This window comes from Pinus tabuliformis, chromosome 7 (genome assembly GCF_031772625.1).
Source record: "Pinus tabuliformis cultivar Carrire ecotype Pingquan chromosome 7, CPIR1, whole genome shotgun sequence".
Lineage (NCBI taxonomy): Eukaryota > Viridiplantae > Streptophyta > Pinopsida > Pinales > Pinaceae > Pinus > Pinus tabuliformis.
In genome coordinates this window covers 712,478,173-712,622,351 of record NC_142293.1, presented here as the reverse complement: position 1 = coordinate 712,622,351, position 144,179 = coordinate 712,478,173, and positions in this window count along the sequence as shown.

Sequence of the window (144,179 nt, the reverse complement as noted above, 5' to 3'; positions counted from 1 at the left end):
TTTGGTATACTTCCCCAATGTACACCCTTTTCATTTGTCTCTCTTCTCTAGTGTACCCTTGGGAAGTCCTATAGAAATTTGTTTCATGATCTTCAAAGCTCCGTGGTGCAAGTGACCAAATGTTCTATGCCACAACTCACCGATGTCTAAGCTCTGCACCTTATATGCTTTAGTGCTCAAAGTAGTGCAATATTCTACCTCCAATTTATAGAGGTTATTCACTCGAACCTCTATCTACTTCACCTGTCAGGTGGCTATGTGACGAAGGAAATCCTTTCCCTTACTAAATATCACATCATAGCCTCTATCCTCCAACATGGCAATAAAAACCAAGTTCTTCTTCAAACTCAGAACATACATGACATCTCTCAAAGTGAGGGGAGAACTAGACTCCCTCTAAAAGGTAACAATACTGATGTCGGTTGCGCTATACCTCCCATCATCACCCATCTCGATATGCATCTAGAGATCCTTCTCCTCCAAGTTACTGAAGAGATCTTTGTTACCGGTCATATGGAATGAAGCTCCATTGTCTAAGTACCACACACTACCCATCACCAATGACACCATGCAAGCGATGAGGGTAAAATCCAATTCGAATTTCAAAGCAAGAGCTTCACCTGTCGCTCCTCCTAAGGGCTTCTTACTAACCTTCATGTGTGGACACTTTCTGGCAAAGTGTCCCAACTCATGACAGTGAAAAAAGTTGATTTTTGACATCTCCTTCCTCATGTCGCCCTGACAAGAATCTGATTTGGAATAGGATGACTTCCCCTTCCATTTTTTTGCCTTACCAGCTAAGGCACAATTCTCCTCATCATCAATCTTTGATGAGGGTCCATCTTTGGTGTTTTTCCAAATCTCTTCTTGTACCAAGTCAGACCACAATCACTCCCACTCTGGTAGCTTCTCCCTCCCATTAACTGAGTCCTGGTAGTTGTGCCAACTCTTGGGAAGTCCTAGAAGTGTTAGGCTCACCAGACCATCTTTTGTAATAGTAACCCCAAGACTTCCAAGCTCATCCCAACATTGGGTGAACTTGGTCAAGTACTTCGGCCTTGAGTCGCCCTTCTTCATCTTGATCTTTTAGAGCTTGTCATTCAGTGTCAGCTTCCTGTGGTCACTGTTATTTCAAAACAGGTTCGTCAATGCCTTCAACATTGCAAATGGAGTTTCCTTGCCATGGATATTTGAGACAATATGATCTCTAACTCTTTATAGGATAATCCTTCTCACCTTTGCCACACACTTTCTCCATTCAGCCAGATCTTTAGCATCAGATGTTGGAGGCTTCGAGATATCATGATTTATGAATTCCTTTAGCCCATTGTCTTCCAACACTACCTCCATCCAGTCCTTCCAAGCCATATAATTCGAGTTGCCCTCCAGGTCATACTCAAGTCTCAAATCGTAAAATGACAACCTGCTGACTCTGAAGTATGAAACTGCAAATTCGATTTCACCTGCACAAAAAACTTGTATTCTCCTCTTCTAAAGTGAATTCAACTTCAATACCATGTATATTTTTACTGTAGATTCAAACTTCTTATGTGATATTCTAAAACAAAATACATGAATCTACTCAACCAATCAGTAGAAACAAAAATTTATTGATGAAAAAACTAAGCAGAAAAGGAAGAATTTCAATAGCACATAACACAATATTTTTCTAGGGAAAGAAACTACTAAAAACCCCGACTATCTGCATTGCATTAACAAGAAAATCTAAGAAGAAAATAGAATGCATGTTCAACCCGAACAATCTCTACACAAGTACAATCTATCTCACTACTTCACAAACTAGCTCAATCTAATACTTAGCCAAATCTCCTGCCTGCCAAGCCCCTACTTCCTTGCACAATCCCTAAGGGAATTAGCCCATATTTAATTGGGAAAATCTGTCACCACAACTGCACAATCCAGCATAAGCCTTTTACTAATTGCATGCACCATCTTTACAACTCGGAAAATTATACAACTGATAATACACTGTCCTTGAACTCTAATCTCAACTGGGTCTTCATCTAAACTGACATGCATGAGCTATTTTGAGTGATTGATCACTACATGTGAATTAAATCCAATTTAATCCACTTACTAGTTCCTCCAACAATTAGAACTAGTTTAACTAAATTTAACTCAATTAAACTGAATTAAATATTTAAAACTCAATAAGAGCTCAACCTAGGCCCCTAAAATTTATGGATCACTCTACATGACTCTAGATAGACTTCCAACTCAAACTTACTGAGCCAACTAAGTCAACTTAACTTCGTTAACTGCAACAAGCTGCTATGAAAATAGAATTACAATTTAATTCCTAATTTAATTCAAGGACAAATTAAATTAGGATTTTCTTGTTTCTATTTTTAATAATCCAAACATATAGAAAACCAAAGTTTGAATATTTTCTCTTAAGTACTTGTATATGTCTCTCAGATCTCTAAAAATTTCATAGTCTGAAAATTCCAAAAATGAAGTTATAGAAATAATGTCAGTCTAACCTCTTTCAAAATGATTTTAGCTCCATTCAAAAATCTTAAATTCCATAGAGGATATCTCCGAAAGTATAGCGAACTAATGTTTAAAATTTTGACCACAAGTACCAAGAGATCTCACCTCCATCTCAAAATTTCATTGTTTGAAATATCCTAGAAAATAAGTTATAGAAAATGCAAGTTGCCCTATTTGAAACTAATTTTAGGAGCATTCAAAAACCCTATCTTCCATAGGGTATATCTTAGAAATTATTTCAAACCAATGTCTCAATTTTTGACCGCATGTAGGCAGATATATGGCTTTTATCTCCTCAAAATTCCACAGTTTGAAATGTCCCAAAAATGAAATTACAACAAAAATTATGAGACGACTAGTTTGAAACAGACTTTAGGGGCAATCATAACCCCTAACTTTTATAGCTTATATCTCATAAAGTATAATCAACCAATATCTATAATTTTAACTAGATATTCCCCTTGATCTCTCCTCAATATGCTCAAAATTTCATCATTTGAAGCATCCAAGAAAAAATTGTAATGAAAATGCCAAGACAAAACATTCACTCCACAAAGAACATTTTTTCTTATATACATTTACTTTCAATGTTTTTTCCTTATACATTATCATACCGCTCGATGAAAAGATATGTTTATTCAAAAATCTCATTAATTAAATAATTAATTCCCCTTACTATTTCATTTTCCCAAATACTATGAGATAATATCATGGGCTTCGCAAACTATGGATTTGAAACTACCATTTTACTTTTTCTCTCACACACATATACACTACTTACTTTAAAAATTTAAAACTTAAAAAATCAGGGTAACTAATGTTCTTATCTTTAGTTACCATAAACTATGTATTATTGTTATTGGTTTCATAATTTTATTTAAAAGAAAAAATGACTTTCATCCTTCACTTTCTCAATAATCATAGAAATAATTATTACATAATATTTTAAATATTATATTCAATTTTAATATACAACTTTTATAAACAAATATTTTAATTTTAACAATAATGTTAATTCACTTTCTCAATAATCATAGAAATAATTATTATATAATATTTTAAATATTATATTCAATTTTAATATACAACTTTTATAAACAAATATTTTAATTTTAACAATAATATTAATAATCATCATTATAATATATATACAAATAAAATAAAGAAAAATTACATAAAATAAATAAATAAACAAACCTCTCATCATTGTCAATTTAAAAATATAATAAAATATTTTTAACTTTGGTAAGAGGACATTCAAAGAGAAAACATCCTTCATCCTTCACTTTCTTAATAATCATAAAATTTACTAATAATTATATTCCATAATATTTTAACTATTATTCTCAATTTTATCATACAAATTTTATAAAAAAATTGTTTTAATTTTAACAATTATCTTAATAACAATCATTATAATATATAAACAAATAAAATATTCAAAAAAATGCATAAAATAAATAAATAAATAAACAAACTTTTAAATGTGAAGTTTAATTTTTTTAAGTTCTGGTTTTCAAATAATTTTTGATGATTTGTTTAAGTTTAATTTTTTTAAGTTCTGGTTTTCAAATAATTTTTGGTGATTTGTTTGTTATTTAAAATACATTTTTGATTCAATATTATAAAAAAAAAAATATTTCAACTCATAACTCAAACCTGTAATTCTAATATATTTAAAATAAAATTCTTAAATCACTTAGTAAATATACTAAATTACTAAATACACTTTACCTGCAACAACTCTTTAAAGTTACCAGAGAAAAGTGACCTCCATCTCTGTTTCATTATTTATGTATGAAACCAAAATGTCTAGAAATCCAAAATTTGCATTACCTAGGTGTCAATATAGTAATAGAAGGATTGGCGTTAGATGAAAGAGCCAGAGGAATATGAATATGAGAAGATGATATAGATGGAGACGTGGCTGCAGACGAATGTGATAGGCCGACGCGGGAATGGGTGGAATGGGTATTTGGGGTTACATAAGCAGGCCTTGTGGGATCTGGCAACGTCACGGAAGCAGTTGAAAGCATCAAAATAACTGTAGCCATTAGTGGACGAAGTGACGAGTCAGTTTGTGTAGACAAGAGGCCAACATGAATGCATCTCACGGCTTGCTCTTCATTACATGTTTCAATGATGGTTGGTTGGATCAATAATTTGCGTGCTATTTCCTTGGCTGTACGAATTCCGCACCTGCATATCATAAAATTTATATAGATGATGATGAAGAGATTCATAAGATTCGGTCCAATTTAGTTTTATGGAAAATTAATGTAAAAGTCAATAGATGAACCTATGCCAAAATAGATGAGCCAAACACATAATCTCATACTTCAACTAAATGATTTATTGATGAACTAAATAACATGGTCCAAAATCCTAAATATACTATTTAGATACACATGAGATACCCTATTGCTAAGGGAAAATAGGAAATATTGTGTAGTTTAAAATGAGTATTTTTTATTTAAGAACACATGGTTTATTTAGATGTATGAAGGGGAAATATAGTGAATGTTAGAATGAGTATTTTTTATTATTTTTTTTGGGAATAGTTTTCTTTCAAATTTTATATTATTAAATCTAATTGTATATGAAGAGATTATGTCTAACTATTTGAATTGATTTTGTGCCAAATGATGAGCCTGACTTTTAACCTTGTCTACTACCATGGAGGAGTGCCACCGGCATGGATATAGTGAGATCATTGGCTGAGATATTTGTTGATGATCACTCTTCAGATATGACATTGATATAATGGCTGATAGCAAGTTGTGGAATGGCACATGCTAATGATATTTGGTGCCAAATTGTGTGTGAATTAGTGTGAGCAATTTCCAAAGCACTGAGGATATGATTATTTTAACTAGTGACTTGTGGGATGAGAAGTTATGATGGGACAAATTATGTAAGTATCATTTCAATTTTAAATGCAATTTGATTATAAATTTTGAAATATTTTGAAAATTTAATAGATATAAAAGAACCATTTATATTAGATAATTGCAAACAAAAAAACATAAATTAAAATAAATCATGCTTGTGTTGTGTTTGTGTTGTGTAAGTGTTGATGCTATGTTATGACATGGGTGAAACCGATCCATTATTTAATGCATTTGAGTGCACAGTCTCCAAAGTAACAAGAAGAAGAAGAGTTGACCAAATCTGGATGGTCACATGTCACAACACATGTTAGAAGACACGTTAAGCATTGCCTCGTCAAAAAAGTTTAGGCTAGGGGTGCTCGTGCAATTTTCAATGACAAAAGCACAACATATTTCTGCGCTAATGTGTTCATATGGTGCCTAAGGCGAGCTGCTCGTATGTGTCACTTACTCATGCGTTGTGTGAGGAAATTTATTTGTCCAATTGTCAGAGGAATTTAAACTAGCATTTGCACCAGATGTTGCAAAGGAAACGCCGTAAGGCATAAATTGAAGAACGCAAATACAACAAAAAAAATACTTTCATGAAGAATAAAAATACTTATAATGAATTTATTATTAGATATTCATATATATTGCACTATATATTAGCCCCACTAATTTTTTCCCTTTATTAATGTAACCTTTCACCACTATGGTCACTATAATATCAAATACAATGTGTCTTAACCAAAAACCATTATGAAAGTCAAAATACTTGTATGTCCCATATCCCATATAAACCATAATATACTTTGATCACTCTTGGAGAATTGCAAACCCTTCCAAAATGCAACTTCTAACCACTATTACCATTAAGAAAAAATGGCATTTATTACCTTATAATCCTTAAGGGAATAACTCTATTATTAAGTAAACCATAGTGCAATATGATTTTTAACACAACGAATTCTAAAAATTATGACTCCTAGTACACTCTCATCATAAACACATGGTAACTGCTAAAATGTTACAAGACATAAACTTTAATACCTAACACATTAACTATAACATTAAAACTATAACCTATATGTACTTAAATTGTCTTAACATAGTGAAGGTAGAGAAGAATCAAGTGTGGCTCTTCAAATTCAATCCCATGAGAAGCGGATATAAAAAATGTTGATTATTATGTAGATGATATTTTCACTATTGACATTGACCCCAAAACCATTTTATGGGAGAAACCTATGGTAATGATGTTGATGGGTACTCATTATTCTCCCATTAAATGGTATAATGGTGGCCTACATTTTGTAAATAATTTAAGGTCTTAATGTTTGTATGCCTCTGGCTCTTTTGAGGCCATGTTGGATTGAAAGTCTGAGTTCAGGATTTGGGTAATTGCTAAAGATGGTGTCAACTGGACTTGCTGAATCAGAGAGGTGAACAAGAGCATGGAAGCCATTGACAGAGTTTGCTTACCCACATCCTTGAGAATGTTGTTTTTGTGCTGTGCATATATCAACTGAGAAATACCCAGGTTTTTGAAGGTGATCTAAAAGGGGTTGAAGTTGTGGGTTATTGAATCGGGTGTACATTGACTGACAGAGTATGAATGTTTTATGCGATTGAAGGTGGGCTTGTAATTGAAAATGGAGAGGAAAGAGAATGACTTAAAAGAGCTAATGCAGCAGGAACTGAGTGGCATTTTAACTGGGGTGGAGAAAGACTCAGAATGCTCTTGATGGTTGCTTGCTGAGGCTTGAGCTTGAGTTGCCATGAGATACTGGAGATGGGTCTAATCACAAAACCGCTTAGATAGCCTAAAATTCTAATCTTTGCACATTTAAACCTACTCTCAACCATCAAAAAACCACTAGTCTAGCCTAAATTACAACACAAAATAGCACCGACCTATCCACTGTTAGGCAACTAATTGGCCAAGTGAATGCATTTAGTGCTCAAACAGCAGAAGCAACCCAACGTTACAGAAGTATCGATTCAAAATAGAACATGCAGAAACCCATTACACAACATTAATGACAAGTATGGCAGTCACAGAACAAACCCGATGATACAGAGACCTGACATAAAAACCCAACCCCCTTATGCAGGGGACCATTACAGAATAGTTGAACCAAAAAGAAGTGTCTATGTGACATCAGAAACCAAAACTATTTCGTGAAACGTGTCATTTTTAAAAACACTTATGGAAGAAACCATAACGATGAGATAGTAAAACCGTATAGTGCATATTCAGCTTGCAATTAAAGAGAGCAACAGAGAGCTAATTGAGAGCAACAGAGATCCAAATCAAAAAGCAGACTAGTTTACAGAACATCGAATACCAAGCCCAAAAAGTAGACTAGTTTACAGAACATCAAATACCAAGCCCAGGGACAGTTACCAGCATATAGCTCTACCATCAACAGGATTATTACATGGTCTTTGAAGAAATCCAAAGAAGCAAATAAACAAAAATAAAATCCACCGAAACCCCTCAAAAACCCTAACAAAACCACTGATATAGCCTAAAATTCCAAACTTTGTACATTAAGGGGATGGCCCAGACCTTGTAAGGATTCTCATTTTCCACTCTAACTTGTCTTCCAAAGCCTACAACTCTTGTGAAAGCTTCACTGCTTGGGCTAACTTGTGCACCGCTACAACCATGCATAGCACATTCAGAAAATCGAAAATGATGCCAATTGGCTCTTGCCGTGAATTTGAACAACATAACCAGAATTTATATTTCTTCTTTTAAATTCTTTTGCTATTTATTAAACGTAATTCATCCTCTCTTTCGATTCTGAAAATTAAAAGAAAGAGTAAAAAATAGTAGTAAAACGGTATAGTGTATATTGAAAACTTTAACATGGGGATGTCTTTTCAATTCATTTGCATAGATCTGCATGCACGCACTTAAATGTTCACTCTTCTTTTTCCCATCATCTGATATCCTATTTCTGGTGTGCGAATCAAAGCTTAGTTTTGCATTGCAATAGGTAGGTGCCACTGCCAATTTTATAGCACTCGAGAAAGAAATATGCCGTCTACAATGGAAGATGTCTTGACCCAGGATGTGAATGTTGTCGAAAAGTTGCTATCCAATGGAATAAATCATCTTCAAGTTCAAGATAAATATATCCTGCCTCCCAGTGAACGCCCCCACCTGTCTGAGGTGTCTTACTCTGAGAGCATTCCGGTGGTGGATCTCCAGGACCTGGATGGACCTAACAGAACAAGGGTAGTTGAAGAAATCGACCATGCGTCGCCTTCATTGCCCCTACAGCGTCCTTGGTTGATGAACAACATCCGGCTCGGTACAAAGGATATAAGTTTGGAGAATTCATGAGAATTTTCTGGAGCCAGGAATTAATGAATAAGACAGTGTTGGACCATTTCAAAATCGAATATGCAGAGAACAACGGTGAATGAAATTTGTTGTTGAATTTGATTTGAGGGAGCCATTATCAACATTATCACTATCACTGGACCATCCAATAAAACCGTTGCCCTCTGGATGAATAAAAGATGATTACATAGTTTTAACTATTGAACATAATTTTATTTTCAATTCCAATCTTTGCACATTTAAACCTACTCTCAACCATCAAAAAACCACTGGTCTAGCCTAAATTACAACACAAAACAGCACCGACCTATCTACCGTTAGGCAACTAATTGGCCAATTGTGTGTACGAGAGCATTGACATGCTTTGACATGTGCCTTATGTGAACGTATTTAGTGCTCAAATAGCAGAACCAGCCCAATGTTACAGAAGTATCGATTCGAAATAGAACATGCAGAAACCCATTACACAACATTAATGACAAGTATGGCAGTGGCAGAACAAACACAATGATACACAGACCTGACATAAAAACCCAACCCCCTTATGCAGGGGACCATTACAGAATAGTTGAACAAAAAAAAAGTGTCTATGTCACATCAGGAACCAAAACCATTTCGTGAAACGTGTCATTTTAAAAACACTTACAGAAGAAACCATAACGATGAGATAGTAAAACCGTATAGTGCATATTCAGATTGCAATTAAAGAGATCAACGGAGAGCTCATCGAGAGCAACAGAGATCCAGATCAAAAAGTAGACTAGTTTACAAAACATCAAAAACCAAGCCCAGGGACAGTTACCAGCATATAGCTCTACCATCAACAGGATTATTACATGGTCTTTGAAGAATTCCAAAGAAGCAAATAAACAAAAATAAAACCCACCGACACCCCTCAAAAACCCTAACAGAACCACTGATATAGCCTAAAATTCCGAACTTTGGACATTATGGGGATGCCCCAGACCTTGTAAGGATTCTCATTTTCCACTCTGACTTGTCTTCCAAAGCCTACATCTCTAGTGAAATCTTCACTGCTTGGGCTAACTTGTGCACCGCTAAAGCCATGCATAGCACATTCAGAAAATCGAAAATGATGCCAATTGGCTCTCGCTGTGAATTTGAACAACATAACCAGAATTTATAATTCTTCTTTTAAATTCTTTTGCTATTCATTAAACGTAATTCATCCTCTCTTTCGATTCTGAAAATTAAAAGAAAGAGAGTAAAAAATAGTAGTAAAACTGTATAGTGTATATTGAAAACTTTAACATGGGGATGTCTTTTCAATTCATTTGCAGAGATCTACACGCACGCACTTAAATGTTCACTCTTCTTTTGCCCATCATCCGATATCCTATTTCTGGTGTGCGAATCGAAGCTTAGTTTTTCACAGCAATAGGTAGGTGCCACTGCCAATTCTACAGCACTCGAGAAAGAAATATGCCGTCTACAATGGAAGATGTCCTGACCCAGGATGTGAGTGCTGTTGAAAAGTTGTTGTCCAATGGAATAAATCATCTTCAAGTTCAAGATAAATATATCCTACCTCCCAGTGAATGCCCCCAACTGTCTGAGATGTCTTACTCTGAGAGCATTCCGGTGGTGGATCTCTAGGACCTGGATGGCCCCAACAAAACAAGGGTAGTTGAAGAAATCCGCCATGCGTGCGTGGAAGATGGCTTTTTCCAGGTACATCATACTTTAATCCCCCTTCTCTTACCAGTGCTTTTCTTTTAATATCTCTGGATTCTCCTGAACCTCCTCTTCGAAAAACAGTGGAAACCTCGAAGAAATTAAAAAGCCCCTTCAGTTGAAGAAACAGTAGCATAAATGTTTGCTGGAGTTTGATTTAGCCATAGTAGTTCCTAAAATAAAGGAACCCATGTTGTTGCAGTTGGGGTATTGATTGTTACTCTGGATTGTTGGAGTAATATCGATAATGTTTGTGCTTCTGGGAAATACTCTTGACGCTGAGGCTTTTGAGTGTTTACTAAACTTCCTTGTAGTGATCTGATGATGCACGGTTTTTCTTAGGTACACTCTATAAACAACAATCATATAAAGTGAGTGATTTTTTTCCATTTAAATGGATTAGTAGGAAATCGAAAGAGGGATTTTATGTGACATCAATGCCAACTATTGGAAATCAATGGGGTGTGGTTATGTGAAGGAATGCAGGGTTTTCAAATCAGGTGATCTTTTTGTTCTGAAAAATTAGATAGCATTATTTTTATTCTTCACAGAAGTTCAGGTTGCATTTGCCATGCAAGCTAAAAAGTTCAGTGACAAAAAGATGAAGAGTCCGAGGACAGGGGATAGTGGAATATGTTTCAAGATATTTTTTAAAGATCACCAAAGCACCAAGGCATAAAAAGTAGCCGACTCTTCCATATATGCCTCAATAAAATGGGGTGCCTAAATGAAATAATAGAACCATGATGGTAATTGCTAGGAACATGTTGAAGATAAAGGCCTGCCTAACAGGTTCATGGCGGAAGCAACCAACACTTCTGTTTCCTTATTGAATTGAAATCCAAGTAAAGTTGTTGAGCTTGATTTTCTCTATCCAAGTGAAGGTATTCACAGACGTTGGGACAATGGGTATCGAATAACTTCTATTGCTGCAACTCCTGATCAAGCTGCATTCATCTTGAGCAAGCCGAAAAAGAATTTGTCAAGTGAAGTACAGGAAACGCTTCGAACATCTGCTTTTCCCAGCACTCATGTAAGGGTTTGATTTATACTACTAAATTTGATTCATCAAAGTCTTTTAGGTTACTATAACTGCTGGAAACTAATCTGCTATTTTTTTATTCTTTATTTTTAGGAAAAGTGGTTTAGGAATCTTTACATTTCTTTGGTGTGGGACTGTATTCATGGTCTCAGCAATCGGTTTTTAATTTTAAACAACCATTCTTCGATAGAACCTGGGAAGGGATGTTTTTAGCTATGTTTGTCATTGTTGTGACCATCAAGGGTGGTGTCACAGTGTTATGGCGTTATAGCAATGGTCACATTATGTAAATTGTTTACGTAATACATTAGCATGTGTCAAAGAGAGAACATGGAATGAAATGTTATTAGGCAAGTAAATGGTAATAGGAATTGGAAGTTAAGTGTGAAAGTCTTAGTTATATCTTCATATACTTCCATATCCAATTTGCTTTTGCGTCATCCTCTTAATAATATTGTTTCTCTTCGTCTCATTTCATGATCCTCAGTGATGTGATTGCCCTCTCTCTTAACCTTCCTCGAGCAGTTCTACATTTGAAGAGTGCAGGACAAGGCAGCACTGACCATGTGCTGTATTGGGCAAACAGATATTCAAATGGACTTAAAATGAATATGATAATAAGCATAATCTAATGTAAAGTTACAGTTTAGCTAGGCTAACCTCAACTGCAGTCGTGGTTATCTTTTAAGATTCCTTACAACTCAGCAGAATGATTAGTGGAAATAAACCGCACTACATGATGTGAAGAACGAAAAACTAACCAGGGAATAGGTGCTAACAAAGAAACATGGACAGAAGGTGGGCAAGCTGGGCAGGCTACTTCTACAACTCAACTGTGGCAATTCCAGAAGGACATACCATCAATGAGATCTGTCACAATCCACTGGCATTTTTTAAGCTCATTAAACGGGAGTCTGGTTTGGTATAGATGTACATCCAGTGCTTATAATTGTCATAGGGGGATAAAGAATGTGCTCAGATGAGCCATACGTCGAGGGAAGCGATTGTAGGGCCGGTATGCTAGTTATCTAGGGACTTTTCTTTGTATCAAAGATTAGAGATAATGGAATAAAGACAACTCTTCTAGCTTTTTGGCAATCTAAAGATTGGTGTTGTCCCCTGTAGATTATTCATCCCCAACCTGAATATTTTAGTGGTTTTCATTCATAAATACTGCAATTGTTTGCAGGAACAGAGCATCACGTAATTCTTCACTAAATCTCTTCTGCTGTAAACTTGTTTGCAAGTTTTGAGATTGGAAATCTTCATTTGATCCCTCTGCTAAAGCTTGCACAACCTATTCTCTATTATAGTTACTAACCCCTTTTCAGATCACGGGAAGCGTTCTTTGACATTTATGTTAAGTTTAAATGGGTGGTGTAAGTCTACCCCTGTGGAAACCTGAGGACCAGAGTGCTGTGCAGATTGGAGGTGTCTGCATCAAAACATAAAGGCATACTTTTCTCATAGAAGAACACTGTTAAAAATTCCATATGTGAGCATAATGCATACTTCGCACATGCAAAATATGAATATATCTTGTTGTGATATGCTTTGTACACACTAGCTTGAGCACTCTAGTATTGTTCACAGCAAATGAGAAGATCCACTAATCTCCATTGTCCTTCACAAAATACACTACTTATTGAATAACAGTCAACTTAAAAATGCTTATGAAGGTTATAAATTTTCAACATAAACACATCATAATTGGCTTGATGAATTTGATTTAAGGGAGCCATTATCAACATTATCACTATCACTGGACCATCCAATAACCCCGTTGCCCTCTGGATGAATAAAAGATGATTACATAGTTTTAACTATTGAACATAATTTTATTTTCAATTCCAATCTTTGCACATTTAAACCTACTCTCAACTATCAAAAAACCACTGGTCTAGCCTAAATTAGAACACAAAACAGCACCGACCTATCTACCGTTAGGTAACTATGGCCAATTGCATGTACGAGAGCATTGACATGCTTTGACATGTGCCTTATGTGAACGCATTTAGTGCTCAAACAGCAGAACCTACGCCTGGACACGAATGGAGAGTTCTTACGAAGGGTTTGTACATATGAATCTACAAGTTAACTCGTATTTCTGCTGGTGACCTGCACATTGTCTCCATCCGATTCTTTAGCCTTCGTACTCATCAGGCTAAAGAGTGCGAGATCGATGTCGAAGTCCAGTCGCTCTCTCATTGAATTTGAATTTGTTGAGCAGAGATTGAATTCTCTACTGAGTTTTCGAAGACCCAATTCTTTAGCCTTCGTACTCATCAGGCTAAAGGGTGCGAGATCGATGTCGAAGTCCAGTCGCTCTCTCATTGAATTTGAATGTGTTGAGCAGAGATTAAATTCTCTACTGAGTGAAACCTCGAAGAAATTAAAAAGCCCCTTCAGTTGAAGAAACAGTAGAAACCTCGAAGAAATTAAAAAGCCAGAGGAGCTGGTTGCAAGCACGGCTGAATCGCCTGTTGAAGTCGGTGGTGATCTAACGAAGGAGCTGGTTTGGTTGAATTTATTGGTGAAGAAAAAGAACTCGGACGGTTGAAGAAGAAGTTGAAAAGTAAAGGAATACCGAGTCGGTTTACGATTAAGTAGGAGGAGTCGGTGGTGATCTAACGCCCAATATTGTTTTAATCGTCTAACATTTCATCGAACGTTGCAAAACTGTACACGGTGGCAGTGAGGTGAGTTCGTTTCAAAGAGGAACGCCTTACGACGTAAATATCTGATGAGTCATGGTGGCTATGTGAGTTTGTAATGTATGCACTCACGGCAAAACCATAGTTGATGTTTATTTGCAACCCATTTCTTGAGCGTGCTACTTCTTATCCAAAATGGCATGTGAGTGCCATGAACAAGATGTTAATAGTAGCATCTCTGGAGTACGAGCGGAGAAGTTCCATATCAAGCGCATGGAGGTAGCGTGCTTGTCATACTGGAAGACAATATGATATATCTCCTACTTGGTTATAGTTTTAGAAGAAATATTTCCACTTTCGAACTCTTGGAATGTTAGCATAATTTCGCTCTTAGTCTACTTGACCGATGAAATTACCGTTTTCATAACGCAAGTAGCAATCTTCTAACCAAACTCTAGACCCCTTGGCATTCCCACAAACTTGTCGAATGGTGTTGATTGCTTTTTGAGAGGAATTGTAGCATTGTTGGGCTGTTGCGCATCCATCACACTGGAGAAGGCCATATATTTGGTCAGGGCTTTGGCCATATACAGAAAGGTTAAACCCTGTTTCGGAAGTGTGTTCAACAAGATTTTTCAACACTGTTTTCAGATTGCTATCAAATATACTGCCTTCTGTATAGTTATGGCCACGGTCGCACCTACGTGGTGTCTGTGCGTTGCAAAATTTGTCGAGGAAGAGTAATGATGAAGGCCGACGCAGCAATTATGTAGAATAGCGTAATCGCTTGTCTGAAGAGGAGAGAACATCTAGAATCGCTTGCATGGAAGATGATATTCATAGGAATGAGCATGGTTATTGGATAATGGCCGAGAGCCTCGAGTGCCTGGACACGAATGTTACACAACAGTTATAAATGGACAAATAGCAGCCCCCAGGGATGGTTATGTGGTTTTGAGGGTTACCTCTGGTGGTTATGATCTCAACCTATAGTAAGGTTTAGAAATCAGTACCTACAGAAAAATGTCTGGAAGTCAAGTCCAAAGTATTGAAATGGCTTAGGGCTTGAATTGTCTCTCGTGTTACTGAATGAAAGAAAAATTCAGTCATTGAACAGTTTCTGGAAAGTTACTTGCACTGTGACGGGTGTATTTTCATTGACAAGATATGACCGAGGCCACCCACCACTGAATGAAAGAAAAATTCAGTGATTGAACAGTTTCTGGAAAGTTATAACATGCACTGTAACACGTCTAGTTCCCTTGGCACAATGTGACCGAAGCCACCCACCACTAAATGAAAGAAAAATTCAGCCATTGAACCGTTTCTGGAAAGTTACTTGCACTGTGACTGGTCTATTTTACTTGGCACGATATGACCGAGGCCCCTGACCACTGAATGAAAGAAAAATTCAGTCATTGAACAGTTTCTCGAAAGAAATTAGAATATTCACGGGGATTAGAACACTCAACAAATAACCAAGATGAATCTTGTACTCTTTTTATTGGGCTCTAATTGGCTTTCTCAAGGTGGATTACCAAATTTTGAGATAATCATAAAAGCTATGCAAAACCCAAAGGCAAATATCCATTTGCACATAAACAAAATTTTGTTGGAATCTAACAAGAAATATGAAAGAGTGAAGGGGTAAAATTGCTCCACGTAAGTTCAATGAAAGTAACTATCCTTGATCAAAGAGGCAACCTCCATCCAAGAGGGAATTTTTGTGATTTTTTTTTGGATTTTTTTTTTGGGACTTAGATACTTCATAATTGATTTGTCTTATAAATCTAATTAAGTAAAATTGGGTGTTAATTTCAATAATTCACTATTCATTTGACTCATTCAGTTATTTCACTATAGGTTTGACATATGTCACATCACACCATATTCTTCTACCATGTTTAGAGGTGGTGGGTATTATATCTATAGATTGATACCCTCCATTTAATCCCTTAGAATGTTTTATGATTTTCCTTGGTGGGATAATACCCTTAGCTCATGTACTTAGCAACATGCCATGGCGTATTTATAGGCCTTTCCTCCTCAACTTTGCTATGTTACTTTTGGAACTTTCCCTATGGTGTTATTGGCCTCACTTGTTGCTTCAATTGGGTTTGATTGGTTTATGCAGGTTCTTCTTAAAAGACATGGTTACACTATATTTAGACAAAAAAATCATATAACACTATAGAACATAGCTTTCACACCTAGCTACTCATGAGGTGTGGGTTAGTTAGTTTGTGTGGGGTTTAGTCTGCATTAGGTCTTAGGTTCAAATATCATGCGGAGGGATTCAAAGTGGGGGCCAATTGTGAGGGATAAAAAGTATCTCAAGGGGACATTGCTTGCATAATATTGGTGACAACATTCTTTAGTTGGGTATATTGTTCTTCCATCCAATATGTGACCTAACCCCATGACCTAGATTTGGCAAAAAGAAAAATAATCATTATATAAGTTAAAGTTAATACTTATAATTAGGAGAGGATGGCAGGGGTTATTCTAAGCCAAGATGGAACAAATAAATTGGATTATCCACAGGGATTAGTTGTGCTCCTTTTATTGGGATGGAATTGGCATCCTCATGGTGAATCGAAAAATTGTTGAAAAATGCAGCAAGAAATTCTCATTTTGATTTTACCTTAATTAAATTGGGAAAATTATTTTTACTGGGATGGAATTGGCATCCTCATGGTGAATCGAAAATTTGTTGAAAAATGCAGCAAGAAATTCTCATTTTGATTTTACCTTAATTAAATTGGGAAAATTTGAAATTCCACTTCAACAGACAGTTTGGATGAGTTAACTGAGGTGACATGGTTGTTGTCACTTAGTTAGCTTAGTTAATTCAACTTAGAAGCATGAATTTTAGTTGTATGTAGTGACTCCTAAATTTTAGGAGCCTAGGTTGAGTTAATTTCAGTTGTAATCAATTAAGCTAGTCCTAACTGTTAATTGAACTAGTTAGTGGTCAGTTGAGTAGTAGGACATCAATCTAACTTAGAGATCATCTAGTTAACTGGTCAATCAACTAATAATTAGCTCATGCATGCAGAGAATATGAGTTGCCAAGTTGTGGTGGAGTTTTCAAGGCAGTTAACCAGTAATTGTAAACTAGTTGAGTGTACAAGTGTTGCATGAGGTTACGTGGACCATCCTTGGGAATTGCCCAATCAATTAGAGGAACTCCTTAATTAATAAGGGTCTAATTCCTCAAGGAACGACATAAGGAAATAAGAACTTGGAAGGCTAGAAAATTGGCTAAGTGTTGGCCAAAGTTAGTCAGTCAGGCAAAGGGATAGACTATACAGTTGCAGATTGTGCTCAGGCTTGAGCAAGCCTTATATTTATTCTCTATTATTTGATTAATGCAATATAGATAGGAAGTGGTTTTGAGTAGTTTCTTTCCCCTAGATAAATCTATGTGTATGTGTGATAAATCTTGATGCATGTTTATGACCGTGGATTGAATTCCGTAGATGAGTAGAGTAGATTTGAATCTTATGTTTTAGTAAATTCCATGAGTAGTTTCAGATCTAAGCATTAAATTTCTACATGGTATCAGAGTAGGATTCACAATAGAGGAGAGAATTCAAACTTGTTATTGCAGGAGGACCGAATTTACAGGATCAATTCTTCAGAGCTAGCACGATGGATTTCTATGGACTAAGACTGGAGTATGCCCTTGAGGGAACCTCAAATTATGTTGCTTGGAAGGACTGCATGGAGGCAGTGCCAAAAGATAATGATTTGAAGGAATTCATTGATAATGATATCCAAAATCTGGCAGCAACTGGTGCTCATAATCTAGCATATTAGAAGAAGTGTATTGTAGCCAAGGTGAGGAGGATCATATTGGAGGGAGTATGAGACCATATTGTCTCTAATCTCCACAGGAAAGAGACTATGTATGCAATGTGGCGAGCATTGACATATCTATTCTAGAACAATAGTGACCACAGGAAACTAACACTGGAGGAAAAGCTTCAAAATATTAAGATGTAGAAGAACGACATAATACCACAATACCTTAGCAGGTTCACACAATGTCGTGATGAACTTGGGAGTGTTGGTGTTATAGTTGTAGAAGATGATTTGGTAATCCTAACCCTTCTAGGCCTTCCCAAGAGCTGGCATAGCTACCAAGATTCGGTGAACGAGAGGGAGAAACTACCAAATTGGGAACCCTTATGGTCTGATTTGGTACAGGAGGAGATAAAGCGGAATACCAGAGATGGGACCTCATCCAAGGAAGAGGAAGAGGAATTTGCATTAGTCAGCAAAGGAATGAATTCCAAGGGAAATAAGTCCCAAGGTGAGGCTACTTCCAGCCAAGAGGGAAAGAAGAAAGGCTTGTCCAAAATCAAGTGCTTTCACTATCATGAATTTGGGCATTATGCCATGAAGTGTCCACATAAGAAGGAAAGCAAGAAGGAGCATGTAGTAGTGGCAGCAAGTGAAGCATTAACTTCACAGTTTGAGCTATATTTCACCCTTATCATATGCATGGTGAACATAGTGATGGGGAGCATGTGGTATTTGGAAAATGGTTCCTCATTCCACATGACGGGGAATAGAGAGTTTTTCAGTGACTTGTAGGAGAAAGATGTTCAAAGGAACATTGAGTTTGGAGACGACGGAAGGTAAAGTGCTACCAAGATCGGTACAGTAACCTTTCAGAGTGAGTCAAGCTTTGCTCTTAGGCTTAAGGATGTGATGTTTGTTTCGGGACCAAAGAAGAATCTAATCTTTGTTGTAGTTTTGGAAGACCATTGTTATGATGTGATCTTCAACAAAAGGAAAGTATTCTTGAGACACATAGCCATGGGACAAGTGAAGCAGATCGGTTCTTGAGTCAAGAAAATGTATGCACTTGAGGTAGAAGACGCATGCAAAGCCTTGATGAGTAAGGCAATGGTTAGAGACTTGATGGTGTTGAGAGAGCGTGATTTACCTCTCAAAATGGAGCCTCAACAAGTTGTGGAGCAACCACAAATGGAGAAGCAGAAAGGAGGTAGAGTGGAGACATCAACTAAAGTAGATACCTCTAGCATGGGGAGAGTTTGATCTAAGTGGGCAGAAGGAGCTCATGCAACCATACCTCCAGGTGTGAGTTGGGGCGATGTGAAGCCCTAGTCCTAGGAGTGTAGAAATTTGGGCAAGGTCCATTGAGGTGTTCTCCTCATGGATCATTACCTTGCTATAGGGGCCTATAATATTTAGTAGCATGAGGTTCATTTTCAGTCAGATATTTAGGAGTGCAAAGGAGTGTTGACAATAGAGCAGGAGCCTCAGTAGCAGCACAACTTTTCCTAGTAGAGAGTTACAGATTGATTCAATTTTATTTTCTATTTTTTGGATGCTTCTTAGTTGCAGATGTTGCAGTACCAGAAACAACTGTGATAGGTGTTGCGTGCATTACATTCCATAGGTGCATGATAGGGGTGGTTGATAATACCTTTCTTGCTGAGAGGGAGTGTTGAAAAATGCAACAAGAAATTCTCAATTTGATTTTGCCTTAATTAAATTGGGAAAATTCAAAATTCCACATCAACAAACAACTTAGATGAGTTAACTGAGGTGACATGGTTTTCACTCAGTTATCTTAGTTAATTCGAGTTAGGGGCATGAATTTCAGTTGTATGTAGTGATTCCTAAATTTTAGGAGCCTAGATTGAGTTAATTCCATTTGTGATCAGTTAAACTAGTTCTAACTGCTAATGGAACTAGTTGGTGGTCAGTTTAGTAGTAGGACATTAGTATAACTCAGATATCATCTAGTTAATTGATCAATCAGCTAATAATTATCTCATGCATATAAAGAAACTGATTTTCCTTGTTGTGGTGGAGTTTTCAAGGTAGTTAATCGATAGTTATAAACTATTTGAGTGTACAAGTGTTGCATGAGGTCAGATGGACCATCTGTGGGAATTGCACAATAAATTAGAGGAATTCCCTAATTAAAAGGGTCTAATTTCTCAAGGAACAATGCAAGAAAATAGGAGCTCGGGAGGCTATAAAATTGGCTAAGTGTTGGCCAGAGTCAGTTAGTCAGGCAGAGGGATAGACTATACAGTTGTAGGTTGTGCTCAGGCTTGAGATTTTTATTATTATTTATTCTCTATTATTTGATTAATGAAATACAAATAGGAAGGGGTTTTGAGAATTTCTTTCCCCTAGATAAATATCTATGTAGGTGTGATAAATCTTGATTCATGTTTATGATTTGTCTTCTTGAACATGAATTGAATTGTGCAGATGAGTAGAGTAGATTTGAGTCTTATGTTTTAGTAAATTTCATTAGTAGTTTCATATCTACACATTAAATTTCTACATTTTATCAAAGCATGATTCACAATAGAGAAGAGAATTGAAACTTGTTATTGTAGGAGGATCAAATTTGCATGATCAATTCTTCAAAGGTAGCAGGATGGATTTCTATGGACTAAGACTCGAGTATGCCCTTGAGGGAAGATGAAATTATGTTGATTGGAAGGGCTGCATGGAGGCAGTGCTAGAAGATAATGGGTTGAAAGAATTCATTGATAATGATATCCAGAAACTAGTAGCAACTGATGCTCAAAATCTAACAGATTGGAAGAAGTGTGTAGCCAAGGCAAGGAAGATCATATTGGAGGGAGTACGAGACCATATTGTCTCTAATATCCACGGGAAAGATAACCCTTATGCAATGTGGAAATCATTGACAAATCTATTCCAGAAAAGTAGTGACCATAGGAAGCTTGCACTCAAGGATAAGCTTCGAAATATCAAGATGCAGAAGAATGACACAATACCATAGTACCTGAGCAGGTTCACACAAATTTTGTGATGAACTTGGGAGTGTTGGTGTTATGGTTGTAGAAGATTATTTGGTAAGACTAGCCCTTATAGGCCTTCCCAAGTGTTGGCATAGCTACCAAGATTCAGTGAACAAGAGGGAGAAACTACCAAATTAGGAATGCTTATGGTTTGATTTAGTACACAATGAGATAAGGAAAAATACTAGAGATGGGACCTCATCCAAAGAAGAGGAAGAGGACTTTGCATTAGTCACTAAAGGAATGAAGTCCAAGGGAAATATGTCCCAAGGTGAGGTTGATTCAAGCCAAGAGGGCAAGAAGAAATACTCATCCAAAATCAAGTGCTTTCACAGTCATGGATTTGAGCACTATGCCATGAAGTGTCCACACAAGAAGTCAAGAAAGAAGTAGCTTGCAGTAGCAGCAACAGTTGAAGCCATGGATTCACATTTCAAGCTTGATTTCACCCTTATCACATGCATGGTGAGAACAGTGATGGGGAGCATGTGGTACTTGGACAGTGGTGCCTTGTTCCACATGATGGGGAATGGAGAGCTTTTCAGTGGCTTGGAAGAGAAAGATCTCTAGAGGAACATTTAGTTTAGAGATGACGAAAGGTACAATGCTACCGGGATCAATATAGAAAACTTTTAGATGGAGTCAGGCTCCCATCTTAGGCTCAAGGATGTGAAGTTTTTTTCGGGTCTAAAGAAGAATCTAATCTCTGTTGTAGTTTTGGAAGATTGTGGTTACGATGTGATCTTCAGCAAAACGAAAGTATTCCTGAGACACATAGCCACAGGACAAGTGAAGTAGATCGGTGCTTGATTCAAGAACATATATGCACTTGAGTTAGAATATGCATGCAAATCCTTGAGGAGCAAGGCAAGGGTTAGAGACTTGATGGTTGAGAGGGAACATGATTTACCTCTCAAAATGGAGCCTCAAAATGATCCTCAAGAAGTTGTGGAGCAATCACAAATGGAGAAGCAAAAAGGAATCAAAGTGTAAACATCCACTAAAGTAGAGACCTCAGGTAGGGGGAGATTTCGATCTAGGTGGGCAGAAGGAGTACATGCAACCATACCTCCAGGTGTGAGGTGGGTTGATGTTAAGCCCTAGTCCCAGGAGTGCAGAAATTTGGGTAGGGTCCATTGAGGTGTTCTCCTCACAGATCATTACTTTGCTACAGGGGCCCAAAGTATTAAGCAGTAGGAGGATCATTGTCATTCAGATATTGAGAAGTGCAGAGGAGCATTGAAAATAGAGCAGGAGGCTCAGTAGTAGAGTCAACAACAACACAAGTTTTCCTAGTAGACATTTGTAGATTGATTCAATTTTATTTTTTATTTTTTGGATGCTTCTCAGTTGCAGATGTTACAGTAGCAACAACAACAGTGAGATTTGTTTCATGCAGTACATTCCATAGGTGCATGAAAGGGGTGGCTGATAATCCCTTTATTTCTAGAGGGATTGTTTAAAAATGCAGCAAGAAATTCTCAATTTGATTTTGCCTTAATTAAATTGGGAAATTTGAAATTCCAAATCAATAGACAACTTAGATGAGTTTAATGAGGTGGCATGGTTATTCTCACTCGGTTAGCTTAGTTAATTCGATTTAGGGGAATGAATTTTAGTTGTATGTGGTGATTCCTAAATTTTAGGAGCCTAGGTTGAGTTAATTTCAGTTGTAATCAGTTAAACTAGTTCGAACTATTAATTGAACTAGTTGGTGGTCAGTTCAGTAGTAGGACATTAGTATAACTCAGAGATCATCTAGTTAACTGATCAATCAACTAATAATTAGCTCATGCATGTAAAGAAAATGAGTTGACCAATTGTGGTGGATTTTTCAAGGCAGTTAAGCGACATTTGTAAACTAGTTGAGTGTACAGGTGTTGCATGAGGTTAGGTAGACCATCCTCAAGAATTGCATAATCAATTAGAGGAATTCCCTAATTAATAGATTTCTAATTCATCAAGGAACAATGCAAGGACATAGGAGCTTGGAAGGCTATAAAATTTTCCAAGTGTTTACTAGAGTCAGTCAGTCAGGTAGAGGGATAGACTATACAGTTTCAGGTCGTGATAAGGCTTGAGAAAGCATTGTATTTCGTCTTTATTTTTTGATTAATGCAATATAGATTGGAAGGGGTTTTGAGAATTTTCTTACCCCTAGATAAATCTATGTTATGTGTGATAAATCTTGATGCATGTTTATGATTTGTCTTCTCAATTGTAAAGTTAATTCCGTAGATGAGTAGAGTAGAATTGAGTCTTATGTTATAGTAAATTTCATGAGCAGTTTCATATCCATACATTAAATTTCTACACAAATTAATGGTCCTAGAATATTATGAGATGATCATAAAATCTATTCAAAATCCAAGGGAAACGTCCATTCACCTATGAAACAAAATTTCATCAGAATCTATCAAGAAATCTAAAAATTTGAAGAGGTAAAATTCTTCCATATATGCAGAAATTTTAATGAATGTGCTAATACTTTAGATAAACATGCATCCTCCCTCCAACAAGGAGTTCTCATTCCCTCTTTGGGGAACCACGACTACCGTATTACATCATTGATTTGTCTTATGCATCTAATCAAGCAAAATTGGGTGTTATTTTGATCCAAGTGGATTTTGGTGGCCACCCGCCGATTCCACTTGGACCCCCACCATTGTTTCTTTCAGTTTTTCAGTTTTCTTAATTGTAGCACAATTTACTATTTTTAGCAGTTTTTCTGGTCCTGAACTTCCGGAGCTATTTTGAGGCCCTAAACAACGTTTTTTGGGAAAACTGGGAGCAACATGGGTCCGTGGACCGATGTTTCTCTTCCTAAAGTTGTAGCCCTCAAATAGATATTTCTAACAAGGTATTGTGCGTGTCAAACAGAGATTGTATGCCAAAGTTACAACCCCGAGAAGTTGATGTACCAATTTACCCAAAACAGGGCCCATAGTTTGGCGCTTCATCTCCTAGGGTTAGGTTTTTGGATGTTTAGGGTTTTCCATTATTTCTCAAGAATAAATAGGCCTTCGAGCCTCATTGTAAGAGGGTTTAAGGCATGTAGCCACCACATCTCTTCTCAGATCTAAGATACCATCGCCCTAGCTAGTTTGTTTCCATTTCTGTTTGTAAGCATATTTCAGTATTTTACAGTAATGAAATGAAGTATTATTTATGTTGTATTTTTGTATGTATGATTATATCTATAATTTGTTGTTGCGTTCGTATTTAAATCGAGATCAGTGGCATCTGAGCGATCTTCTCTTTCTCTGTCTTTCTTTGCATGTCCCCAACGAGGTCGGGATATAAGGAGTTAGGGCTTGAACTGGTCGAACCTTTGCAAGACTAGCCTCGCAAATCCTGATGGCCTCCCATGGCAGATGAAAAGAAAGACGAGGGGGTAGGAGATCCTATCAAAATCTTGCTCGAAGAGGCCCTCGAGTGACAAAGGAATGCGATGATGGACAACTTTGCCCAGATCCTTCAGCGGCTACCCAAGGGCGACACATCTACTTCTAGCAGCTACTATGGAAGCACCACACCCTTTAAGGTACAAGTTAACTTTGACATTCCCATATTTGAGGGTCAGATAGATGCAGACGCCGTAGATAAATGGTTAATTCTGCTAGAAGGGTATTTTTCTATTCATGAGTTTTCCAACAAGGAAAAGATTACTTTCGCTCTTCTCAAAGTTTCCCCCCACATGAAGGATTGGTGGGAAACCTACTGCGAGCAGAAGGATGAAAGTACAACCTCACTGTTTTTAGTCGCACCCACCTAGAATTCATTACGGGCTGCCATTAAGGAGCAGTACTACCATGTCAGAAGCTATGAGGATCAATATATAAAGTGGACCATGCTGCGGCAAGGAAGGGACCAAGACGTGCCAGAGTTTACCAATATTTTCCATACCCTTCGCACAAAGTTGCGTATCAAGGATTCGAAGTAGCATTTGGTACTCAAATACCGCGGCTGCCTGCACTGGTACATCTAGGATGAAATAAAATTCCTGGACGTCTCCTCGCTCGGTACGGCCTACCGATATGCGGTCAAGATCGAGCAAAAGTTTAAACAGAAGAAGCGAGACTTTGGATCTATGAATCTGAAGCAAGGGAAAGGTTCTCCCAAATCATAGAACAAAGGACAAAGCCAAGGCGGGGCAACCCAAGAAAACTCGCCAAAGCCACAAGAAAATAACAGCACCACAAAGCCGAAAAAAAACACCGGAAAATGGTGTGAGTTCCATAAGAGCTCCACTCACAACACAATTGAGTGTCGAGCCAAGCAGTAACTGGTGGCCGAGCTAAAGGTTTCAGAATCAGATGCATGTTCCGACTCTGAGTCAGAACCCAACAAGGGGAATGACAGAGGGAAGCAGATTATCGATCTGGAGCCCAACGCCACAGTTTCCACCACGAAGATCCAAAAGGAGGAACCCGAAGATCTAGAGGAGGAGGAGTGACTCTTCCACTCTCAGATGTGGGTAAAGGGCTCCCCACTATAGTTCATTATCGACAGAAGGAGCCTAAAGAACCTCATTTCGGAAGAGGTTGTGAAGCAGCTGGGCTTACCGACCATAACACATCCACAACCATACACCATTGGATCTTCGCGTGAGCCAGAAGTGTCACCTTCCATACAACGTCAAGCCCTTCACAGATGAGGTATTGTGTGACGTTGCTCCCCTTGATGTTTGCGATGTATTATTAGGCTAACCATACTTGTGGAAGCGACACGTTGTGTATGAATCAAGGCCTCGTGTTGTTATTTTTACTTTGGGAAATAAGTTGTACAGGATACCAGAGGTAGCATCGCCCACTGTCATCTCTTTGGTTACTGTAAAACAATGCAGTAAGCTCATTTCCAAAACTGGGAGATTTGTTTTCCTGATGATGCGCTCTCAAGGAAAGAAGAAGACGGTGGCCACGACCTCCAGACAGGGCCCCTCCACACGACAACTATAGATGGACAAGGTCGTGGAGGAGTATGAGGACATCTTCACCTCCCCTACAGGGGTTCCTCTGCACTGTCAGGTCAAGCACTCCATCAATCTGACCCCAAGTGTGCCACTTCCCAATGGACCAATCTATCGGCACTTCGTTGTGGAGAACGATGAAATCAAGAGGCAAATTCAGGAACTGCTGTAGAAAGGTCACATCCGACCGAGTTCATCTCCCTGTGGGAGCCCGATCATATTGGTACAGAAAAAGGATGGGACTTGGAGACTCTGTATTGACTATCAGGCACTGAACAAGATCACTGTCCGGAATAGGTACCTGATCCCACAGATTGATGATCTTCTGGACCAACTGAAGGGGGGAAAATATTTCAGCAAGATTGATTTGAAGTCAAGATATCACCAGGTACCAATCGAACCCTCCGGTGTGTGGTGTTAGCGTTCGAATTTGCCTCAGGCTGAGGAAGGCAAAACTCGAGGCAACATCAAACTAAGCTCAGCCTCGTAGCTAGCCCTACGAGGACAGGAGAGGGCTCTCTCCGGTCAATCTCGGAAAAAGGTAATCAAAGAGGCTCGAGATGACTGAATTGATGACTAATTTTAGGCTAGGTATGAAGTACAAGGACTATGGAATTTATTTTTTGATGTTTTGTTGAATTCAAGGGAAAGGCAATTTTGGGTGCGGGGATGAGGCACAACTTTTGCAGAGGTCTACTTGGGGCAAGATAGGTGATTGTTTTGATGCCTTTAAAGTGATTGAATGAATATACCTGACAGGTGAGGAGCTAAGGAGAGCAAGGAAGTCTCAAGGATTCTCCTTAAACTGAAGAAAACATGGAAAATTAAACAAACTTAAAGGTAGAGCATAGCAAATTTATGGATTCTACCTTAACACTTCATTTGTTTAATTGCAGAAGATTAAATAAGGAAAGTGGTACACATACAAAACTTACAAGTATTGAGAGAAACACACCATCAACACATAAGGCCACATGAATCCCAAATAGTGCTGCAAAACCCTGGTTTATCCTTTGCCAAAATTGCAGATAAAATATGTACAATAGTGTATCTAGCTATTCCCAAGAGTCCAACCATGAAAATGACTAAGAAAATACATAATATAGGCAAGCCAACCCATTCCCTTGCCTCTAGGGGTCGAGCTCATCATCCTAGGAGCTGTTTCAACCAATTCTAAACAAAGCACTACAATCTAGGCAGTCAAAACAACTTGCCTCTATAAGGTAGGAAACTGATTCATTCATTTAATTTTCACTTTTTAGTGAATGAATCTTCTAGAATAGGTAAATAAGTGTCAATTTAACATAAGGTTCCATTAATTACATCAAGAAGGGTGAAAAATCCCATCACAAGTCAAAACTGGTCAAACTGGCTTCGTTTCCTGAGCTGAAGATGAAAATTACGCCAAAAACCCTGATGCACCGTGCGCCTGAGCCCTATGCGCTGCACGCCTTTCCACCTACTTTTGGGGAACTTCCCGGCATCCAAATTGAGCTCAGGTTGGCTTGTTGGAAAGCCCTGGATGTCTACTTTCCAACCCAAGTGGAATTTTCCAATTTGATGTCCATTTGCCCCTCCAAAAATGCATTCTCCCAAGGCTGCTTCCTGTGTGTCCAAAAAGGGGCAGTGAGGTCATTTTTTTCATGTTTTTTGACCTTTTGGGGACCCAAACCTTGATGAAATGCCTTGGAAATAGCCGAGAAGGTATATTTCATCATGAAAAATCCAAAAATGCAAACCATTTGTGATTTGGACCTCCCAATCTTATGGGTCGCGCGCGGCGCGCTACGCGTTGAGCCAAAAAACCTGTTTTGCAAGCCAAAAATTTCAAAATAACAAAATTTTCTCCAAATTCTTTGAAATTTGGGCTGAAGGTGCCTCATCAAGTGACATGCTCAGCCAAAGAGGCTTCGGCCAAGATTCGGAGTCTATCCTCCCTTTTCGACATTTTAGTGCCCTCCCGGTGCATGCAATTCTGTTGTAGAGTCGTTGTCTTGGTCATATGATGTATTGGTGCCCGCCTCCATGGTATTGAAAGTCTATGCCAAGTGTATGTTAGATTTGTTGAAAATGAGGAATGAAGGTTTGATGTCTTTGTCTTCAAGTGCCAAATATGCCAAAGGGAAATGAGGAAGAATACAACCTTGGTAACACACTGTTTTCAAACCCTACAACACTTTTTATATTGACAAAAGGAGTGCTTCAAACTTGGATATCCACGGCAAACTTTTCATGAACCCATTACATTTATCTTTCAAAAGCCAAGCACAAGTGGTGGATGTGAGCCTACCTGCAAATTTGTACGGAGAGGAGGCGATTTGATGCCTTTCCAAGCAAATTTCGGGCTTAATACCCAGTGCGCCGCGCGCCTCACCCAACGCGTCGCGCACCTCTGATGTGCCGCGTGCTTGTATTTTAACGCTGTGATTTTGTGCCTGATGCGCCGCGCGCCCCTGATGCGCCGCGCGCCTTACCCAATGCGTCGTGCGCACCCAGCTACATAGTGCATTTTGCAGGAGGCTTTTGGAGGCCTTCCCGGTGTCGAAATCGGGCGCAGGATAGCTCGTTGGAAAGGTCTTTGAGTCTACGTTCCAACCCAACTAGAATGTTTCAATTTGAAGTTCATTTTACTTGTCAAAAATCAAATCTCCCAAGACTGGTCAAAATGTGCCAAATGAGGCTACCTCAAGGCAGAGTGCTGTTGCAGTCAACTTTTGAATGCCTTCCTCAACTCCAAATTGAGCTCATGATAGCTCATTGGAAAGATATTTTTGTCTAGTTATCCTTTGACTCACCAAGAAATTTATTTTGCCAACCAAGCTAGGAGAAAACCGGATTTTCCCAAGGTTACTTCAGAGGTGCATCAATTCTCCCGAGGCGATTGTATTTTTGACATTTATCTAAAACCATGACACCTGTGTAAAAAGTGAGGGAGGTTTTTCTTCTTTGGCATGTTGTCGACAAAAAATCTCTCAGGTTTCAAAAATTCATCTTTGATTGCTCTGAAACATCTTTTGAGTGAAACTTATCCCGATGTGTGAAACAAGGAATTTTGTGGAAATGAAGCGAAATGAAGGGGATGAGGGGCTTGTAAATTCTTGGGGAAATTTCGGGAAGTAGGGAGGGATGTTAGGAAGCAAGGGAAAGTGGAATCTTAGAGATGGAGTGAGGGGAAGGGGTCCAAAAGGGCAAAACACAGGCCTAGCCTAGAAAATTGCTAAGTTGTGGCAAGAAACTAGGGTTTGTGCAAAAATGAGGAATTTGGGGGATCTCAGTGATGGGAAGTGTTTGATAAGGTACATGAAAGATAGGGGAAGGTGTATGAATATCTGGATACAAGTTTTGCTAATGATTTTACCATCCAAAAGAAATTAGCTTTCAAAACCCTAGGAGAGGGAAATGACCTTGCCTAGGCGCAACTGAAGCATGAACAAGGTGTAAAATGACTCATTAGACACTGACATGATAATGACAACCCTATGAATGATGATAGACTCAGTAGAATGATGACATGGACTGACATTTGGACAACTTTAGAAGGAGTGAAAGCAAACCCTAGACCTAATGCCTAGTGACCAAATTTTGCTTGAAAACTCTTTGAAATGACAAAATTTGATCTGGACACTCTAAGACCACTTTGTAAGAGCATATTTGATCATTGGAGGAAGGCTACAAAGGCTGACACTAGCATGTGGAAGACTGCCTTCAAAGACAAGGAGGGCCTTTTCGAATGGTTGGTTATGCCTTTCGGGTTGACAAATGCTCCTACAACCTTTAGGAGGCTAATGGATGACATCATGCGGCCATTCACCAACTCATTTGTAGTGGTATACTTGGATAACATCCTGATCTTCAGCCAAAGTTGGGAAGAGCACCTCCACCACATCTGATAGGTTCTCCAAACACTACGATAACACAAGTTATGTGCCAATTTGGAGAAATGCACTTTTGGCATGACCCAAGTTCAGTATCTAGGATACGTTATTGATGAATAGGGGGTGCATGTGGATCCATCCAAGATCCAAGTCATTCGGGATTGTCCATCTCCAACCACTCTGATAGAGCTTCACAGCTTTCTGGGTCTTTCCAAATTTTACCATAAGTTCATGTTGGGATTTTCTCATATCACTTGGCCCTTGAGTCAAGTCACCAAGGGAGGAGCGAAAGAAAAATTCTTTTGGTCTGAATCTCAACAGAAGGAATTCATAGAGTTGAAACATCGCCTCTGCTCAACACCAGTGCTCACATTACCAGACTTGTAACAACCATTTGAGATTGAGATAGATGCCTCTGACTATGCTATTGGGGAAATCCTTACTCAACACGGATATCCAGTGGCATATCACAGTGAGACACTTTCAGACATAGTTCGGAAGTATCCCACTTATGATAAAGAGATGTATTCCATTGTGCAGGCCTTCCGACAATGGAAGAATTACATTTTGGGGAAGGAAACGGTCATCCACACAGACTACTGGCCCGTGTAATTCATATAGATGCAAGGGAAGTTGCAGAATTATCTCCATCAGAAGTGGTCCGCATACTTGCAACAACTCCATTTGAATATCAAGTATAAGAAGGGCAGCACCAATAATGTTGTAGATTACCTCAGTCAACCACCGATCATGGCGTTAACCACCGTGCTCAACTCTTGTGGGTGATGAGCCTAGGTTTTGCAACAATTATGTTGCAACTCCCAGGGCTACCATCTTTACTTATCAACCCGAGGTTCGCACAAACTTGGAGGCGATAGTTCTATATGCACAAGTAGAGGTGAAGGTCCTGCCTGTTGTCACTGTTTATAGAGTCAGAAGAAGCTTTAATTCTTTGATGGAAGGAGAGCAAATCTTATTCTAACAGAGAGATATTCTACTGCAAAAATGAAGAAAGAAATCATCTAATGCTAAAATCATACTAGATCCTAGCTAACCAATTTAAACAACTATGCTAAGCATAATTACTAGGTTAATCACTAATCTAATGCTAATTATCTAAGTTGTAGAAGAAAGAGCATCAAAACTAGACTAAGGGGTAAAAAATGGAAACTAAGCTAAGTCTGTGTCTAAGCGGAAGATGCAATCGGAGGTCAAATTTGTGAAAAGAGGATGTGAGGGAGCAACAACGCCTAAGAACCATTGGATCAGGTGGGTGTAGTGTCCTATCTAGGGTCCTAGATTAGGCTATATTTATTATCGACCAGGGTCAGTAAACTTCGAGGCATGCGTCTACAATCTATAGACATAAAGGATTCCTAACTAAGTGTTCATGATGATAGGTTACAGAACTTCTTTACGGAAGGTTGAGGTATGCTCCCTATCAGCTGGACACTCAGGTCACTCAATTCATCTACCTATTCTAAAAACACTGTGTATTACTTAAACCAAGATTTCAATCCCCTTACGAGGATGTTGTGCATAAAACCCTTGTTCAGTGAACACTCAGCATTCAATGTTTATCATTCAGGAAAGATTAAAACATACTAAAATCATAAGCACACTTAAAATTCAAAGATATGAGAAACAGAGTTCATGAAGATGCTTTTAAAAATAACGAAAGATCAGATCCCTTGCAGGATACAATTCAATGATCTCAGCGATGAATCCTTCAAGCTACCATCATAAACATTACTCATACAAATTTCTAATTAAATCAACGAAAGCATAAACTGAACTCTAATCACTGTGCATACTATTGAATATTCAGAAGTTGCAAATGAAATGAAATGACAGTATACCCGTTCCACGCAGGGCCCGTCCGCGTTTCAAAGGTATACTGGACTGTGCTCAAGCAACTATAGAATCAACGCAACAATGAAATCGTGATTGCAACTGTGTTTTTGGTATTAAGTTCAAAAGCTCTGTTTTCAAAACGATACAATGATAACCACTTACTACTAACACATAACTGTGTTTACATATGTTTTACAACGTTTACATTTCGGAATGAATGTACATTCGTGATGCGGCTGTTGCCGCTTTTGCTATGGCATAGTTTTTAAGTTGTTTCCATTCTGAACCGATTTCAAAAAGGAACAAAACTAAATCGATTTAGAACCCTATGCTGTTGCTGCTTTTATCGCAATCATGTTGTGCTTTGACCATCATTGACCGCGCATTTAGGAGTGTTGGTTCTGCTGGAGGATAGGTGTTCGTCCATGCTTGTACATTCTATTTTTCATCCCTACCCTTTGCTCTCGCTTAGCTGTCATGCCATATGTCAAACAATAAACCAATTACAGGATGTTGCAACTTCCTGTAGTCTTTTTATCAAAAATCCCTAATTCTTTAACATAAAACTCATAAATCAATTCTAGTGTATTTAACAACTATAATAATGTTAACTAATCAATTTCAAGGGGTCTAAGAGATGTATGAAGGAAAAAGGGTAGGAAAACGATGTGTTTCAAGAGGAAAAAGGAGGTCAAGGAATGGTACCAACATCTCTCCCCGACTTAATGAATTAGCATGACCTCATGCTAACCCTGATGTGCTTCCTCTGAACTCTGTCCCTGCCTGTACCTCTGCTGCCTTCAACAATGTATCCACATTCTTCTTCACCTGGGCATCTTTCTGACCATGGACCTCATGCTTTAAACTTTTGTACTTTTCCTTGAGGACCTTCTTTTGGTTGTACCATTTAGTGGCCCACTTACAAATATCTGTTTGTTCAGCTTCAAGTTCCTTAATTTGTTCCCTTAACTTTTCATTTTTCTATTGAGTCTCTTTACTCTGTGCTCTGAGCATTTCATTTTCTTTCTTGATGACTTTTTCCAGCATATTAGCCTCCATTAGTTCTTCCTTTAACTTCTCAATTTGCTTCTCCAGTTTCTTCTGTTTCTTTATGGCAGGTGGTGAATCTTTTTCTTTCCTGTTATTGCTTTCAACCTCCATCTCAGCTCCTGGTCCAGGTTGTGAGTGGGCACTACTTTCAATATCCATCGGCATAGGTGCATTTGATTCAGGATGGTCTTCTTGTAGCTGGGCCTTTGATGTTCTCTTGGTTCTTCTTGAATAGGTGGTAAAAATTTTATCTTGCTCTGCTTTCCGAGCATCCTCTTTTCTCATTTTCCTCGTCCTTATACTGTTAACAGGTGGAGGTACCTTGCTTTCTTTGTGTATAGGAATCTCTTCATCGATATCATTCATGAATCCTGAGTTTTCCTGTGGTTCTTCCTTGTCCTCTTCGTCTTTAATTTGGTTAGCAGCCAAGAACTCCTTCCACGTTTTCCCTCTTCTCTATAATTCATACTCAATAAGAATTTTAATTAGCCCGAAGTGATATAAGCTCTTGTCTTCGTTACCTTTCTGCTTTTGGATGGTCTTCGATATTTTGGTTAGGCTTTGCAAGAGGAAGTATGGCAGACTGATAACACACTGCCCTTTCAAATGTAACAGTAACTTGATATGGTACAAGTAAACAATACTGTAGCGGCCTTCACAAGTCACAAACTTTTGGATGATATAGACCATCTCGTCCCAGGGATGCACCAGCCAACTCCTTGGGACGCCTTTCTTCCAATTAACGGATGAAACCCTGGATCTGGACATAAATTGAGTCCATGATTTCTCTTTAAATTTCTTTGTCTTGAAGTACTTATCCCCTTCTGGGCTAATCCCTAGGGCTTGAGCTATGGTGTCTTCTGAAACTCTGAATGAAAAATTACCTATCAGAGCTTTCTCTCCATTGAATGTAAAAGCGAACTGTTTGGTGACCTCTTCATTACTTCCACGAAATTTCTCTAAAAAGGGCAGCCACTGTATTTCTTTAAGAATTGAAATGCAATCTTCGTGATACTGGGAACTGTCGAATATGCTTGGTTCGACCTTATTGGTCATTTTGGTAGAGAGTTTTTCTCTAACTCTTCTTTGTTTATGTTTTGCAAATTCACAAAGAAGTTTTGATTTGTTACCTTTTATCTTCCGCCTCAATACTGCTGACCTGGTGGCGTCCTCGGCTCTTTAACACTAGCTCCTTTAGTAACCCAAGCGATGCTCGATTGACTATCTTGTAATGGAGGTCGAACCCAATTAACTACATTTTCCTTTCGTGGCGCTTGCTACTTTCAGTCTTTACTGTTGAAGTCACAGGAGTCGAATGCTAACATAGAACAACTGAAAATGATAATGAAATAACCGGCTTAACTCAATTCATAACATATTCATCTTTTGAAACATAGGAATGGCTGTACTGGTCGTATGGATGCCATCATAGAAGCGCTAGAAGCATATATGAAGTACTGGGATATGATTTCAGGTAGTCGTTTGCATCATTTGGCTTCGTCGGGTGGTTAAATCATAATTCGGCCGTTTCAAACATAATGAACAAGCCCGCATGACATTTGGTTTCCAAACAATTCACCACGTGTCCTGCTTCTGTTGGTACCCAGCCAAATAGAAATGTTGGGATGGCTGTAGGGTCTAACTGGTTGGTAACAGAGATTGAAAAGGGTGATATGAGAGGGGATTAATAAAATCATATAAGTATGAGAGGGGTTGGAGTATTGGAAGATGATAGGGATTAACAATAGGATAACGAGTGATAGGTACTGAGGTGTCTCTGAAATTGATCGTAGCAGTCACAGTTATTAAATTTAACATTAAAAATTAATCTAAGAATTTAAATGTTAAGAATAAGGAATACATTACACTTTTGTTGGTTGTTCAAGCGTTGCATTGGCATGCTGGGTAGGATTAGTCTCTTTTGACTATTCTTTGCTGTTCATAACAGGTCCCCTGAGATAGATTCGAATGCAACAGGTCCCTCTGAGATCTTGAAGATGTTCATGCAGCTTCTTTGAAATCCGGAAAAAGAATTATATGTATACAGGTTCCTTGATCTTTGGTATTTGATGAAGTCTTGGTGCCCAGCAACCTGTGGATCCTTGTTGAAACTTGATGAAGCTTTGTTGAAGTAATCTTGAAGTAACAGTCTCTTAACAGGTCCCTTTTATGTGTCTTAAACAGGTCCCATTACTGCTGGTGTTGGTAACATGGTCTTCTGGACAGAACAGGTCCCCCTGCATAATGTTTTTAACCAGGTCCCTCTGAGATAAAACAATGACAAAACAACTTCTTTATTGAAATCTGGAGTGCTGAAACAAACTTCTTTGGAAATTTACAGTGAGGAGATGAGATAAGAAATCTTTAAGAATTTACAATGGAGAGATAAGAAAACAAAATGCTGATGCTTCTCTCCCCCACTAAAGTTTTGACTTGTCCTCAAGTCATTATTCAGTTGATAAAGCAAACAGGAAACAAAAGAAAAGGAATTCTTACCCGCCAATGAATTGGTTTTCAAGTAAGAATTCAGGGTTAGAATGTGCCAGAGTCTGGTTTTCACATCTAAACCATTTTTATTATTTTTTTGTTGTGTTTTTTTTTTGTTTTTTTTTTAGATTTTGTTTTGTTTTTGTTTTTTTTTTTTTAATTTATTTTGAATTTCTAAATTGAAATGAAATGAACTAAGGCAGAGATACTGCAGCTGAAGGCTACAGTATCTCAACCTCTCTTTGTTGAGATACTGTTTGGAGAAAATTTTGTTTGCTGCTGGGTTTAGTGTAAAGTTTCAGGCGATGACCGTTGACAGTAAAGGAATGACCTTCTCCATCAATAGTTTTGAGCTTGATTGAACCATTGTCGTAAGCCTGAATAATTTGGTATGGGCCCATCCAATGTGTGGTAAACTTGGCTTTATGATCTCTGAATTTAGAGTCAAAAAGTAAAGCCCAGTCTCCTTCCTTGAACTGCTTCTTCTTGATATGTGCATCATGCCACTGCTTCCTTTGTTTTTGCATGAGGATTGTGGTTTCCTCTGCTTGCTGCCTCATTTCATCCAGCTGGTTCAACTACTGAATTCTTTCTTGTTGTTCTTGGTCCAGGTCAATTTGCAAATCTGCAGCCAGTTTAAAAGTATGTATTTGAAACTCAATAGGAAGCATTACCTCTTTGCCATACACCAACTGATATGGTGTAAATCCTGTAGTATCTTTCCACGTAATTCTGTAAGCCCAAAGTGCATCTTTGAGCTTCTCTTCCCAATTCTTTCTGTTCATTGCCACAGTTTTAGTGATGATCCCTTCCAAAGTTTTGCTTGTGGATTCCACCTGCCCATTGGCCTGTGGATGGTAAGGTGTACTTCTTCTGTGCTTGATTTGGTATTTGTCTGTGATGTCCTTCACTAAATTTGAAGTAAATTGAGTACCTTGATCAGTCACTATTTCCCTTGGTACTCCATACCTTACAAAAATCTCTTCAAAAAGGAAGTTTACCACTATTTGTTTGGTGGCTCTAACTAGTGCTTTTGCTTCAGCCCACTTTGTGACATAATCAGTACATACTAAGATGTACTTCTTACCATTGGAGGTTGGGTTAATGGGTCCTATAAAGTCTAGAGCCCATTTTTCAAATGGCTCTAGGTGAACTTGGGGCTGAAGTGGCATCTCATCGGTAGCTGTTGGCTTGCCCATTCTTTGGCAGCTGTCACAACTCTTCACATACTTCTTGGAATCCTTAAAAATGGATGGCCAGTAGTATCCAAGACTAAGAACTTTGAATGTTGTTCGCTTAGCTGCAAAATGCCCACCACACGGTTCATCATGGCAAGATTTTAAAATATAAATTATCTCATCATTTCTTACACATCGTCTAATAATCATATCATAACCAGTGTAAAATAAATCGCCATTAATCCATGAGTATCGAGCACTTTGTTTGACTAGTCTCTTCTTTTCCTTTGGAGTAAAGTATGGAGGTGTCCTTCTTGTAGAAAAATAATTGGCCAAGTCAGCATACCAAGGATTCACTATGGAAATTGCAAATAAATTTTCATCTGGGAAAGAATCTTCAACCGGAACAACCTCACCTGGATTTTGCAGTCTAGAAAGAAAATCTGCCACCTGATTCTCTTTACCTGGTCTATCTAACACTGTGATGTTAAATTCCTGTAACAATAATAACCATCTGGTAACTATGCCACTAGTTATTGGTTTATTCATTAAATGTCTAATGGCAGAATGGTCAGTATGTACAAAGACTTCATAACCAGTTATATAATGTCGGAATTTATTCACAGCATATATGATGGCAAGTGTTTCCTTTTCTGTGACTGTGTAGTTTGATTCTACTGGTGTTAGATTTTTGCTAATGAAATAAATGGCATAATTACAAGATTCCTCTTTTTGGCCTAATGAGGCACCTACTGCAGTGTCAGATGCATCTGTAAAGATATGAAATGGTAGGCTCCAGTTAGGACCTCTTAAGACTGGTGCGGTTGATAACTTCTTTTTGAGTGCTTCAAATGCTTGCTGGCAGTTCTCATTCCAGTTGAAAAGTACATCTTTTGTTAGAAGCTTAAACAAAGGTAAAGCTATTTTACTAAAATGTTCAATAAATCTTCTGTAATAGCTTGCATACCCAAGGAAACTTCTTACCTCTCTTTGATTCTTTGGAATTGGCAAATCAACAATGATCTGGATTTTTGCTGGGTCAACTTTGATGCCTTGAAAAGAAATATAGTGGCCTAATACTATCCCTTCGTTTAACATTATAAAGTACTTTTCATTGCTCAGGGACAGATTAGCTTCAATACATCTTTTCAAAACTCTTTCAAGGTTCTCTAATGCATGTTCAAATGAATTGCCGTACACTGAAAAATCATCCATGTAAACTTCAACACAATCATGAACTAAATCAGCGAAAATAGCTAATACAACTCTCTGAAATGTAGCTGGAGCATTGCAAAGTCCAAATGGAAAAACATTATAAGCATAAGTGCCCCAAGGACAGGTGAATGTGGTTTTGTCCTGGTCTTCTGAGGCTATCCTGATCTGGTTGTAGCCACTGAAACCATCATGAAAAGAAAATGATGATTTCCCAGCTAATGTGTCTAACACTTGGTCAATAAATGGCAGTGGGAAGTAATCTTTGAGCGTTGCTTTGTTCAATTGTCTGTAATCAACACAAATGCGCCACTTACCATTTTTCTTGGGCACTATAACCAATGGGGATACCCACTGACTGTCAGAAATAGGATATATAAAATTAACTCTCAACAGTTTTTTCAATTCTTCTCTGACAATATCCTGGAGCATGGAGTTCATTCTTCTCTGCTGTTGCCTCACTGGTTTGATAGTACTATCTGTATAAATATGGTGACTGCATGTGTCGGGGTGAATCCCATGCATATCGGTGTAGTCCCAAGCAAATGCTTTCTGGTATTTTCTCAATAGTCGAATCAATTTCTCTTGCTGAGATGAGTCTAGGTGATTGCCTATGTTCAGAGTTTTCCCTGGACTAATCTCTATGATCTGACTCTGTGTGTTTGTGATGGATTGAACTGGAAAAATATCGTGAAATGTGGTTTGAAAAGATTGAATGGTGCATGTTTCTTGAAAATTTTGGGCTAAAAGCACATCTGCAGCATGATATTGGTCGTTTCTCAAATTTTCGGAAATATCAGGTTGAGAAAGGAACAATTCTACCAAATCATTATTATTTTGTTCTTGGAAATCATAGATTTGGTCGATGCTAAAAACAGATTGTACTTCTTCTTTATCATTGTATTTATCATCAAGCCATAAATTGTGTGTTACTGCTGGTGATTGTGCCGATGGATAAAGAGTGAGTTGTTTTCTTTCGGTCCCTCTTGAAATGATCATGTTGCCCGATCGACATCTTATGAATGCATCAGCGGTCGCTAACCATGGTCTACCAAGGATGATAGGGTGCCCTCCTAAATTGGATTTGGGTTGAAGAACTAAGAAGTCCACTGGATACTCCCAAGAGTCTAGTGAAACAATTATGTCCTCCAAAATCCCTTCAGGAATCACTTTAGACCTATTAGCTAGTTCTAGAACAATCGTTGTGTGTTGCAAATTTATAAGCTGGAGTGTTCTCATGGTTTCAAGAGTCATGACATTTATTGCGGCCCCAAGATCTATTAAAGTGTTTGGAATCTGTATGTTGTTGATGATTGTAGTAACTCTGGGGATACCAGGATCAACATACTTTTCCATTGAGATGGTATTTGTCATAAGGCCAGCTAAATGTCCTATAACATGAATGGTTTATGGATCAATCCTTTTCCTAGTGGGCTTCTTATGACACATTTCTTTGATTGCTTTAGTGTATATGGGAATGTCTTTTATGGCTTGCAGTAGCGGAATTTTTATATAGACATTCTTGAGCTCATCTAAAACATCAAACTGTGGTATAGACATTGGAAGTTTCATTTGGACCAATCGGTCTGGAAAAGGTGGATGCAATGGTTGCATTTGCTTATCTTTGGTATCATCATTTGGTTTTCTTTGATTTGTCATTTCATTTTCATTTTCTGTGTTTTCTTCTTGTTTATCAGTTATTGGAGAATCTTTGTGGAGTACCTTACCAGACCTCAAGTTGATATTTTGCAAGGGTAGTGTGGGATATGAGGTTCCCTCTTCTACATTGTAGGCTGGCCTCTCTGCTCTGTTATTTGGATTTGGGACAGTTTGAGCAGGAATTTGAGTAGGTCTGGGAGGTTGTGAGTTAGATGGAAATTGCAGTTGTGGTGGATTTATTGGTGGAGGAGCAGGCAGTGCTTGTTGAGTGGGTTGAGGTTGGTAAACAATTTGCTGCTGAGGGTATTGTTGATATGGTTGAGGATGTGATGAGTATGGCTGATGATATTGTTGATATGGTTGCGAATATGGTTGGTATGATTGAGGATATGTATGATGATTGAGAGTATTGTTGAGATGGTCTCCATTGTTGCTGTGGGTGATTTTGGTGCTGCCATGGCATGGGTACATTCCATGAATTTTGAGCATACATATGATCATTTACAGGAAATTGCAAATTTTGATTTGGAAACATACCTTGAGGTGCTGGTCTTGGCTGCCATGGTCTCTTTGTGCCCATGTAATATACATTTTCCATCTCTGCATTAGCTGCCATATTACAGTTCTGCAAAACCTTAACTTTAGGACAAATTAAATATATCATGATGTTCAGTACAGAAGGTATAGACTTGGATGTTTTCTAATGGGCAGTCTTTTAAGGCATGTTTCTTCTGGCATTTTGGGCAGAAGATAGCCATTATCTGATCTTCATCTTCTTGTTTCTTCTTAGCTTTTAGAGTGTCAATTTGGTTCCCTAAGGTGCTTAATAGGTATGTTTTAAACTCTTCTAACAGATTCCCTATTTCAACCCTTGTGACACTTGCTGAAGCAGATTTTGTGACTTTGGATGACAGGGTTCTTTTTCCAATTTTAGCTTTGCTCCTTGAATACTTTTCGCATAATTCAGCGATTTCTTCAAAAGGTAAGGTAGAAATGTCACCTTTGCCCATCAAATTAAGATCATCCATGTATTCCTCTCGGATGCCTTTCAAGAATATTGTGTGAATCAAATCAAGAGGCATAGTTCGGTGTTTGGATTTTTGTAAGTTGTAGACAAACCGTTCTAAATATTCCTCTAAGGTTTCATCCTCTTGTTGGCTCATTCTAAAGATATCATCTTTGGAATATTTGGATCTACAATAAGGTTGATATTTCCTTAGAAATATTCTTCTCATGCCATCCCAATCAATTATCGCATGCTCACCAAGCCTCATGAACCATCTTAAGGCTGATGCCTTTAATGTCGCTGGGAAGAGTCTAAGCCTATGGGCATCATCTGTGTAACCATATGTTCGACATACAATGTCAAACTCGAACAAGAATGAGTCTGGGTCTTCTGAAGCCATACCATAAAAGTTTGGTAGCACAGATGGAGGTATGTTTTTCATTTTGATCTCATCATCTTCTTGTGGTTCATGAATAGGAAACTTAAAGGTTGACTCTTCTTCATCTCTTCGTCCTTGATTTGGTACTGATCCATCTCCTTCCTCAGCCATTTTAATAGGTTCCTCTGTGTCAATGTCACTTGTTTTAAAGAGAAGATTAAAGAAAGATTGTTCGGTCACTGTGCTACTTTCTCCTTGTGTAGAGGATCTAGGAAAGTGTTTCTTCTGCAATTTATGTGCTAATAAAGTTTGCCTTTCGATGAGAGTAAGTCTTTGCCCTGACTTTTGTTTATCCTCTAATGCTTGTATGGTGACTTCCTCAGCTGGTGTTGTATTTCCTAAAGAGTCTGCTCCTGATGATAGGTTAGTTTTTGGATGGGGGGGTTTTATGAATCTACCTTGATTATCTCTAAATCTAGGCATAAATGAACATGATTTCTAAATCTATGTTTTTGCTCGTTTTTGTTTATTGAATTTTTTTCTTTTTAAATCCTTTAACTATGCCTCCCTGGCAACGACACCAAATTGTAGTGTCCTATCTAGGGTGCTAGATTAGGCTATATTTATTATCGACCAGGGTCAGTAAACTTCGAGGCATGCGTCTACAATCTATAGACATAAAGGATTCCTAACTAAGTGTTCATGATGGTAGGTTACAGAACTTCTTTACGGAAGGTTGAGGTATGCTCCCTATCACCTGGACACTCAGGTCACTCAATTCATCTACCTATTCTAAAAACACTGTGTATTACTTAAACCAAGATTTCAATCCCCTTACGAGGATGTTGTGCATAAAACCCTTGTTCAGTGAACACTCAGCATTCAATGTTTATCATTTAGGAAAGATTAAAACATACTAAAATCATAAGCACACTTAAAATTCAAAGATATGAGAAACAGAGTTCATGAAGATGCTTTTAAAAATAACGAAAGATCAGATCCCTTACAGGATACAATTCAATGATCTCAGCGATGAATCCTTCAAGCTACCATCATAAACATTACTCATACAAATTTCTAATTAAATCAACGAAAGCATAAACTGAACTCTAATCACTGTGCATACTATTGAATATTCAGAAATTGCAAATGAAATGAAATGACAGTATACCCGTTCCACGCAGGGCCCGTTCATGTTTCAAAGGTATACTGGACTGTGCTCAAGCAACTATAGAATCAACGCAACAATGAAATCGTGACTGCAACTGTGTTTTTGGTATTAAGTTCAAGTGTTTTCAAAACGATACAATGATAACCACTTACTACTAACACATAACTGTGTTTACATACGTTTTACAACGTTTACCTTTCGGAATGAATGTACATTCATGATGCAGTTGTTGCCGCTTTTGCTATGGCATAGTTTTTAAGTTGTTTCCATTCTGAACCGATTTCAAAAAGGAACAAAACTAAATCGATTTAGAACCCTATGCTGTTGCTGCTTTTATCGCAATCATGTTGTGCTTTGACCATCATTGACCGCGCATTCAGGAGTGTTGGTTTTGCTGGAGGATAGGTGTTCGTCCATGCTTGTACATTCTATTTTTCATCCCTACCCTTTGCTCTCGCTTAGCTGTCATGCCATATGTCAAACAATAAACCAATTACAGGATGTTGCAACTTCCTGTAGTCTTTTTATCAAAAATCCCTAATTCTTTAACATAAAACTCATAAATCAATTCAAATTTATTTAACAACTATAATACTGTTAACTAATCAATTTCAAGGGGTCTAAGAGATGTATGAAGGAAAAAGGGTAGGCAAACGATGTGTTTCAAGAGGAAAAAGGAGGTCAAGGAATGGTACCAACAGTGGGTGAAAGGCAAATGAATGGCTAAGATCAGATCGGAGGAGGGTACGTAGGTAGATGGGCGAACACGGTGAACTAACAGGATGAACGGTTGAGATTATGTCGCGGAGGCGAAGTCAAGAGATGGACGAGCGGAATCAATTGGCAGATGGATGACAGAGATCGGCCAAGCCAGTTGGCGATTGGGTGAAGTGACAGTCGTCGGATCAGACGAGGCAGATTGATAGTGGGAGTTTAAGGTGATAAAGTGATCGGGTGATGCGGTGGTTGTCAGATCAGGAGACAGATCGACGGTGGAGATGGGAGCGCTTAAAGGAACGTGCAGAAATGGGGGAGTGAGTTTAAAGGGCGGTAAGCAGTATATCACGTGCCCTCAAATCTGTAAGTGGTTTCCTAAAATTTTATGCGATTAGCCTCCCCGGGCGACACGTAGCACGGGGAAACCGCTCATTTCGCATGCCCTTAGGCGGATAACGATCGGACAGAAATCCACGCGATATCACACGAAGGTCGTTGGATCTGGCGAGGTAGATCTATGGTGCAGATTTGACCAAGCGGGTTGGTGAGCAGGTGTACGATAGCCATCGAATCTAAAAGGAAGATCAACTGTTGGGATTTAAAGTTCACAAAGTAAGTGGAGGACTCCACGCGGGGTAGTGGTTGGAGAAAAGAGTGAATCAGACAGTGATTGTGAAGGTTGGTTTGTGATCGGACGATGAGGAAGCGATGTATGAGGAACATGCTGGAACCCATTTTTAAAGGAAAACGAAAAAAAAACCAGTGCTGGTAAACAACTAACTGCATTTAAACAACAAACTCCATAGCCCATGCTAGAACCAAAGACTATGTTTTTGGGGTTGTTGGAGGGTCTCTGCCTCAAGTCATGGTCCCAGAGGGAGGATATGAGGCCGAGACACCTGCACACAACCTGATAGTAATATTTTCCTCTAATCCAACCTGTGAATTAAAAACACAAATGAAAGTAACCTACAGTAGATGCAACTACTGAAACAGATGAACAAAAACAAGAAGTTATTCAAATAAATGAACATAAACAGAAAGTTTCTTAACCAAATAAATCAGAACCAAAAACTTCTTGAGCAAATGCATCAGTAAACCATGGAACTACTGAAGCAAATGAATCAGCAAACCATGAAACTACTTAACAAATAAACAAAATAGAACTCTATGCTAGAATAACAATATAGTAAAGAGGATTTGTGGCTGCTTGGGTCGGGCCCTAACCCAAGAGCTTTAGCCCTCGAAGTTTAACTCAAAGCTGGCTTAAACAGAACTCATCTTCATTATAGAAACTATGGATTATAGAGAAAATTCATAAGTCTTTGCAGTTCAGAAATAAAATAGAGTTTTACAAATGAAGTCTGAATCCTAGTGAGGTCCTAAGCCTCTCTATTTATACATATGAAGTCTCCAACAACTTCCTTCCAAATTAGGGTGGTTTGGATACCCAAAATAAATTGTTTTATGTCCTTTTCACTTGCTTGGTTGTCTTTTAGTCCTCATGATGTGGTTGTTTGCACTCCAAGCTGATGGAGGAATATTCAAATGGAGGGGTAATAGATGAGGAGGATTAACCTCCTATAATTCCTCTACCTTGTCCCATTTGAGTCTTGACCAAGGTCTTTGCTATAGTTATTTGCTTTTATCCTTTATTCCTGCATTATATGCACATTAGACCACAAAGCCAAATATCCAACTCTAACTCATTTCATAAACAAAATATAATCAAAATTATGCAACAAGTTGTGAGAATAGTTGGTTTGACTAAGCTAGGAGGTGAATTAAGGCCAATTAAGGCCCATATAATTACTCAATAATGAGGCTCATCATCACCCCCCTACTCAAAGTGTTGCTCATCCTCTGAGCAACTTAGTGGCTCTGGTAGCCTCTCTGACATCCCATGCTTCTGCTGTGGTCTCTTCTTTTCATTCATAGAAGCCTTCTTTCCCTTCTGCTTCTTCCCACTGCCTCTGATCTTCAAACTATGTGGCAGTGTGTTCCATTTTAGCAGGCATGTATATTATCATCTCTTAACAGCTTAACTATATCCTCAAAATGTTAAATTTCTTGCCCTGGGGCAATAAGATATCTAAGTGCCAGCTGAGGATCCTTTGCAATTAGATTATGGGTGCTGAGTAGGGCCATGGGATTTGATTGTTTAGCTCTAATGGAAAGAGGTTCATTTTTCTCTCTAGCCAATATTCTTTCATCTCTGTAGCCCTTGACTTCTCATGGTTTATCCATGATGCCAAAGCCATTAATTATAGATCTCCTAGCTCTTCATTAGGATCCCAAATATTCATTGTTGTGAGGGCTATATCATGCAAGTAAAACTCAGCCATTTTGGCCCTATCCTCTAGTGCACTTTGATCACAAAGATCAATAAACTGTCTGCAATCCTGAAATGGCATGGTGCTCCTTTTTACTAGTGTTTTAATCTAAAATTGCAGCTATTTTTCTCTGAGGTAAAGAGCATAGGATTTAGCTTGTGTCCTACACTGGATGGCCTCTAAGGAGAGGTTGGCCATACATGCTAGCTGGTTTTCCTTTTCCTACAGTTGTTCTCTCTGTTTTTCTTATCTTCTTCCTTTTCCTATTCTTCCGCATCTCCATTAGTTGCTTCCTTTGTTTCCTACTCTTGTTTCAACATCATCTTCCTTGCCTTCTTTTAGCATGTTCCTCTATATTAGTTTCTTCTTCACCCATCTCATCCCCATCTAGCTCTGTATCTTCTTCTTCTTGTTTTTTCCCCTCCTCACTGACAGAAGGACTAACATCATAGGTGAGGGTTTTGATTTCATCTTCTGCTGGTAAGTTTCTAAAGGTTGACCATGTTATGGAGATCCTGAGGCTTTGGAGGGAATCCTTAATGAGGATCCTGATCAACCCATGGTGAACCAACTCCTGGGAATTTCCTTCCTTTACTTTGTTGCTGGAGTCTATGAGTGATTGCATCAAGAAATAGGGTATGATGAGTCTTTGGTTAACTGGTGTTTCTACCTGTCACACGGAATGAGTCATTCTTACGGACAAGATCGACCTCCCTAGTATCTAAAGATATCTAGCGACAAGCAAGCCAATCAAATCCTATCTTTCTCTAAATATGCAATTTATAAACAAAGGAAAACAAGTATTTTAGGGCTACCTTGGGTCCAGTGCTAGTTTGTGGAAGCCACGCTCCGTTGATCCAAATGAGCTCCTTTGTAAAGAATCTGCAAACACAAACAGGCACACATATCAAGTAGCATCTGAAAAGCCAATATAATAAACCATATTTATCATGATGATCAAGGAATTCATGAAATAAACCATATAAGACAATTTATTGAGAAAAATTAATCTGATTGTATTAACTTTAATCAAATAAGAACTTTACAACCTTGGTGCCTTGATGCTGTACAAGCTCCTCCCAGGGTCCAGCAAGAATCTCCTCTACTTTGACAAGTTTCACTCTCTTCCCAAAGAAGCCAAAAGGTATGTAATCTCTCCTCTCAAGCTTAACTAGGAAGTCTCAATTCCAACAGCATTTACCCTAAAAAATGTTCAGCTTTCAACCTCCCTAGCAACCAGCCCAATGCCTCAATTTATAGAGCAGAGGAGGGAAGTTACTAGGTCCACCTTCAAAGGGATAAAGCCCTCCTTCAAAGGGATAAGCTCCTCTCATCAAGGGGTTAGCTCCTTTAGTTATGGGATGCATGAACCACCTAGGAGCGAACCAACCACATCAAGATTCCTTCTAGAAGTGTCCAGAATTAACCCAAAGTGAGTTTTTAAGAATAAACTTGCGCCTTTTTTACTTTCACAGGGGTCCGCACCCACTCCTTTAGAGACAGAGCGGGCAGGTCCGCAGGTAACATGACCAAGGGGTGCGGGACCACAGGTAATGGTAAGAGAAAGTGCGGAACCAGAGTTTTATAGATTTTCAAAGACTTTCTCTCATTTTTAAAGCTTGACATGAAGAGCTGAGGTTTGAGACTTGCATAGGAGGTCAGTATGAGTGATGATAGACCCACACTAATTATAGAAAGTCATGGTGACAATATTTTGTATAACAATACCCCAAATATTAATTCTTCAAGCATTCTCAAATGGCTACCATAACTACATTGTATCTATGGACTCTTGCATTTTCTTTTGACTTATTAAAGAATTTCATTTTTGCCACCTTTTCACTTATAAAACAACTACCTCTTAACCTTTACAACTTTTGATCAAATGATGCATATGAGTGACTAAGTAGGATACTTACCTGTGGTCTTGATGCCATGTTGTAGTTGTCAAAGATTAGAGCTATTTTTGATGGTCATTATTCTTCTTCCTCTGTTGTCTGTTGATGGTTTATTAGCCTTTGCAGGTGTCTATGACTGAAGATATGATGTTGTTGCTTCTGCTGTGGAGCTCTTGGATTTGATGTTTCTGCTGTTGTGGAGCTCTTGGATTTGATGTTGCTGCTGATGTGGAGCTCTTGGATTTGATGTTGCTGCTACTGTGGAGCTCCTGGATTACCACTTGGCAATGTTTGGTGTCTTCCTTAGAATTCTTGATCATGTTTGGATGGTGTTGTGAGGATGATGTAATGAATGGACAGAGGGAGTAGGAGTGTATGTGGATGTAGGGATGATGGTAATGGTTGAGGTGATTCTGTTAGAAAACACAATCTTCACCTGAATGGAAGAAATGAAGTAAAAAACAATATAATTGATGGAGGGATGCATTGGTAAGGAGTGGAGGAGATGAAAAATATGTGAGGCAGGGTTCCCTTTGGATATATATATAAACAAAACACCTAGGCTGCCTTAGAGAGGTTTTCACCCTAGATATCTGCCCTGGGTGCCTCAAGGAAGGTTTTCACCCAGGGATCTTCTTATCCTTTTCATTTTTCTCATCCTTGGGCCGCCTCATGAGGTTTTCAACCCAAAGATGGCACGAAGGCGCATCATAGAGGTTTTCAATTGAATCCTTATTCTTTTTTATTTTTTAGTGACCGATGAGGGAGGAGCTGGAACTTGCTCCAGCATCATCACTGTCTTATTAATGTTAATGAACTCTTGTCTTGATAAAGGCCTCTTGTACATTTTCAGTCTGTGTCCATTAACTAGCAACGAAATGGCTTCTTCATCAATAGTTCTAATTTTCACTTAACCATTGTCATGGCATCTTTCCACCATATAAGGTCTGAGCCATCTTGTCCTTAGCTTGCCCTTGAAGTCTTTAAACCTGGAATCATATAACAATGCCCAGTCTCGTTCTTGAAATTGCTTCTCCTTGATGTTCTTGTCATGCCATATCTTCCACTGAAGCTGAACTATCTCTGTATGTAGGAGGTCCTGCATTCTGAATTCATCTAAGCCATTCAAATGGAATAGTCTTTCACTTTGTGCATGACTGAGATCTAGATCTAGTTGGGCTACCATCCTCAATGTATTATATTCAAATTCAATGGACAACAAAGCCTTCTTCCCATAGACCAGCTCATAGGGTGTAAATCCAGTGGTGGTATTCCATGTTGTATTATAGGCCCAGGTGGCCTCAACTAGTCTTTCTGCCCAATCCTTTATGTTGTTGTTCACTACCTTGGTTAGGATGTTCTCCAGTGCTCTGTTGGTCACCTCCACTTGCCCATTAGCTTGTGTATGATAAGGAGTGGAGGTCCTATGCTTGATTTTATGATGCTCAAGTAGTTCTTCAATCATGTTGGAGGTAAACTAGCTACCTTGGTCTATGACTAGCTCTCTAGGGTGCCCAAATTTGTAGAATATATTCTTCCTTAGCAACTCAACCACTTTTTCTTCTGTTTCTGCCTTAATTGCCTTGGTTTCAACCCACTTAGTCAAGTAATCAGTGCACACAATAATGTGTTGTTTTTGCTTTGAAGGAGGATTGATAGGCCCAATGAAGTCCATGCCTCACTTGTCAAATGGCTCGAAAGTCACTTGAGGTTGTAGGGGCATTTCATCTCTTGGAGTAGGCTTTCCCATCCTCTGGCACCGATCACATTGACTAATGTACTTCCTCACATCCTGATGAAGAGTAGGCCAATAAGGGCCTGCTTGCAACACTTTGAATGATGTCCTCTTTGCTACAAAGTGACCTCCACAAGGCCCATCATGACAGGCCAAAAGGATCTCAAAGACTTCCTCTTCCCTTACACATCTTCTCAAGATTTGGTCTGGGCCAAGTTTGAACAGATTGCCCCCAATCTAGGTGAAGGGGGCACTTTTCCTGATTATCTTTATCTTTTCTTTGTAGGGCAGATTTGGTGGGAATTGTGCTGATACCAAATAGTTTGTTATATCAGCAAACCATGGGGAGAGTACTGAGATAGAAAACAAATTCTTGTCTGGTAACTGATCATCCACCATTCCTTCTTCACCTGCAGGCAGATTCATCCTAGATAGAAAGTTAGCAACAACATTCTCCTTACTAGGTTTATCAACAATAGTTAGATCAAACTACTGCAATAAAAGTAACCATCTTATGATTCTAGCATTTACATCTGGTTTGTTCATTAAATATTTAATTGCAGCATGATCAGTGTGCACAAATTTTTGATAGCTTGTAATATAATGCCTAAACATGTTCAATGAATGCACAACAACCGAGAGTTCTTTTTCGATCACAGTATAATTTAACTCAGCCTTTGATAGGTTTTTACTGGTAAAATAGATGGCATAAGGCAATTTATCCTCTCCCTAACCCAAGGTTGTTCATATGGCTTTATGTGAGGCATCAACATGGATATGAAAAGGGAGGGCCCAGTTTGGGCCTCTCAGGATTGGTGTAGTGATTAATTTACCCTTTAGAATGTCTAGGGCCTCTTGACAGCTTTCTGACCATATAAATTCAAAATCTTTGGCCAACAATCCGAACAAAGGAGAGGCCAATTTGCTGAAGTCCTTTATGAACCTTCTGTAGTATCCAACTAACCCTAAGAAACTCCTAACATCTCTCTGATTTTGTGGAGGTGGGACCCTTTGGATGATGGCTATTTTGTTTGGGTCCACCTGCAGTCCTTGCTGAGATATGGAATGACCTAGCACAGTCCCTTCAGTCATTAAGAATTCACATTTTTTTGGACTGAGAGACAGGTTCATTTCAATGCATTTGCGTAATACTTTGCCTAGGTTAGTTAGGGCCTCTTGAAAATCATAGTTGTAAGGTGTAAAATCATCCATATAGATCTCTACAGCATCATGTACTAACTCAGCAAAAATACTCAAGACTGCTCTCTAGAAAGTGGCAGGAGCATTACATAAGCCAAAAGGAAGGACCCTATAGGAAAAAGTACCCCAAGGATAGGTGAATGTGGTTTTATCCTGGTCTTCTGGGCAGATTTGGATTTGGTTGTACCCACTGAATCCATCTAGGAAAGAAAAGAACTTCTTCCCTTCCAGGCTATCTAACACTTGGTCAATGAAGGGTAGGGGAAAATGATCCTTCTTTGTGGCTTTGTTCAACTCCCTATAGTTGACACAAATCCTTCACTTACCATTCTTCTCGGGAACTAACACTAAAGGAGAGACCCAATCATTGTTAGAGATAGGGTAAATGAACCCTGCATCTAACAATTTTTGCAGTTCTTCTTTGACGATGTCTTTAAGGGCTGGATTCATTCTCCTTTGTGGTTGCCTGACTGGCTTGCAACCTTCCTTGATGTATATGTGGTGAGTACACACTAAGGGGTGTACTCCCTTCATTTCATTACAGCTCACAGCGAAGGCTTCTAGGTTCTCTTTCAACAATTTGCATAGTTGTTCCTCTTCTAAAGTAGAAAGAGATGGATTAATCTTCAAGGTTTTCTCTGGGCCAAATTCTATGGTTTTGACTCGGAGTGGGTTGGAATCAGCCAAGCATAAGTCAATTTGATGATTGTTCAGTGTTTCCTTTACTTCTTCTTCTAAGGGTAATAAACTAGGAGTTGGACTTTGGAGCAGGTGTTCAATTAAGTCATCCTCCTCATTTTTTCCTCCTCCTATGATTGCTTCCATAGCATAAAGTTGGGAAGAATAAAGCTCATCTTCTTCCTCCTCCTATAACCATAAAGGTAAATCATGCTCCAAAGAGGGTTGAGCAGGAGGGTATAGGACTAATTGTTTGGACATATGCCCATTCTTGATGGTCGTATTCCCATCTTTGCAGCTACTGTAAGCATCAACTGTGACCAACCATGGCCTTCCAAGGATGAGAGGGAAACAAATAAGCTTATACTTAGGCTGGAGAACTAGGAAATCTGTAGGGTATTCCCAGGAATCAATGGAGACCATCACATCCTCCACAATTCCCTTAAGGATGACTGTGGAACGGTCTACAAGTTGCAGCACTATTGTGGTCTTTCTCAATGACCCTTGGAGGTTGAGTTTCAGCATGGTGTCCTTAGTCATCACATTAATGGCAGCCCCAAGATCAATCAGAGTGTGTGGGACAATAGTTTCATTGATGTAAACATCTACTACAGGGCTTCTAGGGTCCAAATATTTTGGACATATTACGTGCGCCAACATTAAGTCAGACAGCTGCCCAATGACATTAATGGTAGGGGCATCCCTTTTTCTTCTTCCTGGATGCTTGAAGCACTTCTCCTTAATCAATTTATTGTAAATAGGCACATCTTTGATTGCCTGGAGAAGGGGGATATTTACACATAAATTTTTCAATTCTCCCAGAAGTTTAGTTTCTTCTGGGGTAGGCTGGAGTGGTTGGGTTAATCTTTGAGGAAAGGGTGGATTTACTTTAAGGTTGCTTTCCTCTCTTTCTTCCTCAACCTCCCTATGTGGAGAAGGAGGTTGGTTGTCTGGGAGAATTCTCCCAGATCTTAGGTTGATCTCCTGGATTTCTACAGCATAAGCTAGGTATGATGTCTCTCCACTGTATGCTTGCTGAGCCTGCCTATTGTTTGGGTTCGGATTTGGCTGGGTAGGCATCTAGGGTTGCTTAGGTGGAGTAGAGTGCAGGAGTTGTGGTTCTGTAGGTGGTGGAGAAAATAGGGCTGGAACATTGTTGAATTGGGGCCTCCACCCTTAAGGTGGGGTATTCCACTAATGTTGTGGTTGAACATAAGGTTGAAATGACTGGTTGGCTGGTTGGGATTGATATTGAGATGCATAAGACCAAGGAGTGGGTGTAGTCCAGCAAGGATGAGTAGGGGGTCCCCAAGAAGGTATAGTGGTGGTTTGGTTGGGGTTGTAGTATGCATGGGATGGCCCTTGCATACCCTACTGGTATGGTCTAGGCCCAGGAGGTCTCCTTTGGTTGATGTAGCAAAGCTGCTCAGTGACCCCTTCAGCTCCTTAATATACAACTTTGAGTCCAGGTAAAGAAGGGCACTTTTCTGTGGAGTGGTTTTCTTCACAGACTGAGAAAATCTGAGTACAGTTTAATGGACATCCGTTCCTAGGATGCCTCCTAGTGCATCTAGGAAAAAAAATGGCCAAGGCTCTCTCTGCTTCCTCTTGCTTCCTTTTGATGTTCATGGTGTCCAATTGCAAGGAAAGGGTTTGCATCATGTCACTTTTGAAAACTGCCAGCATATTTCCAGTTTCACCTTTGATGGATACGTTAGAGGATTATGTACTGGCCATAGGTTGACTACCCCTACCATTTTTCCTGGATGTCCTAGAATGGTTTCTAAAAATAGTCCTAATTTCCTCATAGGGTAATTGGTAGACATCTCCTCCTGCTATCATATGTAAGGTATCCAAAAGATCTTCCCTTACTCCTCTAAGCAAGACCAACTTTAGTGACTCAGGGTCAAGTGTGCACCTGGCCCTTTTGTAACTAAGCTGGAATCTTTCTTCATAGTCTTCTAGGGATTCATCCTGGCCTATGGTCATCCTGAAAATCTCTTATTTAGTGTCTTTTGACCTACAATAGTCCCTATATTTTTTGTTAAAAGACTGCTTCATCTGAGCCCAAGTTGTGATGTTATCTCCAAGTAAACCCATGAACCAGCGCAATGCTACATCCTTGAGGGTAGATAGGAATAGTTTTAACTTTTGCTCATCATTTGTATAGTCATAGGTTCAGCATATAACAACAAATTCAAATAGGAAAGTGTCAGGGTCCTCTGTGGTCAGGCCATGGAAATGAGGTAGAGCAGAGGGGCTTATATTCTTCATCTTAGTGTCCCCATTGGTTTCCTTGATGGGGAAGGCATTCTCAATTCTCTCTCTATCTTTCTTGTCATTTTGGTTTCCAGCCATTGGTTCAGTAGGAATGGGTTCTTCTCTTCTTCTTCTTCTGTAGGTTCCTCAAATAGGTAGGTTTGCTCACCTAAAGGGTCTTACAATTCACCGTCACTGAAGAAGAGAGAAGGTTGCCTATTGGATGCAGTGGGGGTATTTGACAAGAATTTTCTTGAATTGTCCCTAATCCTACGAGGCATGAAAGGAAATGTTTTTGGGTTGGTTTTTGTAAAATTTTGTTAAATCTAGAAAGTACTTGCAGAATGGAAAGGAAAGCAGATAATGACAACTGAAAGAAAAAAAGAAACTAGATTACTTTTGCAAAAATAAACTAATGGAAGAACGTTGAAGTCTAGAAGTAGAAGAAAAGAAAGTTTGGAGACTAGAAATAGAAGAAAGCAGTAATTACTTCTACTTAGACACCTGTCCGAAAACAGTGCCAAAAAGTGATGAGCCTAGGTATTACAACAATAATGCTGCAACTCCCAGGGCTACCAACTTTACTTATCAACCTGAGGTTCGTACAAACTTGGAGGTGACAGTGATATATGCACAAGTAGAGGTGAAGGTCCTGCCTGTTTCATTGTTTATAGAGTCAGAAGAAGCTTTAATTATTTGATGGAAGGAGAGAAAACCTTATTCGAAGAGACAGTTATTCTACTACAGAAATGAAGAAAGAAATCATGTAATGCTAAACTCACACCAGACCCTAGCTAACCAATTTAAACAACTATGCTAAGTAGAATTATTAGGTTGATCACTAATCTAATGTTAATTATCTAAGTTGCAGAAGTAAGAGCATCAAAACTAGACTAAGGGGTAAAAAATGGAAACTAATCTGAGTCTATGTCTAAGCGGAAGAAGTAGTCGGAGGTCAAATTGGTGAAAAGAGGATATGAGGGAGCAACAATGCCTAAGAACCGTTGGATCAGGCAGGTGAAAGGCAAATGAACAGCTGAGATCGGATCGGAGGAGGGTACGTAGGTAGATGGGCGAACAGGGTGAACTAACAGGATGAACGGTTGAGATTATGTTGTAGAGGTGAAGTCAAGAGATGGACAGGCGGAATCAATTGGTAGATGGATGGCGGATATCGGCCAAGCCAGTTGGCGATCAGGTGAAGCGACAGTCGTCAGATCAGACGAGGCAGATCGATGGTGGGAGTTTAAGGCGATAAAGTGATCAGGTGATGCGATGGTCGTCAGATCAGGAGACAGATCGATGGTGGAGATGGGAGCGCTTAAAGGAATGTGCAGAAATGGGGGAGCAGGTTTAGAGGGTGGTAAGCAGTATATCACACGCCCTCAAAGCTGTAAGTGGTTTCCTAAAATTTTACGCGATTAGCCTCCCCGGGCAACATGTAGCACGGGGAAACCACTCATTTCACGTGCCCTCGGGCGGATAATGATCAGACAGAAATCCACGCGATATCGCACGAAGGCCGTCGGATCCGGCAAGGTAGATCTATAGTGGAGATTTGACCGAGCGAGTTAGTAAGCAGGTGTGCGAAAGCCATCGGATCTGACAAGGTAGATCGACAATCAGGATTTAAAGTGCACAAAGTAAGTGGAGGACTCCTCGTGGGGCAACAGTTGGAGAAAAGAGTGAATCAGATGGTGATTCTGAAGGTTGGTTAGTGATTGGACGATGAGGAAGCGATGTATCAGGAATGTGCTGGAGGCACTTTTTAAATGAAAACGATAGAAAAAAACCAGTGCGGGTAAACGACTAATTTCATTTAAACATTGAACTCCATAGCCCATGCAAGAACCAGAGACTTTGTTTTTGGGGGTTGCTGGTGGGTCTCTGACTCAAGTCATGGTCCCAAAGGGAGGAGATGAGGCCGAGACACTTGCGCACAACCTGATAGTAATCTTTTCCTCTAATCCAACCTGTGAATTAAAAACACAAGTGAAAGTAACCTACAACATATGCAACTACTGAAACAGATGAATAGAAATAGGAAGCTATTCAAATAAATGAACAGAACCAGAAAGCTACTTAACCAAATAAATCAGAACCAGAAACTTCTTGAGCAAATGCATTAGCAAACCATGAAACTACTGAAGCAAATGAATCAACAAACCATGAAACTACTTAACAAATAAATAGAATAGAACTCTATGCTAGAATAACAATATAGTAAAGAGGAGTTGTGGCTGCTTGGGTCGGGCCCTAACCCAAGAGCTTCAGCCCTCAAAGTTTAACTCAGAGCTGGCTTAAATAGAACTCATCTTCATTATAGAAACCATGGATTACAGAGCAAATTCACAAGTCTTTGCAGTTCAGAAATAAAACAGAGTTTTACAAATGAAGTCTGAATCCTAGTGAGGTCCTAAGCCTCTCTATTTATACATATGAAGTCTCCAACAACTTCCTTCCAAATTAGGGTGGTTTGGCTCCCAACTCAAAATAAATTGTTTTTTGTCCTTTTCACTTGCTTGGCTGTCTTTTAGTCCTCATGATGTGGCTGTTTGCACTCCAAGCTGATGGAGGAATATTCGAATGGAGGGGTAGTAGATGAGGAGGATTAACCTCCTATAATTCCTCTACCTTGTCCCATTTGAGTCTTGACCAAGGTCTTTGCTATAGTTCTTTGATTTTATCCTTTATACCTACATTTCTCCTTGCTTTTATCCTTTATTCCTGCATTATATGCACATTAGAACACAAAGCCAAATATCCAACTCCAACTCATTTCATAGAAAAAATATAATCAAAAGTATGCAACAAGTTGTGAGAATAGTTGGTTTGACTAAGTTAGGAGGTGAATTAAGGCCAATTAAGGCCCATATAATTACTTAATAATGAGGCTCATCAGTGGGCATGAGACTTCTGATTGGCCACTTCTCTACAAAAGTGACCCAGAATTCGACCAGACATACCATACACTCTTGGAGGGTCAGCATGTTCTAGTTTTTCACCTCCAGGATTCCCTGTTATGCCACCTGGGTCACCTTTGTGTTCCTTCAAGCGAGCGTGCCAAGATGATTTGGGAAGCACACTACAGTCAGGCTGTTGGGAATTTTAGGATCGAGAAAATAGTAGCAGTACTGCAAAAGTATTTCTATTTGCCAAATCTTCGACAGGATGTTGGGAAGTACATTAGATCCATCACTGCCAAACTGACCATCAAGAAGCAAGGCCTCTATACTCCGCTACCTACCCCTAGTCGACCTTGGGAATCCATCTCCATGGATTACATGTCGGGCCTTCCTTCTACTAAGCATGGAAACGACTATGTTTTTGTGGTCGTCGACAGGTTCTCGAAGATGGCCATTATGGCGGTTTTCAAGAAGAATATCACAGTAGAAGCCACTGCTAAACTCTTCTTTGAATGAGTGTGGGTAGACTTTGGGATCCCACAGTCTATCATCTCAGATCGGGAAAACAGGTTCCTCAGTACATTTTGTTCCAATCTCTGGTCGATTCTGGACACCAAACTCACTAAGTCCACAACCTTCCATTGCCAAACTGATGACCAAACAAAGGTTGTCAACAGGATGATCGTACACATTCCACCCATGTACAACTCAAAGCATCCACGCACATGGGATGAGAACCTCCCCTATGTTTAGCACAGTTATAACCGATCCCTCCACAGCTCGACTGGCCACAACCCTTTTCAGGTGGGCTTGGGGTTCCAGCCACCATGTCCCATTGATGTGGCCATGCCATTTATAGCTACTCAGGCAGATTCAACTCATGTCCAGTCTGAAGCAGATAATGCAAATAGATTCATTGAGCACATCTAACATATTCACCAGCAAGTCCATGAAATTCTAGAGAAATCAAATGCCAAGTACAAGAAGCGACATGATCAACATTGGGTGCCACACAAGTTTCAAGTGGGTGACAAAAGTCTGGTTGCATTTGTAGAAGGAACGTCTTACTGGAGCCTATCGGAAACTCAGACCACTCCGATATGGTCCTTACACCATTACGAAGGCTACGGGAGACAATGCATTTGAGCTCAGCATTCCCCCATTCCTTGGCTTGCACCTAGTGTTCAATGTGGACCACTTTCAGCCATACTTTCCACCATTACTAGACACATCCGACATTGCAGAACAACTCACACCAACAGAGTTAAATCCAGATTGCATGGAACAAGCTGCAACTGATCGGATCATGGACACACTGATCAAGCACACTCACTAGCAGAAGATCCAATTGTATCGAGTTTTCAAAGTAGGCCAACTCCTTCACCAGGGCAAGTGGCTCACCAGGGACCAAGTTCAGCAGAAGTTTCCTCATCTCATGGAGGAACTCAATGCAATGGGGACCATTGATTCCTAAGGGGGAAGGAATGATCCAGGTGGATTTTGGTGGCCACCCGCTAATTCCACTTGGACCCCCGCCATTGTTTCTTTCAATTTTTCAGTTTCCTTAATTGTAGCACAATTTACTATTTTTAGTAGTTTTTCGGGTCCTGAACTTCCAGAGCTGTTTTGGGGCCCTAAACGACATTTTTTGGGAAAACTGGGAGCAACATGGCTTCATGGTTCAATGTTTCTCTTGCCAAAGTTGTAGTCCTCGGATAGATCTTTCTAATGAGGTATTGTGTGCGTCAAATGGAGATCGTATGCCAAAGTTATGACCCCAGAAGTTGAAGTACCAATTTACCCAAAACAGGGCTCATAGTTTGGCGCTTCATCTCCTAGGGTTAGGTTTTTGGATGTTTAGGGTTTTCCATTGTTTCTAAACAATAAATAGGCCTTCGAATCTCATTGTAAGAGGGTTCAGAGGCATGTAGCCGCCACATCTCTTCTCAGAGATAAGCTATCATCACCCTAGCTAATTTGTTTCCATTTCTGTTTGTAAGCATACTTCAGTATTTTACAATAATGAAATGAAGTATTATTTATGTTGCATCTCTATATGTATGATTATATCTGTAATTTTTTGCGTTCCTGTTTAAATCCGGATCATATTTCCAATAATACACCACTCATTTGACTCGTTAATTTATCTCACTACATGTTTGACATATGTCACATCACACCATGTTCCCCATCCTTGTTTCGTGGTAGTGGGTACTAGACCTTTGATGGCTCATATTCCTCTTGCATGTTTGGAGGTAGTGGGTACTATACCTTTGAGGTCTTGATCCCCTCCATTTATTCCATTCAAATGTTTTATGATTATCCCTGGTGGGGTAATCTCCTTATTTTGTGTGCTCAATAGTCCACAATGGTGTATTTATAGGCGTTTCCTCCTCAACGTTGGGATTTTTCCTTTGGTGCTTTCCCTGTGCGTTATTGTCCTCGGTTGCACCTTCAATTTGGTCTAATTGGTATCTGCAACTTCTCTTAAAAGATAAGGTTACACTATCTTTAAAAAAAAAACATATAACATTACAAAACATAGCTCTCATACCCAACTACCTATGAGGTGTAGATCAATTGGTTTGTATGAGGTTTATTCCACATCAAGTATCGTGTTTAAATCTCATGGAAAGGGGTTGATAGTGGGGCCAATTGTGAGGGATAAAAAGTATCTTAATGGTATATCTCTCACACAATCATGGTCGCAACATCTTGTAGTTTGGAAAATTGTTCTTCCATCCAATATTTCTAAAGAAGAAAAAATTGATTATAGAACTTAAATCTAATGCTTATAATTAGGGGAGGGAAAGAGGGGTTATTCTAAACGTAGATGGAACAAAGAAATTGGATTGTCCATGTTGATTAGGACACTTTACCAATAATCAAGCCAAAACATGTACTCCTTTTATTGGGCTCCAATTGGATTTCTCATGGTGGATCACCAAATTAGTAGTTCTAGGAGATCCTAACATAATCATAAAAGTTATGAAAAATCCAAAGGAAAATCTACATTTACCCAAGAAATCAAGGAGTTCTCATTACCTTTTTCAAGAGCCACGACTTCTGTATTCCACAATTGCTTTGTTTTATGCATCTAATCAAGCAAAATTGGTATTCAATTGAATAATCCACTACTCATTTGATTCGTTAAGTTATCTCACTATAAGTTTGACATATGTCACATCACACCATATTCCTCTTCCACATTTGTAGGTGGTATATACTATATCTTTGATGGCTCAATGACCTCCATTTAATCCCTTCAAATTCTTTATGATTATCTTTGGTGGGATAATATCCTCATCATGTGTGCTTAAGAACATGCCTCGGTGTATTTACATGATTATCCTCCTTAAATATGCCATGTTTCCTTTGGTGCTTTCTTTCCCTTTAGTGTTATCGACCTCTCTTGCAGCTTCTATTAGTTCTCATCGGTATCTATCCAACATTTTTCCTCCTACTCCAAATACCTCTAAATCCCCCTTCATGTCATTGCCTATTCCTTTTGGAACTTTCTGTTATTTCTTTTATGGTTTCTTTATTTCCTTGGGTATACTATTTTTCAAGGTCAATTTCTATTTCTTCGTGGTTATACAAAGTGTTATGAGGACCCCTCACTTGTCTAGTTTTTCTCATGTCACCATGGTATTAGGCATTCTCAATGTGGTACAAAACCTCTTTTCTCAAGTTCAAATTATGCAGGTCTCTCTTCTCATAATTAAATTTAGGAGGTAAAAAGTTGAAATGGAGCAAATTAGGCAACTTCAACTCAATTAAAGTCAATCTTGAGACCAAGAAATGAGTTTCATCCTCAACATTCCATCAGCGTACAAAGCAAATATATCCATACCGAGAAAGGAGAATAATACGACGAATAAAAAAAATGGCACAAATGGTCTTACAATCGACAACTATGGATTAGCCATAGATTGACTCCTTCATTCTAGTGTAAGAGGTTTTACTTAATTAAAGTCAAATAAATCAGGGTCAAGAATTATGGGTTAAAATAACTTGAACGAACTCAACATTTAGTGAATCTAGAGTTAAATCAAAAATATCTAAAGGTTTATTTGACGTTTTGAAAGCTTAATTACTCCAATGCTAATATGCAAATATTTATGTTAATAGTTTTTTTTAGGAATTCAATAGCCCTTTGAGCATATTTATTCACGGTTATGAAATTTACTTATACTATAAATCGTATCCATTTTTCCAATGAAAAAAATGATAATACTTCTAATTAATTACAAATATATGTTTCGATGAGAATAAACCATCACTAAAATTAACTTAATTTCTTTTAGATACTTTTAAAAAAATGTCGCCTTATTTTGTTTTAGCTCCATGATTTGTAAGAAAAATTAAACATAAAAATAATATAAGCCTTTTTTCCAAACTACCCTCTTTCCATTTCTTATTTTCTCCTCTACTTCGTTCTTTAGTGGTTTTCCATCCCTGTTCTCCATTTTCCCCGTCTTCCTGAGGAAGAATAGTAATCTCCCTCTTCTTCTACAAAACTTTGGGGTCAATCAAAAGTTTTGTATTAAAAATTAAAGCTTCTAATCAATCAATCACTCATAAGGTACCATGGGTCCATATTATTATAGAATGTCAAGAATTTTCAACTAAATCTATCACCATAAAATATATTAAAGATTAATGGGAGTTTAAACCTTTTTTTTTAATGCATTTCTCATTGTAATTTGATAAAGTTTTAAATTTAGATATAGATTCAATCTCTTGGAAAATCTCTGAGGCACTCAAATCTATTAAGAGGATTTTGAGATTATAATGGGTATTTTAAGAAAAATAATAAAATAAGAGTTATGAACTTTTAAAGAAAAAGAAGTAAATCCGTTTTTTTTAATTTTATTTTCACCTTATCTACACATAAGTTTACTCAGATGTCAAGTGTATCCCCCTTAGATGTAGAATTAAATTCCACGTCCAACGAGTGCCCATTTTGCAGATTTGTTAGTGGACCCACACCAAAAAAATTGAAAATACATTAAAATTGTAGGTTCATACACTTGACACTTGAGTAAAACTATAAGGAGATAAGTTGAAAATTCAATTGAAAAAAATATTCTTATCTTCCCTCCCAAAATATTTACCCCTAGGGATGATAACATCATCTTAAATCTTATTGGTTCTTTTAAAGTTGATTTTGTTAGTACATTTTTTTATTTAAGGCCTTTTGTAATCTCAAAATTACCCTAATGGTATGAAATTAACAACTTAAAACTACAATTCTAACCATTTCTTGTTAGACTTTTGGAAAAAATGATTGAAAAAAATGTCTAAAAATGTGCCAAAATGCTAAACAGTTAGAGCACACCATGGAAAAATAGGACCACTAACACATGGACTTCACTGGGGGAGTAATACCATACCACATTCTTTCATATTGGGGCATATATATTGAGGAAAAAATGACATAATATCTTGATCATATAATAGGGGGTAAAGTGTTTGTATATGTTATGTATAAAATATGGAGCTCAAAGTTAATGAAAAAATATAAAGGGGTATAAAAAATGTTAATGAAGAAAAAGACACCTACAATATCTAGTGAAAGTAGGGTTTTTTTTAATTGGGAAGGTGTATTGGGTTCATATTGGTAGGGGGTTAAATAAAGTGATTTTTAGAGGTTTTTTCCAATATGTAGTCAAACTAAGGGTATTATTTAGTATGCCACGAATGCAAGTGCTATGTCAGAGGTTCATTGAATGAAGCCCCCGTGACCACTAATTTAAATTGTCGTTAAAAACACATGGGATAAATACTTCGAGTCCCATGAACAATTTTATTAGGGAACAAAAATCCATGGCCACATGGACTATAAGATGAAAATATTCAAATGGTGGAGGATATGTTGCAACATGACCTACTTTCAATGGAAATCCAAAATAAAAAATTGCGAAGGATAAGCAATCAATATCCTTCCTTCTATGTGAAATTACACATTGTGGGAGGTGGAGCACATACATTAAGAAATTCCTATACACCACCCCCACAATATTTGATCTTGTATAGCAGGGTGGATATTGTTAGCCCAAAGGAAAGGCATTGTCAAATGGAAGTAATTAGATAGTTTAGAAATTTTGGGATCTTCCCCATTCTTTCACCTACAAAATATTTGACCTAATGAATACTTTATGTTTGTTTAATGGAAATCCCACAAACAGTTTGATCCTCCTGGAAAACCTATTCATTCTCACAACCAAACCTTTTTGAACCTAGTTTGTGTTAACATTGAAGTCCTCAAATGAAATAAAACATGCATATAATGTTTTTAATCATGCTCTTCAATATGATAAAATGCCTTAGCATCAATTTATCTAGGTGTTGTAGCAGCTACAACCACCCTCCAAAATTTTGGCTTGCACCAATTTTGGAGCCTCCCTTGAGAGTTTCTCTTGATGACTGCACACACGCAGGCTCGCTACGTGAGTTCATGTGAGTCCTCACATCCACCTTGCTTGTTCATTTCGTTCAAGTTTCTACATGCTAGTGTCTAAGTCATGTTTGCGACCATGTTCTGGTTATGCTCAAAGTCTTCGCTTCATATGTGCTTGTTGTGTTCGCTATGAAAGCATCTGTCGCACTCACACACATAGTCATGTTCACTGTCATGCAAGCGTCGTCTCAATCAATGAACGGTCAATCACGAGTGCCACGCTTGTCACTTGCACCATCAGTCAGTCATGTTGAACATGTGTGTCTGGATGGTTTGAGTCGTTTCGTCGTCGAGTCATGTGAGTGTGTGTTTGCATGATCACCTATGCATCTTTCAATTGTTCACACACTTAGTCATTTTTGTTGAAGTCCTGATGACCATACTCCCCTCTGACAGCCAGACCATCACCCCGCCATTGACTCAATCAATTGTCAACCAGAACAGCACAGAAGCACCAAGCTAGTATTTTCAAGTTGCGCTGCCCGGAAGCAGTTTAATCAACTTCCATGTTGACCACCCGGACAGTCAGACCTAGTAGTCACCACGGGACTAAATCCCTTCAAAAATTGCACAGAGGCCACTTACCTCACTTGCTCAACTGACTGAGGAAATTGTACAGACAAGCTGTACAGACACCAAGTGCTCGTCCCTGTCTCCTTCAGAAAAATACGCAGTTTTCCCAGTCAGTCATCCAGACATTCGATCGACTGCTCATCCAAGAAATTGTGCAATTCTCATGAGCAAGCCTTTTGTTGTCTAGCAGTCTGCTCAACTCAAAAATTGCACAGAGACAATCAACAAGCCAACTTCCAAACTTCAATGCAATTTCCCCGCCAACAGCTCTTAGCAGCAGATTGCCAGTTCCTTCCAGGAATTGTGAAATTTCTACTGCCAGTGACTGAGCAGCCAACTGTCAGTGACCCCAGCAGCCAACTGCTAGTTCCCTTGGGAATTACACAGTTTTGGCTACCAGTCTCTTAGGTAGTTCCTCCCAAAAAATCCGCAATTTCTGCTTGCTGACCCTTCATGCAGCCCGGCCTATTCCTATGGAAAATTGCACAAATCTGGCTCTCCAACCCCCGCTGTTGTTCATTCAAAAAATGCACAGAGCATGCCTACCTTGCCTTCCTGCAGCTCGGACTGTCCGTCCCAAAAGTTGCGCAGTTTTGCCTCCCAACCGAGCTAGACCTCACAGGTAGTCATTGTTGACTTAGATTTCCCATCTCCATCACTCAGTGACTCTTACGCAATTTTCATCAGCAATGCCCAGAGTCATCATCCCGCTTCACAACCTTGCTGCCTCTCCTGATTACCTGTATCCGAAATGATCATGTGCCATGGTAGACTAGGAGGTTTTGGATTTGATGTCATCTCGTCATGAGTGACTGTAGGTACAGGCACACCAACAAACATGACAAGATGAAGAATGGGATGAATGAAGGCAGCTCATGCAGAAGGATAGGTTCACCAATGGATGAAAGAATGAAGCATGTGAAGCAGACGAACACGACAAACATGAACCTTCACGAACATATGAACCTATCAAGCCTTCCAGAATGCAAGCAAGGAACAACATACTAAAGCTTCATCAAGCAAACCAAGGACCATCGAAGACTCCATGCACTTCGCCATGCGGAGGTGAAGCTATGATACACCATGAAAACATCCATCACCCAGCAGCACCATAGCTCAACATGCACTCCAGCAGCAACACGAATGTACCAACACTTTCATGTCAATTCATGTCGAGTCATGTCATGAGTCATGTCGCCCACATCTCCACTATGGGTTATGTTGTCAATCAATGTGATGTAACATGGAAGTCCAAGAGACTCACTTGTTGAACAAAGGGTCATGTAAGTCGAAAAGTGATGGAAGCCAAACAGTCATGAGGGTAGTCGAACAACCACAAGGGTCAGTTTCACCCTTGGCTATAAATACCCCCTCATTTGTACATGCAGGAGACTTTTCACCTCAGCTCCTCCCACATAGCTAAGAGAGTCTGTAATCTTTTCTTTGAGGAGTAAGTAGTGGCTCCAACGCCTCGCACTCGGGGTTAGTGATGTATGGTGTAATGATGTTTCTTGAAACTTTTGCTTAATTCAAAAGCTTACTAATAGGCCATCACGTTTTCACACATGTATTGTATCTGTTGTAAGACTGATCTTTAACACTTGTAATGCATGTTGCTTTAACCTATGTTCTACATCTGAACTGTTTCATTTGTTGTAATGCATAATCTATTAATGGAAATGTGTTGTATATGTTGTTAACATTGTCTCGCCCATGTACACTGCTCTCTCGGACATCAGACAAACATTCAGATGAAGCTTGTTGTAACAATCGTTGCGCTCGTTCAGACTGATCTATTGATTGTTGTACGTGTTATCTTACCTTGTCTGTTGTGACTTCCGCATCCATGTGGACTGCTCCTTCGGAAGCTATGCATGTCCTGTTGTGTTGTGTGTTCCTAACAATGTTGGGACTTCTCCCAATTGACCTGGAACTCACTCTCACCACCTCCCTCGAAAATGAAAGAACCATTGACACAAGTGACACCTACACTCACCAGGAACGCGAACCTCACTTCTCGAAGACAAAGCAAACCACTCTCATGTGCTGACAAGTAAGAGTTGAGGCAGATATTTAAGATAATGGCAAGGAGGCCATCGTACCGGATGGGACTTCTACACCAAACAGTGCAAGGTCTAATTGGGACTTCATACGGGGGAGATCCCATGATGTTGGCGGTTCCAGCACCGTCAAAATTTTGGCACTAGTAGGAGGGCCAGATGACGAGATGAGTCCTCACATCTGTTTTGAATCTCTACATATCTATCATGACTAACTACTTGATTGCTCTTCTGGAGTGTATGTCTTATGGAAACAATTTCATCATCTCAGAAAAGCACTTGGATAACTTGTCTCATAAAACATTTTATGGTGGAGGCTATGTAGCCTTGGTTAGGCATGTGGTCGGCATTGTAGGCTCATGCAAAAGACATGGATTCTTTGAAGAATACATGAGTTGCACGTTGTTCGTCTACACGCTTCGAGGGCACCCCATGCATTGGTGTGCCACGCTGCCGGAAAAATCTATTCATTCTCTTGCTCATCTAGTCGCAGAGATAGACCGTGCTTTTAATCACTTTAACTGGAAAGCACTTGATCAAGAAATTATGAAATTACAAAAAGCACCCGATGAATCTGTTGATCAGTTTTACACACACTTTTGTAATCTTGCATACTGATTCCCTAAAGATGAAATTGATTGAGAATTTATTTATGGAAGGTTTGAGTATCTTCTTCACATATCCAAACCTCGCTCAGCACGCTTCGGTGATGGAGCTGCACAATCATAAGTAGGCATAGTCGTTGTCATAAGTGATTGTCCACCTTCACCTCATCAAATAGCTCCACCATCGTGGAGTGATGTGGGAGATCATGCACATGCCTCTGTCGAACTTCCACACTCTCCCACCCTACCTGCTCTTGAGATTTGCACAAATTTCGCTTGCAAGCCTGTTGGTTGTCACGTGGGCTCTTTCCCTCGACCTTCGTCCTCACGTTCTGTTGATCCTTCGAATTGTACTGTCTTGTGTTCTCCCATTCCAGACTCCTCACCTATTGTGAATGAGGATCAAGCTGTCGATGGAGTTGGTGTTATGCAGCCAACCTGCGCCATCATTCATGATGAGTGTGTGCGGGAATCTAAAGAAGAACCTGTGGTGAAGGATGACTCCCTTCCAGTCGTGCCTCATCCACTTCATCCTGACATCCCTTGTGATTCTGCCACTATTGATTTCCCCTATGAAAACCCATTTCTGGATGTTTCTACTTTTGATCATTCATAGGACACCTCAGATGTCAGTCTGTCATTACAGTGCAAAGAGGACACATATTCCTCGGAAAATCATTCAATCTGTCATTTATCTTTATTGAAAACACAGTGTTAGTGCCTAGATTTACCTCAACCTGAGAAAGGTAGGATCCAGGGCCAACATCAAACCATGACCCTACCACGTCGGGAGAGGGCTCTCTCCGGGTCAATCTCAGCAAATTATAATCGATGAGGGCTTGATATGACTGATAGAAATACTGATCTTAGGCTAGGTATATGTGTGAAAAAGTTTGATTGAATAAAATGATGTGTTTGCTGGCTCAAATGGGAAAACAGATTTTGGGTGCGGGGAATGAGGCTCAGCTTTGCAGAGATCTCAATGGGGCAAGGTAGGCAACTGATTTTGGCACTTCAAATCGAATGAAGTGGAGGGATTAGACAGGTCAGGAGTTGAAGAGGGCAAAAGCAACCATGGATCCTCTCTAAACAGCTGAAAACATCAAGAAACTAAAGCAAACCTCAAGTAGAGCACTACAATTTCAATGGATTCTACTTACACTCTTGTTTGTTTAGTTAAGAAGAAACAAGATAGAGAATGGCATACATAACACATAAGAAAATTCACAATTACAAAAGAAAGCATTGTACCAAGACAAATTTCCACATGGATCCCAAAGAGTGCTGCAAATCCTGGTCTCAATTCCTTAGCCAAAATGCTGATATGAATGTACAATGAAGCTCAAGGCTTTCTCAAAATTCCAACCTTCTGCCAAAATCCAACCCCTACACTATGAAATTCATAAAATATATACGTTTTCTTATCCTTGTACTAAGGGAATTGAGCTCAACCATTTTCTTCAAAATAGAATCAGTTACATTAAACTTGGGCTGAATTTCTAAAAATAGGTGTTGAAGATGAACTCGTATCTCCTAAACCATAGCCCATGTTACAAAACTGAAAGCAGTTTTTGTAGATAAGGTCATTTTGGAGAAAAACCTCTCTCAAATTTGGAAAATTCGTTTCCAATTGCTCGCAATCTGTTCCACAAAATCATCTCTAAAACACAAAATCATTTAAAATTTAAATATGTGAAAATGAGTTGTAAGGATCTAGTCACATTTCCCAATTCATGACACTTGTGAATAAAAAAAAAGAGGTTTTTTTTATATGGCTCGTTCTTAACAAAAACCTCCTTGGGTTTTTCAAAATTACTTTCCATCTATTGTAAAATGGCCCCGCACTAAAATGACTAAAACAATAAAAAATATGAAAAATTTGCTTTGTTTTAATGTAGGCTCCAAATATCACTATATATCTCCCACATAGTAGCACCTGTGCATAAACTGAAGGAGGTTTTTGTTATTTAGTATGTGATGAACAAAAAAATCTTTCAATTTTGAAAAATTCCTTACCATTATTTCAGAAACTGATTTTGTACTAAACTTGTCATTGTGTGTAGTAACTGACCTCAAAACATGCATAACCAAGAATCACTTATTCATTTCTTCTAATCAAAGAACCGGTTACGGGAGTGTGATATACCGTTGGAACGATTTTTCCGAGCTTCTTTTGGTGGACACACTTGTGACATGTTTTGTGCTGAACATCATGTGCAAAACATCTAACAAAACCAGACATAGTAAGAGCTCATGTTGACCCCTGTGACAGGCTGCGAAGACTGGAACTAACACACAGAGGGTGAACATCTTTGTGTCTCATCTACCCCTTTGCCTGATTCATCAAATCATGAGGATGCTGACAAACATATTTAATTTTCTGATCTTGGTTTTCATGATCTATCCACTTCCTCATCCAATCATGATGTTGATTCAACTGTTGTCAATTTGTCCAAGACATTGGTCTATGATGATCTATCTGTCAATGAAGTCGAAACCCCGCAGACTGTCGAGGCACTTTAGCCCGAGCTGATGGTTATGTCAGGCCCTCACTGTCCTGAAGTTGGTTTCACTTCTCTACAAGAAATTGTTGAAATAATCAAGGCTCCTCATCACTCTCTTCTTTGCATTGAAGATCAACCAAACACCTAGATTTCACTTCCTCCACTCAAGCTACACGATCCCATCGCTCATGAGTTGGAGGAATCTTACACAACAAGCACACATGCACAACATAAGTGGCCTACCTTTCTCACGTTTTATTGCACATCACAGTCAAAAGAATGCACACACTCAACATCTGCATGCAGTGTAGCACAACACCATGGCAGCTCCACAGAGTGCATGTCATGCGTGTTCACTCATCTCTGTTCTGTGGTCACTCGTAAACTCGAAGTGTGTTTGTCTTCACTGTTATATCTTTCTTATTTGTTGGTTCCCATGGATGTCTTGTTTGCGAACCATGCCTTCACCAACATGGGTCAACCAATGCGTCGGTGGCTGCATTGGAAGTATCACCACATGTGAGATGACCCATGCACCATTAGCTTAGGAGTAGGAGTAGTGTTTTCTTTTTTTTGCTTGTCTTTGCTTTCTGGTTTACATGATTGTTTGCTTGTTGACTTGGCTTCTTTGCTTGCTTGTTGTTGTTTTCACTTTGTTTTCTTTGCGTACTATTTTTGTTTACGCTATTTTGTATGCTTGGTATATTACTATTTTTGTTTCTGGAAATAAGTGCTGCAAACTACTACGTTCTAGATTTTGAATAGAGTATGTGGATGAAATTTGAGGAAAACTCGTGACACTGCACCACTTGGCCAGTCGTGTGTCCTCCTTCTATGTGCTTGGTTATAACCTTCGGCCAATGAAGTCCTAATGAAATACGAACAGTATGCAAGGGAAGTTTTGGTCCAACCATGAACATGTGTCCACACTGGGAAGCCCCATGCCTATACTCAGCCTTTTTCTCTGTGTGTTCAAGCTCATCCAACTAGGAGAAATGGAGAAGGGGAAAATCTAAATGAGAAAACCTATGTCAGAGGTCTTACATGCTTCTATGAAGGAAAAACCTCTTATGCTCTCAATAAGTCAGGATCCCTCTTCCGCCCCAAAAATAAATAAGTGCCTATGCACAATCCTCTTGAAAAATACAAAGACAAAAGAGGAGAAAGGCTTCCTACATAGAGAGGTGAAGTTGCATGCAACTCCACTGGGGTACTGACCAGGCTCACTCGTAGTGGATCAATGTGTGTGTTATTGTGTGACTCCGTTAGGGTACTGTCCAAGCCTGCTGGTAGTGGAGAAACACCAGAGATGAAAACTTATACTCTGAAAATATTTAACTCGTGAGCTAAACTACCCTTCTCGTATTCGAAACATTGAGATCTAAGCTAAACTTTTGATTGTGTTTGACTAAGTTGGAAAAGGGTGAACCATGTATGTCCATGGGGTAAGTGGGGAAGCTGAGGTAACCCACATAGTGATTCAATACTCACCGAAAGACCAAGGCCCTGTGCTAGCAATGAACCGAAATAGAGAAGCTGGAGTTCTACCAGTGTGTCGCCAAGTGTTGCAGTGGCTACAACAACCCTCCAAAATTTTGGCCTGCACCAATTTCAAAGCCTCCCTTGAGAGTTTTTCTTGCTGACTACACACACGCAGGTTCGCTCTGTGAGCTCATGTGAGTCCTCGCATCCACCTTGCTTGTTCATTTCATTCAAGTTTCTGCATGCTGGTGTCTAAGTCATGCTTGTGACCATGTTCTGGTTATGCTCGAAGTCTTCGCTTCGTATGTGCTTATTGTGTTCGCTATGAAAGCATCTGTCACACTCACACATAGAGTCATGTTCATTATCGCGCAAGCATCATCTTTATCAATGAATGGTCAATCACAATGTCGCGCTTGTCACTTGCATCGTCGGTCAGTGATGTTGAACATGTGTGTCTAGATGGTTTGAGTCGTTTCGTTGTCGAGTCATGTGAGTGTGCTTTTGCATGACAACCTATGCATCTTTCGATTGTTCACACACTTAGTCATTTTTGCTGAAGTCCTGATGACCAGACTCCCCTCTAACAGCCGGAACATCACCCTGCCATTGACACGATCGAATGCCAAATAGAACAACGCAGAAGCACCAAGCCAGTCTTTTCAAGTTGCACTGCCTGCAAGCAGTTCAATCAATTTGCATGTTGACCACTTGGATAGTTAGACCTGACAGTCACCTCGAGACTGACTCCCTTCAAAAATTGTGTAGAGGCCACTGACATCACTCGCTCAACTGACTAAGTAAATTGCGCAGATATGCCGAACAGACACCAAGTGCTCATCCCTATCTCCTTCGGAAAATTGTGCAGTTTTCCTAGTCAGTCATCCAGACAGTCAACTGGCTACTCATCCAAGAAATTTTGTAGTTCTCATGAGTAGGCCTTCTGCTATCTAGTAGTCTTCTCAGATCAGAAATTGTGTAGATATGATCAGTAGTCTGGCTTCCTAGCTTCAATGCAATTTCCCTGCCAGCAGCTCCTAGCAGCAGACTGCTAGTTCCTTCCAGGAATTACGCAGTTTCTGTTGCCAGTGACTAAGCATCCAACTGGTATTTCCCTCTGGGAATTGCGTAGTTTTGGCTACCAGTGACCCCAACAACCAATTGCCAGTTCCCTCTCAGAATTTTGTAGTTTTCGCTACCAGTCTCCAAGGGAGTTCCTCCCAAAAGCTACGTAATTTATGCCTACTAACCCTTCATGCAGCCCGGCCCGTTCCTCTAGAAAATTGCGCAAATCTGGTTGTCCAGCCCCTGCTTCCCATTCATTCTGAAAAATTCGCAGAGCATGCCTGCCTTGCCTTCCTGCAACCTGAACTGTCCCTCCCAAAATTTGCACAATTTTTCCTCTGAGCTGAGCCAGACCTCGCAGGCAATCATTGTTGACTTAGATTTCCCATCTCCATCACTCGATGACTCTTGCGCAATTTTCATCAGCAGTGCCCGAAGCCATCATCCCGCTTCACAACCTTGCCACCTTTGCCGGTCACCTGTATCCAAAATGATCATGTGCCATGGTAGACTAGGAGGTTTTGGATTTGATGTCGTCTTGTCACGAGTGACTGCAGGTACAAGTACATCAACAAACATGGCAAGACAACGAATGGGATGTACAAAGGGAGCACATGCAAAAGGATAGGTTCACCAACGGATGAACAAACAAAGCATGCGAAGCAGACGAACACGATGAACATGCACCTTCACGAACAAATGATCCTATAAAGCCTTCCAACATGCAAGCAAGGAACAACATGTTAAAGCTTCATCAAGTGAACCAAGGACCATCGAAGACTCCGCGCACTTCGCCATGCGAAGGTGAAGCTATGATACACCATTAAGACATCCATCACCCAGCAGCACTATAGCTCGACATGCACTCCAACAGCAGCACGAATGTACTAGCATTGTCAATTCAAGTCATGTCGAGTCATGTCGCCCACATCTCTAGTATGGGCTATGTTGTCAATCAATGTGATGTAACGTGGAAGTCCAAGAGACCCACTTGTTGAACAAAGAGTCATGTAAGTTGAAAATTCATGGAATCCAAACTATCATGAGGGTAGTCAAATAGCCACAAGGGTCAGTTTCACCCTTGTCTATAAACACCCCCTCATTTGTACATGCAAGAGACTTTTCACCTCAACTCCTCCCACATAGCCAGGAGAGTCTGTAATATTTTCTTTGAGGAGTAAGTAGTGGCTCCAATGCCCCACACTTGGGCTAGTGATGTATGGTGTAACGATGTGTCTTGGAACTTTCGCTTAATTCAATTGCCTGCTAACAAGCCAGCATGTTTTCACACATGTATTGTATCTGTTGTAAGAATGATCTTTAACACTTGTAATGCATGTTGCTTTAACCTGTGTTCTACATATGAACTATTTCATTTGTTGTAATGCATAATCTATTAATGGAAATGTGTTGTATATGTTGTTAACATTGTCTTGCCCGTGTAGACTGCTCTCCCAGACATCAAACAGACCTTTCAGATGAAGCTTGTTGTAACAACGTTGCACTCATTCAGACTGATACATTTAGTGTTGTACGTGTTATCTTGCCTTGTATGTTGTGACTGTCGCATTCGTGTGGACTTCTCCTCTAAAAGTTGTGCATGTCTTGTTGTGTTGTGTGTTCCTAGCAGTGTTGGGACTGCTCCAAATCGACCTGGAACTCACTCTCACCCTCTCTCTCAATAGTGAAAGAACTATTGACACAAGTGACACTTACACTCACCAAGCACGTGAACCTCACTTCTCGAAGACAAAGAAAACCACTCTCCTGTGATGACAAGCAAGAGTTGTGGCATATCTTTAAGATAATGGAAATCAGGCCATCGTACTGGATGGGACTCCTACAGCAAATGGTGTGAGTTCTTGTTGGGACTTCATACCGGGGAGATCCCCTGATGTTGGCGGGTCCAGCACTGTCAACACTAGGTAAAATCAAAATCTAAGTCCCACCCACATGGTTGACAAAAAAATCATGAAAAAATTGAGTGATTTGTTTTAACACTACTATGAGAGTCCAATCCTTTACCTTTCCAATGAACCAAATATTTTTTTTTCCTTAGCCTCTCTTTTTCTTGACATTATTCTCTTCTAATTTTTTTGCAATCTTGTCCCTTTCACGCACCATGATGTGTTTTTTGAGTCACAAAATACCATCTTTTCACATCCTTTTCCCTTGACTTTTAACCCTTTTATGATTTTTTGTAACCTTGTTTTAGTCCATTTTTATGTTTATATGTGGCAAATTTTTCAAATGCATTTATTTTATTATGTTAGGTGAATTTATGACTAAATATTACAAAAATAACATATGTTTACTTATATTTGACAATTGGGTTAGTTTGTTGATGATTACAATGACATTTAAAGATTATAATAATGCAATTTTTTATCATTTAGCTCCAAATTCGAATTTCCTCTTCAACCATTGAAAATTTGTGTGGATTTTGGGTGATCATTCAAATATATTAGATATGGAAAGAATCATGGAGCTCTTCATAATTTTTTTTTATAAAATATCTTGGAGATATTCATGAGAAGATATTTATAGATATTTACTTACTAATTACTAACAAATGATTGTAACTACATAAGAGACTCTATGCATCCAAATTGTTAGACATAAGTGAATTCCTATTTTTTTTTTTTAAACGCATTAATATGATCATCATTATACACATTAGAGAGGTGATCTTTAGGATTCCAGTTCCAAGGTCTTTTCCCATTCTACCTATTCAAATTTCATTATTTACATATTTACACATTTCACCCAATTCCTGAGGATTAAGCGTTTGACATTTCCTCCCCTAATATAAAGGGGTGTTAGTGAGTCCAAGCATAATTTTGAATTTTTTAAACTTTTCTATTCCAAGCCGTTTGGTGAAGATATATGCAACTTGTTCATTTATGGAACAATGTTGTAGGTGAATAGTCTTGACCTCTACATGATGTTGAATCAAATGATACTTTGTGCTGATATTTTTGGTTCGATCATGGAATTTGGGATTCTTGGACAATTTAATTGCAGAAGTTTATCTGGTTAGAAGAAGAGTAGAGTTCACTTGTTTCTCCTACTAATATTCAGTAATTTTCCTGACCCACACAATATCCTTAATTGCTTCTGTAGTTGCCACATATTCCACCTCTATTGTGAAATATGCTAGAACTAACTATTTTTGTGACCTATATGAGATAGCTCTTGATCCAAGACTTATAACATAGCCTAAAGTAGACACTCCATTCTCCTTATCTCCATCAATGTTTAAATGAATATATCCAATCAATATGAAGTCATCCACATGTGAATATTTGAGGCCAAAGCCTTGAGTTCCTTTATAGTACTTGAGAACTCTTTTTGCAGCAAACCAATGTCCTTGACAAGGCTTTTGCATAAACCTCGAAAGGATTCCAACATAAAATGAAATATTTGGCATGGTAGTGGTGAGGTAGATAATGCTTCCTACAACCTATCTATAATTAGTTTCATCTTAAAATTCATTTCCTTATTTAGATGTGAGCTTCAAATTTTGTTCCACTAGCATGGACAAAAAATTGCATTCAACCTTGCAAAAAACTTGTTCAAAAACTATCCAATTTACTTCTTTTGGGAGAGAAATATATATCTTGGATGTTGGGTCACTTCAATTCCCAAGTAGAAATGAAGGTGTCCTAACTATGTCATCCCAAATCCTTTCTTCAATTCTTTATTTATGTATGCAATATAGTTTTCGTTGTTCCTTGTTATCAACATATCATCTACATATGCCACAAGATAGACAACAAATTTTTCAACTTTCTTGAGAAATAAAGTTGCATCATCAATATTAAAGTGTTTGAAATTTAATTTCAAAAGATTCCCATCCAATTTTTCATACTAGGCTTGCGGTGCTTGTTTTAGGCCATACAAGGATTTAATGAGTTTGCATACTTTTTGTCCTTGTCTCTTCACAACAAAACCTTTTGGTTGAGACATAAAAACATTTTCTTTTAAGTCTCCATTCAAGAAAGCAATCTTTACATCCATTCTAAGCTTCCAAGGAAAAGAGAGTCTGGATGGTGGCCTATTTTGTTGTGGGGGCAATGGTCTCCTCACAATAAACACCTTATTTTTGTGCAAATCCTTTTTCTATGAGCCTTTCTTTGTATTTTTCAAGTGAGCCATCTATTTTATACTTTTCCTTGAAGACTCACTTGCAATTTGTAGAAATTCCTTGTAGATTCAAACTTCTAATTGTAATTTACTAAAACAATATACTTGAATCTACTCTACTCATTAGCAACAATAATTAATAGATCGAGAAATCATGGAGCATACAAGAGAAAGAATTCAATCAACACATTACACAATGATTTCCTAGGGAAAGCCATAACTATAAACCCCTGCTATCTGTATATTGCATTAGTCAGAAAATATGAGAAGATTACAATGCTTTGCTCAAGCCCGAGCAATCTTTGCACTATGTCTACTTGTCTCACAGCGTCCTAGAAAATCCTTGACCAATACTTTACCAATTTTTTTCTTTCCCAAGTCCCTATTTCCTTGAAATGTTTCTTGGGAATTAGCACCTATTAATTAGCGAAATTCCTCAAATTGTGCAATCCATCATAGGACTTCCTCTTACTGCATGCACCACCTGTACAGTTTGGATGATTATACAATTGATAGTACACTACCCTTGAACTTCAATATCAACTGGGTAACTCTTAGATAGCATATGCATGAGTTATTTATGGCTAAATTATCAGTTAACTAGCTGAACACATGAAGCAGCACCCCACTATTAGACCTCCTACTAGTTCCTCCATCAATTGAAACTAGTTTAACTGACTTTAACTCAATTAAACTGAATTAATTAATTACAACTCAAAATAAACTCAACTAGGGATCCTATAAGGTAAAAGCCACTATACATGACCCAAGTTAGACCCTCAAATCGAATTAACTAAATCAACTAAGTCAAATTAACTTATTTAACTCATACAAGTTGTCTTGTGATGTGGAATTACAATTTTTTTCTCCTAAGTTAATTCAAGGAAAAATTAAATCAAAATTTTCTTGTTGAATTTTAAACACTCCCTCTCAACAACAAAGGGATTAGCGGATATCCCAATCCAACCTCTACGGAACTCGAATTTTCCTCTTGACAGTTCCTTTGTCAAGATGTCTGCATCCTGTTCATCTATAGGAATGTACTCCAGTGACATGATTCTCCTTTTCACACAATCTCGTAGATGGTGATACCAGATGTTGATATGATTGGACTGATCATGAAAAACTATATTCTCAGAGAGTTTTATACAAATCTGATTGTCACAATAAATCACTATAGGATCCATCTGCTAACCAAATAACCCAATAAGGATCTTCCTCATCCAGATAGCCTCATAAGATTCTTGACTAGTAGTCATGTACTCTTCTTCTATTGAACTGAGTGCAACAAATCTTTGCTTCCTATTGAACCAAGAAACTGCTACTAACCCAATACTGAAGACTCCCCTTGATGTGCTCTTCTTGTCTGATGGACTCCCTACCCAATCTACATCTATGAAGCCTTGAAGCTTCACTCCCTCTGTCTGTCTATACCAATGACAAAACTGAGTGGCGCCTCTGAGGTATCTCAACACATGTTTGGTGTCCTTCCAATACAATTTGGTTGGCTTAACCATTGCTTGACTAAGCTAGTTAACTGAAAAACACATGTTCGGTCATGTGTTCACCAAATACACAAGTGAACCCATAAGCTGACTATAAATAGTATCCTCCACTACTTCACCTAAAGTAACATCTTCCTTCCTTCGATTCCCTACTAGAGGAGTCTCCATGGGGTCTCTTCTCTCCATGTGGAACTTATTTAGTATCTTGTTGGCATACTTTCCCTAAGAGACAAATAGTTCCTCATCTCCTTGCCATCCTTCCATACCAAGGAAATAATGCATGAGCCCTAGGCATTTCATCTCGAATTCTCTTGCAATATCCTATTTGCAAGATTTGACCAACTTTTCATCACCTGTTAGAATTAAATCATTGACATACAATACTATAATAAATAATTTACCTTCAACCACAATATGGTAAAGGTTTTCATCTGCTCCACATTTGGTGAAGCCCAACTTGGTGAAATAACTATCGATCCTGGTGTAGCAAGCACAAGGTGCTTGTTTCAATTCATACAACACTTGCTTGAGTCTGAACACATGTGACTCTCTATTTAAGGTCTCAAATCCTTCCAAATTCTCTATGTACACCTCTTCCTCAATCACTCCATTGAAGAAGGATTTCTTCACATGCATATGATGTATCTTCCATCCCATCTGTGCTGAAAGTACTAAAATAGATTTGATTGAATATTACCTTGCTACTAGAGGAAAGGTCTCCTCGTAACCAATTCCCTCCACCTAAGAGAACCCCTTGGACACAAATCTAGCCTTGTGTTTCTTGATGCCCCCATTCGCTGCTTGCTTCACCTTGTAGATCCATGTGGAACCTACCACTAACTTGTCCTTTGGCCTTGGGACAACTCCCCAAGCATTGTTCCTAATAATGGAGTCATAATTCTCTACCATGGCATCAACCCACACTAGTTGTTGCACTGCTTCCTTGAATGAGTATTGATCAGTCTCTACACTACTGTTCATCAGAGCCATGTAGACTATGTACCAATCTGGTGACCTCCTCTACTTGCACTTGATGTGGGTGCTCCCACATTCTCTTTAGCGTCATGCATTAATACATTATCTTCTTTGGTGCTCTTCCTTCCATCTCTGAATGCCTCTACATGAGTGGGTGTTTCCACTCTCTGCTCCTCTGCATGTGGCTTCTCCACATCATCCTAAGGTTCTTCCTTTGCAGCTAAAATATCCTCATTTTCATGTAACTGAAGTTCCCTCTCAAGGGAACATCTTCCTTTGGTCATTTTTTTCTAAAACAAATCTATAAAGGATTGCCACATTGCATATGGTGTATCATTCACATGGATATTCAAGACAATATGATGTTGAACTCCTTCTACTATGATCCTCCTCGCCTTTTCCACACATTTCTTCCACTTTACCATATCTTGAGCATCGGTCGTTGGAGGCTTAGGAATATCATTGTCTATGAATTCCTTTAGCCCATTGTCTTCCAACACTGCCTCCATCCTCTCTTTCCAAGCAATATAATTTTAGCTACCCTCAAGGGCATACTCAAGTCTCAATCCGTAGAACGACATCCTGTTGGCTCTAAAGAATGATGTTGCAAATTCAATTTCACCTGCAAAGACAAAATCGTATTAGTCTCTTCTAGTGCAATTTCAACTCTTATACCATGCATAAATTCCTTGTAGATTCAAACTAATAATTGTAATTTACTAAAACAATAGACTTGAATCTACTCTACTCATCAGTAGAAACAATTAATTGATTGAGAAATCATGGAGCATAAAAGAGAAAGAATGCAATCAACACATTACACAATGATTTCTCAGGGAAAACCAAAACTAAAATCCCCTTCTATATTTATATTGCATTAATTAGAAAATATGGGAAGATTACAATGCTTTTCTCGAGCCCGAGCAACCTCTGCACTATCTCTATCTATCTCACAACTTCTTAGAAAAGCCTTGGCCAATACATAACCAATTTTCTACTTGCGCAAGTCCCTATTTCTTTGCATTGCTTCATTGTGAATTAGACCCTATTAATTATGGAAATTCCTCAATTGGAATTGTGCAATCTATCATAGGCCTTCCTCTGACTACTTGCACCACCTGTACAATTTGGATGATTATACAACTGATAGTATATTTCCCTTGAACTCCGACCTCAACTGGGTAACTCTCAAATCACACATGCATGCGTTATTTATGGTTAAATTATTAGTTAATTGGTTGAACAAATGAAGCAACACCCCACTGTTAGAGCTCCGACTAGTTCCTCCATTAGTTGGAAATATTTTAGTTGACTTTAACTCAGTTAAACTAAAATAATTAATTACAACTCAAAATAAACTCAACCAGGGCTCCTATAAAGTAGGAGCCACTCTACATGACTCAAATTAGACCCTCAATTCAAATTAACTGAACCAACTAAGTGAAATTAACTTATTTAACTCGTACAAGTTGTCTTGTGATGTGGAATTACAACTTTTTCTCCTAATTTAATTCAAGGGAAAATTAAATCAGGATTTTCTTGTTTCATTTTCAACACAATTGATTGGTTTGGTCCCAAATGGAGGGTCCACCATCTTCCATGTTCCATTATTTATGAGAGCATCGTACTCCTTCTTCATTGATTCTTTCCATTTATCATGAGAAGTGTCTTGTTTAGAGGAAGTTTGTTTAAAATTACTAGACAAATTTAGGTCACAATCATAAGAAACATCTATATCATCAACCGAATTAGAACAATCTACATCACCTCCATTTTGTTTGGTGGAACTTCTAGTTCCTGTATTTCCAACCTCATCATGTTGAACACTTTCAAATGTCTTAATGATCCATTCTTAAGGACCTTTCTAAGATGGTATAGGCTAATCCATTGATTGAGATGGTATTGCATGAAGATTTATCCTTCTAATCCTCTCAATCACATCACTCAAAGGGTCTTCTGATCTGAAGAAGTGGTTGTAACTTCATGAATGTGAGGCATTTCTTTAGAAGGTGATTACATAGATTGATCCAATATAGGTATCCCTCATTCAATATATGGAATCTCATTATCAAATTCACAATATTTTTTTACATGATTGAATATGTCTAGATGATCAAGCTTCCGCTCAATAATATTGTTAGTATTGGAAGATTTAAGAAAATGAAATCTCCAGACAATATAAAATTCTTATTTATCTCATCATAGAGACGATATGCTTTGGTGGTCTCTAAGTAACCCAAGAATATGCACTTTCGACTCCTTGCATCAAGCCTACTTCTCTGTTACTTGGGAATCAAGGTATAAATGGTGGAACCAAAGATCCTAAGATGCCTTACCAAAGGAATGTGGCCATACCACATTTCATAAGGAGTACTCTTTTTATAGCATGAGATGGGACATATGTTTTTTATATATATTGCACATAAAACTACATCAAACCAAAACATTAAATCATTGAGCGAACCATAATAAAGGTAACCATATTCATTGTTTCAACTACACCATTTTGTTGAGTATTGTATGACACAATTGTTTTATGTTGAATCCAATGTTTGTGAAGTTAGTTTTAAAATTCATTAGAAGTATATTATTTTCCATTATCAATACGAATACAACCAATATGTGATTTGCATCATTTTCAATCCATGCATTAAAGTTTTTGAAAGTTTCAAAAGCTTTTGATTTGCTCTTTAACTGGTGTACCCAACACAATCTAGTATAATCATCAATAGAGGTAATCATATATTCATTCCATTTGTAGAAGGAACAAGCATATGGCCACAAAATAAGAATGAATCAGTGTAAGTTTTCTATGTTCTTTGGAAGAAAAATCATGAAATGGTTGTTTGTTATGTTTTCCTAGGATACAAGCATTAAATTGATTCAGTTTCCTTGAAGCAATTGGAAAACCAAAAACACCATTTGTTTTCAACAAACAGATGTTTTCATAATTAATATTTCCAAACATTGCATGCCTAAGAAGGCTAGATGGAAATATACCTTCACTGTATTGATAAATGTATCCAGAGTTTCGTGCACGAGCAAATGTTCCTTGCAACTTCAATATTCTTTCTTCCTTTATTCCAATCATGACAAATATGTTTTCTGATTCCTTCCTTATTTCTACTTTTCCATCAAAAATATGGATGGAGAGTTCTTGCTGGAAAATTTGAACAAGGGATAATATGTTTCTTCATGGTTCTCAAGGGTAGAATACATGCAAAATAAAATCAGCATGTCCAAGAAATTTAAGCCTAATGGTGCTAGGCCTAGATGGCTTGAGACTTGACTTGTGTGCAAAGTAAACTACTCCATCTACATTGTCACTAAATTATTCAAAGAAGTATTTTTGTAAGGTTACATGGAAAGTTGCACATATGTCAAGGAACCACGCATATTTCAAAGAAGCAAATGAAGAATGAAAAATATCTTCATTTACTCTAATATTGTAGTGGGAAAGAATATTATGACTAGATTCAAGTGCTTTACCTTTCCCTAGATTTGGTGTTTTACCTTTGTCTTCTTTTCATTCTTGGTTGATTTTTTCTCAAGGTATTTTTCATGTGGATGCATCGTTTCCATCTCTATTACAATGAATATAGTGGAAATCATATTTTCGTCCTTGATAATGTTTACCCCATACCTTTGTTGTTCATATTTCCACATCCTCTTCTACAACTTCTTCTTCTAGAAGAATCTTGTCATTCAAATTTTTATTTTTGTTTAAGGCACATAGATTTCATCATGAAACTAAGACACAATCTTCCTCTTCCTAAAATATTTCTCTTGTCTTACAAACTTCTCCACAAGAGTGTCAAAAGTAATTTCCTTGAGTTGTGAACTAGCTTTTAAGGATTAAAGATATCTAGAATATATAGGATAGAGGGCCTTAACAACAATTGTGAGAGCAATGTGCATTTTAATTCCAAGGCTTCTACATCATGCATGATATCTCTAATCTCTTAGGCTAGGGCCAAGGGTTCATGGTCCTTCAAATCTAGGTTGAAGAGCTTGATCATTAACTGAACTACTCCCTATTATGATTGTGAGTCATATAAATCTTTGAACTTATTTAATGCATCATAAGAATTTTTAATTGGAATAATATGATGACTAACCTCTTCACTTATAGAAGCAACAATTAATGCATAAGCTTTTTTTTACTTATTCTGTTGGACCAAAGATCACACTTATGGGGGTGTGAATCAGTGTAACAAAAACTTATAATTTTAACACTTTTCATTGATAGTTAATCATGCAGTATTGTATCATAAAAATTATCATCATAACAATAAAAGAACCATTCATCAAGAAGTGGTCATCACATCAACACAAGAGGACACAAGATTTTACGTGGAAACCCATATGGGAGAAAACCACAAATTCTTCTTCTTCAAATCATTACATATATTTGCAGGCACATACTTGTTAGAGGCACCCACCCTGAAGATATGAAAGAAACTACTTGCAGTAGGCTACAACTCGATTGAGGCATAAACCTCAAAAACATGCAAGAAACTACTCACCATAGGCTACAACCTGATTGAGGAGCCAACCTATGAAATTAGAAAGATTTGAATTGATGTAGGCTTCAACCTAATTGAGGCACCAACCTTAGTAGAGGCACCCACCTCCTTATTCAACTTCTTGCATACCACATTTGATAATATTTCAAACTGGATCAACCTGATCTTTAATATAGATATTGTTGATGGTGCTAGACTCACCAACATTCAGGGGATCTCCCGAGTATGAAGTACCAACTAGACCTCACACTGTTTGGTGTAGGAGTCCCATCTGGTATGATGGCCCGGTTGCCATTATCTTAAAGGTTTGCCTTAGCTCATGCTTGTCATCACATGAGAGTGGTATGCTTTGTCTTCAAATAGTGATGTTCATGTGCCTAGTGGGTGGTTAGTGTTAGTAGTGTCAAGGTTCTTTCACCGCAGAGGGAGAGGGTGGAAGTGAGTCTCAAGTCGAAAGGGAATAGTCCCAACTCTGTCAGAGACACACAACACAAAATTACATGCACAACTTCTATGAAGTAGCCCACATGGATATGACAGTCACAAACACACAGTGAATGGATAGCACGTACAACACCTAGTGGAGTAGTCCACACGAGTGTGACAGTCGTTATAACAAGTTTTTGGGAATGGTTTTATCAAGTGTCTGACAGGATAGCCCACACAAGTGAGGCAGTGTTAATAACTTATACAACACATTTTCGTAAGAATATGTATTAGAACAACCGAAATAGTTCAATTGTTTTAACACAAGTCAAAGCAACATGCATTTCAAGTGTCCAAAGAATAGTCTTACAAACAAATACAATACATGTGTGAAAATGTGCTGACCTGTTATCAGGCTTCTGAATTGAGAAAAAGTTCCAAGACACATTGGTACACCATACATCACTAACCTTTATAGCGCGACGTTGGAGCCACTGCTAGCTCCTTAAAGAAAAGACTACAAACTCTCAAGGCTAAGTGGGAGGAGCCAAGGTGAAAAGTATTTTGCATGTGAAAATGAGGGGTATTATAGCCAAGGGTGAAACTGGCCCTTGTGATTGTTCAACTTCCATCATGACTGTTTTACTTACATGACTCTTCAGCTTTACATGACTCTTCAAATTTACATGTGGGTATCTTGGACTTCGACGTTGCATTACATTGATTACAACAATATGGCCCACAGTAGTGATGTGGCCAAGATGACTCATGAAACAACTTGACAAGATAGTGCTAGTATGTTCATGTTGCTGGTGGAGTCCATGTTGAGTTGTAGTGCTACTGAGTGATGGATGTGCTCTTGGTGTATCATAGCTTCACCTCCGCATGGCAAGGTGTGCAGAGTCTTCAATGGTCTTGGTGTTCACTTGATGTTTCTTGTGCACATCACTCCTTCACTTGTACTTTGGCATGCTCCATGTGTTTATCTGTTCACGAAAAAATCTCCTCACATGCATTCCTTGTTCATTCGTTCATCATCACGCCATGTCTCATCTATGTACCTATATCTGCAATGACTCATGATGAAATGACATCAAGTCTAGAAATCTCCTAGTCTACTATGATGCATTGTCATTCGTTTTTGGATGCAGGTGACCGAGAGAGAAGACCTGGCTCTGCAACTGTGCAGAGAACATTTCGAGCGGGGATGCGGGCTCTGGGCACTATTCATGAAAATTGGGTAGAGGTCACTGGGAGGCTGAGATGGGAAATTCGGATCGATAGTGACTGTCCATGGGATCTGACTTGGCTAGAGGATAGATCTGTGCAATTTTTTCAGGGAGATAGTGCAAGAAGTAGGGGGATACTAGCAGCAAAATCTACACAATTTCTCTGGGGATCTAGCAGTGGGCTGCAGGAGGTTGCTTGGAAAAATTGCACAATTTTTTTGGGGAGCTGGCAGCAGGCTACAGGAGGCTACTAGAAAAAAATGTGCAATGCTAGGAGGCTCACCTGCTGGACATCCTTGCATAGTTTCTGAGCTGAGCTAGATGCTAGGAAGCTGGGGGACTACTCATGAAAACTACACAGTTTTTCGAGTGAGCAACAAGCCGACTGACTAGGTGACTAGCTGGAAAAATTGCGCAATTTTTTAGGGCAGTGTAGTGATAGACACAAGGTGTCTGTCTGGCATGTCTTCCCAGTTTCTTCAATCAGTGGAAGCAGACATTCTTAGCAGCTTCTGTGCAATTTTTAGAGGAGTGAGACCCGAGGTCATTTCCCAGTCAAATTCTCCTTTTGACCAGCTGGAGGCTTGGTTGATGTGCTTGTGGGTAGCACAAATTGAAATGGATTGCTGGGAAACTTCTGGGTTATTCTGGGTGATAGTTGGTTGAGTCGATTCCAGGATTGTGTAGTGCAGATTGCCTGGGAGGCAGCTTCAAGCTCTGTGCAATTCTAGGCAGGAGTACATGATCACTAAGAGTTGAAACTACACAATGCAGCTCAACAGATGTCTGACTATTGGAGGATGGTCCGGTTGAAATATTTTCAACAAAATTACCAAGTGTGTGCATGAACGACTTCGTACATGCATGACCTCTCCCACACACACTGAACATGACTTGATGAGAAGACACATCAAACCATCAAGACAACATACCCTCCGTGTGACTAACTGATAGTGTGAGCAACAAGCGCGACACTTGTGATAGATCATTGAACGACAGCAATGACGCTTGTGTGATAGTGCATACAACTTTGTGTGTGAGTGCGACAGATGTTGACATAGCGAACACAACTTGTACACACGAACACAGACCTTGTGCATGGCCAGAACATGACTGCAAGCATGACATTGTGACCAACATGCAAAAATATGTTCAATGAACGGTCGAGTGAGGAGGGGGAAAAGACTCATCATGGGCTCACAGGATGTGCCCAAGTGCTTGCAAACATAAAGGAAAAACCCAAGGAAAGCTCTAAAATTGGATGTGGGCCAAAATTTTGGAGGGCGTTGTAACCACTACAACACTTGGTGACACACTGGTTGAATTATAGCTTCTCTTTTTTGGTCCATTAACAGCATAGGGCCTTGGTCTTTCAGGGAGTATTGAATCAATGTGAGGGTTACTTCAACTTCCCCACTTATCCAATGGACAGACATGGTCCACCTTTCACCCACTGAGTCAAACACAACAACAAGTTTCATCTTGATCACAGTGTTTCGAAATCAGGAAGGGTAGTTTTCCTCACGAGTTAAAAAATTTAAGAGTATAAGTTTTCATTCCCGGTGTTTCTCCATTGCCAGCAGGCCTGGACAGTACCTTAATGAAGTCATGAAATAACACATGCATTGCTCCACTACCAGCGAGCCTGGTCAGTACCCTGGTGGATTTGCATGCTTCACCTCTCTGCGGAGGAAGCCTTTCTCTTCTTTCGCCTTTGTATATATTTTTTAAGAGGAGTGTGCATAGGCACTTATTTATTTTTGAGGTGAAAGAGGGATCTTGACTTATTTTGAGTAGAGGAGGTTGTTCCTTCAGAGATGCATGTAAGAACTCTGACATAGGTTTTCTTGTTTAGATTTTTCCCTTCTCCATTTCTAGTAGTTGGATGATATTGAACACACATAGCAGAAGACTGAGTATAGGCATGGGGTTTCCCACTGTGGACACAGGTTCATGGTTGGACTACAGCTTCCCTTGCAGACTGCTCATTTTTTCCGTCAAGACTTCATTTCCTGAAGGTTATAACCAGGCATAGAGAAGACAGATGCAGGACTGGCCAACTGTTGCAGTATCACAAGACTCTTTAGATCTCAGCCACATACTCATTCAAAAGCCAGAACTCAGTAGAGGGAAGCACTTATTTAAAAAACCAGAAATAACTTGGTATTAAACAAGCAAAACAAAATAAAACAAAAATAGTAAGAAAATCGAAAAAACAACAAGCAGTAAACAGACTATGTACATGGCACGGGGCGTGGCCCAGCCTACTGAACACGGAGTTTGAGAAATTAATCGTTCATAGGAAGGTCTTCAACCCTCCAGTCAAGTGATTGTAGATGATACGTGTGTGGGCCAAGCTTCTCTTGAACCAGTATTGGACTATCAGGTTTTTTTGCCTGAACCTGGTGGTATCCCGAAAGACCATTAAGCAAAGACAAGGATCCTGCTCCAGATACTACGTATAACATAGGTTATGATGACAACATGGGGTAGTTTTTTTTGTTCTGGGAGTTGTTCAAGCTTTAGAAATAAATGCATAAGCATATTCCCCCAGATTTCTTATGTACAAAACTTAAATTAGAAACCCATGTAAAATAACGAACTCTGTAAGTGATCCAAGAATCCAAAAACTTAGTCAATTCTTTCTATATAATGGGTTCAAGTGACGGATGTACTTTCCTCAGTTTTTGCAGCAATGGCTTAACCCTTCTTTGGTTGAAATCACGTGTTGGATTATTCACGTTTCATATGTGTAGGTTTTTTTTTTTCCCCTGGATCCCAAAACCGGGACTACTAGCTTGATTTTTCATTATGTTCCTTTCAATGTTATAATACATATTTATACATGCTGAAGAATCCAATAGCATGGAACAAAAACCATCGCGTCCAATACCATGGACCGAAAACCATCGCGTCTAATACCATGGACCGAAAACCATGCACAAAACCATAGGTGGGTCTGCCCAACCTAACATAGGTTCCAAACCAAAATTTTCCAGGGCGCTACCCCAGACCCCATAGAGTGGGGTTACCTGCACCCCTCAAACCCCTTGTGACCCCCCCATTATGCAATTGGCGCAACGAAGGGGGGGCCCAGTTAACTACGTGGGCTAGTCATGGAAAGAATATAACACAACCCAACATTCTCCCACTTGTTGTTTTCTTTCCGAAAGGGGCCACAAGAGAGCTTAGTCATTTATCCAGCCCTGCAATGCCCATTGTTTCTCTACACCAACAGAACTTCTCAAAGCTCACAGATTTTATCAATGCATCTACAGTATTCTTCAAAGTTTCCACCTTTACGAGCAACACCTTTTTGTCTTCTATCATATCCCTCACAAAGTCATACTGAACATCAATGTGCTTTGTCTTTGAATGATATGTAGGGTTCTTTGCCAAGAAAATTGCACTTTGGCTGTCACAGTCTATCCTTATAGCTCCCTGCACTAACCCCATACTTGAACACAATCTCTACAACCAAACTACTTCCTTGCTTTCATGAGTGGCTGCCATGTATTCTACCTCTATAGTTGATAGTGCCACTACAGATTGTTTCTTACTCATCCAACTGTCTGCACCTCCAAATAGGTTAAACACATACCCACTTGTAGATCTTCTTTGATCCAGATCTCCAGCCCAATCTGCATCAACAAAGCGACAAATATCCAACGCTCTGTCCAATCCTGGTCTTCCTTGGTAGCACAAACCATAATCGCTAATGCCATGCAAATATATAAAAACCCGCTTCACTACTATCCAATTCTCCTTTCCTAGTTTTGACATAAACCTACTCAATACTCCCACTGCATGTGCAATGTCTAGTCTAGTACATACCATTGCATACATTAGGCTACCGACTGCACTTGCATATGGAACACGGGACATTTCCTCTTCCTCTTCTTGTGTCTTGGGACATTGTTCAACATATAACTTTACACCTACAGGAATAGGAACCTTCACCGTTTTACTATCCTGCATATTAAATCGTTGCAATATTGTCTCAACATACTTCCTCTGGTTTAACCAGAGCTTCCTCTTTGCCCGATCTCTTTTAATCTCCATGCCCAAAATATATTTTGCAACACCAAGATCTTTCATGCCGAATTTGGAGGGCAATTGGGTCTTCAAATCCTAGACAATTTCTTTGTCATTTCCAACCAGCAACATATCATCCACATAAAAGACCAAATAAATAACATGGTCACCAATTAATTTAAAATACACACAGTGATCTGCTTTGCTTCTAGTGAAGCTAAGTCCCCGTATAAATGTATCAAATTTCTGATACCACATCCTTGGTGACTGTTTTAACCCATATAAAGACTTCTTTAACTTGCATACCAGTTCTTTCTTACCCTTCACCGCAAAGCCTTCAGGTTGCTTCATGTAGATTTCCTCTTCCAGATCCCCGTGAAGAAATGTTGTCTTCGCATCCATCTGTTCTACCTCAAAATCAAAAGCAACAATAACAGATAAAAGTAATCTAATAGAAGTTACCTTGGCACCAGGAGAAAAAATATCACCAAAATCAATTCCCAACACCTGGGAATAACCTTTTGCTACCAATCGAGCTTTGTATTTCTCCACCTTTCCTTTTGTATTTGTCTTCTTCTTGAACACCCATTTGCTGCCAGTGGGTTTCCTTCCGGCCGGCAACTCCACCAGATCCCAAGCCTCATTTTTGTGCAAAGATGTCATTTCATCAACCATGGCCTCTTTCCAGAGTTTTCCATCCTTTGAATCTACTACTTCCTTCACAGTTTTGGGATCATAATCGGTAATAAATAAAGAAAAAATTGAACAGAAAGCAGATGGACTATACCTTTCTGGTTGCCTTCTTTCTCGAACTAATCTTCTCACACCTGGAGTTTGTGGCTCTTCATCTTCTGATTCCTCCTCTGCTGTAGAGTCTGATTCTTCCTCTAGCTCAAACTCTATCTTCTCAGGTTCCTTTGGTTGGACTTCATGTTTAATAACATCTTTCACCTCTCTGAACACAACATCTCGGCTGTACACAACCTACCTTGTTACTGGGTTCCAAAGCTTATAACCCTTTAAACCATCCTTATACCCGATAAAGATGCACTTTTCAGATTTACTATCCAACTTGGTTCGTTTCTCCTTTGGAACATGTACATATGCATCACTTCCAAATACCCTCAGTTGTGAAAGAGAGGGTTTCTTACCAGTCCATACCTCTTGTGGAGTTTTGTCCTCCAATGTTGATGAAGGTGATTTGTTGACCAGGTAACATGGTGTCTCCACTGCCTCCGCCTAGAATTCCTGTCCTAACCCAACACCACTGAGCATGCTTCTTGTCCTTTCCATCAACTTCTTGTTCATTCTTTCTACAACTCCATTTTGCTAAGGTGTATATGGAGTAGTATTTTTCCATGCTATACCACACTTCTTACAAAATTCTTCAAATTCCTTACTGTAAAACTATCCACTATTATCTTTCCTCAACACCTTTATCTTCTTCTCTGTCTGGTTTTCCACCAGAGCCTTGAATTCTTTAAACCTATCAAAGACTTCAAATTTCTTCTTAAGGAAATATATCCGTGTATTCCTTGAGAAGTCATCTATAAATGATACATAGTACACAGACTTACCCAGTGATGGAACCTTCACAGGTCCAAACACATCACTATGCACAAGCTCTAATATATGTTTCACCCTCTTACCACCAGAGGGGAAACTCACCCAATTTTGCTTCCCATATACACAATTTTCACAGAAATCAAAATCTAGAGAGCTATTACTCATACCTTCTACCATACCTTTACCATGAAGTATTCGAAGGCCCTTCTCTCCAATATGTCCAAGCCTTTGATGCCACAGCATGGTATTCTCTCTAGAGACCAGTAGATTTTCTGCTCCACTTTTAGGAACCACAGAACTGTTGCACCCATCAACAACCGTGCTACCTTGCAGCTTGTACAAAGTTCTAATCCGAACTCCCCACATCAATACCAGTGCTCCCCGAACCATCTTGCAGGTATCCTTCTCGAACACTATTTTCACACCTGCATCATCCAACTTGCTTACAGAAATCAGATTTCTGACCAATGCAGGAATATGCAGAACACCACGAAGTGTTCTAACCCTTCCACCTTCCAACTTCAACTTTACTTTTCCACGACCAACGATACTAGCGTTTCTATCATCCCCTAAGAAGACATCAACACCATTGTATTTCTCATACTCGTAGAACCACTCTCTATGGGGAATGAAGTGAAAGGATGCACCTGCGTCAATAAACCATGCCTCATGATCTACATGTGTACTTGAAGAAGCCAATTACACATCCCCACCTTCATCTGAGGTGGTTTTCGCCTCTACAGAAGGAGCATCATCAGATCCCTTTCCTTTATCAGGAGCTTTAGATTTGCAGTCCCTTTTGTAGTGCCCTTCCTTTCCGAATTTTCAGCACACCACCTTTATAGGTTTTCCTGGAGATTTAGATCTCCCACTCGATGACTTATTTTTATTTCTGTTTTGGGACCGTCCTCATACAGACAAGGCATCACCATTCTGGCTCTCCATATTTTTTTGTCTCATCTCCTCAGTCAGCAAGGATGAGACTATTTGATCAAAATACAAGGCAGTTGTATTGCTACCTATTGCAATAACCAGACTATCCCACGAATCTGGTAGAGAGCACAACAAACTGATGCACTTATATTCATCTAAAATTTTAATATCAACAGATGATAACTAACTTACCACAGTATTAAATGCGTTCAGATGCTTTGTCACTGAGTCTCCATCTTTCATCCTTAGGTTATACAACTTTTTCCGCAAGAACAGTTTATTCACCAGAGACTTAGATTGGTACAAAGTCCCTAACTTGTCCCACAAAGCCTTTGCCATAGCTTCATTGATACATTTAGCAATACTGAATCTGAGACACACGATCGTATTGTTCTCTTTGCCTTTTGATCCAACTTCTTCCATTCTTCATCGGACACTCCCATTGGTTAGTACCCGGATCTACCGCAATCCACTGATCTTTATCCACCAACAGATCCTCCATCTTGAGTTTCCACAACTCAAAACTTTGACCATTAAATTTCTTGATCTCTATCTTTCCACTACTCACCATCTTCTTTCACCACCAAAATCGATCTCGCAGATCTCCCACTGAATAGGGTCTACCACAGGCCCGAGAGAAACCCCTCAGCAACAAAGGCGTCCCCTTGAAGCCAAGACAACTCTGATACCAAATGTAGGTTTTTTTTTTTTCCCTGGATCCCAAAACCAGGACTACCAGCTTGATTTTTCAGTATGTTCCTTTCAATGTTATAATACATATTTATACATGCCGAAGCATCCAATACCATGGATTGAAAACCATCGCATCCAAAAACATGTGCGAAAATCATGCACAAAACCATAGGTGGGTCCGCCCAACCTAACATAAGTTCCAAAACCAAAATTTTCTAGGGTGCTGCCTCAGACCCCATAGAGTGGGGTTACCTGCACCCCTCAAACCCCTTGTGAACCCCCCTCTATGCAATCAGCGCAAGGAAGGGGGGGCTCCGGCGCCCACCCCCCCCCCCCCCCCCTTCCCCTCTAACCCCCCGGTTAACTATGTGGGCTAGTCATGTAAAGAATATAACACAGCCCAACAATATGTACCCAGGCCATCATGTGCCCATGCAAACACATCCCGGTACTATTTGAAAAAGCGGTCAAAAATTTGTCACTCCTTTGGTGTGCAACACGTACTGAGACTAATGAACATCGAATCATGGTTTGTTCCAAGATTGATCTATTCGTTCATCATGGTGGAACTATGGATTTTGTTGTTTCTTGACCCTTGAAAGTGGTCCTGCAAGTCATAGAGCCTTTTGAGAGAAACCACACCCTTGGGGATGAGGTTTCCTTTCTTGTCATCAGCTACAGCTTGCAGGGATTGCTCGTGCTCATCTTCATCAGTCGATGTGTCCTTGAAGGCATCAGTGTTGTCCACGAAGTGCAGTATCTATTGATAATCGTCAAAAACACATAGATTAATTATGTTATCAGGGATAGAAGGGTTATACAAAATTTCAATAGTAAATCTATCCCTAAGCAGTGACATGCTAGCAGCTGTGTTTGCTAAGGTATCGACAGCTGCATTACACGTTCTTGGCACAACAATGATATTGAATGCTTGGAAGTTAGAGATTAGTCACCATACCTCTTGCTGGTAACTTTTGAGATGAGGTGATAAATAGTGTATGGTGTTACATACCTATTGCATCACGATTTCTACATCACCTACCTCTTTGAGCACAACAACGTTCAGGCTAATGGCCGTTTACAAGCCCAACATGAGTGCTTCGTATTCAAAAATGTTATTCGTGCACTCAAAATCCAAGTGACTCAAGATCAAGTGTTTCCTGTGCTTTGGGTCAATCAAGACACACCCAGCTCTAGAGTCATCCTGTGTCGTTGATCTGTCAAAATATATGCTCCATAGCTCATCTGTGCATGGACCATTCGACACGATTGTACTATTTCTATTGCTCAGACGGATACTGCTACTAATGTTACAATGTGATGCATAAGTTTCATTTCCATCCGTTGGGCAAGGAAGGAGACCCAACTACATGTCTGGTGGGGTTGGAGTTGGTTGTGCAAGATAACACCCCAACATTGTTTCCAAGAGGCAGTTGCTGAACATGAGCTTTACGAAGGCCAATGGTTCGTTCTCGCCATTGATGGGAGTGATGTTATGCCTCATGTATCTCTCAGATAACACCAGGATTTGATTATTTTTTCCCTTATATAGAAGCCACAAGTGTGACCAGTCTATAGCAAAGTACCCATTCAACTTGCTAGACCAATCTCTTCTGAGTAGTAAGCCATATGCTTCTGGTATGTCCACAACAAAAATGTTTATGTACTAGTGAACCCAACAGTCATGAGATAGTTGGATAATTACATCCTAAAGTTGTCCAATGGCTGGTACGCATTTCTGATCGAGTTGGATGATCTGCGCAAATGTCTTGCTCCATTGCACATTGATATTCTTGGAAATGGAGAGCGGCATGACATTGGTTGATGCGCCAAAATCACCAAATAGTTGTGAACATTGCAGTTAAAATTTTTGAATGAAAGAAAGAATGGAGGGAAAACAGAGTTTGCTTCTTCCATCTAGAGTTTTTTTAGCAAAATTGTGAGTGAACTGGGAGATGTGCTTGCTCCCTTGCTGGTAGAGCTTGCACTGCCCGTATTTTTCTGCCCTAGTGTGCACAGCAGAATATCCCGCTAAATTTGAATCTTAGCCAAGTCGAACAAACTGATTTTTGCGCAATTTTTCTTCATGTATTCCATGATATTGTAATCCAGAGCGAGTAGACTCACCAAGATGTCCGGGGTCAGAGTAGTGTTCGTGTTGTCTGACAGAGTGTTCTGCAGTTTGTTGCTCATGGACGTACTCTTGTCTGTTTCTATCTTCTCGGGCTTGCTCTGTGATTTTTTGTTTTTGGACGGCTGGTGGATGAACCTTCCTTAGTATTTCAAGCCTTTCTCACATTTTCCTAAGCGTAGGGGGGGCCCTTGACTCCTGAGATTGTAATGACCATTTTTATTTTGGGGCTGCTTCTCGATGTTTGTCTTCTGCACTGCTGGCGAGCACTAATACATGTTGATTACCTTCCCAGTGTTGGGTGCCTCATCAGGTGCAACATCTTTTTCATCATCCATGTCTCTCGGCTGGCAATGCGTACTGCTTACTACGTTTGGCATATGGTCGCATACTAAGCCCACAACTCATTTCCAATCCAAACAAGACCCTTTTGGGTGATCGTCTTCATGGAATGAATAAAAATATTCATCCATGCACCGTTCTATCTAGAACACTAAGTTGGAGCTCTACATAGTTTTAGCCAAGAAGCAATTGCTACATGATGACATGCTTCCTTGTCTTTGTCTAGGTGGTTGATGGCTCATAGATGTGTCGATTTTTCATTGTTTCAACTCAAACACTTATGTTGTCAAGTTCTTGACAAGATGAGTAAGCGTTTCAATATCGCTTTCTTCCTTGTCCTTAACCTTGCTCACCGCAGCCTGGGCATTCCTTCTCACATCTCTGGAGTCCTTCACTGGTTCATCATCCTTAATGACTCCAATCACGCCCAAGTCCTTTTCTACAGCGATTGCCTCTTCGCAATTTTCTAGTAATGTTGGTTTTGTAGCTCGCTTGACAAACTGCACAATTCTAGTTGACAGTGTGGACATGTAGTGATAAACAGTGATGGAGTCATGAGGTTTCGTGTCCATTGAAAACTTGTTCAATATGCGTAGAGACTTCTAATTGAAATATGTTACCTTTTCTTTCGCCTCCATCTTCAGGCTGCCCAACTCTTTGAGCAACATGGTTGGGGTCTTGTCATCAACAAATTTTTCCAGAAACATGCATTTGAACATACCCTAGTTATGGATGGAGTTGACAGGAAGGTTGTGATACCATACTACTATGCAGCCATCCAAGGTACATGGGAACAATCTGCATGCAACGTCATCATACCATACCTCGAGTGTCTGTAGTTGTCCAAGTGATCTTCTGCCTTCATTTCTCTGTCAGGGTCATACTTTGTGAGCATTCTCTCCAAATGCTTTGGCATCCTGTGCAAAGCACCCGGGAGAGCCAATGGTCCCTAAGTCATCCATTCCAAGTTTTGGTCAGCCATGTCTTCTTCTTCTTCGTCCTCCTCCTCTTCTTCAGAAGTTTACGATTTTGGCTCTGAGTCTGTTGGTTCGTCTCTGCCTCCACCTCCGCCTCCGCCTCCTCCACTGCCTTCCCCTCTGCCTCTTGTACCATAATCTTATCCCAAGATCACAAGGGTGTCTCATTCGGCCTGTTGGAAGACTAATGGTTCCTCTCTGTTCTCAATAGCTTCTGCCACACCTTCAATTGTGGCAAGAAATACTTCTTCCACTGATGATGCAACAACTCTTCTCGAAGTGGTCTTTTTCTTCCTTGATGCGTATGGAAGACGATGTATTCTTGGGATAAGTCCAACTAATTTTGTGCACTGGTGGGTGATGGGATGGATGGAGCGGAGGTGCTAATATGAAATTTCATGTTCATGTCTAGGAGGCGAGGAGTAACCTACATCAGAGAGTCATGTAGGTGAGAGGGAGTGTGATTTACTGCCTTGACCGGATGATTGATGAGTGGGGGTGAGAAGATACTCAGCCTTAAACAACTGGCAACCATCCTTCTAGTGCTAGAAATGTTGACGGTGCTGGACTTGCAACCATTCAGGGGATCTCCTTGGTATGAAGTCCCAACTAGACCTCACACTGTTTGGTGTACGAGTCCCATCTAGTACATGGCCTGGTTGCCATTAGCTTAAAGGTTTACCTTAGCTCTTTCTTTTCAGGACATGAGAGTGGTCTTCTTTGTCTTTGAACAATGAGGTTCGCGTGCCTATTGAGTGCTTAGTGTTACTTGTGTCAAGTTTCTTTCACCACAGAGGGAGAGGGTGGAAGTGAGTCTCAAGTCAAAAGGGAATAGTCCCACCTCTGTCAAAGACACACAACACAATAGGACATGCGCAACTTCTGGTGGAGTAGTCCAGACGAATGCGGGAGTCACAAACAAACAGTGAATGGATAACACGTACAATATCTAGTGGAGTAGTTCACATGAGTGCGACGATCATTATAACAAGTTTTTGGGAATGGTTTTGTCAAGTGTATGATGGGATAGCCCACACGGGCGAGACAAAATTAACAACTTATACAACATAGTTTTGTAAGCATATGTATTAGAACAACCAAAATATTTCAATTATTTTAACACAGGCTAAAGCAACATGCATTACAAGTGTCCAAAGAATAGTCTTAAAAACAAATAAAATACATGTGTGAAAACTTGCTAGCCTGTTATCAGGCTTCTGAATTAAACGAAAGTTCCAAGACACATTGGTACACCATACATCACTAACCTCGATAGTGGGGTGTTGGAGCCACTACTCGCTCCTCAAAGAAAAGACTACAGACTCTCAAGGCTAAGTGGGAGGAGCCAAGGTGAAAAGTCTTTTGCATGTACAAATGAGGGGCATTTATAGCCAAGGGTTAAACTGGCCCTTGTGATTGTTCGACTCCCCTCATAACTGTTTGACTTACATGACTCTTCATATTTACATGTGGGCCTCTTGGACTTCCACGCTACATTACATTGATTACAACAATATGGACCACTGTAGTGATGTGGCCGAGATGACTCATGACATGACTTGACAAGAAAATTCTGGTATGTTCATGCTGCTAGTGGTATCCATGTCGAGCTACAGTGTTGCTCATTGATGGATGTGCTCTTGGTGTATGATAGCTTCACCTCTACATGGCAAGGTGTGCAGAGTCTTTGATAGTCTTGGTGTTCGCTTGATGTTACATGTGCACATAATTCCTTTGCTTGTACTTTGGCATGCTCCATGTGTTCGTCCATTCGCGAACAAATCTCCTCGCATGCATTCCTTTTTCATCCCGTTCATCATCGCATCATGTCTCATCCATGTACCTAGATCTACAATCACTCATGACGAGACGACATAAAATCCAGAAATCTCCTAGTCTACCATGATGGATTGTCATTCTCTTTCAGATGCAGGTGACCGGGAGAGAGGACATGGCTCTGAAACTGTGCAAAGCACATTTTGAGTGGGGATGCGAGCTCCAGGCACTATTCATGAAAATTGCACAGAGGTCACTAGGAGGTTGAGATGGGAAATCCGGATCGAAAGTGATTATACATGGGATCTGAATTGGTTGTAGAGTAGATTTACGTAATTTTTTTAGGGAGATAGTCCAGGCAGGTGGAGACTGGTAGCAAAAATTACGCAATTTCTCCAGGGAACTAGTAGCAGGCTGCGGGAAGCTACTTGGAAAAATTAAACAAATTTTATGGGGAGTTGGCAACAGGCTGCGGGGGACTGCTGGAAAAAACTGTGCAAAGCTGGGAGGCTAGCCTACTGGACATCCTTGTGCATTTTGTAAGCTGAGGGGGATGCTAGGAATCTGGGGGACTTCTCATGAAAACTACGCAATTTTCTAGGGGAGCAGCAAGTCGACTGACTGGGTGACTAGCTGGAAAAACTGTGCAATTTTTTAGGGAAGTGTACTGATAGAAATGTGGTATCTTTCTAGCATGTCTACTTAGTTTCTTCATTCAACGAAATTGGGCATTCTTGGCAAATTTTGCACAATGTTTTGGAGGAGTGAGACCCGAGGTCTCTGCCTGATCAAACTCTCGGGTTAACCAGCTAGAGGCTCAGTTGATTTTCTTGTGGGTAGCACAGATTGAAATGGATTGTTGGGAATCTTATGCATTATTCTGGGTGATAGCCGATCGATTCAATTCTAAGATTGCATAGTGCACACTGCTTGGGAGGCAGCTTCAAGCTCTATGTAATTCTAGGCAGCAGTACATGATCACCGAGAGTTGAAACTGCACAATGTAGCTCAGCGAATGTTCGAGTGTTGGAGGATGGTCGGGTCGATAGAGTTTCAACAAAATTACCAAGTGTATGAAGATTGACTTCGTACATACATGACCTCACGTACACACACTCAACATGACTTGATGACAAGACACCTCGAACCATCATGACAACATATCCTCAGTGTGACTGACAGACGGTGTGAGCAACAAGCACAACACTTGTGATAGATCATTGAAAGATCGCGATAACGTGTGTGCAACAGTGCATACAACCTCGTATGTGAGTTCAACAGATGTTTACATAGCGGACACAACTTGTACACACAAAGGTGGACCTTTTGCATGGCCAGAACATGACTGCAAGCATGGCATTGTGACCAACATGCAAAAAGCTTTCCGATGAAGAGTCAAGCGAGGAGGGTGCAAAGACTCATCTTAGGCTCATGGGATGAGCCCAAGTGCTTGCAAACATAAAGAAAAAACCCAAGGAAGGCTTTGAAATTGGATGTAGGCCAAAATTTTGGAGGGTGTTGCAACCGCTATAATAGATATTCAAAATTGTTTATGTTGTTGTTGTCATCAACCTAACCTTGAGGGTTAGCTCAATTAGTCGAGTCCCTGTCGTTAAATAACCTTTTCTATTGAGATTTCATGGGTTCAATTCTCTCGACTCTCTCGAGGTCAGGCTCTTTGCTTGAGTAGACAGGAAGTGATCCCTTCAGGTGGATCTTTCTGGTGCCAATATTCTATGGATGTAGCGGTCACTGATCTCTAGGGTCCATGAACCACATAGAAAAAAATAATGTTATCATTAACTTGTTATATCTTGTACATACCCTGTTATCATATTTTCATCAATATGACCACATAAGAGAGCTCTCATAACCTATTCTTGCCACATACACAATACTCACTGCAATCTTCTCATCAATTAAAAAACACATGCCAATGATTCTGATCATAAAAAATGCATCATCAATTCTTTTCATTCCTTAAAAATTGTTCACAATTGAACCTTGATCACTATGCTTTTTCCTAAATGCAATTTAGCCTTAAAATGAGCCCATAAACCTCCAAAAATCATATAGAAAAGTCTATAATCTATATAAAAATTAATCATTCTACAAAATGACATATTGCAAATGCATTCTACAAAATAATACTTTACGGGTTCTACAAAGAGAATAATTGTTCGATAGAATAGTTAAATCCATTGTGACAATTAACCCCCATATAAAAAAAAAATGATGGAGTCTCACTAGACTTAAACCCAAGACCTTCACCGAATAGACAATATCATATAACCAACTAACTTTCTCACTGAGTCGTTGTTACACTAAAAAATGTCACCTTGACTACTTACAGTTAGTATGGCTCAAATCAACAGTCATGCTACCCTCTTAGGCAAGTCTCATGCCTCTGTTATCCATCTCAAACTCAAAGAAGAGAGAAAGTCTTGTAAAAACTATGTTTATCTCTGGGGTCGCAGGTTCTCTCTAGCCTTACCTGCGGGGACGCTGACCATGTTCACAAAATCTGCGTCCATGGACGCTCTGTATGTTAAGGGACAGGTGCGTCCCTCTGTAAAAGGCAAAATGCGCGAGTTTTATCTTGAAAAAGTTACTTGTGGTTACTTCTAGAACATTCTAGAGGTCGGTTTGATGAAATGGATGCGCCTCCAGTTGGTTCATGTATCTCTATTAAGGGGGAACTTATCCCATCAATAAGGGAGCTATCCCACCCAAAGAGGGGGATGATCCCATTGATAGTGGACCTGAATAACCTCTTTACAGCACTATAAATAAAGACATTGAGCCAGAGGGAGAGGAGGTTGGAGCTATACATTTTCTTTGGGTAAATGCTGCAAGATTTAGGTCTTCCATTAGAGCCTTTGTGAGGAGAGATTATCTTTACTTGATTCTACTTGGAAGAGGGTGAGCTTTGTCAAAGTAGAGGAAAACCCTTGATGGACCCTGGGAGGAACTTGCACAACACCAAGGCCAGGTTGTAAGAGTTTCTTTGTTTCGTTATTAATACAAACTGGTTTATTTTTCTCAATAGCTTGTGTTAATGAGTTATTTCATGTGTTCCTTGGTCTGCATGTTGAATATATGTTTTATTATATGAAATGCAAGTGCTTGGTAATTGTTTGATTGTTTGTGGTTGCAGGAATTGACTTGAAGGAGGAGCTCATCCGGATCGTCAAGAACGGACTTCAACAACAGCGTTTTGGAATAAGGTAAGCCTAAACACTTGTAGTTTTCATATTGCAAAAGGTGTATTTAGAGAAAGATCACTCCATTTTGTCTTGTTTGTCATTAGAATGTCTTAGACTTCTAGGAAGGTCAGTCGTTTCCGCACCCTTGACCAATTCCGTGTGACAAATTGGCGACTCCACTGGCGACTCCACTTGACTATCATCAAATTGCCTCCTCCTTCGAGTTTGCGCCAACTCCAAAGTTTGCAAGGGAAAGCGAACTTTTTACGCCGATTCATCCCAAACTACGCCGAGGTCACTAAAGGTTTTACACGGTTGTTGAAACAGAACGCACAATTCTTTTGGGACGAGATTGCCCAACAATCTTTTGATGCACTTAAACACGCGTTGACCCATGCACCGTTATTGCATCCTCCCAACTACAACCAAGACTACTTCTTATACCTCGCAGCTTCGCATTCCACCATTGGAATGGTGTTAGTTCAAGAAGATGAATTCGGAGCGGAGCATGTGATATATTATCTTAGTAGAACCTTAAATCCCACTGAGTTAAAATATTCGCATGTGGAGAAATTGGCCCTGGCAGCCGTTCAAGCTGTCCAGCGTTTTCGTCACTACATTCTTCTTCGCAAAACTACGGTTATTTCGGATTGCAACCCTATGATTTATATTTTGACAAAACAACTGCTAGGGGGCAAGTACTCTAAATGGATTGTTATCCTGCAAGAGTTCGACTTGGAGTTTGAGAAGTCCAAGTCTAAGAAATCTTTAGTTTTTGCGGAATTGATGTGTGATTTCCCGAGTGCTGACACAGAGACTGTGGCAGAGGAGTCCATTGCGGACGAATCTTTGTTTCTTATTAGCACTTTAGATCCGTGGTATGGGGATATAATCATCTATCTCCAAACCCAAACCTTTCGGCCTGAAGCTTCCAAGGAAGACCGTCGAAAAATTCGGTTTCGATCCCAGCAATACAGAATTATTGGAGATACACTTTATCGCCGGGGGGCAGACTTAGTTTTTCGACGTTGTTTAACTCACGAAGAGGCTGAAAGAGTTTTGAATGATTGTCACTCTGGAGCATGTGGCGGTCATATGTCTGGGTACGCCACAGCTCAGAAGGTGTTGCGCGCTGGCTATTTCTGGCCGTCTATGTTTAAAGATTGTATCCTTGCCGTCAGAACATGCCACAACTGTCAAGTGTTTGATCGAAAGATGCGCGCTCCACCTGCTCCTCTCCACCCTATAATTGCCGCTGGTCCATTCGCCAAATGGGGCATTGACTTTATTACTTGTAACCCTCACTCGGCCGGGGGGCATGCGTATATCATCCTCGCGGTTGATTATTTTACAAAATGGGCCGAGGCGATGCCTACATTCGACGCAAGCGGCAAGACAGCTGCAGTTTTCGTATTCAATCATATCATAACTAGGTTTGGTGTCCCACAAGCAATCATTACTGACCATGGGAGCCATTTTCGAAACGTCATGATGACTGAGCTTACAAGCCAGCTTGGTTTGCGCCACGATAGCTCTACTCCTTATTATCCGCAAGCCAACGGTTTGGTTGAGTCAATCAACAAAGTTCTAGTCATCATGATTCGACGGATCATTGGTATCCATCGAACGAATTGGCATAACATGTTATTTTCGGCGCTATGGGCATATCGAACTTCAGTGAAAAATTCAACAGGTTTCACCCCTTTCCAGCTAGTTTATGGCTTAGAAGCTGTGTTACCTATTGAATGCGAAATCCCATCACTTCAAATGGCTGTCGAATTACTTCCAGCTACTTCCGAAGAGGAGAAACGGTTATTATACTTGGCTAAATTAGATGAGACTCGACGTGACGCTACTTTAGCTATCGAGACTCACGCGAAACGAATGAAAGCTCAGTACGATAAAAATGTAACCCCTCGAAGTTTTTCGGAAGGAGACCTAGTACTATTATATGATCAAGCTAACGATAAGCTAGGTGCCGGAAAATTCGTTCCCATGTGGCATGGGCCCTACATTGTAAAGCGAAAGCTAGCAAAAGGGGCTTATGAGTTAGTTGATTTTGATGGGGACTCTTTGGGTAAACCCAGAAATGGACTTTACCTAAAGAGGTATTATGCTTAAAATGATGGGTATGGAGAAATTTTTAGATAGGTTAGATTTCCTTTCTAGCTAGCAAGTGTGTTAGTTTAGTCAGTGTGCTTAGCTTAGCGAGTGTGGTTTTTCGTCATTATTCTGGCTTATCTTGGTTTTACTCTTGATATTGTAGATGTCAATGCCTCTCCAAACATACATTGGATTTGCTGATGGTGCTTGTCGTAATACACGGAATATCTCTTCCGCAGCTTGGGTTATCTATTCGCCCTCTGACGAGTTAGTTTCTATGCATGGGGTAAGCCTCGGTCAAACAACGAATAACATTGCAGAATACAGTGCAGTGGTTGAATTATTATCCGAATCTATTTCATTTGGAATTCGACGTTTGATAGTGAGGTTAGATTCTGAACTTGTTGTATTACAGCTTAATAGAGTTTATGCCATTAGAAATCCTGTGTTATTAAGGTTGTTTTTGAGAGTGCGTCTCTTGGAACGTGAATTTGATTACATTGAATATCAACATATTCCAAGGTCCCTGAATACATTAGCAGATGCAATTGCTTCTCGAGTGTTGGACAGACATTTACGATAATCATGCAAGTAAATTTAAAAACATTTCATCACATATGTTAAACAAGATAAGCCGGTAATAGTGATATATATAGATAGAAGTGTGTCAAAAAATATATACATCGTCTTCGATCATAGGTTGAAAACACCTTATGATCGGCAAAATGATAGTACAAAAAGTCAAAAATGTCACATGTGACTACAAAAGTGACTAGTCAATCACTGGTGGTGCTCTCTGTACGACACCACTGCGCGGGCTACCTTACGCAAAAATCTCCTAAACGGTCCAGGGACCGCGACTATGAAGCGCTGAAGCCTGATAGGAATGTCGTCCATAGTAGTCTCAGGTATATCTGCCGTGAGACGCTCTAGATCATGCTCCAACTCAGCTAGTACTTCTGCTGTCGCATCCTGTGGGACCGGTACCGGTGCAGCTGGATGTAGTCTATCATAAGGCCGGAGGTTGGCTGGACGCTGTGGACCAACATCTGCATTTTAAAAAAGTTTTACTATTAGTTTTGAGACGATATATATAAAAAATACAAAAAATACATAATTAGGAAACTTGTGAAAATAAAAGTACCTCTGTCGTCCCATTGTTCTCCCTGTGGAAGAACCATGTCCGGATCACCTCTGAAATCCATTCCGGCATACGGAAAGTCCTATATCACAAAAAGCTGGCCCTCTAACCAGTCAAAATAACTATCTGAGAATCGAACTACTGTCGCGCCCTCGTCAGGATGCCGGGCCATCACCGCAACCCATCGTATCAGCTTTGGCTGCCGAGGACCCAAGATATCAACAGTGAGTTGCTGAGGGATCAGCATTGGAATTCTTTCCAAGGCAAAGCTCACGACTATAGGCCCATATCCAAAAGTCTTTAGTCGTCCGTTCTTTGCCTTGGTCAGTTGGCTCTTCATATGAGCCGACACAGCTTCACACCAGTTGAAAATGGTGCCTTGGTAACAGTCAATTGCCATCCGCATTTGGGATCCGGAAGCAATGTGTAAAGCGGCCGCGCCGCAAATTCTGGTAACCGTGAACGCTATGACTTTGAGTTCCGGTAGAGTGATGTGTTTTATCTCTATGCCTTTTGAATGGTGAGCCCCACGTGTGCACCAATCCTCGCGGAGACTATCAAGGGATTGGCCACCCGGCCTAGTCCCCGCAAGACTAAGTTGCTCACCTCTGTTTGGCAAGCCAGTGAGAAAGTATACATCCGAGGGCTCTATCTCGAGCTGGTGCCCTCCTATGTAAAAGCATTGTTCTTGAACGTTCCATCGCTCAACCAGCCATTCCAAGAATCTTACCTGGCCCCTCATGCCCGGTATGGTCCAATATTTGTATAATCCGCATGCTCTTAGGGCATCCAGGGAAGGTTGATGATTTATTGCAGCTTCATCTTCCTCTACATGCTCTCTTTCTCTCCAGTCTAACATGATTAATGCCCTGCATATCAAAAATAGCAATTAGAAATTGATTTGGGAATTTTTGGTGGTTTTTTGAGAGAGTTGGGGTTTTGAAATGCGCGTTTCTCGGAGGACGCACCCCGGCTTTGTAGCACAGGGCGCCCGGACGCAGCTGGCCTGAAGGCGGGCTGCGTCTTCCGACCATTTTCCCGTATGAGAAAAAGTCGGGGGACGCAGGTCACCCGAAGGGCACCTGCGTCCGCCGAGAGGCGCATTCCAAAACCAAAACCCTCCCAAAAAATGAAACTAAGACCTAAAAATTAATTCTAAACGGATAGAAATGCAGAGTAGGATGTGTAAAATACCTGGATGAGACGGCGTTCGATTCCGACGGTCAGATTTTCCGCAGCGACCACGGGAAGTTTCTTGTCAAAAGCTCCTTTTTCAACCTCAACAGTGAAACGGTAAAAATGACATGGTAAAAGGTCTTTTTATAGGTTTTTTGGATGAATTAGTTCATTTTTTACCATGAAAAGATGTTTTTGAATGTATTTTTGCCTATTTTAAACAGGTATGAGTAATGTGTTGCTTTTGTGCAGGACAAAGGGATTTCAAGGGAAATTGTAATTTTTTCACAAACAAAAATATCAGAGTCATCTTTTAAGCCCTTTTCTGACTCCTAAAACATGAAAAGATCGCCGAGCGTTTCTTTTACACTCGTTAAAACAGAATTAAAAGACGGTCCCCTTTTAGCTCTTTTCTGACCGTAAAATCAGGAAAAGATTGTCGGGTTTTTGTCGTTTCAAACTCGATAAGGAAATAAAACGGCGTGTCCTTGATCGCTTTTTACTTTTCAGGTCAGCGACACTATTATGAAAGTACTCCTTGGTCGCAAGATCAAGCGGTTCCCCCAGGTATTATTTTATACTTTTTCGGGCTTGAGGGACACAAATATACGAAAAAGTTCAATGTGGAGTCTCCTTTAGTTTTTTCAGACTCTCTAAAATTGAAAAACGCCGAGTTTCTCCTATACTGGGCTCGTTAAATTTTTACAGTAAAGGACCTGTTCAATTACAAACAGGAACGAACCACTCCTTCCTAGGGTTCGAATTTAAACTAGGTTGGACTCGTCCGAAGGATGAGCTTATAATCAAGCATATGTTATCCTCCTCAAGCTTGTTAAAAATAAAGAGGTACTTGCCAGAAATGGTGGGGGAAAAGAGAGAAGAATGAACCTGTTTGTCACCCTTCATTTCAAAAGAAACTTTATTACCACTCTTGAACACGACACTTTTCATTCACCTGGGTTGGGAAATCTTTTACCTCACAGTTGACCAAACCACTTTGAAAGTCTTTAACCGGGTTTCGGGGATTAACTTTGAGTTATTCGTCACCAAGCCATCTGTTGTGTCGTTATGTGTTCAAGAGGTCTGCGAGAAAAACTTTCATCTGCAAAATACTTGTCATCCATTTGACCATCCCTGAGTCAGTCCTTACAACAACATTTCTTCAACTTGAACAATGATTTCGTGTTGTGGGCTTGCCTGCAACGGGTCGCTTTCTATCGACATCGACACATTATCTAGAAAGATGACTTAGGAATCGACAGTACCTTGAAGTCTGCATGCATCAATGGCAGGTTTCTCACCTTTGACGTCAGTTTACATCATTGACTTTCGATCAAAGGATTCCGTGAAGTGTTCGACATCAAAACATCTATTCACATTTCACGGGTTGTGCTTGGTACTTTGAGAACCATTGACATTACTGGTGGTCTCTCTCACGCTTGTTAACAGTTTACATCATCGACTGGTAATCAAGTGGTTTCTAACATGTTCGACATCGAATCATTTAATCACATGGCTAGAATCGTACCAATTCGGGAAGTAGAAGTGAAGACCCTGGATCTAGTTTCTACCATCTAGGCTGCGAGGAGTTTTGTATTCATTATCTATGTAGACTAATCATAAACAGATGGCTGCGTCCATACTGTGTCTACAAAAGTCTATAAAAATGATGTACTGCAAGATCATTCCTGTATCAGAGTAGTTAGTCCATTAGTTAAAGTTTTGAATCTGAGTATGGGAATGCCTACCTCAGTGATGATATAATCTTATCCATGTATTTTGTGTTGAAAATTGCAGGTTCCAACCAGGCCATCCACAAGACAATCCTTGAAATGATAAAGCGCTTCACCCTTCCTAGAATTACAAAACCCTACTCTATTCCAGGCTTCGCACTTTAGGGGGCAATCTGTTACACTAAAAAATGTCACCTTGACTACTTACAGTTAGTATGGCTCAAATCAATAGTCATGCTACCCTCTTAGGCAAGTCTCATGCCTCTGTTATCCATCTCAAACTCAAAGAAGAGAGAAAGTCTTGTAAAAACTATGTTTATCTCTGGGGTCGCAGGTTCTCTCTAGCCTTACCTGTGGGGACGCTGACCATGTTCACAAAATCTGCGTCCATGGACGCTCTGTATGTTAAGGGACAGGTGCGTCCCTCTGTAAAAGGCAAAATGCGCGAGTTTTATCTTGAAAAAGTTACTTGTGGTTACTTCTAGAACATTCTAGAGGTCGGTTTGATGAAATGGATGCGCCTCCAGTTGGTTCATGTATCTCTATTAAGGGGGAACTTATCCCATCAATAAGGGAGCTATCCCACCCAAAGAGGGGGATGATCCCATTGATAGTGGACCTGAATAACCTCTTTACAGCACTATAAATAAAGACATTGAGCCAGAGGGAGAGGAGGTTGGAGCTATACATTTTCTTTGGGTAAATGCTGCAGGATTTAGGTCTTCCATTAGAGCCTTTGTGAGGAGAGATTGTCTTTACTTGATTCTACTTGGAAGAGGGTGAGCTTTGTCAAAGTAGAGGAAAACCCTTGATGGACCCTGGGAGGAACTTGCACAACACCAAGGCCAGGTTGTAAGAGTTTCTTTGTTTCGTTATTAATACAAACTGGTTTATTTTTCTCAATAGCTTGTGTTAATGAGTTATTTCATGTGTTCCTTGGTCTGCATGTTGAATATATGTTTTATTATATGAAATGCAAGTGCTTGGTAATTGTTTGATTGTTTGTGGTTGCAGGAATTGACTTGAAGGAGGAGCTCATCCGGATCGTCAAGAACGGACTTCAACAACAGCGTTTTGGAATAAGGTAAGCCTAAACACTTGTAGTTTTCATATTGCAAAAGGTGTATTTAGAGAAAGATCACTCCATTTTGTCTTGTTTGTCATTCGAATGTCTTAGACTTCTAGGAAGGTCAGTCGTGTCCGCACCCTTGACCAATTCCGTGTGACAGTCGTGACCTGTGGGAGAGATGTGTTTTACATATTCACATCACAACTCCTAATACTAAAATTGGGCATTGAGCCTTTGCAATATCTTTCATCAAAATAGTATATACAAACATTTGACGACTTGAACCCTCCACTAATCACATAACAAATTAACTATGTCAACACTACAGAGCTTGACCTTGGGCTCGATTACAAGAAAATTGACTGATTGAATGTATGTTCAATTGGAGTCTCCACAACATTATATACATATGCAAAAATGTGGTCCCAAGGATTCAAGGGAAACCTTTGAGTCAACCTTCGGGCTGACCAGAGCTCATTATGACCTCTGTTCAAACATGATGTCACCCATGATCTAGGGCTTAACCTTTCCATGATATCATAACCATGTGACCTAATTTAGATTAGCGCCCAACCTCTTTTCTTTAGCCATGTGGCCCTACCATGTGACCTTGTCTAGGGGTCCATAATCATTTACATGATGACATCAACATGACATCATCATGCCAAGTGGAAGCATGTGAGGGGTGCCACATTTCATGAAATTTTGGACTTTCTACTAATAAAAAATTGTCATATCTTCCTAGCATTTGGCAGTCCCTGGAGACACTACATCACCTTGCTGATATCACCTAAATGACATGTCAAGCTACGTCATCACCTTGCATTACATGTCAATGTATTTTCCCAATCACTCTTTTCCACATCACTAGGGCTACCTCCTTTGATTCACAAAGGACATTATCGTTGCCTTGGATATCTCTTTTGACATAAATTAAACTTGTTTTCATTAATGACAACATTATGTGTAATAATATCCCCCTTTTTCATTGATGGAAACACTATTAGACGTTGATGGTCATTGATGGAGATAGGCCAAGCTCCCTTTATCACACATTAGGCCAAAATTCCTTTACCAAGCTCCCCTTAGCATAATGTGGAGGACTCTCCTTTCTAACTATAAAGATATTTTTTTCATTATCCTTCAATGTATTCATTTTTAATGTCTACATTCTCTCCTGCAATCTTCCTGCTCAATGTCTGTTAGTGCCTCCTACTTAATGTTTGTATCAATGTATGCATTCTCTCCCCTTTTTACATCAATGGAAAATGGACATGGTTATCTACAAATATTTCCATAACTATGTGTAGACTTGATCTTGTGATAAGTGAAGTCTCCCCCTAAGACCATACTCTCATTATTAACTTGTCAATACTCTCCAATTGTTCTTGAACTTTACTGTGGACCTGATAGAGCCTCCCCTTGAGATCATATTACTGATTCTTCTCCCACTGTTCTTGTACTTTCTTGTGGACTTGTTGGGCGCAGGATCCACCAAGGGAAGTTTTGGGGCTTAAAGCCCAAATTTTGGTCAAAAGATGTAAATCTAATGTAAAGACTCCGCATATTGTGGGCACGGAGCGTGAAGTTTGTACATGAGTCACAGGGTTGTCCACCCTTGATTTTGTAATGTAATGTCGGCTTTAGAGATCCGCAGACCATGGGATTCTATAAATAGAGTAAGGCTCTAAGTTGTAGAAGAGGAGAAGGGATCTAAGGATGGAGAATTGAGTCTCATCATAAGTGTGGAGTTGAGTCTTTGGGTCGTAGAGTAGGAGAAGGCTCTGCAGCTAAGTGTGCAGAGGCCTAGTAGTCCACAGCTGAGTGCCTGGACCCCTGCAGCTGAGTGCGCAGAGGCCTAGAAGTCCACAGCTGAGTGCGTGGACCCCTGCAGCTGAGTGCGCAGGGTGAGTCGAGTCTGTAACCATTGAAGCATTAATAAAGAGAAGTTTCACATCAATTCTGTGTATCTATTTCCTGTTTTTATGCTTTGAGTATATTGGGTATGAATTGCATTTTCACTGTTTATATGGTGCACGAAATTATATGATTATGTTGTTTAAGTAAATGTGAGATAAGTATCTGTTTACGCAAAGATAACTAACAATTGCAAGAAGATAAGCAAGATCCATGATGTAACTTGGGGAAATAGCTTAGATTGCTGCCATAAGCAGCATGAAAGCACCTCAGCCCCTGGTGAGGGCTGCGCGAAGGCGGTTATAACAGATTGCGAAGGTATCACAGGTCAGGATAGTGCGCAAAGTGACCTGTGTGAAGGTATTCACAGTTGGACTAAATCGACCCCTCAGACATCTCGAGGGTGTGGAAACTTGGTTCCAGCATCCCCCCATACTGCTTCAGGTGCGACTTTAGTCCACACACTGCGGGTTGTTGCCAAAAGGGCCAATAGTGTAGGGATTTGTTTGGATAATTAACTCCGAACCTGGGTCAGGCCCCAACAAGCCAACAAATGGTTCTATTGCCGAGACCAGAAAATGCATAGAGATATCTGATGTTGTATCATTGGAATCCAACTAAGAAGGAAATTGAAGGTTGGTTGGACAGGATAATTCACGAGTTTGCAGCGCAGGAGAACAAGATACCGCGACTGAAAAAAGAAGAGTGATTAGACTGCTACATGTACACAGAGATCCACGAAATATTCTTCGCATGTTTCCCTACTGAGCTGTATGAGTGGCTCGTGAAGCTTGCAGATAGCCAAGGAAGGTGGAAACTCGACAGTCCTATTGTATGGACCCCAGAGTTGGTGTGCAGGTTGGAAGCATCGAAGGATAAGATCACGGGCGCTGTTGATCACTGGCTCGATCGGATTATAGGAGGATTCATTACTGAGTTCGCAGTAGACACTTCAGTCAGCTATAGCGAGGCAGAGCGACAATTCCTCAAAGGACCACGAGGTAAGTACGTAAAGTCTCTGAATACTTGGATTAAAATGCTATTGTGTGAAAAGTGGGTTATGCAATTACCTTGATGTTCGGAACTACGCGAAGCGGAAAAACCTACAGAAATGAAGGAAGTAAGGGACCATAGAATAGCCCTTTGATTTCACCTCTGCGAGGGGACGAGGAAGAACTCGCAAAGGTCTCTCCATGATCTGTAATCCATTTGATAAGGCAGAGGATTCTACTCATACCACCCCCACCCACACTGCCACCAACTTCACCACCATCACGTCCATCTTCACCCATACCACCTCCGCCACCACCATGATTTAATATGGCAATCACAATAAAGTTGCCTGTGTTCAAGGGATTGGGAAATGAAGATCCAGACTAGTTTTGGTTCATGGTAAGAGCCGTATGGGAAGTGTAGGGAGTTATAGATGATAATATAAAGGATCACACGCTGACCTGGTATATTAAGAATTCTAATGACAATCTGAATGCGGGAATCACGAATATCCAAATTACGCTAAATAAGGAATTTAGCAGACTGAAGTCAGAGGTGCAGTCGATCATTAGATTCAAAGAGATCACAATGCTACTAGGTGAGACTCCTTGGGAGCTGGATCAGAGGTTGAAGTGCACGATTTGTGAAGCTAATATGAATCTGACGAATGGACAACACCGCGAATGGTCTGTAGCGTTACTAACGCCACATCTGAGGAGCGTGTTGTCGCAGAAAAACTTAACGACTCAGGCAGAGGCCCTAGAGATTGTGATGAGGCTTCATGAGACCCCAATGCAAGATCCTAATTTGGGAGTTCAACAGATCCATGCGTACTTGAAAAACTTATGCCTTGAGATGCAGAGTCTGAAACAGGACAAGACAGCTCGACCAAAAGTACGCGAAGAGGTGTGGTGTGTAAAATGCAAGGGTCAGAGTCATGATAAGGACCACTGCCCGGTTTTTGAAAATTACCTCGCAAGAGGAGGACTAATGTCGTTAATACGGGAGGCGCAAGTAGGACCTAGTGCGGTGCCTTCTTTGTGGTGCACAATTTATCAAATAGGTGGAAAACATGTTATAGACAACTGCCATTTGTTACAGAAGTACACGCAGAACTCGCAACAGTTGTTTTGTAATTTTTGTAGGTTGGTAGGACAAGATGAGTGCACTTGTAGAAGCTATGAGATGATAATGGATAGAACCCCCACCTACAGAGTTTAGGCTGAAACGCGGCCCCTAGACCAGAACATAGGAGTGGCACGAGCAGGATTTCAGGGGCGCGGACGGGGTCGAGGTGGAGGAGGACCTGGGAGAGGTCGCAGACAATTGATATGCTACAATTGCAGAAGGCTGAGACATTATGCCCGTGATTGTATGAACCCAACATGTCCATCATGTCTATACTTTACCTTGTTTGATCATGAGACGAAAGATTGTCCTACACTGATAACTAGGATACGTGACAAGGGAGCGCTACCACCTCCCCCAACTCAGAACCTACAGATGATGAGGTCTGAGCTGCATGAGCAAGATCCAAATGTGAACATTGTGCTCTGAAGTGTCATTATGATGGGAGATGACAAAGGAAAACAACCCAAAGATAGTGCTTGGGTTCGCAAAGCTCCGACGAAAGAAGCGGAGTTTTATTTGGAGCGCGCTTGAGAAACATTTATGGAAGCTAAGAGGAGCTTCATTGATGCCTCCACTTCAGGAAGAAAAGATAGACCGAAGCCGGAGATGGACCCATATATGCTTACGACGTTCCTCGAAACATGCATGAAGCTACTACGCAACAGTAAGGCTATAAAAGGATTGCAGGAACTCATTAACAGATGCGTTGGGATCACACTAGGAGAACCGCATGTAGTCAGAAATATTGGAAAGCATAAGATGAGGACGTGGAGAGAAATGAGGTTAACCGTGCAAATTTGAGAATATGAGATGGACCAAGTAATTCTGGATTTAGGATCAGATGTGAACGTTCTGCCGAAGCAGACATGGGAGCGCATGGGGAGACCTATGCTGCAATGGTCTCCTATTCAGCTGCGAATGGCGAACCAGACATAAGATAATACCTATGGGGAGATTGGAGGGAATTACTGTGGATATTAAGGGAGCGAGTGCACTAGTAGACTTTGAAGTAATAGAGATTGTTGATGACAAGGAATCCCTACCCTGCACTCTTAGGAATTGATTGGGCCACTAACATGAACGGGGTGATTAATTTGAAGAATCGCAAGATGATTTTTGAGAAGAAGTCTCTGCGCATAGTTATACCCTTGGACCCTGCTGAAGGATCGTGTTATACAGAGCCGGTACGTGAATATGATAGTGACGATGATTTGTACTGCATCTACAAAATAACCGTGCAAGAGCAAGATTGGGTAAATCCCACCGCAGATAGACGGATCTCATGGGAGTGCGAAATCTCCTATATGTCGAATTCTGATGAGGAGATAGAGTGATGGCAGAACCTGTTACATGAGTTAACCACGCTGAACTGTAATATGATGACAAGATCGTTGCTCTGCATATTGACGGAAGTGAGAGATCTTCCTACTTATGATGGGTTAAGTGAGGTAGATACTTTCCTAGATAAGTTTGAAAGGGAGGTGTTGGAAAAGCAACGTTTCCAGGCCTTGAATTGGGTACAGTGTGCTACGCCTGCGCGGTGGTGGGGTATGCACAAAGGGAGCATTGACGACTCGCACAAGTGTAGGAGGATGATGTGCACATGGTTACGGAATCCCAGAGTATTATTGATAGAAAAATACAATGGGCAAGATGATCCGCGCACGTATTTGGCCAGGTGGATGTAGGCATATGGAAAATGACCTACGCGGATGCGCACGAAATTCACACTGAGAGGTATGGTTAATAAGCATGTGTTGGGGGTGCAGATGTGAATTTGGCTCTTAAGGTTGGACAGATAGTATGTGGGAAGAATAAGCATGGAAAAGGTTATCCACGCAAAAGCAATTGATAAGGAGTGCAACACGCTGAACACGGTATGCAACGCGCAACGAAGTGATTGGGACTTGCACGTACCCAGATAGACACCTTTTCGGCTGATCGATGGAGTAGAAGCCATAATGCCTATGGATTCTATCGTGTCTAGTCCAAGCATAGTGGCGCTCACAGGGGTAACAGACTGCAGAGCCTTGGAGGAGAGGCTCGCATAGTTGAAGGAGCCTAAAGAAGAACAATTTTTGGCTGGATTCCATCAACAGGTACAGAAGTAGCGCAAAAAGGCTTGACACGATAGACATATCAAGTTGCACACTTTTAAGGTGAATGATTTGGTATTTCTATATGATAGAAAGTTTGATAAATTCCTGGGGACGCCCCAAATGCATTGGATGGGACTGCATGTTATTAAGGAAATCATAGATGGCGGCGTAGTGTAGTTGGTGAAGTTAAATGGTAAACTCTTTCCAGGAAAAGTAAATGGTAGTTGGTTGAAACCGTATACAGGTGGTTTGGCCACCTGACTAGCTGCGGGAAGCATAGTCTTAGCACTCCAGGAAGTTGAAAAGAGGTACGAGACTATAAACTACTCTACCTAAGAGCTACGCGATGTCAGGACTGCGCACAGTAGCGAGGTGTCATAGGGTCCGCGACCACGCAAGGGTAGCTACGCTACCACGTAGGTTGGCTGGAAAGTGACTATTGCAATCACTATTAACGATGTGATGCTTGGTTTGAGACCAAATGGAGAGGGTGATAGGCATTTAAGGAAAACTTTATGGGCTAGATTTGGGAATATCTGCTGCCAAGGGAGCATTAATGGACCGGATTTGGGGGGAACAGTTGAATTCGAATGCAAAAGGTGCTATAAATTGCAAAAGGTTGCCCAGCAAAAAACACTTGGCCATTTGAGAATTAAGCTGTTGCACACCCTAAGATTCAGGAACTCTAATATGTTTGATCCTTTGAAGTTGAAGGCATTATTTGAGCACCTACCTGAACCGTTAAGAGATTTGTGGAACAGTAGTATGACCGTGCCAAAGGAAGCCATGGTTATCAGAGAGATGACTACTGAAGAGGCTGCGCAAGCCATGATGATAGGAGACGCCCTAGGAAGCGTCGAGATAGTTGCAGAAATCCCTAAATCGCCACGCACACCAAGGCCCAAGAAAGACAAGTAGCCTATGGTACCAGTGCACATGTCCCCTAGAAACCCGCTGAGAACTAAATTGACCATGGAAGAAAAGGGGAAGATGATTAATTTGGAAGCCGATGAGGAGGAGGAAGACCTTGAGGAAATCCTATTAGAAGAGGAGGAGGACGAATAAATGGAGGAGGAAACCTAGGGTGCAGACCTTCTGACCAGGCTGCCCATGTATGTTCCTCCGTGGAAGGGGAAAGCAAGGGTTCCTAAGGACCTAGATGAGAGAAAAAGCTCTCTGCAGACTCCACTGCTCCCCGATGATATAATTTTTTAAGGAGCACACTTAGGACAGGTGCCGGTTCTAAAGTTTGAAGATTGGGATCTCGTGGACCACGAGAAATTCCCACACTTGGCAACCGCGCAACTAATCTGGCCGAAGAAAAGCACAGTGGTGGGAGTCATAGAGTTGTAGCCACACAAGCGATTGCTCAAAGTAGAGAAAGCAAGGTTATTAAACCTGCTCTGGGTGCCACATTACCATCGCGCCCCAGTAACTACTTTTGTCATCAGGCAGCTACTCTACCTAGTGCATGATGGGTGTTTTTGGCTGGAAGAGCCCATCCCCATCATAGACCACCTAATCCATAGAATTACCCAACTCCCTTGCAAGGGGGAGGACCCAAAGGATATTTTGGAGGGTAAAAGTAATGATCTAGCCATCACAGAGGCCATGAAGAAACAATTCAAGCTAGAGAAGAAGAAGAGGGTGTACGCGATCTCCAGTATCAACAATAATGCGGTCAGAGTTGCGATGCAGATACTGGCTAGAATGGTTATGCGAAAGTGCCGCTCGGATGAGGTGCCCGCGTCGGTGGTTGCACTTGCCACGCAATGCACAAAGGGGGTCCAGTTTAACTGGTTGGATTACTTGTGCAAGGAGTTCCTGGAGAATTGCCGCGAGGCATAGGAACAGGGGAAGACTTTCCATTGTGTGGCTTCTACTATCCATAGTATTGTTGGCTTGGGAATTGCATGAGGATAGCTAGTTCCCCATGATTGCACAGGATCTTTCGGAGGCAGTGAAGTATGCTTCGCTATGGGCAACTAAGTATGCGTAGAGGATTAGAGACAGCAAGATATTCTGGATGTTCATGCAGATGAACATCAAAATGGGGATTAACCGCAAGCTGCAGTTATCGCCCACTGTCTACAATAGTTTACAGAGCTTCACGGAGTTCAAGGCGGACTTCCATCATGTATATATCTGGGCAAGCAAGGACCCCGCGAAGAAATGGAATGAGCTCCTCTACCTAGCCATGGACGATGCCATACTCGCCGTGCTTGAGTCATGGCCACCGGAGTGGCGCTCTCCAGCCAACTTTGTGGTGGAAGCAGAAAAGTCTTCCACACAGAGGAAGAAGGAGGAGGCAAAAATGTAGATGGTGCAGTTGGCAGAGAAGAGAAGGAACGAAGCAGCAGCAGCAATGGCGCAGGCGGCATGGGATGCTACGAAGGCAGCAGCAGAATAGCAACAGATAGAAGAGGAGCGTGAGGGTCAGAAGTCACCCTTGCCTAAATAGGAGCTCGAAACAGAGGAAGGCAACATGGACCCACAAACATTGTCCCAACAGCTGAAGCGACAACGCCCGAGAGAGCAGGTGGGGCTACGGAAGAAGTCAAAAGCCTCTAAGACTTCTTTCGACTTGATCACCCTCATTGAGGGGGATCTATATGATATAGGGGAGATGGTGTGCAACGTCACCGTGGAGGCCCTCCAGAAGTTTGCGAAGGAAAATCAAATGGTGTTTGGGGCCCTCCGGGCATAGATACAAGAGTTACAGGTGCGCACTCCTCAAGCTACTACTCTGTTGACCAGCCTCATAGTAGGCACGACCACAACTGAGGAAACGTTGCGTGCCCGCATAATCAACACTATAGTGCTGCCAAAAGGGGCACTGGTTACATAAAACGAGGCCGACATGCCTATGGTTAGTGCATTGAAGGGAGTTGGGATAAACATGGCTGCACTCCCGTGGGAGACGCTCTATGTTCTGTAGGATGGAGTGACTGCAAAACTACGGGCCAGGGAGAATCGCACGCTCCAGGTGACGAGCGAGCAACATATTAATATGGAACAACTGAACCTGCAACGCGATGAGGTTATCACACACAATAGGCAGCTAGTGCAGGTGGTCGAGGAAGATTTCCAGGTGGTTCATGAGTTGGCCATCCCAACAAAGGTGTGCATCCGAAGATTAGCAGCAGGGATGCACGAGGCGAAAGAAGAGATGGCTAAGGTTTAGCTGGAGCTGAATCTTTCGATAGATGAGCTGCAATTGAAGGCGTAACCTTCAACTCCGCTAGAGGTGAAAGAGCAGCGCGCTAGTGCCATTACAACAGGAATAGCAGATATCAGCAGTGCAGTGAAGGAGTACACCAAAGTTTTTGAAGAATCGTTCGAGGTCCTCACCACTCTGCAGGAGGACCTGAACATACAGTGCCTGGAAATAGAGGCGCGCGAGCTGCAACAATAGTGTGATGAAATAAAAGGGACCGTGCAGATGGTGGCCCTTACACAAATGCTCGCGTGGATGTAGCAAGCAAAAGCTCTCAAGGAGTAGGTAGATGTTGCGCAACATAAGGAAGCTATCCTGAAGGTGCGCGTACAACCATGGATTGATGAGGTGTTCGTCATTGTAGCCTCTATTGAAGCCAAGCTTGCGCAGATGCAGGGAACGCAAGAATAGGTGCAGGGCAGCAGTTCAGCTACAACAATCTCTGAACAACACGTCCAAGAAGTACATTAAGTAGCTGCTCAATGCGTTGCCGATCTTGCAGCAGTCCAGGCAGAGTTGGGTGGTCTTTGCATGAAGATCTCTGCACCGACAAAGTGACTCATGGGTGAGTCACGATGTTTATGTTGGGGACCTGTTGGGCGCGGGATCCCCCAAGGGAGGTTTTGGGGCTTAAAGCCCAGATTTTCATCAAAATATGTAAATCCGATGTAAATACTCCGCATTTTGTGGGCACAGAATGCAAATTTTGTACATGAGTCATAGGGTTGTCTGCCCTTAATTTTGTAATGTAATGTCGGCTTTAAAGATCTACCCATGGTCCGCAAACCATGGGATTGTATAAATAGAGCGAGGCTCTAAGTTGTAGAATATGAGAAGGCATGTAAGGGTGGAGAATTGAGTCTTATCTTAAGTTTGGTGGTGAGTCTTTGGGTCGTAGAGTATGAGAAGGCTCTAAAGCTGAGTGTGCATAGGCCTAGTAGTCCGCAGCTGAGTGCGTAGACCCCTGCACCTAAGTGCGCAGGGTGAGTCGAGTCTGTCACCATTGAAGCATTAATAAAGAGAAGTTTTGCATCAATTCTGTGTATCTGTTTCCTGTTTTTATGCTTTGAGTATATTGCGTATGAATTGCATTTTCACTGTTTATACGGTGCACGAACTTATATGATTGTGTTGATTAAGTAAATTTGAGATAAGTATCTGTTTACGCAAAGATAACTAACAATTGCAAGAAAATAAGCAAGATCCACAGTGTAACTTGGGGAAATAGCTTAGATTTCTGCCATAAGCAACATGAAAGCACCTCAGCCCCTAGTAAGGGCTGCACAAGGGCGGTTATAATAGATCGTTAAGGTATCGTAGGTCAGGATAGTGAGCGAAGTGACCTGCACGAAGGTATTCACAGTTGGACTAAATTGACCCCTTAGACATCTCTAGGGTGCGGAAAATTGGTTCCAGCATCCCCCCATACTGCTTCGGGCGAGACTTCAATCTACGCATTGCAAGCTATTGCTGAAAGGGCTAGTAGTGTAGGTATTTGTTTGGCTAATTAAATCTGAACCTGGGTCAGGCCCCAACAAGCCAACAGGACCTGATAGAGTCTCCTCTTGATAATATGCTCTCATATGATCTTGTATTTTCTTGTGGGCATGATAGAGTCTCCCCCTAAGACCATATTGCCAATGCTTCTTCAACTAATCCATTACTTTCATGTGAACTTGATAGAGTTTCCTTCTGATACCATGTTGCCAATGCTTCTCTAATAGTTCCTCACCTTTCCTGATAGTTTCTCCTCCTATGGCCATGCTTCAGTATACTAATATACATATTTGTCTTACACTACTTTACATCTAATATATGATCATTAAGCCATAGTTGCCAATGCAAATGAAATCTCCCTTTATTGTTGTTCATGTGCTACCTTCATACTGATTTCTCCCTTGCAATTTATCATTCTTTCTACACAATCTTGCTTCTTCAAGTTTTGATTCAACAAGTTATGATCTTGAAGAATCCTTCACCAAGGGATTAGATCTAAAGAGTCAGATCTAACTGTGGTTCTTCCTCTCTCCTCTATCCTGTAGAGTTGATTCTTGGATTAATAAGCATTTCCTCTATCTTGTGCCATATCACGTTGAGTATGAAGTCTCATGTTGTATTTCCTTGATTGTGACATATATAACATTCAATTTTGGGCTTTAAAATTGGTGAAAATGATTGATATGCTATTATAATTTGGTCCATATGCCCCAATCTAGGCACTTGATCTTATCCTATGTACCTGATCATATTATAGGTTTTATAATCCTATGCTTTGTGGAATTTTTTTGTGCATGAAAAAAAATAACCAAATAACTTATTTTGATACATAAAGGTATAGGGTGATCTTGATCTTCTAAATTTTTTCCTTAGAGGAGCCTCATTCATCCACTGATTTTATTCATCACTAATTGTATATCTTTTATTAATTTTCTATCTTGGGGGTTCCACTCTTTCATTCAGGTTCCCTTTATGTGAATTAGATGTACCCTATTGATTCTTGGAATAAAAATGTTTGGGTTGATTCATTGCTTGCTTAGGATCTTCGTTGATGTTGGATACAATGAACGACTAATTAAACTTTTTGGGATGATCACATTTGATGTTCTTGGAAGAGCTTTATTATTGGATATCTCACAATTTTCTTGATAACCCAGACCTATTTTGATGAGAGGATATATTTTTGTGTTGATACTATGATTTAGAGATTCAATCCCTTTATGAAGATTTATTTTAATGTTTGATTTGTTCAAATTCTTCTTTCAAAAGAATAAATTCCTCTTCTAGCCTTTCACAAGTTGTTCCTTTTCATTTAGTTGTTGTGACAAAAAATCCTTTATCTTTATAGATTCCTCTAGTTCAACCTTGAGAGAAAGAATGGTCTCCTCATTCATATCTTTGTCTTGAAGTTGTGGCATTAAGTGAACTTTCCTCTTTCTATGGGATTTTATGTTGAAAATGCAACAAGAAAATCCTAATTTAATTTGTCCTTGAATGAAATTAGGAATTAAATTGTAATTCCAATTCTCATGACAACTTGTAATAGTTAGCTAATTTAATTTGAAATAGTTAACTTAGTTAATTCAAGTTGAGGGTCTAACTAGAGTCATGTAGAGTGTCTCCTACAATTAGGAGCACTAGTTGAGATTATTTTGAGTTGTAATTATTTAATTCAGTATAACTGAGTTAAATTCAGTTAAACAAGTTCCAACTGATGGAGGAATTAGTGGGATATATAGTAGTGGGGTGTAATGTGCAGTAGTGGGGTGTAACCAACACTGATCAACCAGTAAGTTGAAGATTCACTCATAATTAACACATGCATGTCATATTAGAGAAACACATAGCTGAGTTTGGAGTTCAGGGACAATGTACTATTAGTTGTATAATCATTTGAATTGTACAAGTGGTGCATGCAATCAAAGGAAGGCCTATGAGGATTGCGCAATTCTTATTTGTCGAATTTCCCAATTAAATATGGGCTAATTCCCTAGGAAATTGTGCAAGTAAATAGGAGCTTGGCAAGCCGCAAAATTGGATAAGTATTGGCTTGAGCTTGTTTAGGAAGCAGTGAGATAGATAGAGACAATGTAGAGGTTGCCCCGGCTTGATAAAATCATTGTAATCTTCTCATATTTTTCTTATTAATGTAATATATAGATAACATGGGTTTTTAGCTGTGTCTTTCCCCATAAACTTATTGTGTTATGCGTGACTAAATTATTTCTCTTTTATGCTTTGTGATTTCATCGATCAATTATTATTTTTGCTCATGAGTAGAGTAGATTCAAGTCAATTGTTTTATTATATTACAATCTGCAGTTTGAATCTGCATGGAATTTCTACATGGTATCAAAGCTAAAATCACTATAGAAGAGGAAAATACGAGTTTTTCTTTGCAAGAGAAATCAAATTTTGAGTATCATACTTCAGATCTAGCAGGATGTCATTCTACAGATTGAGACTCGAATATTCCCTTGAGGGTATTTCAAACTATATTGCTTGGAAGGGCATGATGGAGGTATTGTTGGAAGACAACGAGCTTAAGGAATTAATAGAAAAAGATATTCCTAAGCCAGCTGGTGCTAAGGATCTGGCATAGTGGAGAAAGTGTGTGGCAAAGGTGAGAAGGATTATACTATAAGGAGTTGAAGATCATATTGTCTCAAACTTCCATGGTAAGGAAACTCCATTTAAAATGTGGAAGGCCTTGACAAACCTATTTCAAAATGGAAGTGACCATAGGAAGCTGGCACTGAAGGACAAGCTCAGAAAGATCAAGATGGAGAAGGGTGACACAATCCCGAAGTACTTGACCAAGTTCACCCAATGTTGGGATGAGCTTGGAAGTGTCAGTGTTATAGTTGTTAAAGATGATATAGTGAGCCTAGCACTTCTAGGCCTTCCCAAGAGGTGGAAAAACTACCAGGACTCAGTTAATGGGAGGGAGAAGATACCATAGTAGGAGCGATTGTGGTCTGACTTGGTGCAAGAAGAGTTTCGATGGAACACCAAATATGGATCCTCATATAAGCATGATGATGAGGATAATTGTATCTTATCTAGAAAGGTGAATAAAGATAAGGGGAAGTCATCCCATTACAAATCAGATTCCAATCAGATAGGCAAGAAGAAGGACATGACGAAGATTAAATGTTTTCACTATCACGATATGGGACATTATGCCACAAAGTGTCCGCACAAGAAGGATGGTAAGAATCCCTCAGGAGGAGTGGCGGGTGAAGCTCTTACTTCACAATTTGAGTTGGATTTCACCTTCATCACTTGCATGGTGACATTGGTTATGGGTAGTGTGTGGTACCTAGATAGTGGAGCCTCATTCCATATGCCTGAAAACAAAGAGTTCTTCAGTGACTTGGAGGAGAAGGACCTCCAGATGCACATTGATATGGGAGATAATGGGATGTATAACGTGACCAACATTAGTATTGTTACCTTTCAGAGGGAGTCTGGTACTCCTCTCACATTAAAATATGTCATGTATGTTTCAGGTTTGAAGAAGAATTTGGTTTCAATTTCCATGTTGGAGGATCATGGCTACGATGTGATATTTGGCAAGGGTAAGGATTTCCTTCTTCACACAACCTCAGGATAGGTGAATTGGATTGGGGTTCGAGTGAAGAACCTCTACAAATTGGATGTAGAATACTGCGATGTTTTGAGCACAAAATAAGAGAGGGTGCAGAGCCAAGACATTTGTGAGTTGTGGCATAGAATATTGGGTCACTTGCACCACGAAGCTTTGAAGATCATGTAGCAAATTTCTAGAGGACTTCCACAAGGCACACTACAGCAGAGAGACACATGAAAAGGGTGTACATTGGGGAAGTACACCAAAGATTCCTTTCATGATAAAGATAGTCGACCGCAAGTGATCCTTGATAAATTTCACTCAGATGTGTGTGGACCATTATCGATAGCCTCCACGTCCAAGCACAAGTATTATGTAATATTTGTCGATTCTTTTTCTCATAATTGTTAGATTTTTTTCATGTAGAAGAAAGATCATATGGTCGCTAAATTCTGTGAATTTAAAGCACTCATCAAGAAATATACTAGTAGGAAAGTTAAAGCTCTCAGAAGTGATAACAATGGAGAATATGTGTTGAATGAATTCAATAACTTATGTGCATCAGAAGGCATTCGATGGGAGTTAATAACACCTCATAACCCACAATAGAATGGGGTGTATGAAAGGAAGAACATAAGTATTGTGGGAGAAACACGAGTGATGTTACATAATCAAGGCTTACTGTTGCACTTCTAGGCTGAAGCATGCAACACAACTGTTTATTTGCAGAACATAAGCCCTCATCGAATTCTTGGGATGAGTACATGAGAAGAAGATTTTTTAGGTAAGAAACGAGACGTGGCACACTTCAAGATCTTTGGTTCATCAGTATACTATCATGTTACCAAGGATGCATGGAAAAAGCTAAAGCCAACAACTGGGTTGGGAATATTTATGGGTTACACTGCTACACTTCACAACTATCGGGTGTACCTACCATCCTATAGGATGAAAGTGGTTCATAGAGATGTGAATTTCGATGAAGAGAAGGCCATGAGATGTTCCCTTGAGATGGAGGTTCAGTTACATGAAGAGGAGGAGCTTTTAGCTCCAAAGGAGGAACCTCAGGATGATGTGGAGTAGCCACATGTAGAGGAGAAGAGAGTGAAGGCACCCACTCATGTAGAGACTTGAAAAGATGGAAGGAAGCACACTAGAGAGGCTGACAGATTGATGCATGATTGATACATTGGCTACATGGCTCTGATGAGAGAAAGTGTATAGGTTGAGCCATCCTCATTCAAGGAAGCAGTGCAACAACCAGTATGGGTCGATGCCATGGTTGAGGAGTATGAATACATTATCAGAAACAATGTTTGGGAAGTGCTCTAAAGACCAAAAGACAAGTCAGTGGTGAGTTCCAGATGGATTTACAAGGTAAAGCATCCAACAGATGGGAGTGTGGAGAAACACAAGGCCATATTTGTGGCGATATGAGTCTCTGAGGCTGAGGTAATTGATTATGATGATACCTTTGTTCCAGTAGCAAGGTAATCCCCAATCAGATCTATTCTAGCACTGTCAGCGTAGATGGGATGGAATATACATCAGATGGATATGAAGGTAGCATTCCTTAATGGTATGATTGAGGAAGAGGTGTATATTGAGAATCCAGAATGATTTGAGACCTTCAACAATGAGTCGCATGTGTGTAGACTCAAGTGAGCATTGTATGGACTAAAAAAATCACCTCATGCTTGGTACACCAGGATTAGCAGCCATTTCACTAGATTGGGCTTCACCAAAAGTGAAGTAGATGCAAACCTTTACCATATTGTGGTTGAAGGTAAATTGTTGATTATAGTATTATATGTCAATTATTTGATTCTAACAAGTGATGAGAAGCTAATAAAATCTTGTAAAGAGGATCTTGAAAGAGAATTCGAGATGAAGGAAGTGGGGCTCATGCATTAGATTCTTGGTATAGAAGTGTGGCAAGGAGATGGGGAACTGTTTGTCTCTCAGGAAAAGTATGCCAAAGAAATACTAAAGATGTTCGACATGGAGAGAAACAAACCCATGGAGACTCCTCTAATAGGTAATTGGACGAAGCAGATGCTACTTCAGGTGAAGTAGTGGAGGCTACTATTTATAGATATCTTGTGGGTTCACTTATGTATTTGGTGAACACATGATTGGAAATGTGTTTTGAAGTTAAGCAGATTAGTCAAGCCATGGGTAAGCCAACCAAATTCTATTAGAAGGAAACTAAACATGTGTTGAGATACCTCAGATGCACCACTCAGTTTGGTCTTTAGCACAAACGGATAGAGGGAGTGAAGCTTCAAGGCTTCATAGATGGATATTGGCCAGGGAGTCCATCCGAAAAGAAGAGCACATCAGGAGGAATCTTCAATGTTGGGTCAACAACAATTTCTTAGTATAGTAGGAAGTAGAGATCAGTTGCACTTAGTTCAAAAGAGGCAGAATACATGGTTGTTAGTCAAACAACTTGTGAGTCTATATGGATGAGTAAGATCCTTGTTGGGTTATTTGGTCAGCAGATGGATCCTACTATGATTTACTGTGACAATCAAATTTGTATCAAACTCTATGAGAATCTAGTTTTTCATGATTGTTCCAAGCATATCTACATCTAGTATCACCATATACAAGATTGTGTGCATAGGAGAATCATGTTGTTGGAGTACATTCCTATAGAGGAGCAGGATGAAGATATTTTGACAAAGTAATTGTCAAGATGAAAATTTGAGTTTCAAAAATGCAGGATCGAGGTAGCAGATAATTTGTTTCTTGTTGAGAGGAAGTGTTGAACATGCAACAAGAAAATCCTAATTTAATTTGTCCTTGAATTAAATTAGGAATTAAATTGTAATTCCAATTCTCATGACAACTTATAATAGTTAACTAAGTTAATTTGAATTAGTTAACTCGGATAATTCGATTTGAGTGTCTAACTAGAGTCATGTAGAGTGTCTCCTACAATTAGGAGCACTAGTTGAGTTTATTTTGAGTTGTAATTATTTAATTCAGTTCAACTGAGTTAAATCCAGTTAATTAGTTCTAACTAATGGAGGAATTAGTGGGAGATATAGTAGTGGGGTGTAACCTACAGTAGTGGGGTGTAACCTATATTAGTGGAGTGTAACCAACACTGATCAACTAGTAAACTAAATATTCACTCATAATTAACTAATGCATGTCAAATCAGAGAAAGACCTAGCTGAGATTTGAGTTCAAGGACAATGTACTATGAGTTGGATAACCATTTTAATTGTATAGGTGGTGCATGAAATCAGAGGAAGGTATATGAGGATTGTGAAATTCATATTTGTGGAATTTCCCAATTAAATATGGGCTAATTCCCTAGGAAATTGAGCAAGAAAATAGGAGCTTTCCAAGCATCAGAATTGGCTAAGTATTGTCTTGAGCTTATCTGGGAAGTAGTGAGATATATAGAGATAATGCAGAGGATGCTCGGGCTTGAGAAAAGAATTGTAATCTTCTCATATTTTTATGATTAATGCAATACATAGATAGTTGGGGTTTTTATCTGTGGATTTCCCCAGAAAATTATTGTGTTATCTGTGATTGAATTCTTTCTCTTTTATGCTTCATGATTTCATCGATCGTTTATTGTTTCCGCTGATGAGTAGAGTAGATTCAAGTCAATTGTTTTAGCATATTACAATATTCATTTTGAATCTACAAGGAATTTCTACATTTTATTTCCTTTAATGCACTTGTAGGTTATCCTTAATAATCTATTTCTGAGTTATATTCTTATGTTTCAACAAAGAATAATAACTCACCTCTTTCATCATTGGTCACACTTTTATTTATTTCGTATTCACTTTCTTCTTTTGAGTAGAGATTCTTCTTGTTTTCTCGCTTCTTCTTTTGATTCTTAGACTTGAATTTTTCCATTCATCATCATTCATATTTGAATAAGGACATTTGAAAGCATAATGACCTATTCTTCCACATTCAAAAAATTTAAAATGACACTTAGCTTTGAACTTTCTCATTCCTCTTTTCATATTCTGGAAAATTTGGCCTCTTCTTCATCAAAAGTGGAGTCTGCTTGATTTTCACGCCTTTTCTCTTATTTCGTTGCTTGGAATGTTGCTTCTTTGATTTTCAAATTTTCCTCCTTTATCCTTAACTCATATCCTAAGAGAGTTCCATGAAGTCTATACATAAATATTTTATCTACATATGTCAATGATTCAAGGGCTAATACTTTGGGATTGAATCTTGATGGAAGTGATCTGAATATTTTTCAAACAACATCACCATCCTTGAATTCTTCACCGAGACTTGCAATAGATTTGACAATATTGTCTACTTAAAGAAAATATGAAGCAATATCCTCATCCCTTCCGATCTTCAATATTTTGAATTATGCCCTAAAAGGTTGTATCTTGGCTTCTTTCACCTTATTTTCTCCTTCATAATAAGTTTTAATCTTGTTCCATACATCATGAGCTGACTTACATTAAATTACTTTGAAAAACTCTAAATTTGATAAACCACTTAAAATATCATGCTTACCTTTTGCATTGAATGTATAGATTTCCTTACCAGTTGTATTTGTCAGAGGAATATCAAGAACTTTATACTCATTTTCCACAATTTCCCAAGTATCATCTCGCAAGGAAATGAGATATGTCTCCATTCTTAGTTTCCAAAAATAATAGTTAAATCCATCAAACATAAGAGGATTTCCTACTACTCTGATCGTGGCCATTTTCTTGAAATCAACCTTCTAGTAGTTAATTGTTCCTAAAGGTAACCTACTATTCTTCTTCAATTCATTAAATAAATTTGCAGGCACCAACTCGGTGGAGACACTCACCCCAATATATGGAAGAAACTACTTGTCGTAGGCTACAACTTGATTGAGGCACCAACCTCAAAAATGTTGAAGCAACTACCCACTATAGACTACAACCTAATTAAGGCATCAACCTCAGAAATTAGCAATCTTTGAATTGTTGTAGGCTTCAACTTGATTGAGTCACAAACCTCAATAGAGGAGGCACCCACCTCCTTCTTCAACTTCTATTGGACAAATTTTCGTAATATTTCAAATTGGATCCACCTGCACTTTAATATAGATCTTCAAAAATCTTTATATTGTTATTGTCATAATGCTTTCATCAACCTATGATATACTATCCACAACATTTTACCATATGTTCATCAACTTGACCACATAAAATACCTCCCAGAACCTGTTCTTGCTACATACACATGAATCATTGCAATCTACTCATTAGCTTCCAAAACACATACCACTAATTATGATCTTCAAAATTACATAATCAAGGCTTTTCATATCTTCAGAACTATTTACAGTTAAACCCTAATCATCATGCTTCTTCTGGAATCCAATTTGGCCTTAAAATGATCCCATAAAATGACATACAAGTTGTTGTAGTATAAATCCTTTATCTTTCTTACATTTCACTTGTTATGTTTTTACTCTATTTATACATTGTTTTGTTACAATACTGCTATAGATACTTTGTTTCATAATTTTAACTGTTGCTTTGTTTTTTCCATATTAGTCAAGCACTTGAAAAATACACAAATATAAAAAGGTTGACATTCTTCTCATTTGTGCATCCAAATAATAGATTTCTCATTTGTGCATTTACATTCACGTATCATGTTTGGTTGAAATTCATAATTTCCAAAGTAGGATTTGTATAACATTTCTACATTGAGTTTATTGCATTTTCAAATAGACATATCTCAATTCTTTTGTAGATTAAAATATTTTCTCAAATGCTTTTGTATTTTCAATATTTTCATAGATTAGTTATTTATCATGCTTTCATAGAATTTTTTTTATGGTGTTTCCTAGATAAGATATTTTTGAATTCCTTCATAAGTATATTTAACTACTTTCATAAAATAGGTTTTACTCTTTTCATTAGATAAGTTCTTTTACGCTTTCATAAATTAGGTTTTATTTCTTTCATAAATTAGAATTCCATGCTTTCCTAAAATAATTTTGAATGCTTTCATAGAATATGTAACGTAACCTCCTCTCACATCTACCCACTTTCACTGCTTACCTGGGGTAAACATGAGATGAGGGGCTACTATGACATTACTCAACCTCCTAGATGAACTTGAGGAAATGGAAATGACACAACAAGACTTTGCTGACTTCCCTCAAGAACCATAGGACCTCCAAGAGTAACCCTACACCTTCAGGTGTCCAACCCCTAAGACAACTTACCTTTTCCCTTACTTAGAGCCTCAGTCACTCCCTTGCCAAGGCCTTCATGTGACTATGGGTTCCCAGTCACTCCCATAGGTATGCATTGGTTTGATTGTTTCTATTTCTACCAGCGACTGTGCGAATTAGGGTTACTTTCCAAGGCTAGCGTTTATCATTTTCCCATAAAGTTATGAAACTTACAAAAAACATAAAAGACATGAATACAATGCTTGTAAACCAGAAGCTTGAGCTGGGACTTGACCTAACCATCCCCAACCAAGACTAACATTCTCTCAAAAACATGGTAGATATGCCACCTACAGGTCATGAATGAAAGTCTGAACATAAGGGACTGAAAGCTTGTATGAGGTTTAACATGAAGGGACTCTACCTTCTCACATTCGTTGTCATAACATCAATTGGGTCTCACATTCATTATTTATTCAGTTACAAGTAAAAACGTGAATAAAGCCATGAATGAGAATTGTCATAAAACCATGCTTACAATCAACATATAACGAGATAAATAACCATAAGAGAACAACCATTAAAGCCACATAATAACAAGTACATTTACTCATCAAAGAAAGAGAAACTTAGCTTTTATTAAACATAGGCAATTACCAACTGGGTTTGGGACTTCCATGTTCCACTCGACCATAGATTGGTTGAACCAAATATTTCTTTCATCCAAACATCCCTATGCCATATTCCAAACATGAATGTGGGATCTCATGGAATAAACCAATCTGTAAACAACCAAGGGAATCCATAGGTTAATCCACCACTACCCTCACCATACTGTGATCTCACCTAAACCTATCTCGCGATCACAAAACTGAACTGAGATTGGATGCCTCAGAATTTATTCACCATCATTGAGGAATTTTCATGTCTCCACCCTCAGGCTTTACCATGTATCCCGCCATTACCAGTCAAGAGATTCCTAGGCCTTTGGGAATTTTCCTTAGACCACCTCACCCTGAATTCTGAAAACATCCGACAATCCAAAGCTCAAACCAATAAATAATCCCATCACACCATGGTTATCCAGAAATGGAAATGCTAGGCTAAAATCGACTATCTAATCTCGACAAAATCCATGCCAATGACAACGAAATCACACATGCAATCTGTTACCTACAAGTATACCTGCTGAAGTAGCTTAATCCTTGCCTTCCTTTACTTTTCTTGTCCTCGTTTCTCTTTTCCTTTCCTTTCCTTTCCTTTCTTTCTCACTTTATTTCTCCTCTTAGTTCTTTCTCCTCTTTGAGACAAATTCTAACACTAAACTGACAAAAGCTACCAACTGATGTTCTGAGGCCTCTAATTTCTTCAATTTTTCATTATTTTCCTTTATTTTCCTCATCACATGCAACTTGTGACCTTTCACCTTCCTTTTCTCCTAATTTCCATTATTTTCATAAATAATGTGCCAAAAATACCTTTTTTCCTTTCCAAAGTCTTAACCATTGCCTTTGCCAATTCCCCTTAGTCATAAAACACTAGAAGTGATGCCCACTAGGATATTTTACCCAACATTCAACTTGGAATAAGTGTCCCTTTCCTGTGGTCTTATTTTACCTTTATTAACTTTTATTACATGAACTTTTAACCTGATGTTGTTATAGACCCCCTCCCCCTTAGGGGAACACCGTCCTTGGTGTTAAAACACACCTATACCCATCAAAATCATTGAAGAGAAAAAATATACTGCCTATGGAGCTTTATAACCCAACTCGTTGCAATATAACATCCCGCTCAAAAGAAAAACCATCATGTAAAGTATGGCAACATGACAACCATACTGCTTATTGGAGCTTTATAACTTAGCTCATTGCGATATTTACAATAGAAACCATACATAAATATGCAGAAATACTAAGACTCATTTGCCTTTGTCGACAAAAAATGAAGGATACATATTCCGCATCTGATCAACCATCTCCCACGTAGCTTCATCAGGTCCAAAGTGCTTCCATTGCACTTTAACCTGATCGAGTGCTCTGTTCCGGAGCACGAGATGTTTCCACTACAATATGTATTGGGGTTCTGGTTGGAATTCTCCTTCTTGCTCCACCTGTAATACAGACCAATCAATAACATGATCAACATCCTTTACATATCTTTTAAGCAATGAAACATGAAAAACATCATGGACTTTCACTATCAAAGGAAGCACAAGTTTGTAGTCCACTGGTCTAATTCTCTCAAGGATCTCAAAAGGCTTGCAATATCGTGCTACCAACTTGGCACATGATCCAATACTCAAGGAGATATTCTTGGGCTTGATGTACAAATACACATGCTCCCTAACCTGAAACTCCTTAACTGCCTTATGTTGTTCAGCATAAATTTTCTTCATGTCTTGTGTTTCCTTTAGATTTTACTTTATAAACTACATTTCCTCTTAGATTTCTTCCAACATGTTCAGTCCAATAAGTACCATGTTTACTGGATCACTCCAGCTGATGGGAGTGTTACAACTTTTCCCATATAGTACGTCAAATGGAATCATCCTCAATGACTCCTAATAATCATCGTTGTATACAAAATCAACCAACGGAAGGTAATCCTCCCATATCCTTTGTTGATACATGACATACATACTCAACATGTCCTCCAATATCCTATTAGCCCTATCTATTTGTGCATTTTTCTATGGATGATAAGTTGTGTTGAAGGCCAACTCTGTCCCCAATCATGCAAAAAATTCCTTCCAAAACTTGGAAGTGAACTTGGCATCACTTTCTGACACAATATTCTTTGGAACACCATGGAATCTTGACGTAGGGTTACACCCGCACATACCCACAGTATGCATAAATATGCATAAATACACCTATCCCATGTATTTGACTCTCAAAGGAGTTAATTCTTCAGACCATAAATGATTAAGGCCCCTTTATTATCGGTTCCTTTGTATCGAAACTCAATCACCCCGCCAAAACCTCCTATCGAGACTTTTAAACAACCCTCAAGCCTTTGTTTATGACTCTATTGAAGTCATTTGTTAAATCCTTCCTATCGGGACTTTAAACCTCCTATCGAGACTCATTCACTCCCATAAACCTTACTTTAAGCTTTTAGGCCTCATATATAACCTTCCCTCTTTAGTACATTGGTTACATATATGTTTTAACGTATAAACCTTTCATCGGTGCTATTTCCTTATAAAACCCATTTACAAAGGAAAATGCTCCCAAAACATACCTTTCCACCTTTAGTACAGTTTCTGCACATTTCCCAAGGATTTCCTTTATCGCAATTGGCTATCGGCTCCTCCGCGGGTCATATATACAAGCTTCATCACCCCTCCGATTCCGATATGCGACTATTGAATCATTAATATATGTTTTAGCCTTAAAAAGGCTCCACAACACATCTATCACCAATACATGGAATTACATTGAAATCCCGCTCCGAACACATCTAGGCGGATCTCAAATAATTTCCAACCACATCTATAACTTCATTGGGTCCGCACCTTTAGTCGCTCCATAGTGTTGCTTCCCCGAACTCTGATAAGCCCAATCTCCAATTTCCGATCAGTATAGCCTCCAATCAAATCTTGATCATTCGTTGTATCCCTTGATCCAACAGTTGAGATTGCTCTTGACCGTTTAAATGTGCGCACCTATTCTCCACCATCGATCTGTAACCAACAAATCCGACAATTGTTGTTGCTATCGGGTAGATAACAAGCGCAAGGTTTAACCATTCGATAAAGTGGTTTCCAGTCATCCTCTGCTGCCATGTGTCGTTTTATGAGTGGAATCGGTGCTCGTCCTTCAATACCGCTTATGGTTTTGAGGCCGCTTGAAATCCACTTTCACTGTTACAAAACTGCCTTCCTTCGTTAAAGTTCGCCGATGCGATATTCCTTTGTCTCCTCTACAATTGGATCCTCGCCATTGATCATTAAGATCCAACGACTGCTAAGCACTAACACTTTACTCCTTTACTCCTCCCTTTTACTTAGTTTTTATGCTAAGTCTTCAATTTTCTATGGTTTCCGGGTTTTTTAAGGGTTCCACCTTACGCTCTTCTGCTGCTCAATTCATTCTCGCTTGAGCTTAACTCCACATGATCCTTTGATCAATGCCACTTCAGAGAATTCCTGATCCTTCAAGTGGATTCAATGATCCATTACGACTCCTTCGAATCGCCCTTCTCCTCAGCACTCTACCTCGACTCTGTCTGCAACCTCTGTTACAGAACCTATGAGTTCACACAGTAATCAATCAATAAAACACTCGATTCACACATTTTCACACTCAGAATTGAATTCCTCTGTATATAAACACATAAATAGTTGATTACATTCGAGACTTCTCTATCTCGCATAGGCCTATTCTTCAAAATTGTGGCCCCTCTCTGCGCTCTGCCCATAGGCTTACATTTATGCCAGCAATCCTAGTTCTACTCCTAAATCCTCTGAATTGACTCCTAAATCCTCTGTCCACTTCTACTTCAATTAATTCCTAAAAGCTCTCCTTAGTTCCTTGAATCATGGAACTATTCTAAGAGTCCTATTTGACTTTAGACTCTTTTGTCATTATTGTACACTCATGTCCTCCTTATTCGAGAGCATTTACAATATATCTCACACATCTAATTAATTCACTTAAAAGACTAATATTACATTCATTTATCACTTAGGAATCCAACTTCCTAAAAATACATGACCCCCTATGTCTACTTAATTACAATGATTTTCTCTTGGGTTGAATGCTCCTGCATCAGACTCCTAAAGTAGAAAATATTCATGATCTCTTGATCATGTGTCTTCTGATATTTGTCTTCCTGGATCCCACACTTTGTGTTGTAACTGCCCAAATATCTTGTTCCTTTGCTGCTGTTGCACTTTTGTTGTCTTCTGCTCCATCTTCTTCTTCTTGTCAATCAGGTTCAAGTTCTGATTGATCTTTCTTCCTGCTGCTACCATTTTCTTCCATTTGGACTGCTTCATTATCAGTTGCCACATCTCTTCAATCTCTTTTTCCAGCACATCTTTGGACTGGCCCATGTTCTGCTTCTTACTTATGTCTCCTTCTCTTTGTTTCAGGTTGTTGTTGCTGTCCACTAATTCTTAAATCTGTTGTTGGTTACTTTTAGTATGTAGTTGTTGGTTCCTTACTTGTTCTTCTACTCTTGCTCTCGTTCCAACTTTTGCTTTGCTTGCTATGCTTACTTCTATGCTGACTCTTATGCTAACAGCCTCCCTATCATCCTTACCCTCTTTCATGACTGAATCATGACTGTCCAGCACTCTCTCCAGCAATTTAACATCTCTATTCCATGGTTTGAATTCTTCCATAGAATCTTCTTCCTTCATCTTTATTTGGCTGTTAATCTGTGCCAAATTTTCTTCAGCATCTGCAACTAAACCTGCACTCACAAAAAAATTGTTAAAATCAGGAACATAAGGCCTCAGTGCCTCTTCTTCCTTTGGCAACACATTAGTATGTTGCTCTGCTTCTTTCTCCTCTGTCAGCACATCAGTATGTTGTGTTGAATTCTCAAAAGAACTCATGAGACTGTCAACTAGTCTCCATTCCACATCATCTGCTCTAATGATGTCTTCCTACTCTTGTCCACCGTAGTGAACTCCTTCCTTTTTAATCTCATTGTCATACTCTGAATTTCTCAGCAAATATTCCAGCAATGCAATTTCTTTGTGACACTTTATAAGTATTTCATCATCACTTATGTTTCTTGCATTTATACACAAATTATTAGTTTGGAAATCATAAGGTTCAACAGTCTCAACTGTTGCTTCACATATCAGCTCTTCAAACTGAATTTCATCTCCTTCCTCCACAAGAACTTGTTCCTATGTTGTCACATCTTCACACATCCATGCATTATTAAGTTCTTTCTACTACAATAAATCACTTCTTCTCTCATTTAAGAAACATTCTCCATCCTCCTTTACTTCGGAGTTTTTATCTTCTGAAAGATACTTCTTCATACTTCCTACAGCTTCAACAGATTGCTCATCCTCTGCAAAACACTCCTTTATTAATGTTCTTTCTCCCTTTGCTAAGTCTTTTGCATAGACTTCTTCTTTCTTAACATCTTTCAGTAGATGTCCTTCTTTCTTACTGACTGTCTCAACAGCTTCCATGGCTATTTCCACTGTGCCTATCATCATGGTGGATTGATGATCGTTTACTATGTTTTTAGCTAACATAGTCTCTTCTTCAAGTTTGCCTTCAGTCTCTTGTTTTTTATCTTCCCCAAGAGCTATCCTTGTCTCACCATCTGCATTAACATTCTCTTGCATTTGTTTTTCATCAATAACATTAATCAAACTCATTTGATTACCTTTCTGAGACAGTATTCCTTCATTCTTCATCAGAATAAGATCCTGATTCCTCATCTCTATGACAACTTCTTTAGACTCCTCCATAGACTTTTCCTTCTGTATGCAATCAAATTCTTCTTCTTCTGAGAAGTTTTCTTTGTCACCTTTTACTTCTAGATCTTCATATCCTCTGAAGATATCTTCAAAAGGTTGCTTTTCTCCTGCAATACCTGCCATTATACACAAACTATCAATTTTAAAAACACAAGACCCCGTGGTCTCACTGGATGCTTCAGTCATCATATCTCCTTGTTATTCCAAGTTCTCTTTATGACTCAGAAATTCTTTGGTGGTCTCCTCTTCAATCTCTTCAAGCCCTTCACTTGGTTGCTTGATATCTTTCTCCAACTGTATATGAGACCTATCTATCTCATCTTCTTCTAGAACAAATTTAGATTCTGCTTATCTTCTTCCTCCTTTATGACAATATCAGCAAATTGTCCTTCTTTACATGTTTCACCTGCAAACATACACAAATTGTCAGATTTAAAACCATGTGACCCTTTGGCCTCACTTGAAGTTTCAGTCTTCAAGTCTTCATCTTCACTTTCTCCCAGAATTTCTCCCTGTTCTGGTTCACAAATGAACTCTTCCATTTCCATTTCCAACTCAGCTTCTTTGAGTTTTTCCATCAGCCACTTTACTTGCTTTTGATGTGGTCTTCTCTACATCTCATGCCACTCCACTAGCTTCTTCCTCAAGACCCAACCTAGTCTCTGGCTTTCCTCTAGTATTCTCCTTAATGCATCGAGTTGTTCTTTTAACTCTGCAATCTCTTTGTCAATTTCCTCTTGACTCATCCTCTTGTCATCTGCCTTCACATTCTTCTTCACATAACCTCTGTTGTGGCTTCTCTCTGAACCTCTGTTATGACTATCAGTAGTCATCTTTTTCTCCTCTTCCTTCATGAGCTCCTCACTCATCTACAACAACTAGTCCTCCTCACTGCAATCTTACCTCACTAAGTTCTCTTCACTCAATCTTTTGTTTAGCATGGGTCCTCTATCTAGAACCTCCTCTTGGGCAACACCTTTTTTCCTTCTAGGCTTCTACAATCTCTTGAGAACACTTCAACTGTCCTCTCTCTCTGTCCAACCTCTTATTGGATTATTCAGGATCACTGTCACTTTCCTTCAGAGTGTTTTCCTTACTCTGTCATCAAGAACACATCTAGTTCTCCTCTCACAACTTCTCTTGTTGTCACTTGTGAATTAGTGTAAAAACACACATTCTCAATTTAAAACAGAACATATTACTTCACTTTCAAGATCTCAGCATGATCTTGTTTCACCATTCCACCTATACTTGAATGGATTTCCTTTGTCTCTTGTATCTGCAAGTTCTGCTACACATCACCTCTGTGTGCCTTCCTTCTATCATATTAGAATCTGATCCTTCCTCTTGCCTACATAAACACCTTAACACAGAACTTTGTTCTCAATTCTTTCAAAGAAATGTTCACACAGAGCTTCTTTATTCAACTCTGATACCAAATGACGCAGGGTTACCCCTGCACATACCCACAGTATGCATAAATATGCATAAATACATCTATCCCAGGTATTTGACTCTCAAAGGAGTCAATTCTTCAAACAATAAATGATTAAGGCCCCTTTATCATCAGTTCCTTTGTATCAAAACTTAATCACCCCGCCAAAACCTCCTATCGGAACTTTTAAACAACCCTCAAGCCTTTGTTTATGACTCTATTGAAGTCATTCATTAAATCCTTCCTATCGGGACTTTAAACCTCCTATCGGGACTCATTCACTCCCATAAACCTTACTTTAAGCTTTTAGGCCGCATATATAACCTTCCCTCTTTAATACATTGGTTACATATATGTTTTAATGTATAAACCTTTCATCGGCGCTATTTCCTTATAAAACCCATTTACAAAGGAAAATGCTCCCAAAACATACCTTTCCACCTTTAGTACAGTTTCTGCACATTTCCCGAGGATTGCCTTTATCGCAATCGACTATTGGTTCCTCTGCGGGTCATATATACAAGCTTCATCACCCCTCCAATTCCGATATGTGACTATCAGAATCATTAATATATGTTTTAGCCTTAAAAAGGCTCTGCAACACATCTATCACCAATACATGGAATTAAATTGAAATCCTGCTCCGAACACATATAAGCGGATCTCAAATACTTTCCAACTGCATCTATAACTTCATTGGGTCCGCACCTTTAGTCGCTCCATAGTGCTGCTTCTTTGAACTCCGATAGGCCCGATCTCCGATTGCCAATCAGTATAGCCTACAATCAAATCTTGACCGTCTGTTGTATCCCCCGATCCAACAATTGAGATTTCTCCTGACCGTTTAAACGTGCGCACCTATTCTCCACCATCGATCTATACCCAACAGATCTGACAGTTGTTGTTGCTATCAGGTAGATAACAAGCACGAGGTTTAACCATCCGATAAAGTGGTTTCCTCTCGTCCTCTACTACCACACGTCATTTGATGAGTGGAATTGGTGCTCGTCCTTCAATACCTCTTGTGGTTTTGAGGCCACCCAAAATCCACTTTCACTGTTACAAAACCACCTTCCTTCGTTAAAGTTCGCCGATGCGATATTCCTCCGTCTCCTCTGCTATTGGACCTGGCCATTGATCTTCAAGATCCAATGGCTACTGAGCACTAACACTTTACTCCTTCACTCCACCTTTTTACTTAGTTTTTACGCTAAGTCTTTAGTTTTCTATGGTTTCTAGGTTTTTTAAGGGTTCTGCCTTACGTTCTTCTGCTGCTCAATTCATTCCCGCTTGAGCTTAACTCCACATTCTCCTTTGGTCAATGCCACTTCAGAGCATTTCCTGATCCTTCAAGTGGATTCAAGGATCCATTACAACTCCTTCGAATCGCCCTTCTCCTCAGCACTCCGCCTCGACTCTGTCTACAACCTCTGTTACAGAACCCACGAGTTCACACAATAATCAATCATTAAAACACTCGATTCACACATTTGCACACTCAGAATCAAATTCCTCTGTATATAAACATATAAATAGTTGATTACATTCAAGACTTCTCTATCTCGCATAGGCATATTCTTCAATATTGTGGCCCCTCTCTGCGCTCTACCCGTAGGCTTACATTTATGCCAGGAAGCTCTGTTGAACTAATCCTGGTTCGACTCCTAAATCCTCTAAACTAACTCCTAAATCCTCTGTCCACTTCTTCTTCAATTAATTCCTAAAAGCTCTCCTTAGTTCCTTGAATCATGGAACTGTTCTAAGAGTCCTATTTGACTTTAGACTCTTTTGTCATTATTGTCCACTCATGTCCTCCTTATTCGAGAGAATTTACAATAAATCTCACACATCTAATTAATTCACTTAAAATCCTAATATTACATTAATTTATCACTTAGGAATCCAACTTCCTAAAAATACATGACCCCATATGTCTACTTAATTACAATGATTTTCTCTTGGGTTGAATGCTCGTGCATCGAATCTCATGATCTCCCTCATGAATACATGTGCTACCTCACTAGATGAAGGTAGTCTTCACTGGAATGAAGTGAGCTACCTTGCTCAACCTGTCTACCACAACCATGATAGAGTCATTTTTCCTTGATGTCCTCGGAACACCTTTAATGAAATCCATGGAAATGACCTCCTATTTCCACCATGGAATCAGAATAGGCTAAAGAAACCCACATGGATGCTTACACTATGCTTTGACCTACTGACAGGCTAAACATCTCGCCACGAACTCTACCACTTTCTTCTTCAGATTCAACCAGTAGTAGAACTTATTTATTGTTGTCAACATCTTCCGATATCCTGGGTGACTTGAATATGGTTTTACATGAAATAATCTTATTGAGTTCATTATCATCCGACACATAGATCTGGTCCCTAAATCTCACCAAGCCATATGTTGTAAGATGATAATCCACATCGTGATCACATGTACCCTGTTGTAACCTAAGCATAAGCTCCCTCTACTTGTCATCCTATTGCCCTGCCTATCATATTCGATCCTATAAATTTGTCCCATATGATCTCACTACTATAACATGGTTCAACTGCACTTTCTTGCTGAGAGCATCCGCAACCCTGTTCTCCTTACCCTTGATGTACCTGACCTCAAAGTAAAACTCACTAAGGGTAGCGAACCATCTAGATTTCTTGGCATTCAAATTCGGCTGGTCAAACATGTATCTCAACCCACTGTGATCACTCATCAACACAAACCTCCTACCAAGAAGATAATGTCTCCACATCTTCAAGGCAAGAATAATAGCTGCCAACTCAAGATCATGAGTCACGTAGTTTTTCTCGTGCTCATTTAGTTTTCTGGACTCATAGCATATCACTTTTCAATCCTACATAAGGACTCCACGAAGCCCTCTCTTGCAAGCATCTGTACATTCTACAAACTCTTTATTTGGATTTGTAATCTTTAACAGTGGAGATTTTGTCAACAACTTCTTCAACTGCTCAAAGTTGGTTGCACATTCCTCTGTCCATTCAAACTTCTTACCTTTCATCTGTAATTACATAATAGGATATGTGATGTGTGAGAATTTCCTAATGAACCTCTTGTAGTAACCTGCTTAACCCATGAATGATCTAATTTCCTCCACATTTCTAGGAGTTCCCACTCCATGATAGCCTTTATCTTTTTCAAGTCTACTGCGATGCCATTCTTGGAAACAACATGCCCCAAGTAGTCTACTTTTGTCTGAAACAAAATTCACTTGATAAGCTTAGCATACAACTGATGCTCTCTTAGCAATATCAATGCCACTACTAAATGCTCAGCATGCTCTTCCTCATTTGTAGAATATATCAAGATGTCATCAATGAATACAATAACAAACTTTTCCAAATAAGGACGCAACACATTATTCATCAGACACATAAAAGTAGATAGAGCATTAGTCAAACCGAATGGAACTACAACAAACTCATAATTCCCATACTTGGTCCTGAAGGAAGTCTTGTAGATGTTTTCTTCTTTGATGCATACTTGATGGTATCCTGATCGTAGATCTAACTTTGAGAACATTGTTTCTCCCTTCAAATGAACAAACAATTTGCCAATCCTCGACAATGGATACATGTTCTTGATCATGACCTTGTTCAACTACCTGTAATCAATGCACAATCTAAGAGTACGATCCTTATTCTTCACGAACAATACTGGTGCACCCCAAGGTGAAAAAATTGGCCTAATGTATCCTTTGTCAATAGTTTCCTTCAGCTGCAACTTTAGCTTTACTAATTCTCAAGTGCTCATCCTATAAGGTACATTTGATGCTGGTGTTGCTCCTGGCACCAACTCAATAAAAAATTCTACTTCCCTATGCAGAGGAAACTCTGGAATAGCTACTGGAAACACATCCTGAAACTATTGCAACACATGGTACCTCTTGAATATTTCTTCACCCTCAACATTCCTACCCTTGTCACTAGAAATATTAACTGCAAACATCACACATACTTTTTTGCAACTCTGCTTAGCCTGAATAGTTGTGACCATCCTCGTTGATGTAGGCTTATTCTTCCCCTGCAAGATTCTCTTCTCTCCATTATCATCCAGGCACTCAATGTCCTTATCGTAGCAATCTACTTTGGTCCTGTGAAGATATGGCCAATCCATAACCAAAAGCATACTATATGATCCCAATAATAGTACATTCAAATGTGTTGTTGTAGGCATACCATTCAACTCAAATGCATAAGATATTACCCAATGATGAACTGTCTTCTTCATATCTCTAGCCAACTACACCAACCAAGACTCTACATGCACTTCTTTTCTCAAGCCACACTTATCGACCATGTCAGGATTAACATAACTATAATTAGATCCAATATTAATCAAAATAGAAATAACTTGATAACAAAGCTTATCATTCATCTCAATGATAGCTGCCTGGTGATACGCCTTCCTATTGTTCACAACCGCATAAATCCAAGGAATACTATGACCAACATCCCCAACTGTCCATGCCTCCTAAGAACTATAGATCTGAGGTCTACCTCCCTGGTACAGTGGACAATCCTTGTTATGATGATATTTTCCACATATCCAACACTACAACGGTGCTCTACTATCACCTCTAGTCTGCTTCTCTCCAAGTTGGGACACATGTCCCTTCTCAATTGTACTGAACTTCTTGTAAGGAGAAACATTTTCTTTCTCACCTGCATCTTAAGGTCTTCCCCACTTCAATGGCCATTTTCCTTTTACTTTCTCATTTACCTTCAAGTCACATTTAGGCTCAACGTTTCACTTTAACTGCTCATAAAAATGCTTCAATTTACGGATGGCTTCCTCTAATGATCCAGGATCATGAAACTGAATCCAGCCTCTATATGCTACTGGAAATCCACTGATGACTATCTGAATCTTGGCCTTCTCCTCCTTGAGATATGACACATACCTCAACAACTCCAAGAATATGCTAGTATACTCATCATATGTCATAAAATGCATATGTAGCTCATAAAATATTTAGATCTATCATCATAGTACCTCTCTGATAAGTACTTCTTGAAGAGGCTCTCGAACTCATCTCAAATCAAGTCTTCTTCCTGAATACCTTTGACATTCTTTACATCCTCCCACCAGATATATGCCTTCCCTTTAAGACTGAAAGTGGCTATCTTAGCTTTCATGTTCTCTAAATAGTTATGAAATCTAAAGAATTTCTTCATTCCAAGAAAATATGCCTCTACATCTTTTGTATTCTTCATCTATCCATTAAATGTAGGAGGCTTGACTTTCTTGAACTCCTTGGGAAAATACTCCCTCCGCTTATAAGGATGATGACGGTGATGACTATGATGATGTCTCCTAGATGAGGAACTAGAATGATGCCCATAAATACCAGTCCTCATGTTAGGTGTATCCAAGGATCTACCACCTCTAACTGTGTCCCCTCTATCCAACCTATATCCGGACTGAGACCTCCTACCATAGGCTCCATTAGTTTTCTCTTCCTACTCTTAACTGATCCACAGTTTTCCTTGTCCCTATAACTCTGACAAGCTATGAAGGATTGCTACATTAACCTCTACCTGATTCTCCTGATCCATTGCAACTCTTTCCTGAGCCTCAACCAATATGTCATTGTCTGCTTTGAAATTTATGATCTCTACTCTCAAGCTTCTTAATGTATCTGCTATACCAAGAGAATACTCTTCTCCTTGCTACCTAACTGATCTATAGGGAGAGTCATGGGAACTGTAGTCTACCATTTTTCTTGTCATCTTGAATTATCTTCTTCCTCCAAGTATACAATGTCAGATAACCAAATATATACCAAAATAAAATCCATACCTTAGTGTTGTTCAGGGGAGGCTTATCTCATCTGCAAGATCAGTCCACATTAGAATGTACATGTATAATCATAACCATATATGTGTAATAACATAACATCACAACATCATCATGCATGATCATACCAATTGTATACCTTCATCCCATTCATGACAACCATAACCTTGACAACATCAGACTTACCCAAAGAGAGTGAAACCACACTCTAATACTACCTTGTGGTATCACATATGACCTAAAGAGAGTGAAACCAACTCCGATACCACCCTATAACATCGCCTCCTCTCACATATACCCACTTTAAAATGAGAGAAATTGGTAGGGGAACCCCCAATAGTTGTGATAAGGTGATTAAGGGCCCCATTATCACAACCAATAAGCTCTCAACCCATAACCACTAAATTACCTATCCCCTTAACCCCAAAGCCATAATCCCTTCACCCCTACACTCATAACTCATAACCCATTAACCCCTTGATCTGTTAAACATTAAGTCATTAACCCTTTAACCCTTAGCCCCTAACATAGAATCCATGGACCCCTTAAGCCCTAACCCCATATCCTCTTAAACATTGACACTCTACCCTTAACCCCTAAACCCTTTCACCCCTTAACCTACTGACACTTAAATCCCATAACCCTTAAGCACTTAACCCCTAAATCGCATGACCCCTAAGCCCTTGTTGCTTAACCCTTAACTCTTCAAGCTCTTCACAGCTAAGCCATTAACCTCTAACCCATAATCCACATAAACCTTAACCACATGGCCCTCAACCCCGTAATGTTGGCATTATGATGCATGTGTTGTCCTTGATGGAAACACACTGGTAACATAAAAAGTATATGATGGAACAAAGATATCAAAGGTGAAAGAATGATGGAACAAAATAATTGGTCAAAGGTTTACAGATCAGAATCAGAAGCTTGATACAGGAAATTAGGTGTTGTCCATGATGGAAACCTACCTGATGAGTTTTCCTTGATGACAACCTATTTGATGAATGGAATACTTGATAAAGGTATAAACATGATGTGACAAAATGAATGGAAGTTGTGTTTACAAATGTGAGAAAATGCAGGGAAGTTCAGAGGAAATTGTTCAGAAGTTATGTGTGATGGAAAATCACATTGTAACAGGTATAATCAGACATAATAGAGTAATGAACAATATTTCGTTAAAATTGGAATTTTTTTATTACAAGGACATTAATATAATTGAGCTTTTTGGTTATTTTGAAATTCTAGATCTACTATTTAATTCCAAATTTAATGAAATATGTGTTAATGGCACAAAAGAACAGGATGATGAGACAAATTATTGCAAATCAGAATCAAGAAATCGAGGAAAGAGAATGTTTTAAGTTGTATATGTTGTTTAACCTAGTCCAAGTAATGTATACATGCAGGTACATAGAATAAAAGGTGTGTATATGTATGCACGCAGTTTCACAGAAGGAAAAGTGCGTATGGGATGGAAAATTAAGGTTAAAGAATACCAGGGGTTCCTACCATGGTATTGGCCCATAGTAATGAGCGTGACAAAGAATATTGATCCCGTCAAAGAATACCATCGGCATAACTATGGTTTTGACCCGAGGTATTGAAAAAGGCTAAAACTATATAAGGAGGTGAAGATCAAAGTGTGAAGGTGTGCAAGTGATGAAAATCTTATGAAGAGTTAGATCAAAAGAAAATATGCATGTTATGGGTTTTTGATGCTTTGCTTGATCTGAACTAAGTATGCACCTGAGTGTTTGATGATGGATGAGATCTAATGATGGATTAGGATCATGAGACCTGAAATGACTTATCATTGTATGATCTGATAATGGATAGGCTATATCTGAGTCCTAACGCATGTTTTATGCTTTAAATGATATGATCTGGATATATTTGAAGTCTTGAAAAGCTACGAAGTTATAAGTCATTATTTCTAGATATATACGTAGGTTTGCCTCAGTGAAGGCACATATACACGCAGATTTGGTACTTCCAAGTTGCATATGCAGAGGAAGGGTTTGTTGTTCATAAATGATTGATCAATCTAATCAGTGATGTTGTCTTACTGTTGTTTGTCAATGATGTCTTCATTAGATCTGAAGTAAAACTGATTGTATAAGGGGATTGAATCTGGTTGATTGATTGATTGAGTAAGAAGGGTGATCTTTGCTGCTATCTATTTAGAACTCTAAAATATGACAGTATATCTTCTGAATGTCTTTGGGTAGTATAGTTTTGGTTCAGAAGTTTTATGATTTAGTATTTTTAGAGGTATACGCAAGTTGGGTTACAGAAAGTAGCGTATGCACACAAGTTGTCCTCGTTGAAGTAGTGTATACATTCTGACATATGATTTTTGAGGTTGCAAATGGTTCTGGTTGTTGATGCATTATTCTGATTTCACTTATGTGTACTGGTTATAGTGATCTAACTGTTCCGGTTGATTAGTTGAATTTTGATTAAGTGTCGGTTGATTGGGTTTTTAGTGAATGGTTGATCCAATTATATCAGAAATTGATGATTGGGTGATTCAGTTGTGTCAGAGGTTTCATTGATTGTTTGATTCAGTTGTCTCATAAGTTTCAATGATTGGATGATTCAGAAAGTGATGATTGGGTTTCAGTTATGTTAGAGATTGATGAATGGGTTTCAGTGATTGATTGATTCAGATGTATCAATGATGAATGAATGTGCTACAATGATGAGTTACAATTTGATTTTTGATATTGAGCTTAAGTGTTGATAATGGGTCCAGTATGAAAATTTGATGAAACGTGGCCTACATACTGTGCTGATGTGCACTAGGAATATCCAGTCTGAAAATTTATGAAACGTGATCCCTGGAGAAAGAGTAAAGGTGGTAGCCTTTTGTAAGCCGGTGCCTATGTACTGGTAAATATATCAGCCAATACAAGAGCTAGGGGGTTGTAGCTTCCTTCTATTAGAAGCTGGAGAATGAGTGAAGGTTGTAGCCTTCTGCAAGTGAGTGCCTGCAAACTGGATGAGTCTGCGCCAGTATAAGATTGTAAATAATATTTTACTTATATTAAAAAGAAGACAGAGACAACAAGAGCAGGTGGTTTTCTCCCGCATTGGGTTTCCACCTTAAATCTTGGTGTTCATGTGTGTTGCTTATGTGTGATGGTTTATTTATTACAACACATGGTTATTGTTTATCTAACGTTTAATAAAGTAATAATACACTGGGTGATGACAAACATATGATGAATTAACTGAATCATAAGTTCACTGGATATATGCTAATTGTCTTAAGAACAGTCGCGTACACACGCAATTTCCTTTTAGTAAAGTTGCGTATAGAAATATTAATATGAAATGTAAAAATTTATTGATTTGTAAATACTAATTTAGCCCCTCTTCTCAATATTTTTCCCAAAAATTGGTATCAGAGCAGGTCCTTGGGTAGAAGCTTGATCGCTTGAAGGAGATCCATTGTAACAATGGGAAAGAAGCAAAAGAAGAAAGAACCTCAGAAGAAGAAGACATCTCAAACAAACAATGACAATAGAGAGGCAATTCACTATTAGGTGAAATCAATTATTGAGATTCAGAATCACCTCAGATTGAAGATGAACAAGCAAAAGAATTATCAGGTACTATTTTTTTTCTTTGGTAATACATTTCTCTGTTCATGCAATATTGAAGATAGTGAATGTGACAGTGAAACAATTGGATTTTCTCTTATGGGTGAAAGTGAAAAATATCTAATAGAGATAGAAGTTGAAAGGCTCATAGATAAAATAAGAGATCAACAAGATCTATTTGACAAAAGGGAGTTTACCTACAAAAAAGAGGTTACCAGGTTAAAAACTCAGTTGGAGGAAGGAAAGAAAATAAGGAAGCAGTTCAAGGAAAAGGAATATCAAT